The 144,179-nt window shown below is 37.8% G+C and overlaps 4 protein-coding genes across 5 annotated transcripts; 2 read left to right on the top strand and 2 right to left on the bottom strand.

The window, feature by feature from the left end:
* Positions 1 to 40,869: 40,869 nt before the first annotated feature.
* On the bottom strand, positions 40,870 to 103,251 carry MYOF (myoferlin). Its single transcript, XM_084210772.1, has 54 exons — positions 103,142 to 103,251; positions 97,367 to 97,422; positions 96,432 to 96,523; positions 90,150 to 90,258; positions 88,877 to 88,961; positions 86,645 to 86,805; positions 86,028 to 86,156; positions 84,686 to 84,748; positions 84,535 to 84,585; positions 82,956 to 82,986; positions 82,395 to 82,510; positions 81,155 to 81,281; positions 80,606 to 80,709; positions 79,611 to 79,679; positions 79,443 to 79,486; positions 78,907 to 78,989; positions 76,705 to 76,743; positions 74,903 to 75,027; positions 74,339 to 74,455; positions 73,813 to 73,990; positions 72,840 to 72,964; positions 72,296 to 72,402; positions 69,851 to 70,043; positions 68,657 to 68,812; positions 67,489 to 67,620; positions 66,046 to 66,209; positions 64,294 to 64,408; positions 64,069 to 64,174; positions 62,411 to 62,553; positions 61,937 to 62,110; positions 60,611 to 60,722; positions 59,238 to 59,315; positions 57,307 to 57,488; positions 57,056 to 57,214; positions 56,809 to 56,907; positions 56,348 to 56,509; positions 55,676 to 55,841; positions 55,008 to 55,084; positions 51,651 to 51,662; positions 50,733 to 50,831; positions 49,958 to 50,083; positions 49,057 to 49,212; positions 48,858 to 48,949; positions 47,739 to 47,909; positions 47,054 to 47,202; positions 46,692 to 46,831; positions 46,324 to 46,412; positions 46,147 to 46,242; positions 45,414 to 45,555; positions 45,005 to 45,104; positions 43,867 to 44,060; positions 42,566 to 42,675; positions 42,106 to 42,253; positions 40,870 to 41,657 (listed from the first exon to the last, which is right to left on the bottom strand). The coding sequence occupies exons 1-54, from the start codon at positions 103,227 to 103,229 to the stop codon at positions 41,622 to 41,624; spliced, it is 6,177 nt and encodes a 2,058-aa protein (XP_084066898.1). The 5' UTR covers positions 103,230 to 103,251; the 3' UTR covers positions 40,870 to 41,621.
* A 1,567-nt stretch (positions 103,252 to 104,818) lies between these two features.
* CEP55 (centrosomal protein 55) lies at positions 104,819 to 114,858 on the top strand (the record flags this gene model as incomplete). The annotated part of the gene is made up of 8 exons (XM_084210456.1): positions 104,819 to 105,001; positions 106,748 to 107,026; positions 109,256 to 109,300; positions 110,025 to 110,163; positions 112,078 to 112,382; positions 113,366 to 113,437; positions 114,064 to 114,189; positions 114,652 to 114,858. 8 exons carry the CDS (start codon positions 104,819 to 104,821, stop codon positions 114,856 to 114,858), a joined length of 1,356 nt encoding a protein of 451 aa, XP_084066582.1.
* Positions 114,859 to 124,154: 9,296 nt separating this feature from the next.
* On the top strand, positions 124,155 to 129,650 carry FFAR4 (free fatty acid receptor 4; the record flags this gene model as incomplete). Its single annotated transcript, XM_084210146.1, has 3 exons — positions 124,155 to 124,688; positions 125,427 to 125,555; positions 129,243 to 129,650. The coding sequence occupies 3 exons, from the start codon at positions 124,155 to 124,157 to the stop codon at positions 129,648 to 129,650; spliced, it is 1,071 nt and encodes a 356-aa protein (XP_084066272.1).
* Positions 129,651 to 130,522: 872 nt separating this feature from the next.
* Positions 130,523 to 136,744, bottom strand: RBP4 (retinol binding protein 4; the record flags this gene model as incomplete). Of its 2 annotated transcripts, XM_084209941.1 has the most annotated exons (6): positions 130,523 to 130,722; positions 133,863 to 134,075; positions 135,400 to 135,506; positions 135,635 to 135,771; positions 136,412 to 136,547; positions 136,706 to 136,744. In XM_084209941.1, the coding sequence occupies 5 exons, from the start codon at positions 136,538 to 136,540 to the stop codon at positions 130,709 to 130,711; spliced, it is 600 nt and encodes a 199-aa protein (XP_084066067.1). In that variant the 3' UTR covers positions 130,523 to 130,708. The 2 variants fall into 2 exon arrangements, with proteins under 2 accessions (XP_084066067.1, XP_084066066.1); XM_084209940.1 differs by lacking the exon at positions 136,706 to 136,744 and having other exon boundaries at positions 136,412 to 136,570.
* Positions 136,745 to 144,179: the final 7,435 nt, after the last annotated feature.

The raw sequence follows: 144,179 nt of genomic DNA, 5'->3' as shown, positions 1-144,179 counted from the left end.
ATTCCTGGGCACCTGTTATAAGCCTTACTCTTCACTTTTAATTAAAAGATATCCAGAAGTATTTTTATTAAATACCTAAGCACACATGGTCATCTCTTTTAATCTTTTGTTTCTTTTCCACAGAGTGTAAAATCATCTGCCAAGTATTGTACTCTGTGCAAAGTTTGTGGTTTGGGGGTCATGTTGAAATGGGTAACCAGAAAGATGAAAAAAAGGGATGTAAAACTACAAAACTATGTTTGTATATCCAATACATAAAATGCAGGCACTTCTCTTTCTTGTGCTGCTCTCTAGAAATGAAAACATAATTATAGAATCATTTCCTTCTGGAGTATGTTACAGAGTAAGTGTTCCCCTTGTTTTAATAAGGAACAAAAACATACATGGGATAGGGTTTTGAAATAACTCAGTGGTACTTCCATATTTTTTGCATATAGGTACCCAAATTCATCAACATTGAAGGTTGCTTCATTATTTTTCTGATTTTCTACTCTATGGTGAATGGATAGGCTTCTGCCTCTCTGTGTAGGTCTTTCTTGTAATGTTCTCTGCACATTTTCATTTTTTATTCTGTATTACCCGACTTTTGTTTTCCCTGAGGTAAAATGCACAGTTCCAAAATTTACCAAAGTCCTGGAGCATTAAAATTTACTGCTAACTCTTAATAGAAAGTCTCCATTTTCCTTTAGTGATTTTCTTTCCTGGGGGCTAACAAATCCTTTTTAATGGTCTCTTTCAGAAATATGACTTTGAGACAATTTTCCCCTGTGTTATCTGTAAGCTCTGCAGAACACAGTCTGCTTTCAACACAGGTTTTCAGGTAGTCATGTCCTTCAATCCTGCTATGTGTTGTCCTTTTGAAACAGTTTATTCTTATTGTTATAGCCTAATGCCATAACAGAAGAGTGATGGTAGTTGTCTTAAGAGGAAATAAATGAGACTCTCAGGTGCAGACTGTGGAGAGAAGAATATGTAGGCCAAGGAATGTACTTAAACCATTGGCTGCTCTGCACAGGGGGAAGTACAGTGCATGTTCAGAGGAAACCAGTGCTGTTAATATTAACCCACCATTTTCAGTGCACAAGGCTCCTGTCCTGCTGAAATTCTGTGTCAGACAAGAACTATTAAGAGCAAACTCAACAACAGGAACTGGTGGAAGTTTACTTGCGTATGTTCTGATAGAAGTCACTAGTGACTAGTACGTGTTAGTTTGAAATTATTTCAACATCATGTGTTGCACAAGTGAGAACTACCAGCAAGAATCTTATATTGGGGTGTTCTACCACATATCTGTCAATTCAAGCTTTGCAAAAAACATTGCCAAACTAGGAGGCCCTGCATGCCTTTTGTTTAACTTGCTGCATATATTGTCTAACACCTTTAAGGAACTGTTAAAACACTGTTTATGCAAAGAGAGTCCCTGACATTGTACCAAGTTCAATGTTAGCATGGTTTACAGACTATTCCCATGCCCACAGGGCTAGAAATTCTGCCCAAGGCCCTAAGAAGGGTGTAGTCCAGTTTGGAGTGGCTTAATATGAGGCAGCATGTGATATAAGTACTGGATACTAGAAAGTAATTAAGCATTTTAGATTAAAGATAGAACTTACATGCTTTTATTTTCTAGTTTAAATGTATGCATGGAATGACAAGAAGTCAGGAGATTTTTGTTTTTTTTTTCTTAAGTTTTTCCCTTTCATCTTATTCTTTAAGCTATTTTACTTTGTAAATATTGCATAGGTTACCATCTATATGTCAGAAGCATGTTCATTAGTCTCTCTTCTTTTAGTAAAATACTCAATAGCCAACGGTTTAATTTTAAGCTCATTTAAAATACATTGATAGTGTAAAATAAAATAAATCTAGAGATAAAATTTAATGGATAAACCACTGAGATTATTAAAACTGTTCCATATAATAAACAAAAAAGAGGAGTAAAAAGAGTCTGGGATATTGTCATACACAAAGTACGCAAAACATCTCATCTGCTTTCTGGCATTAACCCAGCTGAGACCTAGCTACCATGTAAAAAACAGATTAAACTAACATCCATCAAGGTGAAAGATAATTATTGCTTGTGTCAGACAACACCTGTTTTTGCAGCATTCCTCAACTGAGTTAAACTAGAGACATGCTGAAGTTTTCCACTGAATTTTACATTTGACAGTTGCCTGAAGCAAATGTGTCTGTGAAACACCTTCACCTCTTCCTTTGTTTACTTTTTGGGTAGGCTGAAAATGGTAAAATACTAAAGACAAAATTTCAAAAATTAGGCAGAAAATTCAGCAGCAAAATATGTAAAGTTTTTGATGGATGTTTATTGAAACGTGTTGCAATAGTCAGTCTTTGACTGTGTTGAAAGCATTCATTTGGTAATGAATTCTGCTTACATTACTCTAGTGAGTAATCTCACTTCAGTGGAAGTTTGCAAAAGTTCAAGTAGCAGTTCCTAGATAATGCCATCATGTACTCCTGCCATCCTTAAGCAACACTGCATAGGTTGTAAGGCAAGACGTTCATCCTATTGCATAAAGTAACCTGTATTTCAGGCACTGATTTCACAACAAAGTCCTGCTTCAGTTGTGCCAAGACAGCTTAGAATCCATGGATCAAAGTCAATTCTGTTACATGAAAGGCAATGATACATATGAACAGTATAGCTTTCACAGGTCAGTTCACAGAAGGATTTGGATTTTTTTTCCACTGTTTTTTTTTTTTTGTGTGTTTTTTGGGGTTTTTTTTGCCTTTTTGAGAGATGTAGGATAAAGTTTGATTTTACAACTGTCTTTTGAAATAGACCTCTTAAAATAGAACTTATTTTTCTACTATATAGGAAAAAAACACTGAAAGCTCTGTCTCATCAACTACTCTGCAAGGTACAATCTAACTTGATCAGGATAAATACTAAATATTAAGAGGTCCAGTCCAGGATTCACTTAGGTCAGATAGGGTGATATGTGATAGAAGGACCAGGTGGATGATTATGCTAAACAGTAGCCCCTAAATTAATTTGCTTAGTGTATGAATATGAATTGGTGCAAGTAATGGAGCACCAATCATCCCATTAAAATCAAAACTTCCAGCACAGGGTAAACTATTATAAACTGTGTTCAAAAGGTAAAGAAAACCCCTCTGCAAAGAATGTGCTTCCCAAGAGAGAAACACAGAGCTCCATAGAAGAGAATGAGCTGAGGTCACAGATGTGATGTTTATTGGGGCAATAGATCCAGAGGCAGCACAGCATGGCTCATTGCAAAAGGAGGCAGCAGTTAACAGTGTTTGGTACTGGCTGCTTTTAATGACAGCTTCTAAAGATTGCACACAGATTTGAAAACAAACGTGATCAGATGGAGAAACGTGCAACAGATAAAATGTATAAGCCAAAGGCCCTAAAAAAAAAGCTACTGCTACAATAAATTAGGGTAGGCAGTTGTATCAGTGCAGATGAAAGATGCAAGATCATCTTGTGGGAAATCTTTGCTGAATGATCAGGCAGAGAAACTATTTATGCTACCTCATCTATTCTTAAGAGTTTTATCTGAGAACATATCAGAGCAGTATGGTCACAGCAAGGGCAGGGCTGTCACCACAAATAGAGGGCTTGAAGGGACTCCAGGGGTACGTTTCCATTGCAAACTCATTTGGAGGGCAGACCCTGGTCAGTAGAGCATGTTCTTAAGAGAGTAGCCATACTCCTGAGAGAATTAAAAAAGCAGAAAAAAGAACAAAATCAGTAGAGGAGACACAAATTGGCTCAAGTCAATGGTCATTTCACCAGAAACTTAGTGACCCATAAAGATCCCTGAGTTTTTATTAAGATTGTTATGCAGGAGCAGTATTAGGTACTGACAGAAGAAAGAAAGAGACAAAAAAAGCATGAACATTAAACAAAAAGTGATGCTCTGCAAAAATCATGGTCTTAGAGTGGATGTCAGGATGACCAAGAAAATATTTCATAATACTTTATCAACATCACACCCTTAATTTTCTAAAAACTTCAGAAGTACAATGAATGGACAGAGGCCCAGATGTAACTGGACAGTATAGTAACCAGGGGCAGGAGTTAAGAGTATGCAAACAGGAGGATTGTGTCTGTAGAAAGTGTTTTGGAGATGATGCCTCAATAGAGGATGAGGTCAGTGAAGAAAGCTGTCAATTATTTGAGCTGGAAATCTACATTGCTGTGACCTGTATTAACAATACAGCTGGTACTGATTACATAAAAGCAGCACAGGAAATACCAGAAAGAGTAGATAAAAAAAATATCCTTTGGTTTAAGTGCATGAAAAATACATCTTTGTAGTCATGGTGGTAACTGCGGATGGTTTTAGTGCATTTCTTCGCATCTTTCTTAATGTATTGATTCTGTGCTTTAGAATAATTGACTTAGAGCATGATTGAGGTACATCTAACCTAACCAAATAAAGGTGTAATTGGTGATTAGAGAAGTGCAATGAGATCAGTGGGAGGAAGCAAATAATTAGCTTCCACACAATATTTTTCAGTTTTATATTCCAGAAAAGTCTGAGCACAGACCTAACACACATTCTTTCAAATCCTAGCCATAAAAACATCATTATGGTTATAAAACATAATATTCTTTGCTCTGGAGTTTATAGCCTAGAACTATTTCAGTGCCGAGTCTGTATTTCTACCTGCGTTAACATTTTAACTCCTACTACTGACTGAAATAGCTCAGAACTGGTAGAGAAGAAACAAATGCCCAGGGCAACGTACAATCTGAAGAACAAATCGCTGGGATTAGCTGCCAAAGAGATGATCACAGCTGGAGTCTGGTCCAAGGAACTGGTCAAGGGACCATGTACACGGCTGAGTTCCATGTAATCAACCCTCACCCATCTGTCTGCACAACACCACATGCTCAAATTAGTACCAATGATGACCATGGTGCTATATTTAACTTACAGATTCTTCCTGATCTGTGATTTGCAGATGCCTACACATCTAAAACCTTTGAAACTCTCACCCTCTCATATCAGTTTCTAACACATCTTTTTGTCTGGTGTTCACAAATTCAGTTCTTCTCCATGAATTTCTGCTCAGAAAGATAGCTAAAATATTGTTTTCTTATACTGTTACTTCATTCACCTGTCTCACAATTGTTCTTTCTACAATCCAAGTCAGCAGAAGTGACTTGTCCTTTAGGAGTTTCATAGCTTATGTAATCTTCTCATTCAGCATCTAAAGGCTGACTCCTATTTTTAACCTGTTAATGATGCCAGTCTATTTTCCACTTGTTACATTTTCAAAAGAGCACTGGAGTGCTTTCATCCATATATTTGGCAGAAGCTCCATTGAGAACTTCTAAAGAAATGCAACCTATTTATCTTCATTGCCCTAAGATACAATGCCTACAAAAAATTGCCAACAACAGACTGCTGGGGTCCTGAGATGCCTGCTCTTCAAGCTGATGAGTATTGTTCTGGTGTTCTTTTGTAAAGCTCTGTTATAATTTGTGCTCTTTTATTTCATGGTATAGCTCTTTGGGGCAAAGACTCAGGGACTTTTTCTGTTTTGCATTTATGCTGCATTGCTGTGGCCTGCATCGATGCCAACAGAAGAACTATTAATAACACTTGTACAAAAGCTGTACACACAACAGCCCATAAATGGAAATACTAACTTTTGCATCTTGAATTGCCTTGCATACCCAACCCTTCTTCAGCATCAAGCAGGGAGATGCTGTTTGAATAAAGATGTCATGTCTAAGCATAGACTTTTTAAAAGCCTGTGGCATTTGCTGCCTGGTTCCAAACACCATATTCTGCACATCATATTAGCTACTTTGCTTCTGCTTACTCCAGAATTAATAAAACAGGTCCCAGTCGTTCAGTGGCACTGTTTGCTTCTAACTTTCTCCCTCCAAATCTCTTAAAAATGCCTGAATCAACACAGCAGTCTGACAAACCATTTTAGGAGCTGATTTGATTGATGCTTCTGTAATAGGTTGCCAGTACAAGTCCTACAACAAATTAGAAAGAAATGGGAGAGCAGGGGCACACACAGGGTCTACAGAGCAAGGGTCAACTTCCTAAGTCTCACAGAGGATTCAGTGTTTCAATGGGGGAATGGGTTTGATATACTGTTCAGAACTTCCCAGAAGAAAGACATGGGGATCTGAGGGATTAAACACATATTGGTCCTCCACACCTGTCATTGTGAAGGTAACAGCAGCCTCAGGGGTGCTGGCGACAAAATCTTTCCTATCTGCTATCATTGCAGATGCCAGAGCTAACTTTCTCTCTGGGTGTCAAAATGGATGCCAACAGCCACTCCAGTTCAGAGAGGGGCAGGAAGCTGCAAAATCACTCCCATATATTTGAGATGAAATCAAATTCTCCTTCCTGCATGCCAAAAGGCTTGACTGGAAAGCTATGCCCAAAAAAGCATTGCTCCCTTAGCAAAGCAAAGGCTCCCTTAGCAGAGCCAGCTTGAAAACTGTGGGGTAGATGTGTGGTGGCACACTTGCAGGGTGTGCATACTGCACCAGGCCCCGGCCTGGCAGGGTTTGTGGTCCTTGACAGGGAATGCCCAGGGTGTTCAACAACTGGGGAGGGCAATGGGGACACTCGACTTTATCCCTTGGAAAGTTCCGAAGATTAGAGCGTCTGGGGTGTCAATTTACATACTTCATGGAGAATATATGGAATTAATCAACTGGTGATTCAGGTGATTATTTTTCTGATCTCTGGTAACAATATAATTAGTGGTGCGTACAAAATGTTATTGTTTTAAATCATATCCCTGTACGGACTTTAAGCTCAGTGTCGCCCTTCAACAGTGCCTCACTGTCAGCTACTTTGCATATTTTAGGAGCACAGGTGGGTTCTGAAAAAGACAATAAGTAAATAATAATAAAGAGGATGCTCAGCCATCACCCTGGTTATGAGGGAGGGCTGCTTTCGAGGCGCAGGTGGCACAATCCCTTCCAGCTGGCGTTGCTCAGGCCTCGCCCGCGCCGGGCTCGGGGGCGCAGAGGCGGCCGGAGCGGGCCCGGGGCTGGCGGTCCCGTCCCGTCCCGTGCCCGCTGCTCCGCCGGTGCCCCGCGGCCGGGCCCTGCCAAAGCCTGCCGGGCTCGGTGCCTTTGCTGGCGCCGTGAGAAGATGCCGGGACCGTGATTCGCAGGTACCTCAAGGCATCCCCTCCCTGCGCCGGGCTGCTTGGGACGCAGCGGGTCCGCAGTCGGCCTTGGGAGCCAGCTGAGGCGCTCCCTCACGGTTACCGTGCCCCCGGCTGATGGCCCGGCCCGGAGCGGAGCGGGGCTCCGGAGGGGAACGCGTGCGGCATTTGCGGGAAAGGAGAGCAGAGCCACGGGAACGGGAACCAGAACGGGAACGCCCGGCCGGGGCTGCGCTTTCCCCGCCGACCCTGTGGGAGCCCGACTCCCCGACCCTTCTCTCGCTTTTTTTTTTTAATTTAATTTTTTTTTAATGCAGCGAGATTGGTATTTCCTTTCCTCATTCCTGCTGACTGCTCAGCTCTTGGGTGAATAGAAAAAAAAAAGAGCAGATATCTTGGACGTAAAACTTGGCAGCCAAGGAAGTGCAAGGGCTGGAAAGAGAGCTGTATAAGTAGGCTTTGGAGTCAAATGGTAAATTTGGAAGATTTAGTTAGAAAAGGAAGTTAGTAATGCAAGCTGTCATGATATTGCCTTAGAATTTTCTAATTCTTGAATCTGTCTTTCTGTCATAGTTCAGCTGACTAAAAACATACAACTGCGTTAGTGAGCTGCAACAGAGGGGCGATACTGTAGTGATTGCTGCTCCTTGTAAGTAATCTCTGGGTTGCCTTTCCTCATTCTTTTGGATGGAAGTAATGAGTGACTCTAGCCTTACAGGCGGGTGGAATACTGGGCTTTGTGTGGTATGATTATTTTCACAGGGAATTTACACAGTTGAAGAAGTTTATCGCTCTTCTTTGGATATTGTAAGGCTTGTTTGAACCCATTTCTAATGTGGTCAGAAATATTTGTCAATCATATGCACCAGTGAGTTATGAAACTGCTTGTGAACTTGGAAGTACAGAACATCTTGTAGTCTTACTAGTTTTAAAAGCCTCAAAATATTTTCCAGGTTTTTTGGTTGATAGGTCTAAAACTGATAAAGCATGAATTAAAACTGATGTAGAATTTCTAATAACATTAAGAAGGGACAGTCGTAGTCATGTGCATGCAGGCCAAGATTTAGGAGGAGCTAATAGGATTCTTAAATGCACTGTGTTTTCCCAGTTTTTGCTGGTATATATTGGGAATGAAAGCTTGTTAGCTTTTTCCTTCTGGAAAAAAAGTATCTCTACTTCTCCATAATAAAAAGAATACAGCCTCAACATCAAAATGAATAGCAGTGCAAGGAGCCAAGTGAACTCATGTGTGCAGAGTTTGTTTTGGTTTTTTTTTAACTAACTTTATCTGTGAACTCCCAGCCCTGGAGCCTATTTTAAATAAGATAGGAAGCTTCAGTCTTGTCACAAATGCAGCTACAACTTGTCCTGGGGAAGCCTTCGTAATGGGGTCAGGTAAAGTTCAATGAACTACCAAACCAGCACTATTTCAGAAATGCTAAGGTGCTCTTTCCACTGATGGCTCCACTCTCTCTGCCTGTTATTAAACTGGTAGTTTTTACAACATCAATAAAGAACTTTCCTACCCAATTGCCCCAGACAAAGGCCTGAAAGCTAGGTTTAAACTATGAAAACTTTGTGTTAGGTTCATTTAGATTGTTTTGCTGTGTCAAATACTCACTTGAGTTCAAAAGTTCAGATGAACCATGAACTTTGTCATTTCACAGCAGGCAGTTCTACAAATATAATCCGAAAGTGAAAAAACCTGGTATATTTAAGGTGCGTTTGTTGTTCTATGTGGAATATACTCGGAGTTCCGCATTTGCAAAGTTCTGCTCGACTTAAAAAAACCTTTTAACTATTTAAAAGACAAAAACCCCTAAAACACAATTAAGCCAAATAATTCCTTGATCCCTGACCTTTTAGGCTTTCAAACCAACACATATTCAGTGACTAATCATTACTGCACAAACTAAACCCAGCTAATCTTCTTAATAAATTGTGAAGTCTTGTATGTCTCATGGTTTCAGTGATGGCTTTTTTTCCCTGTCTGGAACATTGCAGAATATCAAAACAAATGGGTCATGGCTTTATGTATTTGTTTAAAGTTTGAATCTATGTCATCTCATGATATAGTCTTGAGTTGAGATGGTTTTACAAGCGTATGTGAAGTATAAGACTGGTAGGAATGAAAAATCAGTCAGTGCAATTTTCACCTACTTGCTACAATATAAAAATGTGTGGACAAAACCAGTTTGTTCAAAACTATTTCATAAATGTGGAAACTTACCAGAAACTGAAGAGTCTATAATAAATTCAGCTTCTTTTCCATGAAAAGGAATTCCTTATGCATATTCTCTTCCTCCTCCTAGTAGGCCTGGAGTCTCAATCTATCAGGAAGAAGCAGCTCTCATTATTTTTTTTCCAGACTTCAATTTGGAATCATAAGTAACTTTAGGCTGTTGTCACTGACTCTTCATAAGTTGTAATTCAAGGTTCAGAACAGAAAACCTCCAAACGCAACAGGCATTATCTGAAATATATTTTTCAGTATCACATATATTTTCTGATTTTTGCATTACAATAATTTTGAATTTTTGCACTTTTCTTGATGCTGTATAAGGCCTGAGACTGCATATAGGGGCTTATAATTTGCTTATAACACTCTAGGAACTTCTCATTTAAGAAAAGCAAAATTGATAAAATTTGGTCTCCTTATGAAGCACATGCTTTTGGCAGAAGGAGTAATTTAATTGTTTGAAATAATTCATGTATCCTTGTGTTACTCAGCAGAGAACAGATATGAACATAGAGAAGAAATTGGCAATCATGTTCTTTGTGAACAGCAAAGAGAGAGTGAGGGCAAATTATAGATTGTGAGAGAATGCATTGCCTGTCTTGTCTGATAGTTGCCAGTGCTGGTTATCTTGGGCACTTGTGCTGCAGCATCTTGACCAAGTGCACCAATTCCAGGGATTGGTGACACTGAACTCGTGAGCTACCTCTGCTGCAGCCGGCATGAGCTCTCTTCTGCTGGCAGGCTGTCCTGGGAAAAGTCAAGGAAACAGAATTTCCACAAAACAAGGCATGCATTTCTGTGGCAATAGCTTCCTACTGGTGCTGGCAGGAAGCTTTATGTAATGCATCAGTGATTTTCAGCATGAGCTACAAACCTACTTGGGAGTTTTATCATAACCTAATTTTTATATATGCATGTAAGTCTTTTCTCAGTCCTCTTATGCTGGGTAAAAATCATAGAGCACTACATCAAGCTTTCAGGATTTTAGTTCTAGGTGAGGAAGGCTGTCTTCTGAGAGCCCTCCTGCCCTGCCGTCCAGCATTCCTGGAGGTGGGTTGGTACTAGGGGAGTCATTCATCACATCTGGGCAGCCTTCCATAACATGGTCAGCAAGTGACCTCAGAAACTGTGACACAGACTGGCTTCAGAGATGGCTTTAGGCCAACTGAGCATTCTGTAATTTCTGTGAGAGCTCTCTGTAGAGGAGGTACAGTGTATGGGCAACCTTCCTGAACTGCTGGCCAACTTGTAAGCTGAAGAGAATTTCAGGGGTGGTGGTGGTTGTTATTTGGTTGGTTGGTTTGTTTTTGCAAGGTGCAGTTTAGACCAGAGTCCTGTGTAAGCTTTCAACTGAAGGGAGAGTCAGCTAAAGATGAGGGGGCCTTCACTGATTGCAGTGGCATAGCAGTAGCAGCCATTGCAATGGCTAGGCTGCTTTTCTTCTATTCACACATGGCCAGTGACTGTAAACACAGTTTTCTTTTTCCATTTGGGAACATGAGCTTTACTGAAAAATGTTCTACTGAAACCAGGCTGCAACACTAATAATGTAAATGCAACACCACGCTTTTCATTGTATGGTCTCTTTTATTAAACTTTAGTGAGATGTTAGTACGATATTTATTTATTTTCTAGCTATCTCTTGCACAAATAGATGTTCAGAATCTAATTCATTGTTGTGGGTTCTAACAGGTGAAAACTAAAGAGGGCTCCTGTTTTTATAATCACTTCTCCTAAATGTAGTAATTGCTATGCAGTGTATTTAATGTATTTTAGACTCAGACTGAGAAAATCAAAATCTTAAAAAAAAAAAGAGCAACTCACTTTTTTGTTAGATGTTTCTTCCTTTAGATCATCTCAGTTCTGTGTGGGTATGAATAGCAAAAAACTGATAGTCACTGAGATTAATTACTAGAGCTATGTGAAAAAGGTCAGACTACTCTAGTGCTATTCATAAATTAGACTGCATCCATCTCATATTGTTTTGACTGAAGTAGAATAATAGTGGTGATAAATGCAATACATTTTTCTATTCAGACTGCTCTTAATGGGAGTGATCAAATTATTTAGTGACTGGAAATAAGTCCAGGATGGGAGAAAGACCAGCACAGGAATTGTATTGCTCATTAAGGCTTGAATTACTAGGTTTTCTAGTTAATTATAATTTGTTGTTTGTTTTAACAACTACCACATTTACTAAGATTTGCTATTAATTATAATTGTATCAATAACTTTATTTAGGTTACTCATGATCAGCACGGAAAGAAAGCACATTGCCTGCTTTGAGAATGCTGAAATTCTGGGGTTTGTTTATTTAAGCACCTAAAATGGTGTCAGTTTTTCTCAAGCTTCTTGAGACTTCAAATGTTGACTTGAAAACCTGAAACAAAAACTTGATTTCAGACACTAACCTCTTACTGGTCCTTTTGCACATATTTGGGAAAGAGAATTTTCAGTGGTATTTTATCCTTTTGGCTCTGCTTGCAAGTTAAGTAATATTGAAAAACCATTACGGTGATTTCAGAAACGTTCTGTTTAGACTTGACATAAAAACATTTAAAATATTTTTGGATGACAATGGTGGAAAATTTGTACACTTTTTCCCAGAGTGGTTGAACAATTACTAATTCAGTGGTTCCTGGTCTTATCTATACAATGCAGCAGAGGCTTTGAACTTCTTTTTCAAATAGTGTCCTTTCAGAGTAAATATTAGTGTTACCTTTTTACTTCATAAACGCATTGTTACTCTGGTTAATTGTTAGATTTACTGGTCCTCTGGGGGCTGACATGGAGTCACTTAAACTAAGGGCTGAACAACAAAAAGCTGAGCCTGGCACTGACAGCACAGAGACCAGGCTAGTGCACTAGTGTATGTCTTTATTCTGTTAACAAAAAGCACATCAAAGGTGCGAGGAACCTGATCCTCTGACTGCTCAGAAGTCTGAAAATAATTTGGTAGTAAGGTGCCTTCCCAGAAGGGAAGTGGTAAACTGCAGTCCCGACTCTAAGTCAGTGTGGTCAAGTTTTGCACTAGTTTGGGCAAGAGTCAGTGCCTGCAGGAACTCCAGTTTTGCCATTGGTCCACAGGAGCAGTGAGACATTACTTCTATGGCTTGCCCAAATGTTTGTGTCTCTAATTGCCTTAACAGGAGTGATGAAATACAAACCAGAATACTTGTGAATAGCAAAGAAGTAGATTATGAAAAAACCAGGGAATAAATGAGAATGTTAGTTGTAAGAATTCCAACAAGAATTCTGTCTTGGTTTTTGTCTGCATTGGGATTCTCAAGTACTTTGACATCCTACTAAGGATACTGTCAAGAGAGGTCTTTGTTTTGAACTTATTTCCCCTTTTCCTGTCAAGGCAGAGTCAGTGACAGCAGGCTAGCCATACATTAACATATGTTTCATATCCTCCTCATCATCAGATCAGGTACCTGGCCAAGTTGTGGTTAGCAGGTCTAATTCTTTGCATTGTTTGCCGGCTGCAAGACTATAGGTTGCTTAAGCCTTCAGGTCTGCCTCCTCTCAGACAGTTGCTCAGCTGCTCTGTTCAGCTCTGTTCCTCTATTCTTCAAATTGCTTTTACTATAACTGCTAAAAACATTTCTTTTAGCTTAGATATTCTCCTGGCTAGATGGAAGTGAGAAACTGTCAGTACCGACTTCACAGCCCATAAAAGACTCTGTGCTATTGATAGTTTTCACCACAGTATTTTGGAAAATGTGCTATTGTAGGAAACTTCCAGGGTGCACTTCTGTACCCTGTGGACCTGCCCAAGGCCACACATTACAGGGGCCTCCTTGCTGGTTTGTTTGTCTTCCCATTGGGATGCCAGAACTGTCACTGGCTTGTCCTGTGCCCAAGGATGTTATCTCACTCCAGTAAAAACTCAAGAGGAGTCACCACTTCATTGTAATGAAAATGCTGCTGAAAGTCAGGGCATCCACTGCTGCAGCCTGATATGGCCAGTTCTTTAAACTCAAGTTGTGAATGTGTTTGGTTTTAATGCTTTGAACAAGCTTTACCAATTTCCACAGGAGCTGTGGAAGTAATGGACTTTCTGATGGCATGTTTCGAGCTTGAACTGGAGAGTGCTGCTCATACAACACTTCCATAATTGGTTTTGGCTTTGTAAAGTCAGTCCAAGGAAATAAATTTTTCTTCAAGCAGTTCACTGTCCAATCTGTAGATGACTGCCTTTCAGAGTATCTCTTTCCCCTGGTTCACAATTACTGTCACTGACTAATTTTTCAGCTTACATCAGGGACATCTGAACATTTTGTAGTTTTTTGTTTTCTCTGAAAGAGAGATCTCAGCTGGTGAATCTGAAAGTTTGTGGTTATGCTGGAGATCAGTATCTATTCCAAGGTAAAATAATGCTGTACTTGTTTCTTTTGCAGTTTGGATTCCATGTACTTCTATAAGGTATTAATAATCTATAAGATATAATTCCTTAAAATTCCTCTGCTTTACTAGTAATTTCTTTTATTCTTTCTCACATGAGCCTCATATAAATACCAATAGGGAATAGCACAGCTGCCTCAGCTGTTCTGTTAGTATGGGAAATAAGCTTTTTCAGTAACACTGTATTTTAATGGATTGGCAGTCACAAAAGTGCACAGAAAGCATGGCTCAGGCAGAGTAGAACACAGGGAATGCAATCTTCTACCTTCACTTTGGGAGCTGGTTATCTCCTCACACGGACTTGGAGTGCTTGGAGCAGGCTTGCTTGAATGCAAGTGGGAGGGAAACAGGAATATCTGCTTAGAGAAGTGCAAGAGAGGAGAAGGAAAAGGTAAAATCAAGGGTTGAGAAATTTTTTCGACTGAGAAGATGGATTCATCATATCTGTCAGTGGCACTGTCAAACAGTCCACCTTTTAGATGTTCTTGCATCTGTGATCTCTGCTCTGAAAAATCTCCACTTGCATTCTTTCATCTTGCAGCTGGAATATTGAATAAGTGACCTTTTCTGACTCAGACACATTGTTGTCTCTGACCTCCTCAAATCATGGCTTCACCTTTGCTGCTGCCAGATGCCTGACTGCTTTCCATCTCCCCTCTCTCTGCACCTCAAGAAGTGTCCTTCATTCCCAGCAGAGTCTTTCCTGTTGGTCTGTTGCAGAGCTGCTTTTCTCACCACTTGCCTCTCAGATGATTATAAATGACAGGCATTTACGTTTTATTCCACTTTAGGAAAGCAGCTTCCATATGGAAAACACATTTTATTTGATGTTGGATTTATCCAGGAGCTGATCTTAGTCATAATAACTGTTTCTCATTCAGGGTTGCTGCTTTTCTTTCTGTATTTTCCAGCTGGACTGTGTGAGGCATAGGAGGTCAAGTGACTTGTCCCAGACTATGAGTCAGTGCTGTGAATTTGGATAAGTACCCAGTATCCTAAAGGCTCCCAGTCTTCTCTGACCATCACTCGACCACGCAGCATCTCTGAAAGGATTGGCTCTATGGAAAAATACAAATTAAGAACACTGAGTTTGAATATTTAATTCCCAGAATGTAGTTATTGAGCCTTGTTCATATTACAATGAAAACGTTTTTTTTTAAGTAAATACACCATGTAACAGCTTTTTGGGTTTTGGCTTTGTCTGTTTCTGTGCCCAGCTAAGTAGTGGCAAAATGTTTTTTATCAGCAGCTAATACAGGAAGCAAAATGTGAGAGGGAAAAAATCTAGACATGTTTGGCCTAACAGTGGCCATGATTTAGCAGATATTTTGGGCAGACTGGCTCTTTTGGAGCTGCTTGCGGTTGAGTGCCTCCTCCATTCAGTTAGAGTATGCTGCCGTTTATAACTTGAGGTTAAATCCTCCTCTTTATTTGTGATAGTTATTGTGTTTTCCCAAGGGTACCTTCCAGAATGCTTAGCTGATATCTTAATTAAGACATTTTGTTTTCACAGCAACTCTAGAGTGTGAAGAGGATATGCCCTCATCTTATGAAGTAGGACAAAAGTGCAGGGAGATTGGTTCAAGAGTTTCTGCGAAGCTTGTGACTCCAGTCTGTGGTATTAAGCCCTTATCCATTGGCAAAAAGAAAAGCTGTTGCTTATGATTCAAAAGATTTTGGCTGTTATTGGCTGTTTGTATTCAGTAAAAACTGTTGTTTGTGAACAAGATCTATGTGTTTCCACAAGATGCCATTTCGTAGAGCTGATGCCGTAGAAACTTCTGTCATGGGTTTTGGACTGACAAGCCCCTATGACTTGTTGTCTAACTCGGTGAAGATGACATGAAATCTTCTGCAGACAGGATATCTTTTGCTGAGGTCTGATCAAACCTTTTTGTTTTCTTTCCCTATCCACTGCTTCTCATCCTCATCCCCAAGCTGACTTCATACAAGTGTGAAAGAGTGGTCTCCCAAACCAAGTCTTAAGCCTTCGTTCTTAAGCATTCTAGTGCTGGGTGTTATCATCAGAAGGTATTGATGGGGCAAAGGAATTCTTCTTTCAAGGAGCAGTGGTACAGTTGCACTGCAGCTTTCCAGAAGACACTCCCATGCCTGAGGAACATGAATGTTCAGATTAAAGAGAGTGGTGAAATAATGGGCAGTTGAAAAGAGACTTTTATAGTGCAAAATGATTCCATGATTCTATGCTTCTGGTCAGCTAAGCAAGTTCTGGAGGTGACTGGTTCCTAAGTCAAATGTTTTTGACAACTGGAATTTGTAACACAGTACTGATATTCATTTCCCTTTAGATCATCTCTCCTAGGTAAACATCACCGTAGCAAATCTGAGACCCTTCCTCTATACATGCAAATTAGCCAGCTAAATTTTAATTTGAATTTGAATTTAAAAATTGAATAGTTTTTTAAGTGTCTATACAGGGGGAAATACAAATGGCATTCTCATTTCTGCTTCCTAAAAATACTCAGTAAAGAGGTTTAGGCCCAGCGTTATTTAAGGTTACATTGAAAAAAATGGGCACAGATGAAAGGACATCCACATGCCATAAGATTCCAAGGGAAATATTTAAAGGTTAGCAATTCTTATAAGATGTCTGCTCTTTGAAATTTGATCCATATGGAAATTCATATTCTCATGAAAATTTCAACCAACTCCTAACAGACTAAAACTGAAGAAAATCTGTCTGGTTTTGATTTTAACTGGAGTCAAAGCTGCTCTTTCAGTATTGGACAAGTTTGAGGAGACTGACTCTCATAGCTGAAGCTAATTTTTTTCTGAAATGTTAGATGGATCAGGGCATTGGAGTCAAGGTTCTGATTGTAACACCTCTCTAACCAACTTCATGTAATCATGTGCACACAAAACTTATTCAACTCATTTTGTCTGTCAGTTTACACTGATATATGCAGAGTGAGGAAGTGTCACATACTGCAGAAGGGAGGGAGTGTTGGTTCCACTTGTTTTGTTTAAGCTTGAATTTGAGCTCTGGATGTAGGGTTTTCCAAAGAATATCTGTCTTGGGTACTTTTGAGGCATAGACACTTGTGAAATGGAGAACATCTGGTTCAACATTGTTAATCTCCATTTGAAGAATGCCATTTAGTTATTACTCAGACTTTATGGTGAAAAGAAAATATTTTGTTTTTCAACATTGTCTGTTGTTTTTCTGCCTTTTAAACTTTTCTGGGATAGTGGAGTGGAAATGTAAATATGATGAATGTGTTATGCAAATGAATTTTTTTTGTCTCTCTAACTGAAAAATATTTTGTTTTACTGCTAACTTGTCTGAAAAGATAGGTTACTCTAAATAGCAAATTACAGTTCTGCTTGCTTTTTTGTGGGGCTATAGTATGCAAACTGTTGCATTCAAATGAGAGAAAATGAGGGCTAGGGAGGCTTGCCTGGTTTTTCACCTGCTGCAGTGAACTTCTGACTTCACAAAATTTGTGTAAAGCCTAGAAAAGCATTAAAGTTTTACAGCTACCAGTCTTTCATCAAATCATTGGTAGCAACCAGTGGCTGAAATACCAGTTGCTCCCTTGGGTTTCATATACTCAACACAAGAACACAATTTGACTTTCACTCTTTCCCATTTTGCTTTTGCTCCCATTTAATAAAAATTACCAAACACTTTGTAAGGTCTGCATTGCAATGTACTTTGCCAGTCTCCCATAACTGTATCCAATAAGGAGAATGAAAATGTTTCCTTCTCTCTTTATTTTTTTTAAATAAGCCCTTTATATGGTGCTTAAAAATGACATTTTTTCTTTCTTGCACAGTACTCTGCTAACTGGGCAAAGGATAATTTTTTTCATGACGCAGATAAGATAATGTACATTTTAGTAACATTCCCCATTAAATGATGATTTTACCTTTTGAATTTCCACTACCCAATATTTTTGTACCAGAAACTTTGCTCTTGAGATTAGTTGCTAAACATAAGAAGAGGCAGTTTGCATCAAAGGGTCTGCCCTGTTGTTGAAAAAGGCTAAAAAATATGAGAACACTCGCTTTTTTATTTCCAAGTTAATTTTTATTTCAGTTATCACTGAGCTTTTTTTTTTAATTGGTAAGGAAAACACTTACTTTGAATAATAGGAAAGTTAAATTCAGCAAGTTCTAATAGTGTTTTGTTTGGGGGAGGGGGAGGGTACCTATATGTGTAAGATTTCCTCTGAAGTGAGGGGGGAAATCTGTAGGAAATCTCTTTAATTCTTATTGATTTTTTTTTTAATCAGTTATGACATGGTGCACCAAGAATGGCTATTTCCCTCTCCCCCCACCCTCCATGAATTCTTCAACAAGTAGCAAATTATTTAAGATAAATGCCTACTGCTGTAGACAGCTGCCAGAATAGAAGTGAAAATAAACTGGTGAAAGGAAACTGCCCAGTTCATGGAAAGGGCAGCAAGGATATAGTGCAGCAAGTCCATGACACTTCTGGATACACATGCTGAAAGACTTACCCTGGCTGGCCTGCTACAAATCTCCCAGTAATTCATTAAGGGGAAACGCTTCTTGCAACATTTCACTCCTATTTTAACACCCTTTGTCTTTACCTTACATACTCACTGGGTTCATTCCTATGTCAAGTGAGCCTCAGTGAAACCAGTTTTTCATTCCTGATAGAGCATACTGTTTTGCTCAGTAGAAAGATTAGATGGATGCTTTTACTGTAAGTATTTTAGCAGTTTGTGGTATTTTTTCAAGGCTTGGGGTCAGAAGAAGGATATGATCATTGTGATCCAGTAAACAATGTAGAATGAAGTAACTTGACTAGTGACTGAAACAGGCAATGTTGTCATGTTTTCCCATGACTTTGAAGAAACAGTTATCCTCTAAATATAATACAGTCAGACACGTATTAAGATGGAATTATAAAACCGTGTCCTGGTTGTTCTAATCTGCTTCAAATCCTTGAAATTACAGAATTAATTTATTTTCATTATCATGGGGCCAATTTGCTACAATTGTCTAGGGAGGAATCCCATTAACTTCACTCTGATTTGTTTTCTGAAGCTGACCATGGGATTTGACCTGTTTAAACAAAGCAGCTTGCTATTTATTCCAGCTAGTATTTAGTTACATCAAGAGTCTCTATTCCTCCTTATGTAACTTTACAACCCTAAAGGCAGTTGTAGCAGAGTCCTGGTTTAGTAATTTTGTATTTCTAAAACAGATCAGAGTGATGGGAAAATGCTCGAATTTACACAATACTGACTCAAATATGTTGGCAGAAACCTGGGTCTGGATAACCTGAGTGTATCTGCAGAAGCTGAACTGTCATCTTTGCTCATAGTTTAGAGTTTTATGGAATTAGGTTGGGAGGGCAAAGCATGGCAATACCAGTACCTCTGGCATGGGGTGGGGGGGGGGATGGAAAGGTTGTTTGTTTGTTTTGGAGGTGTTTGTTTGTTAATTTTAAGTGTAATAGCTACATAATGGCATTCTGGCAGGTGCTGTAATACTTTGAGCATAGTTTGTGAATGGATCCATCAAGAGAAAGTTTCAGAGTGACTCTATCAAGTGCACAATTCAAGAAGCAATCTGTTTTACATTAGTAAGTCTCTGGCTGCAGATTACAGGGTTTTTAAGGTCTTGTTGTTATTTCCCAGTTTATAAAATAGCTCATCATCGATGGTATTCTGTGTAGCCTTTGGATTCCATTCATAAACCTTTACAGTTTGATGGGATTTCCATGGCTGAGGCACATTCCATTGAGCATATGCAAACATCCATACGTGTGCATGTTGCAGCCTTATCTGTATAAAGGAAACTCCTCTTTAGTGGAGGTATATAAATAAAACATCATCTGACAGAAAAAAATGTTTATACTGGGCCAAGAGTGGTCTGCATGTTCACAATGGTCCAGTAAGAAAACTAACCTCTGTAATACTTGGAAATTTTATTTCCTATTTTTTTCTTTGTTTGTTTTTAATTAGTTTTCTATAGAACTAGGCAGTGTCAGTGAAGGTGCCACAAGCTAGGCTGCTGGAACTCCTGTTAACTCTTCTATGGATTTAAACTCAGAAAATCAGTGAGCTGCTGTTTCCTTGGTTTTACACAAACGGTAGTTATAACTAGGACAGAAACTTCCAATGTTAGAAAGCAATCCCTGTGCACAGCAGTTATTTTTTCACTTGCTGCAGTAAATTTGAGACTTCAGCACCTTTTTAAGGACAAGTGATTAAAAGACTTTTATGGGGGTGTATGCTTGCTGTCCATTTCTTAAAAATCCAGAGGAATCCATGTTTGGCATGATGTGGAAGTGCAATGCTTGACACCCTTTCTTATTATATGCACAAAACATTATAAAAGCTTCCTTTTCACCCTTACATCTTAACATTGCTGTCTTTCCTCTGGAATTGTATTCTGTGTCTAAATATTGTTTAAGTGCTATGATTAGTTAAAAAATCTCTCCCTGCTGTGACACATAAGTGCATCTCCTACTTGATGCACTGTCATGTACTTTAAGAGCAGGATACAGTGGAGCTTTCTGAATTCAAAATCTCATCTAAAATGTGTTTTCTATATTTCTCCTTTTCAACATACTAGAAATATACGTATATGAGAACTGAACATTTTAGAGGGCATGGTCTTGCTGCATAAAAGCAATGATCTCCTTGAAGTACAGGTAATATGCTTAGAAAGGAAGCAGCATCACATAAAATGTGATTTCCCCCCCCCCCCCCCCCCCCCCCCCCAGAATTCAGGCTTGGGCCCTGGTACACCCCCTAATTTATCTTGAATTTATTTCTTGATGGAACACAGAGATACAAAGGTTTGTATTACTGCTGGGAGATGTGGCAGAGCAGTTTGTTAACCAAGTTCTCAGGGAGACTCAGAAAGACTTAAGAAAAACATGTACCTGAATCTTATCAAGTCTCTCAAGGAGTCTGGCACCTAATGTGCTCTTACCAGAGATGAAATTTTCTCTTGTTTTGTTTCCCAGCCTTACAAATGTAGGTTATTGTGTTTCACACTACGAAGTATGCTCATTTCAATAATAAAATTAGCTGCTGCAAACCCTCTTGTTTTGTTTATACTTGTTTATTAATTACTTTAGGGGTTGACCCTAGGTTTAGATTTAGGTTTTGTGTGTTCAAGGCTGACAAAGTAGAAATCTCTACTTTAACTACAAGGAGAGATTAAGAATTAATAGGTTAAAAACTTGCTACATAAATCAATAATAGTGTGCCTTGTGGTTTAAGGAGGGCAAATCTATGTAAGTATATATTGCTTTAAATTCAAGGCAAGAATCCCAGCTAAATTTTAACTAACAGGGCATATGCAGACCTGTGGAGTGGAGCATCTACCTTACCAAGAAATTTTAGTTTGGAATAGTGAGAAAGGAAAAAAAATGTAAATGCATAGTATGAACTGGTGAAAGAGAATGACGAGCAGCATTGCTTTGCTGGTCATGCTTCTGCTTCATGAAGTCATCCTTACTTTAGGAAGTGTCAAAAATAGAAAAATGTGAGACTAGGAAGAAGAATCATGGGAAAAAATCTAATTGGGCATGAAAAGAAGCAATGGTGTGAATTAGAAACATCAAGATGCTGTAAGACTTTTTCTCTGTCAAAAATGAAGGAATAAATTAGATTTCAAATATGGAACTTGCAGAAATCCAGCGTGCCAGCAGCCACACGTGTGCTCCAAGAATTGGCAAGAATCGTTGCTCAGATAGGAGGTGTGGAAAGACTGCTTCCATCATGCTGCTCATTCCTTGGGGCATGTAGTGCCATTGAGTGTAAGGTGAGTCCTGCTGTTCTGCTGTGACACTTTAGAAATGGCCAGTCCAACAAGGAGTCTGAGGTTAGTGTGCCCTGACCAATCAGTTACTATTTCATCTGGTAAAGAGGTGAATTACAGCAAATGTTAGGGAGGAAGGAGGACATGTGGAGAGCAGCAGGTTTTAGAAATATAAGTTTCCAAGTTCTAGAGCCTTGGAGATACACAGACATGAATAAAAACACTTGCAGAACAGTGCATGCTGAAGCGAAATAGCTGCGTGTTTTCTGAATTAGGTCACATAAAATCCTGAATTAGCTCATCTCTACCTCAGCCACTTGAGAAAGGAGCCAAGAGCCTTTTTGAGTTACCAGAGAAGCAACCATGAGAGAGGACTAAAGGCAGAGTGTGATAAGTCATGTACCCTTTTCTATATTTGAAGCTCTATTTGCTTTGCTCCTGGGATTCTCTCTCCATCAGCTAGTTCTGCTGTGAAGAGCTGGGTATTTACCAAGTAGTAAAGAAGCAATTTACCTCTAAATTCAGGACCAGGACACAAGAACATTTAGAATTGAATTTAGGTTTTACAATTCCTTGTGACAGTCATCCTTCAGGTGAGTTGGAAGCTGGCAAGGCTTAGTAATTGTGATGTGAAATCATATGCCACACTTGATGGCTACTTAGTAAACAGAGAAAAGAACATAAATTGAAGTGCTTTGCAAAGCAATTGGATACATTTAAATTAATGCCCCTTAGCAGGCAAGCCTGGTGTGAGTGTGCTGGTACTGGCAATTAAATCTTGGTTAAAAGGACAGGTGGAAATCAAGGCATTTGCTATATCAGAAAAATAACACTGGAAAAAGGATGTGTATGGCTGAGTCATGAAATGTGCCAGGTAAAGCAAAAGCAGGCTTTCTTCACCTTTTTGTTGGTAGGTAGGTAAGGAACCAATCCACTGCACAGCATTGCACAGGTACAGAATAACTTGGAAAAGTCCAAGCTGAATTGAAGTCACAGTGGCTGGAGCAGAGAGGGTCAAACCTTTTGTAAAGGTCAGAAAGAAGAACGAGTAAAGTTCTCTTCAGGACAGCTGTGAGTTGGTACCATGGCTTACTCCTGTCTCTGCCTGACAGTGTGTTTTCTTGGAGAAGTGAGCATAGACAACAAATGAAAAATTAATTGTTAATCTTCTGTTTAGTTTTGTAATTTGTAGAAATTATATCTGCTCATCCAGAAGGACATTTACAAATTAGATAAGGAAAAAACCACCAACCCCTTAATTTCTGATGAGATCTTGGGTAATTGTAAGAAATTTTATGTCCCACTGACTTTAATTATATCTTAGTTTTAGGATGTTTTCCCCTTTTTGTTTCTTGTAATTTCCACATATTTTTGGTCTGGTTTCCAGAGAGCATATCTGATTTACTATGTCCCTTTTAACTTGAGTTACAAAGTTTTAGAAGATCAATAATAGTTTTTCTTGCTATGAAAAATGAAGTTCTCAATGAAAAAGGCTTTTATATGGTGATTGATAGGTCTACTGTATTTCTGGTTTTAAAATTCACTTTGTTCATTTTTTTTTGTAAAGCAGAATAGTGTGAATATTACATTCTATTCAGACAAGTCCACTACAGGCACTCAGATGTCAAAATGTTTCAAAAACATATAAAAAATAAAGAAATGAATAGAAGCTTCCTTGTTCCTTAAATTATTACTGTGTTACCCTGAACTGTAAGTGAACCCTTTTTGCTTATAAAAGAAGCAGCTGTTCATGCGATTGAAACCATGGTTCATTACAAGCTGACCTCAAATTCAGGAGTAAAACTTCCTCTATTTTACTACAACTATTCAGACATGGACTAGAGATAAACAATAATCAAAATCAGGATGAAACTTGACTGGGAAACCCTCTATACTCTTTGGCAGAATTATAGCAGCTTTTGGATCACCAAGAGTGATATAATGTTAAATGACCCTAAAACATTCCCTTCTCAAATGCAGCAGGTCTGCGCTGCCAACTCTGTAGCAAACAAAGGCTGATTGTAATGACTCCTTAAGCATAAGAGTATAGAAACGTTAATTATCACATTTTTTCACATTAAACATTTACAGGGAGTCAAGATGAAAATGGACTTGTTCATGATGATTTCCCACTTCTTTTTGGGTAAGCAATGTGATTAAAACAGATTTTCATTGTGTGTGTCTTATTTGAGTTTCATATCTTTCCTGAATGGTTTTGCTTTTTAGCTAATTTTGGAATTAGGACTGGATGTAAAAGTAACAAAAGTAGCCAACGTGCCACTACCCAGTTTTGAAGATGTATTTCTAGAATAATGTCATACCATTAAAAGATGTAAACTAAATTAATGCTCATTACTAGCCAACTCTTTTATAAATGAAGTAGGGCAGTGACATAGTGCCTTGGATGTATGTTTCTCTCTTTTGGTCTATTGTGTTTGTTATTCCTCCTCTGTAGCTCCCTTGTTTGTTGCTGTCCAATTTTGAGACACAGCACTGCTTTCTAGTATTATTCATGACCCATATAACAAGACTCAGAGATAAGATCCTTTACCATTTACTGGGGGGCTATAGAGAGTCCCTAAGATTTCATGATCCAATACAAATAGGAGATTATGAATGTGTGTGTGCTTGCCATGATACATTTAATTACAGAGATTTGGGGCAAAAATCTTTTGAGTCAGAGTGGAATATAGTATGAACCAAGTAGTAGCAATATTCCTGGTACTTGTTCAGTAAGCCAGACATCTTCCTCATATTACAAGTATGTTCAGACAATTTTTTTACTTTCTAAATTTCTTGTGGGCTTGTTAAAAACTTAGTAATGGGAATATGTCTCTGAGCTCTTAAAATGCATTGTGGGAGTGCCTTAAGAAATTGTTGTGGGAAAAAGAAAGAAAAAACTGTTCTCCTATGCTCAGAAATCTGCTGGCTGGAGATATGTAATATTGTTCTGGGGTAAACTGATAGTATCTTCCATTGATAGTTTTCCTTATACCTTATTCATTCATTGAAGCCTTTGTGGGTTTTGACTTGGAATTCGCATAAAATTTGTTCATTTCCTTTACCCACAGATTTTGAGGTGTTTTTACTGAAGATGAGGTTTGTTTAAATTGTCTAGTCTTTGAATGCTAGGAAAGCAAAAAGTACTTCTGTCAAAGTGTATTTTGAGGGAAGATAATAAAAATCTAAAACTTCACATTTCTGAGAAATATTTTCTTACATTTGTTGTATTTTCTTTGTTCATGACATGTTCATTGCATTCAATGTCTTCCCTACTCCACAGAATTTAATGTCATCTTTATACAGGTCTCGCCCCTGCCCTTCTTGTAAAGAAGCCCACAGGAGGCCACCCAACTTGACATCTCAGTTCTAATTCCACTGCTTGGTTTGATCCCACCACCCTGTTAGATTACTCATGCCTGCTTGCCAGGGGATCAAGGAGCCTTATGTGATAGAGGTCAGAATCCCACTAAACTAGACTACCTCTTTTTTTTAAACTTTCTTTTCTTAAGCTACTGCCCAACTGGTGGAAATTCAGTTACAGTCTAAGCAGAGAAGAAAGAGGGAGAGACACTGGGTGGCTCCTTAGCTGTGACTGCTGTATGACATGGAGTCATGCTTAACACAGACCATAGCTGCCTCTTGCTCTTCTCTCTGTCTGGGCTCTTGGCGATGAATCGCTTTCAAACGTTTCACATATCCTGTTTTCAGTTGGTCTTTACTCAGCCTGTTTTCATTTAGCTGCTGGCCTCTCACTCCTGACAGTTGTGCCCTCTTTTCTTGTGTGTGTTACAGGTCTTCACTCTTAACAGGCCTTTGTTCTTCTCTGCTTTTGAACTTCTGACTTCTCTGTGTTCAAGACAGAGTTTCTGGTTTTGTTTCCTGTCTGCTCACAGTGCTACTAATTTCATATTTTACTCATTTAATATTTTCCATGAGAGTGGTAATATTTTATATTTCATCTTTTTTAACTATTAGGAAGTGGCACTGGGGTCATAGAGGATCCTACATTATCATATCTGATACTTGGACCAGCTATGTCCTTTTCAAAGTGGTAGTCTGTGAGTACATTAACACTGCAAGTGTGCAGTGCTGTTGTTCCTGAGACTGACCAGTTTCTTGCTTTCACATGAAAGTAGTGGTTTTTTCTGCGCTTTGCTATCCCTTGTATTCCTGTGCAGGAGGAGTACATCACAATTCCACTTCCTCTCAGCTGCCTGCAGGATAAAACATTCTGCCAAATAAGTCTCACGCAAAGAAATCATGAAGGTTTTGGTCCTGCTGTTATTTGCCTCTGTTTTGTGAACGGTCTTCAGCTCATGTAAATTCCTGCGGGGGAGAAAAACCCCAAAGACAAAACCTGGAGGAAATTCTGTTAATTGCTGTGGTTGTCAATCTTCTCTTGGGTCAGTCATCTGTTCAAGTTTTCTTAGTTCATTTTTGGTGAAGGTAAGTCCAAGTGCTCTGCTTTTGGGGTAAATGCATTTCTGTCCCAGAATACCACTTTCTGCTTCTCAGCTGCACCGAGTTCTGAAGTTCTCAGCAGTATCACGTCACAATCCTTGCCCTGTGAGAGAGGACTCCACTCAGTACTGAGCATATCCAGCAATTATCAGGCTCCTCTGGACACCAATGTAAAAGCACCTATGGATACACCAATTTCACCCTTGTTCATTCACTGTTTTCACTGTTCATTCCCACAGAAGTGTGTCCCTTGCATCCACTGCCACTGCTTAATGTCATCCATGTATCTGAAATCTTCTCAACTTCTGGACGAGGAACTCCTACGGAGGAAAAGTGCAAAGGCAGATGAAGACTGATTTCTGCCTTCCACTTAAGGAGAAAGCTGAGCTCACCCATAACCTTTTGGATATTTCTCCATAGTCCATTAACTGTTAGGGCAATGCTTCCACTTAACAAAGCTTTTATGGTTCAAGGCAGCATCTTGTGGTTTATTCTGTCCTCTTGTCACCTCACTATGAAACAAGTCAGCAGAATGTATCAGCTTTCCACTGGGGAGACTGTTTCTTGTTTGGTTATCTGCTCAGCTAGAAGTATCTATGAAATCTGAACTGTTAACATGAAGACCCAAATTTTTTAGTTGCCTTTGGTAAGTGGTCATTTCCCTTGGACTAGTGTGATTGGATGATTACAGGGCCTTTGGATGTTCATTGAGCACCAGCTCATTGGTCACCAGTGCTTTCCAAACCTCTTGCTCACTGAAACCAAAGATAACATGGTGGAGTTTCAGAGACCTCCAGCTAATTTCAGAATCTGTCTTGGACTGTTCCAAAAAGAGCAGCTCAAGTCAATTATCTTGTATGTTTAGAAACACACAACATGCCTGCAGAATGGAAAGAAAATTGCTAAAAAACTGAGAAGAACAAGGAACAAAATACTTATTTTTCTTATTTTTTAAAAAACCCAAAGCCTGGTTATCTTAACATAGCCTAGAATGGACTTTGTAAAAAGATGACAAAGATGGTATTTGTTTGGAAGATGCTATTTAAATATGGCTCATGCAGATGAGAAGTAGTTTAAAATATGAGGGACAGTAATAATTTAAGGAACTTTTTCATATTTTGGGATTTGAAAAACATAAATGCAAGAAATTATCCACAGTAATTTGTTAATAGTAAAAAAGAAAAAAACATCTGTACCAAACCAAGCTATTAGGATAAAGCCTATACAGAATTTAAATAGCTGCTTTCAAAGCTAGCAGCGAAGTATGCCGCTTGATGTCATTCATGGCCTCTTTTTAGGGAATTTAGATTTCCCTGTGGTCATATTGGATTGACTCAGGAAAACATAGCGTGGTCTAAACATCTCAGAGGGAGGTCTTCTGCTGTCTCATGCAGAGGCTGCTCATGCAGTAATGCAGGTTATGTTCTTTTCAGAGAGAGTCAGAACAAAACCACCCCTCCATGACTGAAACCAAACTCTAAGACACCTTAAGTGTATTGGCCTTTCAGTGCCTTCTTTGTTCTGGAACTGCACCATCTGCCTCATGCTACACTGGGATTCTCATGAAGTGTTTATTTCTGTAATGTCTGAAAGTTTGGGCTATAGCACAGGTGTTGAAAGCACATTTTGCCCTTTTTAAAAAAAACTTTTTTGTTTTGCCCATTCTGCTGTTTTCTGTAGCTATTCTTATTTTCTAGTTGCTTCTTGTTATTACTGGGAATTTGACTGCTCACACATGCTTTATTGTTTCTTGTGTAACTCTTTCTTAAGCTATCATGCAACTTTTACGAGTTTTTCCATTTCATTTGAGCTTTCTTCTGTTTTTTGCACTTGTATACCTACATTTCTTTCAGCTGTTAAACAAAATTAGTCTGTATTCTGCTTCAAACTGCTTGTCACTTTGGAGGAACCAATTCCCAGCACATAGGCTCCTGCTGAAAATGCTGATTAGGCTGCTGGAGATCTTGCTATGCCAGGGCCACTGGGTATCTCTGTTGTGATCATGAAAGATATGCCTAAAGTGAGAATGAAAACCTGCTGTCCTTACTCCTTCTGGTCTACTTTGGGCTTGCTTGTCCAGGGGGCTGGAGCCTGGAACCTCTTTCACCTGGCTGCAAGAACAGTAACAGTGCGGCCTGCACAGACTGTGCACTGGAAGGAGCAGTGTAAATCGAAATTATGTGCATAAGGGCTTAGAACTCAGAAGTCCTTAAAAAACCCCACTTCCTAAGATTTTGAATCAAAGAAGAGATTTATCAGACATCCTACTTTACTAGCAGTAAGAAAAATTTGGTATGAGCCAAGACTTCTGGCCCAAAGCTGAGAACAGCAGGTTTTCAACTCCACAGAGCTGCAGCTTTTGCCTTGTTGTTGATCCTTGACAGAAATCAAGTGTAAGCACCCCTCACTTTGAGACATCAAGTGATGATGTTGGCTCTGTTCCAGCAAAGGCAATATTCCAGGGAAAGATAGCATAGCTGAGCAAGTCAGCTGTCTAAAAACGGCTGTTAGAAAGGAAGAAAGAGTGAGAATAGAGAATGTCTTCTCAATTTTTAAAAAAAGTGTTATTTTAATAGTTATTTTAATGTCTTCTCAATTTTTAAAAAAAGTGTTATTTTAATAGTTCTGACTCCCCCCTAAAAGTGGCCTCAACTGTTTGTACATTGGCTCCCAAGTATATTGTCCTTCCACTGGAGATGGTTTGTTTTAAAATAAGGAGAATTAAAAAAAAAAGAGACAGAAAGAAAAATAAGTTGCTCTAGTTAAAATTAAAAGAAAATACAAGCAAGGCAAAATATTTATTCAGTATGTTATCAAAATTTTATTCAATCTGAAACCCATTCCCTCCAAAGCTAATATCAGAGAAAACAGCAACAGTTAGTTTACAAATTGGCTATTTAGAAAGATCTGAAATTCAACTTAATTTAGTGCTGATTTTGAAGTAATTGTGTTAATCTATGAGATCAGATGAAAGAATACAAATATGTCCATGTCTGAACCAAAAATTCACGCAGAAATTGTCATTTGTTTTTTCTGGAGTGTGACTCCTGGGCTAATATCTTCCATGGAGCTGAAACATTCTCCTCTATGGCTTCAGTGCAGTTTTTGACTGTCTTTTCCCACTACACATAGAAAAGTTATTTCCATGGAAGGACAGTATTTCCTAGTATCACAGTGGTGGTTTTAATTCTGTTTTTCTTCCCTAATACAGCTACATATTTCTAATGACTTGGCACTACCTATTAGCTTAGGTGGTTTTGTTTTCAAATTTATTTTCACAGAATTTCAGTAAGTCCAGGTTTCTTTAGTGCATTTCTGGAATTAAGAATTCAAATCAATTAAATCTTGCTCAAACGAAAGACCTCTAGATAAATTGTATTCAGCTGTAGCTCTCTCTGCTTTGCAAAGATTAATGAATTTTAGTGCTCAAAAGGCCAAATCTATGCTCCTCACAAACAGGAAGCCCACAGGTGGGTGCCTTTGTCAGACAGGATAACAGAGTCTGGTGAAAAAGCTTTGATGTGTGCAGTGACCAGGTCAGATGTAGTATGTGATAGTAAAGCTTGATTGGCTAAGTGAGAACTCTAATATGTGCCTATATATGTTGTTTTCCAGACACCCTGAAGCATCTCTGGTTCATACAAAGACCCCCTATATGAACTGCTCTTCCCCCACCCCCCAATTGTGTTAGGTTTTGGGTTGTGTTAGGGGTGAAGTTAAACACGTGAAAATACTTTGGGATTCTTTTTTTTTTTTGCTTATGTTTTGGCATTTCTCACTTTTAATTTTGAAGGGGTTTAAAAAAGGTTTAGCCTCTGAAACATTTTGTTTCTCCTGGCACATTCTAAAAATCATCAGCCTTTGAAAAAATTAAAGTTCTAACTAAAACCTAGAGTTCTCCCATAAAATGATGACAGAATATGGAAATCTGTTATTTTTACAACTTGTGATAACAGAAGTTTTGAACAATTAATGCTCTTGCAAATACAATCCAGGATTTGAAAATTAAACAAAATACTAAAAAATACCCCCCCCCAAAAAAAATAACCCAAAAAAACCAAAACAACCAACAAACCATGAGAGCACTACTTTTACATACTTGGTTCAGTCTTTTGATACCTACTCAAACCTGTACCTTAGAAGGGATTTGAAAACATTATTACTTTCTGGATTTCTTTCTCCTGCTCTATTTTTCTCTTTTTTATGCTGCCTCGTGTTGGCTAGTACAGAAGTACTCAAATTTGATGAGTTTAAGGAACCTTGCAAGCCACTCAATTCAGCTTTTCAACCTGTGGGTGCAGAAAAGTCATATCAAAGCATTACAATTTTGAATGCTTATGTCAGGTAGCTCTGGATTCCATGACTACTTCCATCTCATTTAACCCTCATACCAAGCTCACTCAATAGGACAGAAAAAATAGTCCATGGGATGAGCCAACAGGTTATAAATAGTGAAAGTGTGTTACCTCTCCCTGCCTTTCCCATTGCTGTCTGAATGCTCCCCATTGCGCTCCCAGTTAATGTTTTAGTATAGATTCCCACTCCTGTTGCACTAAGCACATCTGCCTTGTTTAGCATCAGCCAGTGTGAATAGCTCTGGAGTTGTGTGCCTGCATGGTTCAGCATAATTCAGCACAAGGACAAGGCTCTTGTCCCTAAAGCAGGATCCTCGTGATGCTCATCAAGGACTGTTGCTTTCTCAATGGTTTGTTTATTTCGGTATGGCACAGATTTGACTAGAGCAGGGAGTTTTTCTTCTTAAAATGCAATTTTCAGGCAATGGCTGTGCAATTGTTACATTGAAATCTCAGAGAAAGCTTCTTCTAGTAGATTAAACCTGGGACCAGAATTTAATAAATTTGGCTACTGGGGATCATGACCAGTTTGATAACGGTGAGCCAATAATTTTGTCATTTTGTGCTTGATGCTTACCTAATTAAACCTGTTCACATGCACTGAAGCTAGATATTTTTACACATCAGAGCCAAAAGTAAGAGTGTTTCAGTAGAATGCTGGATGGCTTAGTCTGATGTGACATTTATCTTCACTCATCAGAAGTGCAATCAGTGGGGAGTTACCCAGATCTTTGTTTGTGAAGATAAATGTCAAATATTATCTATCTCCATTCTCATATGGTGTCTATCACCATGGGATCTGAATGCCTTCCAGAGCAGTGATGTACACAAATTAGATCTAAACCAGTCAGCAAATGATCATCATAGAGATGTCGCTGACAATTTTCTGGCAGTGCCTGTTTGCATCGAATCTTTCCTGTTTCATTCTGTATCAGACAGTGAGAGATAAGCTTGTTTAATTATTAGGGGTGGGAGAGGGAGGGGGAATCACAAAAGATAGATTGGACAGTATGATGGAATAGGGAATTCATAATAAATTCTTTCTTTCACCTTCCTTTAAGTTTTCCTTTCTGCCCAGGAGGCTAAAGACACGTTCTCTTTTCTGAAGTCAGTCTTGGAATAAGCAGTGCCAATAAGGCCAGGTGTAATTTAAAAATATTTATGCATTGTCAGTTCTGGAATTAATCTTTCTTAATTGAATTGACATGAACTCATGTCTGCAGGTAATGTAAACTGTCAAACACTCTGCCAGTGACAGCATGTTGGTCAGGATGGTGAAGTTAATGAGAGATCTAAATTATGATGGAATATCTCAGTGTTGGCTTTGGAGCCTGATGTTTATAAATGCATTAGTAACATCACATTAGCTACAGGCTACAGACTCTGGAGTTCAGAAGGGCTAATTACTTGTTTGCAGTTTCTGAAAGAACCAGGGATGAGTTATTTGCACCTCAGAAACATTTTAGTAGCATATTTGCTGCAGTGAAATTTCTTTCCCTTGAAATACATATAATGGAATTTTTAAGCCCAATATATTTCTCTATATGTAGTATAATGCTCTTAGTGTCTGGAAATACTGTTTTAAAATACAGGTATCAAACAATTTTTTGATGCTGTCTAGGAGGGTCTTACCCATTTCCACTGATAGTGAGCTCAAGCCTGCAGTTAGCTGTTAGCAAAGCACTTGGCACAATCTAACAATGATGCTTTCCTTTCATGGCAAAAGGGAGTTACTGTTACCTTTCTAAAATCCAGAGAGTGCAGGGTGGATCCTGTGGAACAGAAATCATAGATAAGGTTCGTGTAGAAGGAACAAAATTAGCAGATGAGCCTTTGCTTGCCATAGGCAACTGTTGATGAGAATTTCCCAGGGTGCTTAGTGAGGCATCACGAGCTGTGCCTGACATGCTGGGGTGAGGCTGCAGACTAATTTTACTGAAGAGAGGTAGGAGGTGATGAATCCAGTCTGAATGTTCCATCTACAGAGATGAGCACTTGCTTATGTGCCGTAAGTACTTGAATGTATAAAACTGCTTTTGGCACTAATTAGAGTTTAGAGCCTTTTTAGTGCATGCAGGCTGGGCTCAAACAAGGATGCTGATTACATTTTAAACAGCAAGGCTTTTATCTTGTGGTAGGTGGGTGATAAGAGACCACCTGACTGATAATAATGGGTCCAGTGATCCATTCTTCCAGACTAAAGGAACTGGGCTTGCAGATGGAGCCCTGGGGACAAAAAGCTAAAATACTTAAATATCAGTTTGGTATTGGGACAGTCTCCCTGTGGGTTTGAGCTTAGGATGACACCAAAAGGATCCTGAGAGTCCTTTCAGGCCTTACACAGGCAGAGTTCTGTATTGGTCAAAAGTCCCTTTCCAAACTCAACAGATGCCTAACTAGGAGAACTAAAGAACATGGTTTAGCTCTTCTGTTGCAAATTTTCAAGAGGCAAGGTAATGCATTGTAAAAGAAGGTCCCTAAAATTTCACTGGCTTTGGGTTGTGTGGGATAAAATTATTTCCTGAAAAATTTCAGTAAAGTTCATAATTCAGGTTTTATAACTTTTGAGAGATATTACACAAGAATGTGGATTTAGCTGTCTTTTATTGTGAAGGTGACTCTCCCAGTCTTCTTGTCAGAGGGCAGAGAAGTGAAGGAAGAATTCCTGTAGGTAAGTGAACTGATGCACACAGAGTTTGAAGTAAACCTTGCTAGTTGTAAACATCAACTAGTACAGTAAAGGTAAAGGTACATCTACTGGTAAATTTGAAACGTGTTTAAGAAACTCCTCACCTGGTGTAGCACTGCTTTTTGTAGATGGTTTACACAATGAAAGCACAGGATTGTTCGACACATTTGGAGAAAATGCTGATTAAATTTAGCCACACAACTCTTTGTTCTCAGCAGGTATACATCATGCTATCACTGTTATTCTCTGCATTTAATACAAGAGAATTGTTGTTCCAAGACTGTGCAGGGAAGTGGAGGCTCTGTGGATTAACAGAGCTGCCTGGGAGCTGAGGTGCTGAGACAAGCCTGGTCATGAGGGGACCTGGTCAGGTCATTCTTCCACTCTGGTGTTTTAACTTGCAGGTGTGGGACCTGCTAACTCCTCTTACCATGACTGTGCCTGCCCTTAACATCCTTAGGAGTAATGATGTCCTCCTTAGACCTTTTCTACCTAGCTCTTTATGTGTAGTTAGAAATTTTGTTCTGTGAAATAAACGAGGAAAAAAAGGAGGAAATTAATAATGCTTTTTACAAATGCTAATTTCATTTTATTTTCTCTGGTAGCATAAGGGCAACATTGTTTATGAATGTTCTTCTTACAAATGCTTGTTAGTCCAATTCTTCCTTTCCCTCAAGTCCTCTCTAAACCGCACATCCTTCAGCTGCTTAGTGATTCTGCTCTACGCCAAATAATTTATTTTAATGAGGTAATTCTGAGTTATGAGGTAAGACAAATGAGTTTAGAATTGAGTTTTGTTTGAAATTCACCATTTTGCTTTAAAATCAATTAAAACCTGTCATCTTTGTCAGACATATCTTGCAGAGGCAAGATGTACTTACCTAAAGGAACTAAGAAATTCAAGTGGGGCAAAATTAAGTAACTTTGTTATGCACAAAAAGAAAACGGAAGTTCATAGGTCTTGACATTTCAGTTGAGGTGTTGTTCATTACGCAGACACAGGGTCTGCTACAGCCTGGCCTGTATCTCTGAGCGCTTGTCACAGCTCCAGCATTGCCCTGAGCTTGTTTAGATGTCACTGCTGTTACCACAGGCAATTCTGGTACCTTTCTCCTGCTTTTCACTGCTGTTCGTGACAAATTCAAAAAGTGTGTGTTTTCAAAGACAGGCAATAGATTTTTTTACCCCCATTAAAAAAAAAAAAAAAAAAAAGTTGCATTCAGATTAAAAAAAAAAATAAAGAAAAAAAAATCAGAGATGAAATTTGGTATTTCCAGTTTCCAAACTGGAAACTCAGCTTTTGAGCCAGTAGTGGCATGCTGCAGGGGGTATGTATAATAGAGTGGAAGTTTCACAGAGCAGGTGGCCACACGCTGAACAGCTGCTGTGGGAAGGTGTTTCAGGGGTGCATCAGCATCTGTACTGCCTGACCTTTGCTAAGGTAAGACTGATTTGGAGGCTGCGTGAATTGAAGGCATTTCCCCCATGCTCCAAAAGGGACCGGGAGCAGATCAGTCTGGTGCTGACAACAGGACTCTCCCATTATGTGGCAGGCTGGCCTGGCTTTTGCTGTGCAGGAGAGATTTGGGGGTTCAATGCATTTTCTCCCCTCCCTGTTGCCCTGAGCATAGTTTGTTTTCAGGGTCTTTTGCTAGTTGGGAGCACCAGAGGTAAGGTTCTCTTTCATTGCTTTGGGGGATTTCCATTCCCTTTTCCTTTAATTTTCTCCTCCCTGTTAATTGCATAAGAGAAGCTAAGAATGTTAACTGAACAGATAATTCTGGGTTCATGTATATGAGCAAGAAGAATCGAGATTAGCATGAAAATAGCTATCCTCAGGTTAGTCCTTTGCATTTGGAAATAAGCTCTTTTCGGGTCTATTTTCCCTCCATTGTTATGTGTTTTATTTAAGGTGAATGGTGGATGTTTGGGGAGGGACAGACGTTTGTTTGACTATTCAGATGCATTGGCAGGGTTTAAGTTGGCACAGCATGGATCAGAGCAAGATGAGTGGAGACATCTTTTTTCTATTTAAAAACACACCCACATATGTGGGTGGGTGGGTTTAAAAACACACCCACATATTACTCTACTTGTGCAACTGAAGTAAAAGTAAATCCTTTCTCAGAAGGATTGCTTTTAGTGCTTTTACCTGCCTACTTTGTGTGTGTGTGTGTTTAAGCTCACAGCACAGTGGGACTATCCTATTTTGTTTCAGGATATTTCAAGGCAAGAAATAACAGAAACTTGGAATAAATCCTCTGTAACAAAGTCCCTGTATGGCAACACCAGAAGAAGATCTTGCTAGGTGTTCAAGTTCCTGTCTTTCTTGCATAAATAATTGTCTCTGGGGTTTGTCTTTTTTATTTTTTAAATTTTCTTAATACTCTAACAGTAGCAGCTAATCGTATATAGCGCATGCAGGGGCAAGAAGGTGTAGATTTGGGGCTAGACTGCTCTGACGTGGGCAGGATTAGTTTTAAAAGTTGAATTGATTGCCTCCTACTCCAAACCAGGAACTCTTCAGCTTTGAAAGCAGCCCACTGAAATGGATCTCCTCTGCCAGGCCAGGGAGTGTCAGGGCTCCTGGGCAGGAGCTCATGGCTGGTCCCAGAGGTGCTGAGGCTGCGAGTTGCCTTTGGAGGCTGCTGTGTGACTGCGCAGGAGGTGATGGGCTGGAGTGAAGGTGCTAATTAACTGTGCTAACACTTCTCAGCCAGGGAGTTATCTCAGTCAAAACAAAGGCTTCTTGTTTCTGGGAGTAAAAGAGCAGAATCATAGAAAAAATACTTCTGCAACCTTTCTCCCCTTGAACAGATGGAAAAGAGTGTTAAGAAATCTGTAGTTTGCTGTAGAAGCTTGGTGCTCTTCTCCAAGGTAGATGATGTCTAATGCTTAGCTGCTAACTGGAGCCTTCATTGTTTTAGTGCCTGTTAATGTGTCTTTTACATATAGGGTAAGTGTTGGCCTTCTTCTGCACTCTTTATCTCAGCTGGTAAGTTGTCCTCTTTGCAGTGTCCATCCTTATTTTTGGTACATATGTGAGCTGGTAGCTAAGTAGTTTTTTGTTACCTTAATTTTATATTTTATTTAGTTTTATTTTCTTTATTATATTTGTCCTCCTGTGAGCAAATAAATTATTCTGAGGGCCTCTTCTGTGCTGCTGATGTATTCTTGTCTCCCTGAGCTTGCCTGCAGTCCTGAAATGGAGTCTTGTGGCAGAGGAACTTGCTGACGACTCATTTTGTTTGATGACTACATCAGCTTAAGATATCCTTCTCAAGGCCATAACCCATGATTTCTTTCAACACACCATAGTACTATGGCTGGAAGCAAATAAGAGGATTGTCTCACACTAAACAAAAACTCAGAAAGGGTGTAGGAAGGTTGGTACTTTCTTTTTGTTTTGATTTTGTTAGTCAAAAGCATGGTAGTGAATGGGAATAAATACCTGAAGTTAGTCATGCCACCAGTGCCAATGCATTGTGAAGCCATGGCCCAACTGGAATGGTGACTCTGAGGCTGGCCCATCATCAGTCTTCATGGTATTTGCTCTGATAACCTGAATAGTAAGCAGTATGCAGTTAAGGCTAGAAAACTTGGGAATTCAACAGGGAAGGGCATCTTTCACAGCTGTGGGTGCATAATCCTCCTCTCAGAAGCACAGTGCTATCTACCTTATAGTGGAATACTGTTCTGGGGATTCCAGTGAGGATGGAATGCAGTGAAGTATCAGAGCTAGCTTGTTTCATAATGTTGTCCTAATATGTAAATGCAGGAAGGCATTGCAGGCTTTCTCTGTTCTTATTAAACTAAATAAGATGCTCTGCCAGTATGTTCCAGCAGTCACCTAAAATCTGCACTAAAACATCTCCTTTAATATTTTGTAAATTTTTTAGCTTTTAGTTTGAAGGTTTTGAGAGGGAAGGAGTCTTCATGTGTGCATGTGCATGTTTTTAATAGAGTCCTGAAGAAATGCATCTGATTTATGTCCTCTACGTCTCTGTAGCCTGCTTTAGACACTTGTTATTTTCTTGTTGCTCTGCCACTTTCAAGGCTAGTGCTGATGTCTCAAGCTTTTCTTGTACAGGAAGCCTTTCCTACTTGCTTGCTTTTGATTCTTTTCATTATCCACATTTGAATCTTTATTCATTTATAATGTGCCTTTTTTTGAGACCTATAGCAAAATAAAATACACGGTTTAAACATAAGAGGATTATCATTGATAGAACACTGTTAACATATCCTGGGCTTATTAATTGTTTCCTGTTTGATGATGCATCTAGCTCCATTAATTTTCCTATCTGCTGTTTTATAGAGAGCAGTGACATGACCCAACAGACACACAGCTGTGTGAGGAGGCACTACTGGGAGTTCAGGTGCTTAGGTACAAATCTGTAACTGTTCCATTACTGCCTAACAGCACTTTAGGTTTATATAAACTCTCCAGTCTCTCCTGGTTCTGCACCTTTTCCTTTCTGGAAGTATGTGTATGTTTTTACAGCAAACTGCTAGGCACTGAACCTGCATCATGGCCAAAAACTTCAGTATCTCCAAAGGCCTGGGCTGACAGGTTCACTCGTGCAGCTGTCTGTGCTAATGACTGTCCACAATTGCTCCTAGAAGGTGGTGCCTGGTGTCTCTGCTTTTGTTTTACCGAATTTGCTTCACATTGATGAGAATTTTACAGGAGACTGCAAGCGAAGGTTCGGTTCACTTCTCTGCCTGAAAGGCTTAAACCTGAATCTGGTGCCCAGCTGAGTGTGCAGGGCTGCTCCTGCTGCACCGTGCTGTGGTCAATGCCCGGCACAGCTGCACTGCGCTGCTGTCACTGCCCAGCAGTGCTGCTGTGGCACCAAAGCAGTGGAGAGGAGGGGTTTGTTCTGCAGCCCCCAGGTGCATGCTGGCACCCTGCAGCAGCCGTGCTGTGTGAGACGCTGCAGGCTCAGTGTCGCTTGCTGACCACTTCTGGGTAGCTCTCCGAAATGCAGCGAGCTCCACTCCCTTCTGTGCTGGCACTGCGGGATCCCTGTGGGTGGCTGGTACTCCCACTGCTCGTTCTGGGTGCTTGGTACCTCCTGCTGTGTTCTCAATGCCCCGATGGTTTTTGCTCAAGTCCTAACTCCTTGTAGGTCTGGGAAAGGAATGGAACTGTCTTGGAGGCTTTTTTCAGCACCTGCAATGCATTTAGTTTTTGCAGCCTTCAGGAAAGTGTTTTTTCCCTACAGTGTTTCTCATCTAGCACTTATCAGTGATGCAATCTCTAGCCACAGTAAAGGTTACAAGGGAAATAAATTTTTCAAAAAATAACTTTGTGGTCAGAGCATGGTCAGACTCAACAGATAAAATGTGTTTGGTTTTTTTTTTTTTTTTCTGCAGATGAATTTTTAAAGAAGTTGATAGACAATTCTTGGATGGAAATCATGTCCCTGTCTGTAAACGTGACATGGCAGCTCTGAGCAATGGCAAGTACTGTGCAAAAAGCTGTATGGTATTTACTAGCTGAGCTAGCATTGACACAAGATGCAGCACTGAATGCTACCATTTCACACTTTAGTACTGCTTTCGGGTTGCTCAATAGATACTTAAGCATGTAGGGGCAGGGAGTGGATACAACAGCATAAAGGTCAGCAAGGGCCAGGCTTGGAGTCGCTTTGTATGTAATAGGTAGGTCCCAAAGGTGCTTACAGCTGTGTTTTTCAAATACATTTAGAAGCAATGGACTTGATGGGGCTGTTTTCCCTTGATTACTAAATATATCTTGTTCATCTCCATATGTGAGATGTACTCAGGGTAGGAATAAAACAGAAGTACGGGAAGGCCTTTGCGAACACACGAGACTTGGGATGTCATCTTGTGGTTGTTCAAAGAAATGCAAGAACTGCTTGTAAGTATGCCTGAGTTTACTGCCTCTTTACACTGAGCTGGTATAGGTGCAAGTTTCTCCAAATATTTTATCTTGAATTGCACGATGGCTTTTTATAAAGTACATGACAGTAGCTGTTAACTTCCTTACAGCCCATTCCAGTAGTCAGGGTGTGGGGCGACTCCAGCAAGCAGCAATAGGAATGCTTGGATATGCTGTTTGGATACCTGAGTGCATCAAAGATGCAGCCACTGGTGTCTGAACCTGTGTGATAGCAGAGGCAGGAGGACTCTGACATCCTGCTGCTAGCTACCCATTTTTTTAATAGGCACTGTCAGTTTAGCTTTAGCCTTTCCCTGGCTGTTCCAGCTGGCTGAAAAAACAAACTCATAGGAGGAGGAATTCCCTGGATTAAGAAATTTCCTGTAATAAGGAGGAGTGGCATCAGGAACATCTACATTCTGCCCTCTTTTCTGTGGCCTCACAGGCCACTTGCCTCAGCTGCTGGTAACTGGAGTGGTTCAGAGCTGGACTGGCCAAAGTGAACATCCCAGTCATCAGTGCACGGTGAGAGCAGCACCAAATTGTTCCCGACACAGAGCTCAATCTTTGGTAACTGCTCCAGCTAGACAAAAACCTGTTGCATGTTGGAGTCATGCACAGCAGCTGCACCAGTGAGTACAGATTTGACTAGCTCTGTATGTAAATATAAATGATCACCTTTTCTTTCTTGTGAAGATGTGCTGTCTTTTGTTTGTTACTGGGGCAGGCTGGCAGATGGAATAGCTGCTCAGACTTTTCAGTTATGTTTGTAATAGCACTGCCTAATTGAAGTGAAACGATCAAGCCTATGCATGCTTGAACAAAAAGGCATCTGGAAGAGGGTGAACTCCACTCAGAAGGGCAGTACCTGCCACTCTTCAAATGCTCTGTGAACAGGCTTGCTTGGATCTCTGCTCCACACCCTTTGAAGTTAAATGCTTTCTAATTACAACCCTTAGAAGCAGCACACTTTCTTGTCCTGCATGAAAATAAGTTTGCTGTGATTTTTACCGTGTCAGATTTATGGCATTGATTGAGACAGATTTTAATAGTGGATGATCAAACATTAGCTCATGCAAATTGCTGGTTATTTCTGGAGAGCTATTTCATCATTAGTGGAGGGACAATCCATCTGGATAGTGATTAGTTCCAGCTCTAAGCTCTCATTCAAGGGTCAAGATGCTTGAGAGTTTCTTGACAACAAAAAACTAAGGGTGGTGTTATGTTTGTGACTGTGTGACTGCTGCTTGCTCCACTCTAGCCACTGGGACTTCACATGATGGAAGCTATTTAATATTAGACCTTTACCCTAATTCCTCCAACAGAATAAGGTTATTTATTTTGCCCAACAAGTACATGCTTATTATTTTACAGTACTGTGTTTTAAGAAAGTGTTAAGTATGTCACTAACCACAATGACAGAAGTTTTTAAAGAATAATTTTTGTAGTTATTTTTGACATCTTTTTAAAGGCAGCTGAAGTCTTTATCCAGTCAAAAATGTGACAATCACACCAAATGCTGATTTCAGGTTCTGCTGCAGATTTCCTTTATTTCAAGGACCAGAGGATGTTCAGGGGCGCTTCTGCGTCAGCTCTCCATAAAAGTGAGACAGAATCACAGACTATAACCTGATTTTTAGTGCAGATTATAATTTGCTCTGCCTTGGGAGAGGAGACTGAGGCAAAATGAGATACTTCCATGTGCAGATCAGATTTCAAACAAGGGTGGATTCTAGGTCATGTATCCTCCTGTGTTTTGATTCATGATCATCTCTAAATACAAGGAGTATAGTGAAACTAGTCAACAGATTTCTTTATTAATTTCCTAACTAATGAATAAATTAATGAGAACTTTGTGCAGAAGTATTTCCTTATTCTTCACTGTGCAGATAACAGTAAAAATAAAAAAAATTCCAGGTCTGTGACATTATATCCTCTGAAAGGTACTACACAGGTCCTAATACATTGTAGTTTTGTAACAGTTGAAGAAAATTGGAAACTTGTGTTTTACTTGTGGATAAGTTTATTTAAAATTTTGTAATTATATTAAAAAAACAATGTATAATTCATTTCTATGTTTATGAACTTGTCAGGATACCTGTATAGTGTTATCAAGTCTACAGCATGGCAAATAAGAATTTTAAGCAGCATGATGATGAAAACTTTGGAACTAGAAACAATGTATGACCCTTTGGTTGCACTGTGATTGCACTGTGTTGCACTGGTTTCTTTGGTAGACATAATTGTAAGCAGTGATTCTTTTCCTTTAATTTAAAATGCAGAGTTTCAAAGTGTGCCCCATGAAAAGGATTCTCAAAGTATCCATTAAAAACCAGAGATAGCAATTGCAGGCAGCTCCTCTGAGTGATTTTTATGAAAAATCCACTTTAAAAGCAAAGTCAGAACTTTACCATGATGTATAGACTCCATTGAAGTAAAAAAAATGGGAGTTGTGGGTTATTCCTTGTTTTTAAAAACCACCTTCCATGACCTCTTGAACCTTGGCTAACCTTATTGAAAGTCTTAATTATCTATTTTACCATTCTAAATACAAGCAGATACAAAGGATGAAGAGCCTTGCTGATTTTGGTCCACAGCCTGAGGCGAAATTTCAGCACTATTTAAAAAGATGAGGTAAAAAATTCTTCCTTAAATTGGTTTCACAATCTTCATTGACAAATAATTCTGTTGGGGGAGGAGGAAGGAAACAAGAAGAGGTAAAATGATGTACACAAAATACTTCAGTGTCATTTTGAAAAAGACATTTTAAATATTAAAATGGATCAAAATGTATTTAGGATGTGGTAAGTTAAAATACAGAGAAAATGGGTAATTTTTCTTCAGACTAATGTAGACTCTAGGCCAACTATTAGCTATTTTAATTGTGTAGGTTATTAACTCTTCTAAAGCAGTTCCTTGTCCCATCTTTAGTTAATAGGTTAGTTTTAACCTAAATTTTAATAATTTCTCAATAAAAATCAGTTGAATTTTTTTATAGCTAAAAGGATATAATCCCTATCTCCTGCTAAAACAGAGGTGATAGACTCTGTCTGAGTCAGGAGTGTATCCTGTTGATGATTGCTGTCTAAGCTCATCCTACAGCTGAGGAACAGAAACATTCAGAGATCCTTACCGGCAGGGAATAGAGGAGCACTGCCACAAACAGGAGGAGAATCAGCAAAATGATGAGGCCTAGGAAGAGCCATTTAAACCTGCGCCACACAATAAATTTCATGGTCTTGCAGGGATTTGTAAACCAAAGGAAGGAAGTGTCTGGCCGGCTGCATTTTGAAAGAAATAAGTATTATTTATACTCTAAAACTTAAGCATGAGATTATATTACTTTAAAACGTGCTGGTCTGAGGTTGAAGAAAACAGACAGTTTTGAAATGCAAGATAGCAGCTGCAGTAAATATGTGCCATTAGTACTGAAACCATCCTGCATTTTATCCTAAAGCTTGCAGGAGGAAACAAGATTGGCTTTTATAAATGGAGTTTTGCAAAGGATAACTGATGACTAATATATTACTGCATGCATCAGAGTAACTAGATGCTGGGTATTTCTAAAGCTAGTGGGTTTAAAATTATCTTACTTTGGTAGATCTAGTTTAGGGTTCATGTTGGGTTCATCTCTTCCTTTACCAGCTGGCCTTTCCTCAGCTTCTTTTTCATTGACAACTTCCAGTGTCATTTCAACTTTCCCCTTCAGAAAAAAAGTGGCACGAGATAAGAATCTTATTGAAATTGCACTAATGGGACTTGCTTGGTACCTTGACAGAATAGCTGGGATCAGCTATCACAGTGCACATCTGTGTTTCCAATTTCCTCCTCAAAATACACTGATTTCTGTACTATGACACACAGAAAAAACCAAATCACCAGACATAAAATTGTTCTGCTAGTTCATCTATAGTTCTAAGCCATAATTTTTTTTTCTCAATTTAGCAAAACAAAACCAGTTCTTTTCTCCCAAGAGCAGCCCACAGACTGCATATTTTCCAAGTGACCATGCATTTACTTTGTCATATTGCATATTCATATTTTCATATTGTAAATATTTCTGAATATTTTTCCTCGTTTATTAAATTCCAGTAATAAAGTTTTAAGGCAATAACATTAGAAGAAAGAAGAAGACACCTTTGAAAGGCTTAATATTCTGCAAATGATAAATACACATTATATTCTCTGTAGAACAAGTTAGAATGCTTTGGGTCTTCTGATGGCGTACATAATCACAAAGCTAGTTTGGATTCTCGGTACAAAGATTTTGTTTGCTATGTACAAAAATCCTTTGGATTTAAAGATTTTCCTTTCATCTTTAATGCATTTGGGATGTATCTGATGTTCTTCTGAGCAATAATGTGATAAATTAATGAATCATACAATAAATTAGGTTGGAAAAGACTTCTAAGATCACCAAGTCCACCTTGTCAACTATGCTATGGCACTAAGTTCCACATCCAATCCCTTCCTGAAGATCTCCAGGGATGATGATTCTACCACCTCCCTGTGCAGCCATTCCAATGCTCAACATCCCTTTCTGTGAAGAAATTTTTCTTCATGTCCACGCCAAATCTCCCCTGGCACTGCTTGATTCATTCACATGACTTCATCAGCTGCTTTGGCAAGATAGTGTAACTGGCACCAGAGTCTTTCAAGTTGAACAAAGTTAGCAACAAACTACATAAATGAAGCATTAAACTCACATTTTAAAACAAAAAATTGTTGCTGGACCAAATTTCTGAACTTGTGCATGGAATGTCTTATTTACCCCTCCTCTGTCTATCCACTGAAAGCTAACAGCTAAGTGGGAGACTCTTTACAGTCTTTCTTTGTAATTTGAAAGGAAAGGTGAGCACGTCTGAAGTGCTTTTAAAAGAAGGAATAACCTTACCGCTAAAATTCGTGAGCCATCCTTTTCAACATAACATGGCCACCATCCTTTCATGGATTTCTGTTCAAAGAGAGAGGCAGTCCTGGGAGCCTTCTGAGAACTGTCTGCCTTGTATTCTGGAATCATGTCTATATTACACTTCTCAGGAACTTTTGCTGGAATGATTGTTTTATGTAAATCAAGTTCCACAAAGCCTAGAAGGCAGATACAAAAATAAACACTGCATAACACAACCAACCATACAGCACAGCAGCTCAACATCAACCTTGCTGTCTCTAAACATGTACATCCAGGAAATACAGGAAAGGCAATCAACAGACACATTATATTCTTGTTTGTCTAAAGATGTTGTGAGGCAGGGAAATGGGACACATTGTGTTTAAGCCTCTCTGGCTGGTGTTGATAAATTTGATTTAGCAAGCTCAACAAGAGCTTGCAAGATTGTTTGAGTTTTTTAATAGAGTTTTTTTTCCCCCACAAATCTAAATGGAAGATACCCAAATACAGCAATATAATAAGTAATTTCTGACAGTTAAATGCATAATTTAGCAAAGTTTAATAATGGTTATAAATCAACTACTTGTTTTCAGATTTCTGACAGTTAAATGCATAATTTAGCAAAGTTTAATAATGGTTATAAATCAACTACTTGTTTTCAGATTTTGAGGCCTGTATAGTTTGTATGTGAGCTAAAGACTTTGGAGCACTCTTAGTACAGGGCAGAGATTCCTGTGCAGAGCAGTATCTCTAGAAAAGGTGGGGGTTAATAATAGTGTGAAGTAGATTGCTTAAACCTAAATTACATGCTATTGTCAGTACTCTTATTTAGAACTGAAGTGCCCTTCTTAAAGTAATTTTTTTTAAAGAAAGAAGCAAAATAAATTTTCATGCATATTATTATTTCATGTGCCTTGTGAGAGGATTTAGCTGAGTAAAAAGTATCTTGGTTTACCTGCCAGTAGGCCTTTACTGAGTGAATACTTATTCATTCAGTGAGCCTGTACTGAGAAGGAAAGCTAGCATATATTTCCACACTCAGTGTCTCACTGTAAATGCAATCCTTATGTGAGAATTTAAAATTGTTTACTTTGATATCCTGCTTTGAGAGAACAGTAAGTATTTTCATTCAAAGTCTTACCCAGATAGTCATCCAAGGAGAACTTGTCATTATCCCATATTTGAATGATCAGTTTGGGTGGGATTCTGAATTCTGTCTTGTCAAGACTCCAAAAATGTTCCTAAAATTTTGAAAAACAAATACCCAACACCTTTAAAATTACTTATGGAAATTCAAAGCTGGAGTCTGCTAGTACTTGGGAATTTTGGGCTTGGTGTAAGTATTAAGAGATCTAATCTTGCCCTGCTAAAAGCAGACTGCTGTTGCCAGTGTGTTGTTCCTGGCCCAAAGGCAAAATGAATCTGTTCACAACAGCAGTGTGAGAAAGCACATGGAACTGAGCCAAATTTTCTCTTTCAATATGTAGGTACAAATTATCAGGCTAACCAGAACCTGTATTCTAAGAATTGAAATCTTTAGGAATACTTACCTTTTTGGAAACTAAACAGAGTTGCTCTGCTGGGAGATAGTCAAAAGGAAAAACAAATCTCCAGTTAAAGTTCCCTTCGCCATCTAATGATCGGTAGTGAACATCAGTTTTCTGCTTATTTTCTTCATTACCAGGCATCCATCTGAAAATATGGAGAGATGTGTCTGGTGTTTGCAGTGGGATTACCCTGTGGGATTGCCTGTTTGTACTGGAACTGTGTCATTAAGGGGTTGCAGACCAGCTGTAAGAATTGCTCACAGAGGGCTGGGGAGTTTTTCACGTCCCTTTGCAGTTTGGTTCCAATTTAGCACTGTAACTAGGAACATCTGAACTGAATTTCTGATCTAAGACCAGTGCCGTGGTCTTAGAACTCAGTGGTGAGTTGCTGAGTTCTTTTTTAGTGAGAAATTAGATCTGCCTGGTAGTATATTTTTCTGATTTCTATTGCTTTTTTGTATTGAAATGAGGGAATGCAAAAATTAAGAATCCAAGCCATGCAGCACCAAAGCTAACCCTCTGCCTTTTCAGTTGCTGTCTGACTCAAGAGATGAAATTCTGGGATCTTACACCACACATTAACTGGCTGTGCTTTATCTGATAACACTTTTGTAGTTCTCTGAGGTTAGCATTTGACTTGACTGAACCAAATAATATTTGAAATCCATGGTCACGGAATTCCCAGGACATTCTGGATGTTATTCATTTTAAGTGTTACATGACAGAATGCGCTTACCCCTTCACATAAATGTCACTCATTTCTTCTCCTGTGATGCTCTTTTCATCCAGAAGGACATCTTTGGTGTTCCAGATGATCACACGCAGGACGTACCTAAGAGGGAGATTTGGGGTGAGAGGTTTGGATTGCTTTGTCCAGGCTGCCAGAGGGTGTGTAGAATGTGGGGATACTCACTTCTTGGCTTTTCGGGGAGTGATGTTGAATGGAGGGCCTGGTGGTCCTAAGCTTTTGGGGAAAACATCCACCCACATCTGCAGCTTTCCCTGTAGCAGTGAAGAATTGTTTGTTGCATATCAGTTTGTCATGGCCCCTTAATTTTTCAGATAAGTTTTCTCGTTTCTACAGAAACTTTCTTTAAAAAGTTGCATTTTATTAAGTTTATTATGTAAAGCAGACTAACCTGCTTTACATTTTAAACCAAGTTATAATGATTTGTAGCCCTCTTCCCCCTCAGAGATACCACACCATTAACAACATGACATAAATTCTGGAATGCTCCATTTCTGCTTTTGAGAAACCATAACCAAGGCAGCTCACAGTACCTGGGAGATGTTGGGCTGGAAGGTGCTATATAAGGTTCTTGTTTCCACATGTTCAGGTACCAAACCCTGGGTTCTGAGGATATGAAGGGCTAACCGCTCTTCACCCGGACCAAGATGCTGATGCAAGATTTTGTTAGCTTCTAAAGTAAAATAAATGGGAAAAAACCAGGGGCTTATGAACTAGAATTTGCATTTGACCTTAAAAAACCCTAAAACCAGATATTTAAAATTGAGCATAGAAATGTGTTCAACTTGGAGAAAAATCAAAGATATTTTTCTAGTATTCCATAAATAACTGGAAAGTTTTCTATTTTATTAATATGAATTTAAGACATACATATAAAATAAGTGAACCAACTCACCAGCATCCTCCAAAGTATAGTCTTGACCCCCGTAGTTAATCCTTCTGCCATTCTCAGAGAGGACAGGAGGAGCATAGCCTTTAAACCTGGCTACATTTTGCAATAACTGAGTGGGTTTTAGTTGATCACGCCAGGTATTCACACCTGAACTTTTATGAAAGCAAAAGAAACATATCCTAAAATTATTCATCATTCAGGGCATTTACACATAATGTAAAATGTATTTATTAAACTAGCTCAGAAGGAGCAGCACTGTAATTGTCTAGATTGAGGGCTCTGGAGTTTGATACAGTGACATAATTTTGTATCAGTTCAATTACCTTCCAAGACAGAATGTTTTTTCTTTAAGTATCAAAATAATTCAAACTCTCAGATGCTTTCATACTTACTTGCAACAGTAGGTCAGAAAATTTTGTTAAGTGTGAATTCTCTGGACAGAAATAACATGCACTACTGCATTAAGAAAACATCAAAATATTTGATGCCATGGTTTTCAGTGAAGGCTGTTCTGAAGATTTACAGCTTCACTTGGAATTTAGATGATAGAACAAGCACAACAAGTACCCTTGAGAAGCCACAGCATTGTTTTTTAACAATTAATTTCAATAATTAAGAATTAAGTTTTTTTTAGAGATTGGGTACTAGGTCTTACAGATTAAAATTTTCAACAGACAAATTGACTTACATCCAGTACTGCTGGGGGATGCCACAGTGAGATCCATAACGAGAAAGGAATCTATTTTCCAGATCAATTATGGTTTCACCCACTTTTTCATCACGAGTCAATGCGTCATAATCATAGACTGAAATTTTCAGATCCTTTTCTTGAGGCAAGAAGCAGCTGAGTTCATACATTCTAAATATAAAAATTGCCCATTAAGGCTATTACTCTTTTGAGAAATGCTTCTTATTTTTAATACAAAATGAGAAAAGCCCTTACTAGTTTATTTTTGAGCAATAGCCTTTAGAAGGTATTAAAAGGATGCTTCCAGTGCTGATAAATCTAGCAACAGTTATCTTTCATGCTCCAATTTCTATATGCACTTATAAATAATTTCATTTTTACTCCTCTGGATATTACTTCCTTCCTTTCTGCACAATGTATTACTTAGATGTTTTCTGTGCATCAGCTTGAATTGGGACTGAGGAAGAAAGTTACTTTGTGTCTGTAATCAAGTATCTTTGCTGTCTATTTCTTTGCATAATCTGAACAATTGAAAACCTGTAGTGTATCATTGCAAATTATACTTTTCAAACCCTTTATAATCCTTCTAGTCCTCCTCTCTAGTCCTCCTAAGTTATCAAATCCTCCTCCAACTCTAAACCAGTCTTAGAATTTCATAGTAATTATGCAGATGATGTAACTTTTCATTCCTAACTAGTATTTTTTATTCATCTATTTCAGTGGTGTCATTAACCTTTGATGGAAAGACCAGTGTACTGGGAATGCATGCTAAGCTGATTACTTGCGAGATCCATCTAGTTTTCAGAGTTAAAACTTCTTCCATATTCCATAAGCATATTTCATTATTCTTACATGCCTGACACAGGCTGGTTTCAAGATATATCCATTGTTTTACTTTGTGCAATTTACCCACGTGACAAAGAAAATCTGCGGATTCGCCAAACATCTGTGTTTTCCAATGATTTCAAAGGAAAACACCTTATGCAATTTTACTCACAATTAACTGTCAGTATATAACTGTGAGCAGAGCACTGAATATTTCAAGTAATGGTTTACCTTAAAAAAAATAGGAAAACATTCTGAAATACAGTAAATTGAAAATACAAAAAAGCATGTTACCTGCCAAAGATTGGGTTGAGGGTATTAGGCACGTAATGATCTCTGTCTTCAATTACTTTTTTACTGAGAGATATTTTTATATAAGGATCACACTATTTAAAATGAGAAAAAAGAACATCGTTAAGAAATAGTTATCAAGACTAACTCGATTAAAAGCGTGGCAGAGCAGTTAGCTGGCAGAGCAAGCAGAGAGCCTCACCAGCCCGTTGTTGTCCTGGGGCTGGAGCTGCAGGGCTCGCACGATGTAGATCCTCACGATGCACTCCTGGGGCCCGCTGTCCGGCAGCTCCCGGAACTGCCGAGGCGGGGGTGGCACGCCGGGGTCGTCGGGCAAGGCATAGATCCTAAAAGAGCCCTGGAAAACAGTAAAAAGGCTGGTCAAGAGAAATGTAGGAAAGGTACTCTGCTAAGTCTGTTTTTTCTTATTTATCCTACACGTACACACTCTGTTTTATATAGGAGTAGCAAAATTATAGCCTGATCCACAGTGACCTAGAAGTCTTTGTTTTATTTTAGTGGGTTTTGGATGATAACACTAAAAACACCAGGTTATATCCCTGGCCAGTTTAACTCAATTCAGCTGTTTTGATGTCAAAACAATTGCTCAGTTTTGCTCCAGCTAAGAATATGTAACAAATACTTTGTATTTGTTTCTCTCTCCAAAAACATCATTTAAGGTTTGGAGGTGTTTTGATTGGTTGGTTTTATCTACATTAGCATTATATTTTAATCTACAAAAGTCACAGAAACACAGAAATAGTACAAAATACCTTTTCCAAAACCATTCTAAAAACGTGCTTTTTGGAATTTGAGAGGTTATCTGGGAAGGTTCTGTCCCATGATTACTGGGGAAGGTTACATTAGCAGGAATTATATTTATTTTCAATTAACATGTAGCACATCTAGTGTGAGCAATGTGTAGCTGGACTTTCCTTGAAAAAGATGGGCCTGTAGCTACCTAGTTACCAATATCTGTTGCCTCTACTAATGTACCCATCTGTATTTAAGCTGAAATTCTTGCATGTAGATCTACTTAAATAACCATTTACATACAAAGACTGCAGCTAGCATTTGTTTGTTGCCCATCATTTGAAATTTACCTTGAATTCCCCGACCACTGATGGATCATCACTCTCTTCAGATTTCCCTCTGTATAGTTTAAATGTATCACAGAAGTCTGTTAAGTTATTGAATTCAGGTACTTTTTCCAATTCACAGTCATACACCTTAAAAAAAGAAAAAAGTTTAGAAATTATCATATATATCAGCTCCACCATAATGGCACTGCAAAGTATTTTATGTTTGATGGAATATTTTATGGAATCAAAGCTTTTGGAATTATTTTTATATCAAAGTGTGAGCAAATGCAATGTTTTGGGCAACATATGATAAAGCTTCATTTAGGCTTGGTTAAAACCAGAGTAAGTAGCATGTCATAAGCTTATCTTTACTTCCTTTGTTAGCTGTATTAGACAAAAAATAAAAGTAGTCTCACTTCAAATTTTAGCCAACAAACAGTAAAAGTACTGATTCTCTGTGCTCATACTTTCTTAATGTGTATGTTTATTTAGGATCTGCCTGGTGCCCAAAGATGTCAAGAGTAAAACTCCCTTTGACTGAAGGTTTAAAGATTTGACTGAAAGATTAAATTATTAATTCATCTCTTAATAAGTGTACGTAAGTAGAAGAGAAGCCAAGATATCTTCTTAAAACCTTCATCTAATCATATGAATTAGGAAAGAACCTTTACAGAAAATCACGTATAGTTAAATTTTGAAGAGCATTAAAAAAAAAAAAAAAAAAAAAAAAGGGACAGTTTTGACCAGGTCTTGGGCCTGTAAACTCTGAAACATGTTATTTTATCCTGAGCATTACCTTTAAAGTGTCATATCCTTTTTTAATGTACTGTCCACATTTTTCATATTCTCCTATTGAAGCATAAAATTTGCTCCACCAATCAACAATTTCTTCCTCCTTAAAAGAAAAACAAAAAAAAAAGCTTTTATTGGGAGATAAAGCCTCTCTCCTATCATCCTGTACAGCAGAAATAATGAACAATTAAGCATAGTAGCAAATAATAGCCTCTAAAACTCATAATCAGTTAGTTATTATAAAGATTTATCTGAAAGAAAATTAGAATATAATAATTAAGGCAGTTGCAGATCTACCTCATTGTTAACCAAATGCATTTGAAAAGTAGTTGAGTCTTGCCCCTTAAAAATAGTAGTTCAATAAGCCTCATGTCACCTAGATACTAGCAATCCATACATTCTGCTAATACAGTATTTCTGTGGGTTTCTTCTATTTTTATTTATTTAAGCCTGAGAGTCACTGTTTAAGAAAGTGCTATTTTCTGTATTCACAGGGTTTGCATAATAGAATTATTTGCCCCTGAAAACAAACTTCCAATGGTAATAAATAGGATTTGTTGTCTATGAATGAACAGAATGAATAGTATTCATCCACTGCGTATATCTGATTTTTTTTTTTTTTAAGATTGTTTGGAGTTACAGAGAATATTAAAGTGTTATGTAGATCATTGATGGTGAGTGTTTGTTGGGGCTGTTTTGGGTTTGTTGGGGTTTTTTTAATATCTCAGCTTCCTATTTCAGTCTTGCATATGTTTCCTAAATCAACCATGTAACAAGCTCACTGTAAATTTTATATCAAACACTTTCAGAGATTCCTGTTCTCATCCACAAGCTTAAAATGCTAATTTGTAGGCAGTATTGATATACTGGTTTTCAATTGGAGAAAGCAATGTGTAGATTATTTTAAAGTACTATACATTACCTTTTCTGTGAGCTGCTCATGAGGATCAAGTCATAAAAAAAGAGCAAAATAAAAGCAATGGTAAGGATATGATTTGTAGAATTTTATACAGTTAAATAGGCTTTAAATGTTTAGGAGTTTGTGTATAGTAAGTGTGCAAAGTAAGTTACAAACATTAATAATTCCAAAATGCTTTTGAAGAATACTCAGACATCATGTGTTTAACTTGATTTTTTTGGTGCTGTCATAAGAGCAGAATGTTCTAGATATTGAATTGGAGCATGCATATTTATATACACATACATTTTAGAAAGCAGGTTTTCAGGACTGTGAGACATTATTACCCTGTGCTTTGTTCCTCACATAACCAAAAAAAAAGCAAAAAAATTGTGTCTATAGATTTATCCATAAGTGTGAAAACAATATGCACAATCCAAAATGCTTCACCTGTTAAATCACAGATACCACAATTATGACCCGCTAGTCCATTGAGAGCAAGCACCATGCATCCCATCTGGAAGCCATGATTAGCAATGCAATTTCTGCTACTTTTTATACATTGTGCCTCATGTTTTCATTGAAAAGCATTAGCAATGAATTTTTGTGCAAAGCAGAAGAAATGCAAAACATTTTATGAATACAAGCCCAATGCATCAATAGGACAGCCATCACTCTGGTATATCGTTCTCATTTACTCCCATTTCTGTTCTCTTCAGTAATTATTTCCCTGGGATGTTCAGGTCTATTATGTTTTACTAGTCTTGTCTATCTTTAAATCATAAATATAGCATATTCTTATCAGATTAGCATGGGACTGTCATTTTCTAAAGCCAGCTGGAGTGAATTATTTTGTGGAAACATCATAAGTGACTTGCAAAACTTACTGGCAGAATTCATGAGGTAATTTTGAATACTTTGCTATATTTAAATTTCACTTTGTTTAAATACTGGTTTGTAATGTTGACAACGCAAAGGTTAGCTTGAATAATTACTCAATCATAATTCAAAGAGCAAATTTGAAACCTTTTCACAAAATATACTTTGTAGAACTTTGAATCTTTCATCAAAGCATAATGTTGGAAGAGTTTAAGTCAGGGGTTATGTTTTGGGTTTGTATTTTTTTTCCCTTGATATACCACCAAATGTCTCTTCAAATAATGCACTTGGTAGTTTTGGGAAGAAGTAGTTAGGGAGAAAAATAAATCTAAACTTTAAGATCTTCTTTAAAAATTCTCAGAGCAAATAATAGTCTTCAATATTCAGATATTATTGTTACTAAAAGTTGTAATCAGGATGTGCTCACAGAATGCCAAAACACAGAGAATAAAATGCCATATGATAAATTAGAGATTTTGGAGTGAAATACTCACATGGTAAAAACAATGTAATGTTACTGTCCTTTTTTAAAATGTACCCAGTAACTTCACTGTACATTGTTATACATGAAGTTGTCAAGACATTAACATTTAACTATTATCTTTTTGAAAAATCTGGAATTATTGAAAAAAATCTAAGAGATGCAGTAGATCCCTAGAAAAGTCAGTGTCAGAATTTTTTTGTTATTTTATTTTCCAGGAAGTAGACTTCTAAACAAAGTTTAAATATTAAAAGCATAGTGAAATAATTCCTGTTTATTTTTTTGCTTTTATCATATAGATTCTAAGTAAGTTGTCACACAAAAGAAGTTTCTAGTAGTTCATACATATTGTATATGCCTAGTGAGATTTTCTGAACAAGGGTACCTTAATATAACTAATCCTACAGGACTTGTGAGCATCATCTCCTCCAAAATCTCTCTCTGGCAGAGCTGCCCAGAGAAGCAGCCCCTCAAGGCCCCACAGGTTAACAGTGCTCCCCATCCAGCCCGTCCTGGTCACCTGCATGCATCACTGGTACATACATGCACTGCTGTTGGAGAAGCCATTTTGCTGAGTGCTGTTGACATACTGCTTAAACACTGGAAATTGGAATGTAATTGATGAAATTTTGGCATTTTGTGTCCTCAGGGTGTTGTCTGCATAGCACTTACACTTTCCACAGTTTACTTATTTCAATTTGGATTGTTCTGAGTTTTCATTTCTTTAATATGGATGCTTTCACTGTATCTAATGTTATATTTTGCTTGGGTGATGTCAAACTAAAAGAAATTGTGTATCTGCTTATGTGGCATTTAAAATTTTCCCTTTTTAGTTGAAATAAACTACACAAATATAATAAATTACTGGTGACTTTGAAGGGCTATATCTTCTTTATTTTCTAAATATTTTTCCTTATAATTTTAAAAGAAAATAACAATATATCCTACTTATATTAGAGGAGAAAACATATTTCAGATAAAGGTTAGAGACTGTTGTAAATGAAATATTAATGACAATTTACATGTATGGTGACAGCAATCACAAGATCAGGGTCTATCTATCTACTTAAATTAGAGTCTGAATATGATGACAAGAAGAGATGAAAGAAGAACAAGGCAATCATTAAAATACTCAAATAGGAGTAAAAGTCCAAAAGCTTAAATTCAGTATTATTTACTTTGGGACTGCTGTAACAACGTAAAATATTCTACATTTTCAAAAGTCAAAATTGTGGATTAAGAGCCTGCAAAATTGCTATATATTAAAGAGCATAATTTCTCTGCTTCCTTTAATGTAACAGGCCACCAGAAATCTATGAAAACCTCTTCTAGGCAAGGAAAATATTTTACAGTCCTAAAAGAATTAATATTTTTTGCCTTAAAAATGTACTGCTTGGATTCTGTCTTCAGTCACATTTCAATTCAAGAGTAAAACTCTGTAAGTAGAATTATTTTTTACCTGGAAAGTAAAACTGTATTGTGGTGGTCCCGAAAGAATCAGAGCAGTAAAGAGAAGGCACAACAGAAGAGAAGGAAAAGAAGTGTTAGTGCAGAAAAAAAAAATTGTTTCAGTGTTATTGTGTTTGGATGGCTTCAAGGTAAGAGAGGCCAAGCTGTGACTGTGATAAAATGAAGGGCTGAAGGACCAGAGCATATCCCTACTTCTAACTCCTTTATCTAGAACTGCTCAGTCTGTGCAAAATCAGGCTGCCCTACCCACCATCAGTGGGAATGGGGTGATGCTCTATCACATACTTTCAGTAGCTATTGGACAAGTGAATTAATTCTTAAGCTAGTGGTGGATTTGACCAAGGACAAAATGCTATAGTTTGGTGTTCATGATATGAAAACAAAGATTAAAATGATGACCAAATTTCCTTCGCTTTCCTGTCACCAAGTAACTTTCTCCCATCTGGCTTTCCAGAGGGTTGCATATGTTTCTGACAATTTTGCTGTCTAGATAGTTCCTCAGAAATAAGAGATCTTAAGAACAAAGTTAAGCATCAAATTTCAAAGATTACCTGAGCTGTTAGCAGTGGCTGTGTGTCTTCCATATCAATTACTGTATCCTGGAGAGGTGCAGCAGAGAGCAGACTAACTGTAAGCCAAAGGTTTTATTAAGGCAATATGGTGTAGGAAAAATATCTTACTAAACAGTTTCATCAGATTTAAATCCAGACGGTTAAAGAAGATGTAAAACGATTCACTGGCTATATGTTTGATCCTCCAAAGAAAGCAAATTAATTGCCACTTTTTGCTAAAACAAACAAAATACTTCTGTGCAGGATATGCAAATATTTCTCAAATATATAGAACTAAAACTAAAACTAAAACTTGATAAAAGGTAGAGGAAATGTCACCATTGTATTCAGACCATATTTTCTGAAATACTGGATCATTTCTTTGGCACTAGTGCTGAGGTGATCTGCAGGTAGTTAACTTCCAAGTTGATGCTAAAGAGGAACTTCAGGGAATGAGCACAAGTCCAAGAGTGGACTCGCCTTTGCATTATGCTCTCTTATGCTTCACAGAATGTAACTCTAATTAATACTCTCTGTTAGATGTTCTTCCTTTCAGATAATATCTCCACCTAAGTACACAACATGAGATGGCTACTCATCAGAGTAAACAGGCAGGCAATTCTAGCATCTCACAAGAAGGCAGGACTTTTCATTTTCCAGCTTTCTACCTTTCAGCTGTGGTGCAATGTCCTGTTTAGTGGTGTAGGGGTCACAGCGAAAGCTTTCCAATAAATCAATAGTACACTGTCCCACGATGGGCTTCCGTCCAAATGGTCTGTGGTCTACTACTTTAATAACAAGAGATGGACTGTATAACTCCTCTTTTGGTAAGAGCTAAAAATAGAAAGAGGTTTTTTTACAATGCAAACAAAATAAAAAAAAGAATAAAGGTTTCCCCCCTAAATTAGAACTGTTACTTCGTTTTTTTAATATTGAACTACTACATTCTATGGCTGTATGGTGAATGAAAACTTCTAATCTTATCAGCCAATAAAAGTCAGTAAGAATAATTGCCCCAAATCTTGAATTTTCTTGACTCTTGCACAGCACCCATCCTAGCAATAGGAAAGTAGCCAAACATCTCTAAGTAAATTGATGCCCTTTCAAATAAAAAAATATATACTGTACTGGATTGTGAGTATAAAATTGTGCAACCTACCAGTGACTGTACAGACATGTTTACATGATCATTATTACAGTTTTCAGGCTCATGAATTTCTTATGGTAAATCAAAAAAGTATGCATAAGTCTTTCTACTCAGAAAAAATCCTTGACCTTTAAAAACTATGGAGGACCTTATTTTGCTATAGATAGCTGGCATATAGGTTTTTGTAACGTACAACTTTCATGAAGAGAACAGAAGATGGAAAATTCGGTGTCTTTTTGAGGTTTTTGATCACCACAGATTCCACCATTTCACCCCCACATTCCACAATTAGACTTGGAGACATTACAGGTGCCAATTGGTAGTTTTTCATGTTTCTCAACCCCCAGGCCAGAATCTGTAAAATAAAATCCAATATGAGCAAAAGTGGGAAGGGATATCAATATGTTAAATATAATACTCAAAAAAGTAGGAAAGAAGAAATGAAATCTTTTCAATGATAATATGTGTCTAGCAAAATATTTCAAGGTTCTAGTTCTGGGAAAATTAACGAAAAGAGTGATATTCACAAACACTTACAGAAAAGAGTATTCTCACTATGAATAGTTTTTGTTTTCTGTAAGTAAATTCAAAAACTTTCGGTCTAGAGGATGAGAAGACTGCACTTGTATTCAGTTAGTTGAAGAGTAACCATACCTCAACAGCAGTGAGTTGAACTACTGGTCTGATTCCTTGAGGGACCATGTAAAGCTTTGGTGCCCTTTGTGATGGAAGAATTGGAAGGCTGGTACCACCCTGTTAAGACACAAACATGAGTATTAGTTTCTCTCAGATGAAATACCCTGCAACTACTAAGACAGTTCTTCCCGTAATATCTCACCCTGTAAGAATAGATACTGTATCTTATTATATTACATATACATACAAAAAAAGAAATATATACCTTGTCTCTCAAAATAAGTTCTGCAGCAAAAAGAATGTCTCCAGAAGCTTTGCCATTATTTGTTACAGGATACCAGAGCAGTTTTGGTGTGATGTCATCTTCTGGGGTTAACTTGACCATGGGGGAACAAACACTTCTTCCAAGGAATTCATCTTTACCCTGCAACCAAAAATAGCAAAAATAACCATTAATGTACTGACAACTAATATAAATAAATAAAAAAGCAATCAGGGTAAAAAGATTTCACCTACCACTTGGTCACTGTCAAAAAGTTCAATAACAACCTTAGGTGGGTTTTGGGCTATTGACTGTGGGTCCCCATAGATCTCAATTTCATTAAATATGAGAGTTTGGTCCCATGTAGGATTTAGAGTTGAATGAATGATCTCAGTTGTTTTGCTTTGATGGAGGAAAGAAACATGAGCATATGGATCTGAAATATCATACAGAAATTGAAAGCAGAGTTACAGACAAACAAAACCACATCAAGCCATAAGGCACAAGAGCACATTTTTTATCAAATATAATGTTATTTTTCTACTGTTGTTACCAGTTCTATAAGTGATTCTATGTAAAACAAAAATGAACACATTACATAATTTACATTTAATAGAGAAATTTCCATTTGATTAATAAATCACTTTCTTTATACAAGGCTTGATTAACAAAGTAATAAATGAAACTGATAAAATATCTTGCAAAGCAGAAAGAGAACCAGAAAACTAAAACGAAACACTGTGCATACTAATCTTGTCTTAAATCTTGTCCTTAGAAACTCTTTTTTGTTCTCTCCATTGATATACAACTATACTGCCTCATAAATAATAGAAAGAAATAATTCAAGGTCTGACTAGTTGTCAAACAACAAATTGTCCCAGGCTGTATTGCTCAGATCATGGTTAGGTTTCAAACCTGCTCATTTATAGCAGCCTCTTTTTGTGAAACAGCTGAATGATTCAAGTGGTCTAGGCCCAGTATTTGTCAGGCCTTTAAATCAAGAGCTCTGTAGAAGGTATCTGATGATGGTCATTAACATTTCCGGTACAAATTGCAATCACTAAAGACTAAAGGCAATTTTAAAGGTTATCTTTAGGTCAGTTTCAATAGATTCTGACAAGGTACACAATCAGAGTTTTACAAAATTTGGCTAATTCTTCAAACTAATTTTAGAGGAAAATAAAATATAGATGAGCTAGTTTATGTATGACTGCATCTGAGGTGCCTGTCCTCAATTATACAAATGCAATTTGGAGGCATTTGTAATTGTTTCTTTGCATTGCTTTTAAGTACTGCATATTGAAATAAGACCAAATTCACACAGGCAGCTGTACAAAACCCTCCTCATTTTAGAAAATATCACTAAAACTTGTAAAGCACTGTATCTTCTGTAACAGAGGCATTACATTTACTTAATTACAGGGGGAAAAAGAGGGATGCAAATGGAGGGTAATGGAGAAAGAAAATTCATTTCAGCTTTGTCTTTTGCTGAACTTCCTTAAAGGAAGTGTAAAGTCATATTCTTACAGAATCTGAATTCAATTTGCTCTGTGGCTTTCCAGTGAAATTTTGATTTGAATTAGCAAAACTTGAAAACTGGGTATTAGCCTGACTACAAAGATGCCAGATGGACACAGCACTGTTGGAATATCTAAGAGTTGGAAAGGAACATGTATAAACAAATAAAAGACATGCTTATCAGTAAGGCACAGTGTAGTTTTCTGCAACTTCATTTCCATAATGAATTAATATAAAACACTGAACACTGAGAAGCAGTTGGTGCCATAACTAATGAAGAAACCATCCAGCTTTCTTCATGCTTCCTTTTGTGCAAGCCTCCTGCAGAACAAAACTTGCAGGCTTTGGTTATAAAGAGAATCCAAGGCAAAAGGAAGGGCCTGGTCATGAGAAATTCAGACCTCATCTGAAATCCAATTCCCTCCCTGAGAGTTCACCGGCAGCAACTGGTACAGGACATACAGAGCACTTTGTTTGCAGCAGCCTCAGGGGCAGCAGTAACCAAATTCATACATAATAAAGCTGAGACTTTCTTTATGGCATAGTTCAGTAGCTGGGACCTACACACAGACCTTAAGAAGTTAGGACAGTCTACATCCAAATAAATCAAGCTACAAGTTCATGGCAAATGTGGGTTTTCTGCACCTTTAGAAGGATTTTTTCATACCTGAAAAACTGTCTTTGTCTAAAGCCATGAGGTTTCTTGCCTGGTAGATGTAACAACGAAGGTGGTAAGTATATACTCCTGTATAAAATAAATAAAACCAGTTCAACTGCATTATACAGTCTTCTTTTATGTGATGAAGATAGTTTATACAAATGCCTTACACGTTTTAACATAAGCACTGTAGTAACATTTTTGCTTTTCATGTGATGAGCGTATTAATACCAATGAACTAGCACCTGAGAACATTTGTTCCAACACAAAGCAGAAATGAAAAAAAAAAATCACTAATGCTCTCTGGGCATTTTTTACCACACAATCATCTAAAAAATCCTTCTATTCAAATATTGCAGTTTGAAACAGTGTGATAATCTAGCTCACCCAAAGAGAATCAAGAACTGGGCACTCCTTTGCTTAATTTAAGTATTCACTACAGTACTTCCAAGGTCCTGAGTCTTTCACATTTTTAGCTCTTAGCCTAGAAAGTTATTCCAGTTGCAACTCTGTCTCTTTGGTTAAAAGATTTTTAAAAATAAACTACTACATGTTAGGTGGAATAACTTTAAAAGAAGATGTGATTGGCCCCAACCCAGGACCATGTAGGGCTCAGTTACTACAGCTCTTCTTTAAAAGATGTCAGGTGTAACCCTTTCAGCCCTTGAAAAATTCTGAGCCACTATATATCCTCATTGGGCTGAAACTTCTGACTTCTGGCAAGAAAAAGTGCCATTCTTCTCCAGCTATGGTCATTATCAAAACAATATTCTGAAATACTGTTCTGAAAAGTTCTGAAATATTTAAGATTTAGACATCCATTCTAGTCAAGTTGATCAAGTTCTGCAGAATTCAAATAAAAATGAGTGTTCCAGTCAGACCTCCTCAAAAAGGATGTTAAGTCCCAGAACTGACCTCTACTTCTGTTAACTAGCACTGGTGGCTCCCATCTCAACATCCCTGCTTTTGTGATTCACATTACAGTGATTACAAAGAATTTAAAACCCATCCAGGTTGGCAAAGTTACAGTTTTGTTCACTTTGCCAACTCAACTACATGGTACTGCTTCCTCTGGGCCAGGCATTGTCTGATCCTGCACTGAGCTGGTTAAGTGACCTGAACCAACAAAAAAGTTAAATTTAGCATTAAAATTCCTGTCCCATACAGGTTTTAAAAATATCTGCATGACAACAGACTGAAATATTGAAATGACTAACTGCCATTTTTCTTTAATAACTTAAATAGGATCCAATCAAGGATCTGACAGAAATTACTAGAGAAGTCATATATAGCTAGATGTAAACCACAAAGATTTATGATTCTATTTGAGACCAAAATGAAACAGACAACATTTTTGAGACAGGAATTGTTAAAGAACCTACTGTCAAAATAGCAGGAAACCATTGGTGTATTGGCACCAAACACTGTTGTAGCTGACTCCTTGGCTTTGTCTGAACTCTTCCCTTCTCCATCATCAGCACTATTGTCTGCTCCCTGAAATTACATACAGAGAAAGGTTATTGAGTATTTACAAACATGGAAGGAACTTGATAGAAATGGACTATAGAGGGAATTTATGGGCTTCCCTCTCCCTTCCAGCACAAGGAGAAATTTACTTCTGTGAATAAATGTACTTAACAAGATGTTTACTCATGTCCAGAGGTCATTTCCTGTTGCCAATTGAAGCTCTGCAGAAATCATATGCAGTCATTTCATCTTCCAGAATGTTTTATTTCTGGATATGTACCAGCTACCTATCAGCTCATAGGGGAGGAAAGCTCCCAGGTCTTCTGCACTGTTCTGTGGCAGAGAACTGCTCTAAGGCTTTATCCCAGCACTAGCCCAGGAACTACAGCTGTAAGCAAAACTGAAATAGGAATTATTACTTGGAGCAACCAAATTAACTGAACAAAGAAAATGCTGTCAGTGAATCCTTGGTGAACATTTGATGCGAAAAAGAGAAACAAACCAAGAAGAAAGTGCTAAGTTTTGTTAATGCTATTCACTCAGGATTATTATATACGTTATAAAAACAGAGAAGCCTTCTCACATTATTTGCTACAGTTTGTATTTTGGTAAGTAGAGGTTATTTGTGAAGCTGTGTTAACCTCAAAATCTGAGGAATAACTGCATTCTGCTCATCTATCTGTGTCATATGAAATTCTGGCTTCTCCAACACACTATTTTCTTTTCTTATTTTTTTTCCTATATTTTCTTGTGTTTTGTTGTTTGCACAAGCAAATATTCATCAGGGGCAGCTTTTTCCAAGCCTGTTGTCTTTTGTGCTTATGTTAAAATATCTAAATCACATGCATGAAAAGCTTGAGCTATCTTTTCACTTTACTTACAGGAGGCTTATCTAGTAATTTGGCCTTTTGAGCTAAATCTCACACAATGCAAAAATAAAAACAATTTTAAAAATAAAGTAATAAGTAGGATTAAAACAATAAAACATAAATTATATATAATGTGATATATAATATTGCATATATAATAAAATATAAAAAATTAGTACTAATACAAGAATCTCTACCACAACTTTAATGATCCCTTTCTGACTAAAGATTTTAAACAATATTCACTGTATTAACTTCTCAGTGATACACTAGTTCAACAATTCAGGGGCTAAAATGTCCAATATATTTGTTTATTTACTGCAAAGTAACAGGTTGACCTTTGAAAGATGTGTTTGACACTCTGCCTCTTACCAAAGCACCCTCAAGTCTAAAGATGGCTGCAGCACCATGTGTCTCTGAGGGAGCCATCTTCCGTCTCCATCGCCTTCGACGGAAAGTATCAGAACTGCGCTGCTCCCAGTGAAATTTCCAGCCAATCAAGGAAGCATATTCCCATCCTTCTTGGTCTTCATATGATGACCTTCCCTTGAAGATACAAATTCTTGTTATCTACAGCGTAGTGTAACCGTACTGAATAAAAGCAGCACTTCCTCTGGCAAGCCTAAAAACCCCCTCATAAACCAAGGCTAGAAGCATCAATGTACAAAAAGATAAAGAAAGGGAATATAACAAAAATGTAAAAGGTTGTTCTAGATTTTTTTTCTCGGCATTACATTTTTTCTTCACTTAGGTAATGAGTAATCTCATGCAGATTTAAAAACAAACCAACCAAAACCCTCACACTGTTACAATGTACCACTTCCTGCCTGGATCTCCCTTCCTTACCCTTCCTGCTGTCATTCCCTCTGACTGCTCCCTCCTACGTTTCCGCACCAGCCTTCGCCGTCGATGTGTGTGGTACATTTTCTCTGCAGCAACCCATGACTTGGGTTTAGTGTCTGGAGGAATAGTAATTCCATATTCCCACCCTAAAACAGAACTGATGAGTTAGTATATTTTCAGAAGTACAAGCGAGATACAGAGAAGAAAAGCACGGCAATACCTCCAGAGGGTGAAGCTTTATCACACAAGAATATTCAGCATTTTAGACCCTCACAGCCCAGAAGCCAGGGGGCCACTGATGACATTTTATAATGATTCTGTGTTGTAATATATGTGACAATAAAAATCTCAACATTAAAGCAGACACAATAAATTTCAAGTTATTTTCTTTGCATTTTTGTTTTCTCAGATGTTGATATCACATTTTCACATTCACTGCAGGAAAATCTAACCCTTAATTTTAAATAAGAGTGAAATGTTCTGTGCACTCTTGTGACTCCAACAGCTTTTCATTTAGAGGAACACCAACTACTCTGATCATAAAACTTTAAGAACTGGTAAGCCTGTTACTGTATTTTTGGTCTATGTATAATTCAATTGCCAAGCATCCAAGACTCAGAATTTAATTTAAATTCATCTCATTAAAAACTTACTGCACACTCCTACCAGGTATTCTAGATAAATATTTTTTTTCTACTCTAATAGCTAGCTATTTTTTATTTAGAAGCAAGTATTTGAGAGTTTTCATTTGGTTTAGAACAAAACAAAAATTTCCTATAGTTTTGCAAAATTTTGTGTTTTCCATTATCTGCCATGATCTTCCCTTTTTGTAAAAATCCTTTATTTTGTTTTCAAACCATCAAACCAATGCCCTGTAAATACTTTGCTATGAGACACTGACTACTTTTTCCTATTGCTGTAGAATCCAACTTATGGACTTGTGAGCTTGTTTACAACTTTCTGTGATGAACACAGTCTTAATTTATTGAAAGTAATAAGCATATGACGATTTTCTAACCTGACCTTATTAGTAATATATATAATCTGAAAATCTCTGTCTAGCAGCACCTGACTCTTCACAGAAAGATTTTCAAGGTTTTTTGTTCATTTCAGAACTGCCTACTAACCAATGTTTCATCCTGATCAGTCGGGCATGGCTCCCCTCCCATAAATTCAGTGCTGCTATTCTGCTCTCAGCAAAACAGGAATCCTTCCTACACTTGTGTGGTCAACACAAACTGGTTCCCCTCTTCCTTTAGTCCCCAGACTTTCTGATTCACATTGTAGCATTATTTGGTGACTCATCCCAAGGCTGAAGGCTCACAGGTAAATTATCAGACAGATGCAAACCTGTCTTTGCCACATATTCGTGGTGCAATTACAGAAGTTTCAGGTCTCAACCTTCTGACTCCTCTAAAAGCCTCTCAATTGCTGCTACTAATCCATTAAAATGGAACTAGAAATAGATGCAGAGAATGAACACCTTCTCAATGTCATATTATCTGATTCCTTAAACAATTTTATCCAAATATTTCCTTGGTATTTTTCCACTGGGCAACCAATATCAGGCTCAGAATATTGCTACATTTTGACCTGTGTCCTCCTTCATTATGAACTACAGCATGTTATCCTAATATCAGCAGATAAACAGCAAATCTTACCATGTTCATCCACTGCTCGATTTAAATCGGATTTCCAAGCATCATCTTCCCACACCCATCCAAAAGGACATGTGAATTCACGTGGAGGTGGGGCTTTTTCTCCATTCTTTTATGTAAGGGAAATATAACAGTTTTCTGCATTAGTAGGGTAAATACACTGTGTAGCAAAACACAGTAGTCCTTCTCTAAAATCTTTACTTATCCAGTGAAAAATTCAACTCTCACCACGTCTGTGAAACTCTCCTCAGATGCTTTCCATTCCCCTCCAGGATAGCGACTCTCATTTTCATACACTTCATCAGTAAACTCCGTATGACCAGCATCAGCTTCAGTCAACAGACTGCACGTCCAAAAAAATTACAATAATAAATAAAACCCATCTTAGTTCACTACAGAAAACACATAGAAACATAGTACAGAATGTGCACACATAGGGGTATTCTGCATTCTCCAGCTATATGAAGGAAACTTAGAAAAAAACCCTGAAGAAACTCACTCCAGTTGTAGTAAGCAGTAGGAGGAACATTACTCATAAATATTAATAACTAGCAGGAATGCTTAACTGCTGTTTTATTCAGGATCTGCTTTGAATACATCCTCTTAGAAAAAGAAAAAACATAATAAGTTTAAGTGTAGGAAACAAGGACTCTGTATGAATTATATGCCTCTCTAAAGCACGTGCATCTAGGTATATACTAAAATTTGGCAATGTATTTAATTTTGTTTCCATTTATGCTGTTGACAAGGCAAGCAATCAATTAGCTAATATTTTTCTAATTTGCAAGTAAAAGAAATAGGAGAACATGAAATCAGATAAAAGCCTGTTGCTATCAGGCACAGTGGTTCAGGGTGGTTCAGAAGGCACCAAAGTGTGTTCCACACTGCCCTTTGCTGGCTAAATCGAGCCACAGATCATCTCCCAGTGGAAGCAGCTGCATGGCAAAAATATGCATTTCAACTGGATTTGATGCAATTTCTTCATGTCTCAGTCATAAAAACTATTAATGTAATATAAACAAAACTCCATCCATTCATGCCTATAACTGATAACATTTTTAAATAGCACATATTTTTCCCACACAGTTTTTCTATAGCAACAGTTCTACATATTTTTCACTCTGAGAACACAATAATTTAAAATGGGTCAAATATTTTCTTTTAGGAAGAAAGAAAACAGTCTCTTTCTCATGCTGGTTTTTGCTTATGAAAGAAATAATGTTCCAGTCTGGTTTAAAGTGCTGCAACACAGTCGGACTGGCACAGCTCCAGAGATGAAATCCTCTGGCAGAGCAAGACTGAACCTGTTGGAGCTGAGGAAGGACTGACACTTCATCAATCTGGTCTGCCAGGGGAGGAGCTGCCACATGGCACCACAACCTTCTACTGAAAGCAATACCTGCCTTGAGTCAGTTTGAGAAATAACCTGTGACAGTTGTTTAGTTTCTTGTTACTTTTCAACATTTAATGAAATAAACACAAAAAACCATCCAGTGTTTGTGAATGCCCATGCAAATGCTGTAATGGTGTTGCTACAGCATGAACTGCAGATTTATACTGGATGCCAGGATGAAGTTTCTATCCAGGGAAGATCCACCAATCCAAGGGTCTGCTCTGAACCATCACAGCAGGATCTGTGAACCTCACATAGACACATGCAAGCCTCCTAGTAGCTTCCCAGGCATTATATACTAATATTATCCCTTTCTAAAAGATGAAGCACTGAGACCCAGAGAACATAAGCACTATAGCCATCATAACATGGGAACTGCAAAACCATAAGCTAGTTCTTAGAAATGGATGCTTTCTTTCTGTTGCCTGTTTTGTTTACTTTTTAAAAAAGGTAGTGTTAATTTTAGCACTATTAACTAGCTTTGACTGTTGGCTGGTTCCTTTCTCATCCAAGAAAACAGAGAGGAGCTTTTACTCAACACCACAAATGCCTTTGTTCCTATCTGCACAAAATTAAAAGAATCTGACCTTCTTTCAGGATCAACCATCCATTCTCCTTCCCAGTCCCAGCCCTTTGGGGGTAGAAAGTACTCTCTTTTCAGTTTGATTTTTCCTGTAACATCAGAAAACTTGTGGCGACCAACAAGTCCTGAGGTACCCCACTTTCCAAAAAGGAGAGCCTGATTTTCATACTGTGTGGGAAGAAAGCAAAAATCCAATTATTATTTAGGAATAATAAACAGCTTTTAGGAGGAAAAAAATATATATTTATTTATTATAATGGAAACACTTTACTATAAATTTACTTCCTCTGAAATTAAGTACTCCCTTTCCACATTACTCTGCAATGCCATCATCAATTTGTTTCTTTCATTTTCTTCTATGCTGCCTGGTAAACAATCTTCTGAATGTAATGCCTCCCTAAAACTACAGTAAAAATTTCTCTAAATTGAAGCTCTGTTAAATAAAATTATGTTACATTGTTCAAAGAAGTTCCTTCTGTTCCCTAAATGCATGATTTTGCCATTCATTTTCATCTCAAATCTCCTATTTAAAAAATTTTCTTTTGTAATATGTAGAACTGAATCAAAATCTAACCATAGTAGTTACCAGGGGCATGATTCTGATGTCAGCCCAGTCTATTTCCCCTCCTGGGATTATTTGTAGTTTATGATGGTCTTGAGTTTTCTGCCCTTATTCCTGGAAAATTGTTGGATTGTTGAAGACCAACAAAAGAGACATTCAATACCTCTTAAACTGTATACTTAAATAATGGCTTTGAACACCCATTGCTTTAAGTGACTTAGTACAGCACTACTAAGTATTTAAGCATAGGTGCAACAGTGACATCACTGTAAAAATGTCTTTTTATTAGCTATTTTACTGCTACTGGATTATATGTGCCATTAGGTGATGTAGCATATAAAACACACCTGCTACTACCATCCAAAACATCTATTATTTGCTGTGGGAGTATTTCAAGCATTTGAATACTGAATTTGTTAACTCTTCTCATTGAAATGTTATTGTATTATAGCATTTTATCAGCCACAGTAAATTTTCCGCTGCTACAAAAGAACTATTATTAAGCAAAACCACTTGTATGCAAGCATCATTTGTAGAAGTGAAGAAGCAATTAAAAAAAGGGATTATTCACATGCCAAAACATAATAGTTTAGATCTCTATCTTAATTCCACTGATAAAAATCTAAAATAAACATACTTGAAATCACTGGAGTTAACCAGATTTGTAGTGACTAACCAGTTCAGAATCTGCCCTGCTGAAGTTCATCTGGTGGGCACAATGGACTTGATCATGAATTGCCTTGAATGGGTTCCTCTTGTTTCCTTCTAACAAACACTACTCTCTCTTTCTGTCAAGCATGCAAAGAAATTCAAAAGAGCTCCAGCTGCACTGAATTCCCAACACTCACATCCAAGTATAAAGTAAGAAAGCAATGCTGGACATACCATTTCTGCAAAAACACTGAATGTTCCCTCTGCAAAGCTATTAAACTTCTTTTCAACTGCACTGAGCCCCAGCCAAATGTTAATGCGCAGCTCTGCAGGCATTTTGACATCTTTCGTCTTGTCCTGTGGGTACTGGCACACAAACAAAAATGTTATTCTTTGCTCTCTTATGGAGGTATCATAGCTTTCAGTAAAATATATCTATTAACAAAGAGATATGAGTAACAATACATATTTATTTATCTCCTCCTGTACTGCTTTTTCTCAAAAGCCAGTAATAAGTACTACAGGAGGAAAACATTCTTTAAATGGTACCTGCCTAGGGCATGTAAAAACCAAACACATTAATGGTAGTATCATCCCTGTTCCTGTATATTCTCTCCTAAGTTTCATTCAGCAATGAGTTTTCAGTTTTGACAACAACTTAAAACTTCAATGTTGATAATTGGAGTATCTTGTTGGGAGACTCTGGAAATGCAGAGGTTAGCAGGGATGGTTCAGTAAAAGCAGAATTAATGGTGGTTTGAATAAAACCATGAAGATACATGCTTGTCTGCATTGAGGGATTCATGAATATAACGACCAGTAAAATTAAAAACTCTGTAAGTGCTCTTGTTTTACTGTCAGATTGCTTTTCTCCTGGTTAAGTTTATTTCAGTTGAATACAATATCAACTTAGATGGAGAAAGGCATTCCCATTCAAGAGTAAGACTCAAGTCAGAGAGAACTTCTGGGTGTAAACATGGTCTATTGCTTACAGAAAACCATCCAAAACTTTGAATAAGTTTTTGGAACTTCTCTGACTTACACTTATTATTCCCTCTGAAAATTTCCATTTATGTCCAAATATCAACTTAAGTTGGTATCAACTGGAGTTGTTATCAACCCCAATCCCCAAATATCAATTCCAGTAACACTTTAAAAGTTCTATCACAATTTTGAGCTCTTTTAGAAAAGTCTCAGAGATAGGGGCCAATACTGGTTCTAACTGGCTTATGATAAACTTAAAAATTCTGTGATATTTTGAAGAAGCCATATGCAGTTGGCTTCTAATCTGTCCTGAGTTTGACACCTCACTGTTCATCGTTTGTTTGCATGTTTCATACTCATGTCAGACGGCACATCAATTCAGGGTGTTAATTATTAATTAAGGAGAAAAAAATAGTACCTTTAAGAAGATTGTTTGGGTCTTTCCACAATATTTACCAGATGACTCAGGGCTTGCTGTGGAGTACAGCACTTGGTGTGCAGGAACACGAGCATAGGCCAGTCTTTTCTCCCCTCGGATCATCCATATGATCACATCAGGCATGCTGTTTTGTGGCTGAGGATTATTTGTGGGGAAAGGAGAGTTAAGAAGAGTAATTAATTGAACAATAAACTAATCTAGAGCTGAGAAAAGAGAAACATAAACAAGGGCTTATGTGAAAGGATTTATAATTTCGAATCATGAATCACGACAAACATGATAAATAGAGGGAATTGCTTTGTTTTGCAAGTAAATCAATATATAGTTCTGAAAGGATAATAAAAAATACTATTATTAGATTTTTGGAAAGCAAAGTAAGTTTTATTTTAAAAAATCCTTATGTCTTTTATAAATTTTTCTAGAGATGTTTTGAATCTCAAGTCCCTTAAGGTGATCATAGTGACAGGATGCAATATGCTTTGGACAGACCTGCTACATATTGAAGGGCTTGTGATGCTTCCACATTAAGGGTATGTAATTGTAAGACTTTTAGCAGAAGAGAGAAACCACCTGCTACCTTTTTGAAGTTCTGTGCCTACCTTTGTGAGCTAGCTGCAAGTCTGGCCAATTAATTTCTCTTTTATTTTTTTAAATCAGTAGCTCTACCAAGCAGAAGCAACAAATTAAAATAAAACCCATTTCTAAAATGTTGTGAAAACCAGTTATGAGATAGCCAAGAGGAAAAGAGAAAACATTGGTGAAAATTTAAAAAAAAATCCACAGAAATAGATTTAACTCTGTTAGAAGTTGATTACTATGGCTACAAGCTGTGGAAATCCAACATATACCCTGCAGTCCCTGAACCAGAAAAGTGACTTGCAACTCAGGAAGAAAGGAGAGGACAGAATTGTCACTTAAACAGAATAGGGTCTATTCTACCAATCACAGAGTGATCATTACCCAACACACATTCTCAGTGAGAACACCTAACAAATGAGTTTTGTTTAAGCAAATTGCAATTACATGTTTACTTTCACAGCATCTGAAATTACTATTCTACGGAGAGTGACTATTACTTGATCAGCAGTGAACTTTACACCCATTTGTGTTAGACAGGTATTGTTAAACTAACCAGTACTGCTAAACCAAACACCAGTATTGTGAAGCACTAACCTCTTCGCTCAGTTGCAGTAATCTATCCAACCAGTCCTCAATTTCTGTCAGAGTGGCTTTCACCTCAGTAGCTTCACTTCTCATCCTTGCTGCTGCTTCTCCGATCTGTTTGAGAGACTTGAGGCGCAGCTTTTCTATCTGAGTGTCAAGGACTGTAATATTAGATTTGCCTTCTATGAGGGGAAATGGTTTGCTGAAAAGAGAATGTTTATTATGGTTAATAATATAAGTGGCTCTTATTTAGTTACACTCTAAATGCAGACATGCAAATGGACTGAGTGCCGTCATTTCCTGTGATTGAAAACCACTGGAACAGAGCCATTGCATCTGTTCTGCAGAGACTTTCACCTCACAAGGTATTTATAGTAAGCAAGGGTAAGGCTGTACTTACATAACAAGCACCAAGGTAGAACACCCTGAGGTGTTTGCTTTAATGCAATTGCTGCGAATCAAACCAAGGAAAGTCCATTTCTCTATATACTCACAGTAAAAAATTATTCTCTCAAAATGTACATCTCAAAACTTCAGAGGAAGTTCCTGCCTTCAGAGGAAGATTAGGGTCCTTTCCCTCAGTGGAAACTGTATATTCTCAGAAACTCAGTATACAAACATGGTTTGTGGCTATGACTAGATTTATCTAACCCTCTGGCAAGAAAACATCAAAGAACTCTATAAGAAATCCGTGACACAGAACTTTTGAGTCAGCAGAGGGCAGAGTAAGTATTCAATGGAACGATGAAGCCACAGAATCCTGAGTTAGAAGGGACTCTCAAGGATCATTGAGCCCTGCCTCTGCACAGAACACCCCCAAAAAATCACACCATGTGTCTGAGTGTGCTGTCCAATTCTTTCGGAAAAATGAGAGGAGGTTTGAGGAAAAGGCAGCTTTTCAAAGACCAATGAGTGTATCTCTTTAGCAGAGTTCATTAAAATGTCTTCAACATGATATTTTACAAAAAGTTTCAAAATTTCCAAAGACACTGCCTAGTTTCTCTTCTTTGACCTACCTTTAATGCTATGAACTTCTAAGGGTTTTGATTCTGTAAAACCTTGATAGTGACTATTGTGCCTTCCACTAGAGTTAGTTCTACGAATCTGAATGCAAGGGCTGTCTGCCCTGGGAGCTACTTTGACATCAATCACATGTTCCAGATCACAACCTTCAGAAAGTCAAATAATTTTAGGTTTAAGTATTGCACTGAAAACTCTCTCAAACTCCTGACTCATTTAAGCCTTAGCATAGCAAGGAAAAATCTTCCATGAATTCAACACAGGGAGCTATGCCTTTGACAGAGGTTTTTTGAGTTTGTTGAAAAAAAATCCCAAAAGAGAGTTGTATCCCATCAGCAAAATGAAGTTCATTTGGTGCTATTTTTAAGTGCTATTGCTCCATAATTGTTGAGTGATATTTTATAAAATAATGGTCTGAATTAATAACAGTGCAAATATGCGTCAGGATGAGGAAATGAACTGAAGCTTCCACACTGGTTCCATGTGACAAAAGTTTGCCCTTCACATTTTACTTTCCTCGAGTTTGTCAGTCCTTTTTATCTGTTTCTTTCAGATCACAGCAATCTTTGAAGTTATTAGTTTATATTTTTGTGTAAGTTTTCTATCATGTAATTCTTTGCTAGTACATACTGACCTCCACTGTTTGTTTTTCCTCTGCTAACTTTTATATTGGCTCAACAACATGATGAAATTGTTCTCTCATTTCATGTTCTTTGTTATTTCCTCTTATGGACCAAAATTGTTCTGTCATTTTCCCTTTACTTTTCCTGTGCTGTTTTATCACCCACTTATTTACTCTCCCCATCTCAATATCTCCTTTTTGAATGTCTCTTTCTCATACAATTCCTTCCTCTCTATTTAGAATTTATTCTCTTTCAAAACTCGAAATGCTGACTCCTTCTGCCTTCTCTGAATACCCCCATACATACAGACACATTGACTAAAAGCTTATTCAAAAATACAATCTTTATGGCCCATAATCCCTGCTTAACTTTTGATTTTTTTATTTTGGGCTTACCAGTGAAGTACTAGACTTTCTTCCCTCTTTAGTTTCAGAAATAACATTGAAACACAGGTAAACCAAAGGTACATGAAGAATTCTAAAGAAGGATGGATGCAAGAAAGGCAGCAGAGAGACCTAATATCCATTTGAGAAAAATCCTGCCTCAGATTTTTTTCAAGAGATACTGTTTTGTCTTATCACTGTCAGTAATAAAACTATCCTGAGATAATGGAGAATTACACAACCAGATGGATTATTTGGTTGGCAATATCCATGATGTTTTACTTTTGGAATTTCAGTTCTTAGGTCAATTCATGGGATTAGTCACTTTTACAGTCCTCACAATTTGTTTTCTGACTTAGCAGAGGCAATAACGAAGATTCTGAGCAGGCCTGCAATGATAACATAAGAGATAACAAAAATTCTTTTACCTTATGTCTTCTGTAAGTTCATCAATCAGCTTCAACCACATCTCAGCTAATCTGTTTTCAGACACTTTAGCCTGCATTCCTGATTTTAAGGTGGCTAAGTTGGATTGCTGAGGAATTTAAAAGAAAAGAATTTGCACTTAGAAACTTCCCGTGTGGTTTATGGTCAGTAGGAGTTTCAAGATTTTGATCTTATTTATTCATCAGAGTTAAGGCCAAACCAAAAAAAGACTCATGTTTAAACTTAATTTGTATTTTACAGGACTATTCTGATGTGCCCCCCCACTGTATTTAACAAAACATGCAAATAACAGTCCCACAGACTTAACAGCTCCAACCAATACTGAGGACTCTTCCTTCCCTTGGGAATTCCCTGTGGCTTCAAGCAGGAGTGTGCTGAGCCTTGCTACAATACAGGCCTAGGATTAACAGTGCCATTTGTTACACCAAGCAACTTTTAATTTTAATTTGTTACACCAAGCAACTTTCTCATTACACCTCTAAATGAAAACAAGTGAAAATGAAAAAGAAAGATTAAATTTCTTACCAGTCTTTCAGCCATGTTTAGGATCACATTCACAGGGTCTAATCTATGACTTATGTCCTCCCAAAAAGAAGTCAGTGTTACAACTGGCTTTGTGTTTGCCCATGGCAAGTAGTAATAATAATTACCTGGTGTGAAACATTTGTATGTAAGGTTTAGAATTCATGGCAGGAATACATACTGCACACTGTTGCTACATTCATATCATTTATGTACTACAAATCATTAAGAACATATGAGCTGCTTCAAATTCACAAAAGCATTTGCATTTTCAAGCTCCTATAGCATCTGTTGAATGGTAAACATTCAAATTTGTTTCAAAATCCAGCAGATTTTAAAAAATAAATTAGCTGTAAACATACTCTTTCCCATAACATACTGATTTAGATGGCACATTATTATAATTTTATCCTTGAAATAAAATATTCAAATAATAATTTTCTAGAGTAAGTCTGATTATTTCATTTCATAGACAGGACAAAAAACCAAAAAAACAACTACTCTTTGCCATTAATAAAAAAAATATATATAGCCAAAATGTATTTTCCTGTGATCTAGCTAATTTGTTTATTTCAAGGCTGAGAGATGCATGACTTTAAAACAAGCTATTATTTTATTCTAAATCAGAATATTCAAAGCATGTTTTCCCTACTTAACTCAAGATACATCTAAAATAACGTGATTTCTTCTCCTGGCAAAGTTTGTGTCTGTCTAGTACATGGTCAAAAGATTTCACTGAATTCTGAATTTCACTGAATTTTCACGGTCAAAATTTCACTAATAACCTCAGCAGGGCCTTGCAGCACCAATTCCATAAACTCAACTTCACCTCAGAAGCTCTGAAGAGCCCCACGCCCTTTTCTGTCCCATTTTCAGGAAGCGTTCGGTGCAGTTTGGGCTGGCACTCCAAAGCTCCAAAGAGCACCTCCACAAGGCCCTTTTGGAGCGTTTCACCCCCAGGGCAGAGCTCCCTTACCATCGAACACGGCGCGGCTGTACTGGGTCGTGGAGGCCAGAGGTTTGCAGGTGCTGTCGAACTTGTTGCCGTAGTTGCCGATGCTCACCTCGAACTGGATGGGCTCCCCCGTGTCTTGCAGCATGGTGGCAGAATGAAACACAGCAGCCAGGCAGAACTTCCGTCTGCGCTGGTATTTCTGCCAAAACAACCTTTTCAGTTGTGCTTCTAAACAAGACCCACAATTATAGGAAAACAACAGCAATATCTAAACGGAAATAATAACTTCAATATTTTTACTGTTTTCTGAGAAGAAACCAAAAAAACATAATGTGTATAATAAATTACTCTATTTGATATTATAAGACTTCTTGCTACAAGGGCACAACATTTTTGTTGCCACTACTCCTCAGCCACCAGTAAAGGCCTCTCTTAACTTGGAGAATGAACTCTACTGTACTGATTTTAATGAGTTAGATCACTCTCTAAAAACAACCAGCCAAGGCACATCTCCACTACCAACAGTGACAATAAAACAAGGATTTACCTCGACAACCAGTAAGTCATCATTAGGAATCATTTCTAATTTTTTATTAACAGGCTTGCTTTCAGATAATGTAGATAGTTCAACCAGAATTCTCCCTCTATATGCAACTCCTTCTCCCTGTAACATAAACAAATGAAATTTTATATATCTGCCCTAAAGAAGCGTATATTTTGCATATATTATAATCACTGAAGTGTTCCCAAAACTCCTGCAGAGGCATGGATGGAACCTATTGGATCAAGTGAAATAAAGTAGTTGGCTTAATGCTAGAAGTGAAAAACATATTTATGCAAACAAGGAAAGAAGAAACACAAATGCATGCAAAGGTGCAGTTAGTGAAAATTGTCAAAATCATTGCTGCTCCTTCAAAAATTTCTTTAAAACAATACCTGATAGGAATGGAAAATACTATCATACTTCCTTATTAATCTTAAATATAAAATATTATTCAAAAATAAAGAGTGAGAGGTGTGTAATGTGAAAAAACCATTAAAATTATTAATTCATTGATTAAAATGAATTGGGTTAATTCTTTTATTAAAAACAATAAAGGCAGAAACTTACCTTTCCAAAGTTTAATTCATCATATGGGTCTGGGAATCCAGTGTATTCTCTTGGACTTCCATAAAAGTTTAGGTAACAAGGCCCAAATGTCGGTAAAAAGCCAACTTCAGTTTCTCCAGAGTTTACTAACAAAAGACATTACCATTATAACTTTAATTACCATATTGAGCCAGAAAGAAACAAATAACATTACTATCAAATCCATTAGAAGAAATGTTAGATATTAGTTAGGTATTAGTAATGTGAGAGCCCTTTATTCTCTGGATATGCCATATGAATTTAAATTATACCACTGCCTGTACTGGTACCTAACTTCTTTCTTCACTGCACAGCACTTACACTAAATGCAGCAAAACACTTCATGCAACACAACACTTCATGCAGCAAAAATCCCACAGAATGAGGAGAATTTATGTCCCACTCCAAATATATGGCTTTAATTTATGTGCAAGGGTAATATGCTCTTATGCTAACAGAAAACATGTTTGCTAGAAAAAGTGGAGCTGAGTAAAACAACATTTGCAATCACTAAATGTGCAGGCCAATGATCAAACTAAACAGCCACAGAAAAGATGCACTCTCTAGTAGGAAAAAAGAGATGAGAAACAGGTCAACTTTGCAACAGAAATTTCCTGGAATGACCTGCAGCTCAGAGAGGGATGCAGTTATTTCTCACAGGAAAAGAAGGCTGAGGTGGGACAGTGACAGTAAAGGGCTGTGCCTCGTGTGGCCATGCCACTACTGAGTGACACGAGTGGATTGTAAAAGTGGATGTGATGTCTTGATGTCATTTCCTGTCAACAAAGTCACCTATAACCTGCACAATATAAAATAAAGATTTGCAGTTCTCTATTTTGCATTTGGCTATTTTCACACCCTTACCTCTGAATCAGAAACAGCTCAAAAATTGAATGAAAAAAAAAATTTGAATGATGTCCAATTTTTAAAAAATTCTAAGACTGAACTGTTCACATCAGATCTCAGTATGGCTAGATTTAAGATAAAGACGTGTTAAATAAATGCATTCACTACTTACTGATGTCAATAAATTAAACAGAGTATAAATTTAGCAAATATAGACAACAAAAAATAAAAACCTCCCAAAACTGGAATAAAAATAATTTATTTTCTATTTTTTGAATTTTAAAATTCAATTGTTTTCTTTTAGAAGGCCAATGATCATGTATAATAGAAAGTGACTCTAAGAAATTACTTCAGCCTTTACCTTAATATTACTTTATTAAGAAAGGATAGTAAATGAAGTACCATGTGGATGAATGTTGATTACCTTTCAACTGCACTCCACTTGTATTTCTTTCTCACTACTTAAATATTTACCAGAAAGTCTTTCAAACCTGGATGTCCACCTGGAAAATGTCACCTCTCCAGGTAGTAACAGAATCAGTTTTTATTAGCTTGTTTAGCTTGCTAAGCATAAGCAAAACAGCCACTAATTATTTAAGGCAGTTATTTACTTCTGCAGGGCTCTGCAGTTGCAAATATATCTGTGAGCTCATAGCTAAGTTAAAAAATTTCAAGCCATTGTTAGACCAAGCACTCTGTAATTGAAGCAACTGCATGCTCATCTCTAACACACAGCTCGAAGCACCAGCCAAAGAGAAATATTTTCAAACAAATTCCAGTGCCAAAACTGCTTTATGTTTGATACTCTTTAATCACAACGGTGAAATCTTTTAGACAAAGAATTATTGAAAGTATTTTTAAGGTGATGGAGTATCTTAGGCAATACTCTTCAGTTTGGGCAATGGAACACAAAATCAGTAACAGGTGAAGAGATAAACCTTCATATGATGAAGCCCCTGTTCCCGAAGATGAAAAATCTATATTATGAAAAGAGAAGTAGTTACATGACGAGTGACAATAGCATTGAGAAAAAAAAAAAAAAACATCACAAAGCAATCTCCTTTAAAAATAAAGTTGAAAGCCTGAGAGAAAATAAATTTCATATGGGCTAGAATTTTGCTTCTGGTTAATATATGACGGTATTACTTTTCCTGTATAAATTCCAAAGGGCAAAAATCCAGCATATATCTGACAAAATATCTTGTTTTAGTGCTTATTTTTCAGCTTTGTACAATTCTCCTCCGCACAAAATATAGATTTATCTTTAAAACTACTTTTAAAATCATAAGGACGTTTTAAAACCCCACTGCATTTCAGGACACCTTAGGATACCTACATTTACATTTACTGAGAACTATAGACTAGTTCAGTCAGAAGCCAGAACAGGCCTCAGCACAGCACTAAAGAGGAGATAACAGAAATGGCTATTCCAGTGCCAGTACCTGAGCAGAGAGAGAAACCAAAGCAATCTCCCCAGTTACTGAGTGCCTGGGTTTGAAGTGTAAGTGCTCTGTAACTCAGCTGCAGCTCAGGATACACACTCAGAGGGGAGCACAAGTGATCCCTCCAGATCTGAACTGTCCCCACCAGCCCAACCCCTCTCTCTTGGCTTGCCATTGCCTTTTCCTTTTGCTTCTGGCTGTGCACAGGATATATAAAAAGAATATTTGCATAAAGTCTTACTTCAACAGCAGCCCTTCTAAGAGGACTATTTTATAAGCTTTTATGTGACTGAATATACAATTCCATCCAATTCTTGACTCAAGTCAGTACAGGATTGGAGCCACTAACTTTGTTTTTAGTGATATAGTCACGAATTTAAGGACAAATTGGTCTGTCTCAGACAAGTATATATCATATAGATTTTATAAATACAACAGAAAAAAGTAATTTAGATTCGTATTGTGACAATGCTGAAAATGGTTTCGAGACAATGTCCTTCAAACTGTTGTAGACAGTCAGAAAAATACATGTTAAGCCTGTTTAACCTTGAGCTTTACAATGCTGCTTGGATAACTAATATGCCAAGCTATGTTCACTAAAAAGATAAAAAACAATTTTTCTGGCAAGCTAACAGAAAATCCTAGTGTGGGAGCTGGCCCAATTGTATGAAAGAACTCACTATAAAAAGAGGTGATTACCGATTTGGATCCCAAAGAAATTATCAATAATCACAAGATTATATTAGAATATAAATGTAACTGGATTTTTTCTAATATTTTCCAAAATGTTGGCAGAAATATTATTTCTTATAATATTTTAAAGAAGAGTTTTATTACAAAGCTATTTCCCAATGGGAACAATATGTTAGGCACCTCATATCTTGTCTAACTTCTTTTCTTGTAGTTAATCAGTTTTGGGTTTTAGCTGTATGAAATTACATATCCAGCCATCCCTACTGATTGAAGCATATGAATCAATTGTCTGCAATCATAGCAGTGCAATCAAAATCAGAGTTACAAAACAGGAATACAGAGCACTTGTGCAATGAGATGCAGTGGCTACTTCTAGTCAGCTGCTGATCAGAGCAGAGACTGACACAAGTTCCCCAGCATCTGCAAGCAGCCCAGTGGTGTCCAGGAAATGAGTATGTGGCTCTAAATGGTTCCTTTAGGCCAACTACTCAGGAACATTCCACAGCTTTTAGGTTCTCTTCTCAGAGATAGAACAGATACTCATGAGGTAGCAAAAGGAGTCTTGCTTACAAGTATCCAAAGAACTGGTTCTGAAGCAGTGACTCCAGATTGCCTTGAAATTAAATATGTTATTAAGCATCTAAGTAAATTTGCATATCTTACACATGGTAGATTGTGATATCACACCGTTTTCTGAATTTGGGAAAGTACTCACAAATTTACTCAGTTCATTAACATATATATATAGTGGAAAACCAAATCTTGAATTATTGCTATTTCCACCATCATGTGGTTTAGTCATTACAATTTTAATACTTTACTTTTAAAAGTCCCATAGAATGTTTTCTAGGAGCATTGTTTTGAAAATTTCAAAAGGAACAGACAATCCTGTTGCCAGGGAATTGAGAAACTATAGATAAATATATACTTTCTTAGAACACTGATCTTTGCCATTCTGTGTAACTCAAGAGGAGATAGTGTGTTACACACTGCTCAAGCAGTTACCTTCAACCTCTCCTCCAGAAGAAGCAATTTTTGAGAGACTTAAATATGTTGTTCCAACTACATCATTTTTTGTAAGTCGATCCCTACAAAAAAGGAAAAAAAAAAAAAGAAGATTTTATTTAAATATAATGCTGGTCATCACATACAGTGACAAACTACTAGCACACACATTTTCTATGACCTGAAGTGCTTCAATAGTACTAACAAAACCAGTAATGCCAAGTTACAAAAGTAGGCTGTAATCTCTGAATAAGTCACCTGACTTTTACACTATCATTAAACAGTGATAGTGCTGAGTTCTCACTGCACACAATTAAAAATAATCTCATGTTACACTAATCAGATCTCTGGTAAAGAGACCATAAAGGTACTTAAACGCTTGCTTAAATACTCTCATGCACTGTAAAAATATCTATAGAACCAGACTTTTCTTATTATCTTATTTTCTTTTCTTATTATCATCTTTTCTTATTTTCTTTTTCTTTGCTTATTATGATTTAGCTTCTTCAGTGATTTGATTAAAAGCCATAACTCACCAGTCAACAACTGAAAGTTTTATTTTCTCACACATCGAGGGAAACTGAAATTAAAAAAGCAATGAAAGTAAAAAAACTCATTACTTTTCTTCACTTCTGCCATGTTAACGCCCTTAGTTCCAAAAAAAAAGGCTGGTTACTACAGAAACAAGGGTAAAAAAAACTGACCTTGATTTGAAGATAAATAATTTGATTCCATTCTGGATTAGCATTTTTCTCAATTATGTTTGTGCAAACCTGCCAAAAATGAAATCAAATATACAACAGAACAACATGAAAGATAAAACAGAAAAAAAGTATTTACTAGCCGTGATTTAGGACACATCATCCTCTGACTGCAGAAGTTAGGGGTAGTAGTAAATGAATCCTGGTTTAATGCTGCAATGAGCCATTGATGCTCAATGAGTTTTCCACTGATAACTACTGTTAGATTAATCTGCATATGCAGCATTAATGACTTTCAGAGGAAAGAAAATATTGAAACAGTGTTTAAATATGAGACTTGGGTTACCCTAATTTTTTTTTCACTAGCAACAATCAAATGAAATTATTAAAGCTTGTTATTTCCACAAGCCACAATTTAACCTGCTCTTATCACTGCAGAGAAATGAGATGAGGGAATTACTTGATTTCAGCTTTCTTTATGCAGATTTTAGAGTAGATGAAGAATATATCATAGGGGAGAGGCTGCATTATTTGCTGGTCATGTCTTCTTAAGATCTTCTACACTACTGGGTGTGGTAACCTGACTGTACAGCATACTAAATGACAAAAAATTTACTAGTAATGAATATAAGCTGTGCAATTGTGCCCCAGATCAAATTTGGCATTCTAAGGAACACATTGTTATTTCAATGTACAAATGCAGGTTATCTGTCCAGAAAGATCTGTATCACCAATCACTGAAAGCAATCAGGAACAACTGGTAGGCAAGCAATCTGGCATATGCCAGTTCTAGCCCTTAGTCATACATTCCTTTCATTAGTCATCAGTTTTACACCCTTTCTATTGTACCTTGAATTTTTTCATTTTACAAAGTTAACTCTATTTTTTCATTTTTTTATTTCCGTAATTCCAGTAAATTTAAAATCTCATGTTTGCTTCTGAAACCTGTTCTCAGGACTACAATTAGAATACAAAGGTACAGATATTGAATAAATTACCTTTTTCCCAGCAAAAGAAACTTCTACAAATGGATCTACCAGGTTTTTCTTGTCTGCTTCTCCTCCAAATATTTCCTTGACAGTTTGTGCAAAAGCATCATCCACTGGAGAGGTGTCAAAGAGTAAATTAAGGTAGTTGTTTTATTATTTTTATTTTTATTATGATTACTATTATTATTCCTAAGTAATAAATTGCCCATTGCAATCTTACCAAAATCAACCAGCTCACAGATCTAGTCTAATCCGATAAACAAAATTCAGAAGTGTTGCAGGTAAAAACTAAGAATTTTGCTTAGGAGCAATTTTAAGAATTTAGATTTTTCAAACATCATAAGAAGTGCTGATATGCTCCTGAATTTAAAGGCATCACTGTATTTGAAAAACATTATACGTGTATTTGAAGACATTGCTATTTGGCACAGATATAGGTGAGAAAATATGCCAGTAAGGGATAAAAAGTCACCTACATTCTATTCTGAACAGCTAACACAAATAACTATTTCTAACAGCATTCAAACACCAGTGGACAAGTAGGGAGAAGCTACATACTTTGTGGAATGTCCTCAGCTCTGTAGATTTTGAGAAGGAAAGTGACCCATCGAAGAGCAGTCCCAGCAGGTAATAAAAGATTGCTCTCCACATCATCACTTTCATTATCTCTCTCCCTTTTTTCAACCTGTTGGGGGATGCAGTTGTAGGCAAGAAAGACAAGGCAATGTACAGAATTAGAATTAAGGTAATTAGCTAAGCTGTTGATTAGCTAAAGACTGGTGTCAGTTTCATGATGAGGAATGAGACTATCAAATTATCAAGCCACAAAAATTTGATTCTAGCTAAACTATTTTACTTTCAGTTTTATCTCTAAAGTACTGAATTGCAGGAGCCCACTATAATCACACTTTCAAAATCACCATCACCAGACAATGATGATTTTGGCACAGGTAAAATGCCAACTTCATGCAAATTTCATACTCATCTCAAGAGAAGGCATTTACTGCAATTAGAAAAAGCTTACAAGTCTGATATAACTTACCAGAACTTACTACTTCCTCATTAAAAAATAAACACACCACAAACAACTAGACATATCCTTGTGATTTCAAAAAGCATGAGGATAGCAGAGAGGAACAGTTAATACAAAACCAAAAGGCAATCTGCCATGGCTCTGGGAACCACATTATATTCACCTAAGGAGAGCAGTATGCAAAAATATCAGACAGGAAGAAAAGCAAAACTACAGGCAATGGTCTGGTAAGAAAAGCATTACAAGAAAAATCACCTGTTTTCACCTTGACAGAACAGCAGACAGGAAGGATTGGATTGTTTAAATTACCTGCTGCTTTCATCTGCATCAAATTACTTGTGCCTGACTTGTAATTACTGAGGGGTCTGATCTTCACCAGGAAAAATTTAAGAGTACTCTGGTTTCTCTATGGGCTTCTCCATGTTGTGTAGTAGTGGAGGCATTCCTGACTTAGTCCTGGAACTGGTATCAGTGACTGCTTAGCTAAGCTGAGTTACATGTTAGCTTGCATGCAAAACCAGGCTAACACATCTCTGCTTCCAGTACGAGAAGGAGCATCCACAAATGGTAGAGGTTGCTTAACTGAGCAGAATAACAAAACAAGCTTTGAGTTAACCACTTAGTGCAGGATGAAACCACTAGTAGATTCTGTCTTGTAAGTACTGCTCACAGAGCAAATTATACAGTATTAAGACAATGTTGGGGGGACATAAATAAGTATCTGTGGGATGGAGAGTGGAAGAAAACCATTTAAATTAAACTTACTGGTGGCTCATCTCCAGTTCCCAGGACAAATATGCTGACTTTCACATAGCCTTTGGCTCCTGAATTTGTATCTTCAGGATCACTCAGCAAAAGCCATTTTCTCATGACTGCATGGCCTGAAATAAAACAAACATCACCACTCACCCCAGTAATGTCCATTACAAAATGGCAGACATCATATAGGCAGTGAGCTATTTCAAAAGAAGGCTTCATCCTAAATTACCCTAATGATTTAACAAAATAATCATGTCCTAAACAGGTCTTAATAGTGCCATCTAAAACAAGAAATCTGGTGTTAAACTATTTTGGCATACTAGTTCAGGGACATAGTTGTCAAATATTTTTGCATTATTTTTCACATTTTAGGTCTTTGATAGAAAAGGGGCTTGTAGTTCATTGTGAATTCACTGAAAAGAGTTATATATTGTTGGATATTTGGAAGTTAATACTTAAAGCAGCAAACTTAAATAACTTTAAGTTTCTACTCTTACTTTAGAAATTCAATGAAATGTTTCAACTTGTAGTTTCAAGGAAAGAAGTTCTGAAGTAACCATTACTTACCAGGCTCATCATAAACATAGCCAATGTCAATCTGAAATAAAGATGAAAGGCATTACCTCTGAAGAAATACCAGAACAGAAAAATGGTTGGGCAACTCACCCCATGTTTCTCATGGGCAGTACTACATTGTTCTCTCGTCACAAACAGAATAAGACAGTTTACATAGAATATTACTAGGAGGAGAAAGAGAAAATGTCTTACACTGAAAAATGAAGGATTTCAAAGGGATAGAGCAGCCAAGAAGAAAATGCAAGAAAAGATGCATTAGACCTAACACATGTAGTTATTTTCTTATTTTCTTGGATCCCCAGCTATTACATTTACCAGAGACACAAGATGGGGCTGGCTTACTGCCTCTTGAATTCCCTATACTCATTCATTATTTTATGTTCAGACAGGCTTATCAGAACACTTTTGTTCCTTCTTGAACAATTTTGTTCCTTCTTCCTGCTCAACATTTCATCCTTCAGTTCCAGAAGTGAAATTTGGTTTTTTGTAAATGAATAATTTCCTTTTCTTTATTAAGCATTATGACTGTTTCTTTCCCCAGGGTGTCAAATCTGGACAAGATTGCCTCATTCATTGGATCAGATTTTAAACATGTTCAGGAATGTAAGTATGTTTGCTCATGGCAGCTGGGGCCAGCACTCCTTGCAGGTGAAGTCTGAAAGGGTGATTTTCTAGACAGAATTACCCTTGGTTTCCTGTTGGAATGTGTGCCTGCAGGAACTGAAAGTAGCTGAGTGACGTGCTGTCACCTGCTTAGTGACAATCAATCTTCCACACAGCAATACACCACTGACTGAGTCACTAGAAATCACAAAGAAAATGAGCAGTGAGAAGCAAAAAGCAATCAGCTTTGGGGCAGAAAGTGTTTCATTTAGAAAAGAGCACTCTTCCTTCTTTGCATATTTTTGTAAAAAGCTGATCTAGAGACCTATTGAATTTATGCAGTACCAAATAAGCAAGCAGAAAAGACAGCCAGTATTGATACTAGAGGTGTTATAACAGCTGATCCCAGTAGCCATTACAAGGGAATTACATGGGAATTACATTACATGGGAATTCTTGGCAGGCAGATGTCTACTTTCCAGAGCTGACAATAGCAGATCCAAATAAAGACCATGTCACTGATATCATCTTAACTAAATGAATTTTCCACCATTGTTTTTGCTTATCTTCTGACCAAAGGAAGACCTCTCCACATTATTTGAGAATGTGTATCTTTATGCCAAAATTCATATCACTATTCTGCCTATTAGCTACCTAATAAAATTATCTCTTCAAACCCTACCTCATATCAAATAATCACAAAAGAAGAAAAAGTTACCTGGATACAAGTTGGAGAACTTGGTATATAAACCACACAAATTTTTTTAACAATACTCTTCTACCCAAAAAACCTGCTTACTAGTTTGCTTTGGGCAAATGGTCTCTAGCTTGAGAAGCAAGACATCATCAGGTAATTCTTTGACCCCATGAAAAAGAAGGATAAATTTAAACATTTAAAACCAGTACTTAAAAATGTTCTCCCCTTTTATTTAATTTAGTCCCGATATGGAGCTTTCTCCATACCCACCTTAAATTCACCCATTAGACAGTCTGCTCGTAGAGAGTGAGAGTCATACACCTAAAAAGACAGAAGAGCATGAAACAGGAATGTTCCTAAACAACCTGGTGAATGGCCAGAGGATGCTACAGGTATCCAGCAGCCTTGTGGTTTTTCTCACCCGAATGCTAACGGTTTCATCGAGCAGCTCTAAAGGAGTCATGTGGACATTGTAGAAAAATATCTGTCAAGGCAAAAACAAACAAAAAACCCTGTCTTAAAATGATAAACACATAATTGCTTGAACATAAAATGCAAACCATTATTTTAAGAGGCATGTTAAGCATGCCTGATACAGTACTTTTGCCCCAGCTCCTTGCTGGACATATTATGGGGTAACTTAATGCAGAATGAAAAATTGAATTTAGTAAATTGACTCAGTACAACACAGACAAGACAGTCACAACTTCCATTTGAGCAAACACTGTCAGCATACCTGTGCTGGCAGCTTCCAGCACTGCCCTTTGCTCCTTGCTCTCCACTTCATATTTTTCTCAGGCGAACAACTGCAGAAACTATAAAGTCCATTTGCTAGAACATTATATCCTGGTCTATCCTCTGTTGTAGTTCTCAAAGAGGCATTGTTTAGGGATAGTGGTGACAGGGATTTGTATTCCAGTTTTGGACTACTATGGATACTGAGACTGCCAAGGAATTGTTTCAATATAAGGTGCAACTGACTTGCTGCCCTCCCTATTTTTTCCATGGCTTCGTGAATTTTGACTGCTACGTACAGCTTATTTCAGGTTTTAAAGTTTTATAAATTCCTGGGTCTTGTCTGTGTATGTTAAACATGCTTGCCATGCAATTCCAAAATCTTCAGAATTTTCCACACGTGCCCAGATAATGAGAGTCATCCTCAGCATTTTCTCTATTACACTTCAGTTTTGCAACATTAATCTTTCAGCTATGGGATCATTCTTGTGTCCCTTAGGTGGCTTTGAATTCTCTCCTGTATTTCAGTGTGTTTGATGCACAGACCCCCTGTCTGGACAGAGAAATCTAGTTGTGCTTTTATAAATCATGGGTAGCAAGGCAATGACATCTCCAGAATCTGAGGCAGTCCTATGGCATTGCACAGAGCACTCCTCTGCACACACCACAGTGGTCTACAATTATTTCTAATTAATTTTTCTGTGATTTTTATAACCTACACACAACTATTCAAAGTGATTCTGTCACACGGCCAAGTGCACCAAAGAACACATTCTATATGTCTCATATGAATTTTGACTGGCTTCTAGTTAGTTTTATCTGCTAAGACTGTCAGTGGCAGAGATGTGTTTAGTGATGTGAATACATAAAGAAAGGGACTGGGAATGGCATAATGCATGTTAGCCATAATTACCTATAAATATTAGTAAATATTTATTAATTGATCATAATGAAAGCTGTATCAACTACTTCTCAACATTTGATAGCCCCAACACTTCAGCTAGAGTCTTCTTACACCACATACTTACTTCATCAAAAAATGGGTTATTTCCTCTTTTGATCCTTGTCCTGTGTGTCTGACCACAAACATGAACTTTGACTACTGGTTTTATGTTATTTCCAGGCAACTGACGACCTTCAATGATCCTAACACGAATCTGAAAAAAACCCAAATATTTGTACTAATTAATTCTATATATTATCTGTGATCCTTATCACAACAATTCCTTATTATACCACCAAAAATCTTAGCCAACACCTGAAGTAGCTGAGAGATACAAACCAGACTTTGCAAGCTTAATTATGAGGGTAATTAATTTTGCAAGACAAGTTAGGGTAATAATTTTGCTGGAGCTTTTTCACTTGCCTTTACCATTTATTTTTGAAGCTGCTACAGTAGTTTGAAATCTGTTCAACTATCCAGCAAATAAGGTTCATCCCTATTCCAGTCAGAACTGTACAAAATCAGACATCTGAGTAACAGGAACATTTGAGGAATAATTTTGAAATACTGGCTTTCAAATGAAAAGGCTAATTATCTCTGTGGTGCATTAGATAAGCTGACACTAAATTATGCTCAGGCTCTGTAAAAGCCTATTATAATCAGCAGAAAAAGGGAACATGCAATATTTAATAAATCTAGTACCTGAAAATCTTGTGGTTTGTTGGAGAGGATTCTCCGTGTTTTCTTTCCTTTGGTGATGCGTTTAGCCAGCTGGGCTTCCTTCGTGCCACTTGGAACTGTTGGTGTGATACCAGCAACTGGACCATCCAACCCATCCTCATAACCTCCATCATCTTCTCCATCTCACACAACAAAAACCAGTGCAATTAATAAACAAATAGCAGAACTTGCTGTTGAAGTTAAAGGAGTAAGAGTCTGCTATCCAACAGTTCCACTAAAATTCTATTATTAGCTCACATCAACAATGTTTTTGCCAACTACATTCTTCCAACTCCTTTTGAAAGCTAGTCCTTCTAGCCTGCTTAAGAACAACTTATATCCTAACCAAAGTAACTCTAGATCAGTCTCTCTTCTGAGAGTGTCTAATACAATTCTCATATATATTTTTTAATCAACCAATTCAAGCAAAGCTGAGCTGTAATCATTCTCCAACCAGTTCACAATTCACCACAAGGGATTCATTTTATTCCAGCTGAATAAACATTGCTGTTGAATGAATCTTGCTGTTTCCCAGCAGCAAGACTAGGCTATAGCACAGCACTGGTTTTTAGTTCAGAATCTTGAATGCACTAATACATTTAGGGTCTGCCATCCAAAATAAAACTGAATCCTTCTCCACAACATTTAAGTGTGGAATAAGTTTTTCAGTAAGGCTCTTTGACAGCTCTGAAATCAACATACCTTTGGGGAAGACAGTTCTACAACCACATGACACTATAATACTGAATCATACTCTGAGATTCCAGTATTGCAAAACAGGATTCATAAATATCTAGACCACAAAAGTGGTCACTTCCTTGTGTTTACAGCTTTTCTTAACTGGGCAGTGACTATGGTAAAATTTAGAGGAAGAATGAGCTGTGTCTCTGCTGGTTGGCATTAACAGAATGTATTCTAACTTCATAAATTACAGGCTGATGATCACTTTGTATAATGAAGTTCTTCATGGTCCTTGTAAGAGATGTATAAAGCCAGAGAGATTGACATGCTAAGTATTTTATAAGCAGAGGACCACACCCACTCTCTACCAAGTGCATTTGCCTGAATGGATCCATGCAGCTCACTGATTACATTAGCACTCAGTTTTTAATTCCTGAAACAGCTCTAGCTGCCTCAGGGAAAGTGATTTCATTTCATGGGAAATAGGTATTTACAATAACTGACTAAAGTGTGTTTGATAACTCACAGTGAAATAATTTTCAGGCAGTTTCTGCTACTAGATAAAAAAACTGCCGCTTTTTATTTTATCTGTATGCTGTAATTGAAGAAAATTTAAAAGCTATCAAGTAATCTCATAAAAGTGAATTTGCATTTTTAGCCTTCAAGTCCACATTTCTATAAAATTACTTTGAAATGCAGTAATTTAACACACAACTTTTGTGTTTATGCTACTTATCCTTTTGCTCTCCAAGAACACCACTGAGAGAAGTCAGTGTAATCAAAATTTCTCTCCAGAAAACTCCTGATTTCAATTTTTTCTTTCTTATGTTACTGTCTATCACCAAATAAGGGTCAAACTGATTTACTTCTCTAAAATAAATTTACAAAACATTTATTAAACTTCCTTCTGTCTTTACAAACACAGTCTTGATATTAGCCTTATTGTTTTCCAATCAACTGCAAAAGTTTGTTATTTCACAGTTCTTTTAAGAGTCTGCAAAACCAGATCTCAAAAAATCTCTCAGCAAAAGCCTGGTGAATATGATGTACAGAGAGACCAAGAATATTCCCTACTGATCATAGAATTTCATTGCCTAGTCAAATATCAACCTAATATAAAAAAGTGTCTTCCAAAACTTAACTGTTCTACAAGGGAAAGGAGGTTTAATTAATCAAGAAAATTTTTTCACCAAGCTTCCTGACATTGTAACAGATGGAACGTCTCTGCTTTTTGATTAGCCCTAGAATTGCAGCAGATAATTGCTGCTTCCTTGAGTATTCACAAACCTTTCTTTCCTAAACAAAATCCATTTTGAAAAGTTTTTAAACAAATAGAGAAAATTATGCTAAAATCCATTTTATGTCAGGAAATGCCAATGTTTTTCTTAGCTTCTGAATCATCCTTATTTTCTTTGAAATAGCTATCTAGCAGTCTTGACATGCTTGATTCTGGTGAACAGCGCTGCTGAATCACCTTGCCTCACCTTAAACACCTCCTAGGGCTTTTAATGTTCTGAGAAAAAGATTAAATACCTTCCTGTGCACTGGTCCCTCCTGGGTCAGTTGGATTTGCAGGTCCAGCTGGTGGCTCATATCCTACTACCAAATCAATTGTTGCCTACAGAGAAATAGTTTTTTATGTAGCCCACAGTACTCACAACAGTTGATTTAAAGCAGTAAGCTGTTCAAACACTGTGCATGAACAGTTAACTGTTCATGGGCACAACAGTTTTTAAAAGTTTCAGCTACTGGTGAGTTAATGAACTATTATTAAGCTATATATACATAGAAACAATAAAGACTACACAATTTTCAGCTAATGGACTAGGTTCTAAAATAATATCTAAGAAATGGAGTTGCTGTGTTTATATTTAGAAAAATCTGTCACAATACAAGCATGTAAGATGTTCTACAAAGGTTGGGTTTAGTTCCACAATATTCATGGCAGACAAGGGGGCGTCCTAAATTTGCAGACAGAAAAACAAAGGCAGTAGAGAAATTACACTATCTCATCAACAACTTAACAAGTCTGAACCATAAGTAAAATTTCCTATCTGGCTTCTCTAATTGCTTGTTCCTATCTCCATCCTGGAAGAAAAACAATACGTCATTTTCCATTCTAATTATAGAATTGCCTTTTTTGTGCCTGACTGTGGTTTTGGATTATTGAACAAGCCATTATTATTACTAGTTGCCAGAGTAACATGAGGAGTCAGCAAGAAAAGCCCAACCCTGTGACCAACTAATCATGATTTTAAGCTGCAGCTGCTGAGAGACTGAAATTACTCTCAGAGTCTCTCATGACTGAGTGTACCAGAATGCAGCATGAAGTGCCTTAACAGCTACACTGCACAAACACAGAAAGGTCCCAGCTTCCAAAACCTACTTAATTAATAACTAAGGTAATAACCATTGAAATCTAAACATGTGCTAAATCAAGTTAAGCAAGTTCTTGTGTAACTTTCTGAAGGGAGCTGGCAAAGAACATGTACTTGATCATGTGCTTTGACACAGGTAGCTGTTACAAAGCATATGGGAACTCCATCTGGTACTTGGAAAATGCACTTTTTCAACATCAGGCTGATTTCCATGCATACTCTGTGGTTCATAATATTTATAACACATATATACAAATACATAATATATACAGAGAAAACAAAATTGTATAGACTAATTATCTCTGGTTATAAATTTCCTCTGTCTGGAGCTTTTGCTAGACATTTCCAAGAATTAAATTGATATTAGCCCTGTTGCTGGAGCATTTTGATCAAGAATACAGTAAAATAAGAAAATGTAAATCACTCACTCCAGTTTCATGTCCCCTTTCATTCAGTAGAGGTATGAGTTTGAAGGGAAAAGATCTGCTTTGGTTACCTACAAGATCTTTAAGTGCTACAGATGCACTGCCAATTAATCTGAAATTAAATAAAAATCATTATTAGCATGCAAATATACATCAAACAGAGGTTCCCATTTTTCTTTTGCTAGCATCTGTTAGACAACCAAGTAACTCCAGCCATGACTTGAAACTCAAAGCACAGCAAAAGACCATTGCAAATGTCATGTAATGATTGTGTACTGCTAATTTTTAATTTCTCTTTCATTATACTCAAATGTGTTGGTGTTCTTTATAGCAGCTTTAACCTAAAAGAGGTTAAAAAATGAAATTATTTTTCATGTATTTTTGAAAATAATTTTCTGTATAACTTTCAACAGCAATGTCACTTATTTCTACCCCTGAATTCTCATTGGTAAACTATATAATGTAAAAATTTCTCTCCCTACACAGATTTGCAAGCTCTCAGGTGAAAAGCAGTGAACATAAACTAGGTATAAGAGCTGTTGTACTACACAAAACAGACACAAAGCCAGACACAACCAAGTCTTTGTAATGAAAACAGAAGAAATGCAATCAATGTGCTTACTAGAGAATCACAAAATTAATCTTCTTGTTCATATTCTGCATTTTGGAATAGTTTCATCTTCTTGCTTCTAAATTCTCAGAATGTTTCTAATGGTTCTAGAGAAGTCTACCAAAGGAAGGTTTCAGAGGGATCTGACATGTGTTAGACTCTTCTGAGCTACTTCTGCCTACCTTGGGACTGCATCTGTCACTCCCACCCTCTCCCAGAAAGATGAAAATTGCACATACTTTGAGACCAAGAGACTACTTTTAGGCAAAATTTCTTTGTGTGGTACTGGTCTCATGATACCTGGCACTGTATTTCATTCCCAAGGCATGCAGTAGCAGTTTACTCTCATACTGAAGTGGATTACTGGAATAACTGAGATTTTTTTCAATTAAAAAAACCCCCAAATAATTTTACCCTGTAAATATTTCAAAGATCACGTGTCACAAATAAAATACCAGCTTTGCTGCCAAAGCAAAAAAAGGTCTGTACACAAAGAACCTAACTGAGGTCCCCTGAAGTGACAGAGCTTTTTCATGGAGCAGCTAAGGATGCAAGGGTATTTTTTCACGTGGAGCAAGAGCATATTATAGCTACTCTTGCATACTGTGTTATGAGAACATAAATTATTTTTTTTGCAAAATACACAAGGACACCTAAGTATAAAATATCAATTTCCTCCAAATATACCTTCCAGGTATTACACATCACAACTTCTGTTCAGCTGCAGAAAGTTACATATTTTGAGGTGCCATAGAAGCAAGAAAAAGAGAAAGGAAATATTTTCCTAAGCACATTTGTAGAAAATTTATATAGACTTGACCTTTTGATTTGATAAGAGCTTACTGGAGCTTATGGAGTGACTTCAAAACAACTCAGAAGCCACCCAAAGCAATCTCAAATCAGCAGGATGAATGTTTCAGCAACCACACCCTCCTATCTGGTGACATTAACTCAGGAATTGCCATTCACCTGTAGTGCTTTTCAAATTTTCCACTGTACATTTCCATTTTTACACCCTCATCTGCCCTGTACAAATGATAACAGCACACATTTGAATGCCTAGTAACTTTTTAAAAATAGTGATCACCTTCAGCAGACTGAAGAGGGAATCAGTTACATAGACTTGTTGCAACCAGCAGCCTCTATACATTACCTCTCTATCTACATGCCTTTATTCCCCTCTCCTTTAGCAGGTTGGGCAACAACAGTCTCCAGTCTTTTTCCACTCTAACAAGACTGAGAAATTTAATATTCAATCTATAAATCTCTCTTAGTCCACTTCTAGACATGAGCCAAATTTTAAGCTTTGGGCACTATTCTGCCTTTCCAAAAGCTGTCCTGCTCCCTGGATTTGGGATGTTTCACCCCTCCCTTATCAGAAGCACAGAACTGATGAGGTTGGAAGGAATCACTCATGATCATCTAGTCCAGTGCCTCTGCTCAAGCTAGTCAGTTACCCATGACTATGTCCAGTCTGGTTTTGATCATGCAGCTACTCAACAACTGAAGTAACACATTCCAAAGTAACAAGGAATGCCTCAAAGTCCTCCTTATGTCTCATCTTTGTCACTTTCGTACAAGCCTTAGAGAAAGCCTTTTTTCTGACATGCTTCTCTCAAGTCTCTAATCTTCGGGCTAAGTCAGCTACATCAGACCTCAGGAGCTGTTGGGAGATCACATCCATCACCAGTTCATTGATGTTTAGTGCTTTGCTGCAAGGTCTGCTCCTATACTTCCCTCTGACTGGCAACTAGACACCAGTTCTCTGCATGGCTACTGTGAAGTTGCTGGGTTCCTCTGAACTCTTCCTCTGAAGACTTTTTACCTTCAGGCAGGATTGTATGTGACCTCCATCTGAAGCCATGACTTACAAGATGACAAGGAATCCTTTCCTTCCAGCACAGCTGAAAAGACTTTCTACCACCTGTACATCATCAAAGGACACTGTCCTTTGCTGGACCTATTCCAGCTTTCTTCCTCTTGCCTGAGCAGATCAACAATTGCCCATTTAATTCACACTAGTCTCTTGACACCATCAAGTGGGACAGGTTCTGCTACTGGAATAGCTTAATGCATCCTCTGACCTTTCATTCACCAGCTGTTTTAGCAGAAGACCAAAACAAATTAGTATTGTCTCTTAAATGTTTCAGTACCTCTTTGGCTATCCCTAAGACTTCCACAGGTATAATGCTCGATCAGTCTGGGCATTAGACTTAGTCTGGTCTCTTAAACTTCCCCAGCTTTGCAGGAGTAAAGCAAAAACTCTGTTCTGCAAGCAGTTTAAACATTCTGGTCTACCACTGGAGCTGACACAAAAAATAAATGCAAGAGCTGATTTTGAACCTTACCAGGCCTACAACAGCTTCCCTACATTGATCAAAGGAAAATACCTAGTTTATAAGCATGAAACCAATGAACTACTGATGATCAACTACGAAACACTGAGTTCCATTTGTGCCAAAGCTAATTAATCCGTTAGTGCTGTGGTTAGCACTTCCTGTTAGCTGCCTAATAACCAAGTAAAGTGAAACTTCACACCCATGTCTGGATCAGGAAGTACCAACCATTTTATTATTCCTCTTGGTTTGAAGGTAGCAATATATACTAAACTCTTCAGCCTATCATATCCTCTAGCTGCTTACATGCTACTTCTGGAAGCCCCAAGGTTTAAATTACTGAAGAGTCAAGCATTGAAATTCTTTTCATCTATTTTTAAGGATATATTTTGGGAGAGGTTTATATTTATTATACTCATCAGCAACTTGATTCTGCAGTTACAATTACTGTACTCAAGCCTTCTTTCTCAGTGTGTATATTTCATTATAGAGTATACTACAAGACTCAACACCCACCCTCTGTTATTCATTCCTGCTCTGTTTAATTACTTTTATTAAGAAATACCTCTATGTCATCTTTACTTATTTGGTAATACTCTTTGCAAGAACAAACTTTAGTAAAGAAACAAAACATGGATACTGTTTTGAACAAGAAAGAAAAGGCCAAAACTAAATCTTAAACTGTCTGGATCTTGGAAATCCTGCTACTATGTACAGTCACACTGATGTGGAAAAAAATCCACACAAAAGGGTACAGCTGTAGGAGGATTTAAACAATCTGGAAATTATTTAACTATGAGAAGTCCTTAGTAATGACTAAATAATTTGCTGCACTTCCCATTTGTAGCTGCATTTTTCTGTTAGAGCAAAGGGTGTGCCCAATGTGTTTTTCCTGTCTCACTAGGTTACTAACTACACAAAGGACACAGGGAAACACATAATCCCAGCTCGTTCTCTTAACTTCACAGGGACAACTGACATTACTGTAAGGTTTTTGGGATTAAGGTTTTTTAACTACAGAAAATTTGTGTTCTGAGAATTTGAAATCTTTCTACTAACATTATGAGATGTAATAGAAAACAGATGTGTTCTCTTTTCAAACATCTTTATGCCAGAAAACCTAACTAAGCATGAATCATACGAGTCCTCTGGTTCATTCCTATGATGTTCTGTCTGTAAACAGTGGTTTGCTTTATTTATCTTTTCCAATTATTGTGACTTTTCTCTATGAAGAGCACTTATTAACCTATCTGCAAAAGTTTAGTGATCCTGTAAATGAAGCAGTAAATCTTCTCTCCTGGAAAACAAAGAAATGGAAAAATATCCAAATGTTCTTTCAGGCTTAATTTACAGAAACATGCCAAAGCAATGAGTTCAGTGCCTTGGCACAGTGCAAAAGCAGAATAAATCCACTGTACTCCTCCTCCAGCATGTTTAAAAACAGACTGGGTGAACAGTTATAGCAGCTTTTAGGAACTGGAACAAATCATGTCTTACACTGCAATCTTCTGCTCTGTTGCTCTGTGGCTTTGTAGTCACCTCTTGAGCACAGGAACAGACCAGGTGTCTGCAACTAGTCAGGACTAAGAGTGCATGGGCCAGCAGAGTGGGTGCTGGCCAGGAGCTTTGTCAGTGAGCAGCCACAAAGGGAGGCTGGCCTGAGAAACACAGGGCTCTGCTTCTAGCCTATAGACAGACAGCAGCAGAACATTGGAGCAAAAGTTGCCACTGCTTTGAATGTAACAACAGCAATCCCCACTGCATATTTTCCTCCAGAAGAAAAAAAATTGTGCCAAAGACATGGTGTAGGTTCTTCTCATTGCTCGTTCTCAGGCAACAGAGGCCCCTAGACATGCTCTTTACACTCAAAAACTAAACCCAAATTAAACCTAGAATTTTAAATAAAATATATAAAACCATGAATCTCTAAAGGGAAGACTGTTGATTTCAATTCAAATCCCACCTAACACAGCTCCCAAGTTAACGGGTCTACTTGTCAATGTCAGAAGCAAACACTGGGTTTCTTAAACTGCCATTAAAATAGCTCTCCATAGTAAGGACTTAGATAGGCATTGTGCTCCAACTTCCCAATCCTGAACTAGCATGCAGACAAACCATGGGAGTGTTATTTGCACACTCTTCCACTGAGCACTGTTTTGAAACGCTGCAGCACTTCAGACATGTATCTAACTATTGACTTTTTCTTAAGTATTAAAAGAGGATACCATTAAAAAATAGCAAATCTTTGATATGATAGTCCTAAATCTCTCTCCAACAGAATCAGTAATTCTACAGAAATACAGGTTATGCATACATGCAATTGGTAGGTGAGAAACTTATTCCACATTCCTTCCTTTCATGTACTCTTTCATCTAAATGTGAATGTTCATAAATATCAAATCTCTTCTGTTGTTACAATGCTTTGTGTCTTTAAAAGAACTACAAGATGCTATTTCCTATTACCATGTTAAAATCAGGATGCTGCTCATGTGTTTCTCACTACCCACCCCCTTATCTTGTTCCCCTGCCAATATCCCTTCCAAACTCATCACACATTGCAAATATGAGGATGTTATTGAGGATCTGTTTTCAAAGAGCATTACTACTCTGACTTTGGTATGAACAACTTTCTGTGCATAAACCCAAGAAAAACAAACAGGCATTTGCACAAGCTGGGGGTTAAGAATTACAAATATGAGACTAGATTATATTTTAAAATACAATTTGAAGAAAACCAACAACATGACTGCTTAACTTTGAACCCATGTACAGAGTGAAACATGGGTTTTTACAGAGTGAAACATTTTAGGCTCTTCAGATAATCACTTTCCTTTATTTTTTGATGAATTATAAAGTCCACTACAAAATTCTGACTACTGATAAGCTTTCCTATCTCAAGTTTCCAGATCTCCCTAAAGTCAGAGGCATGCAATATATTCCTGCCTAACTGACCTGCAGGAATCTGAAGAATGAAAGACCTGAGGGCACTGGCTTGATTCACAGGGATTTTATGACAGAGCTGTTAAGAGTATTGTGAGAACCAGAATCCACACCTTGGGAGGAGGCAGAGAGTAGTAAAGAAAAGCTAACAATGGAATTGGGCTACTATGAGTAAACATGAATGTTTGCCCAAGACATATGAAATCTGCCATGAAAAAAAGAAAAGATGACATGATCATACTTCCTTTCAGAATAGCATCAGAGAACTAGCATTGACAGAAAAGAGAAAGCACAGCAAACACTAGCTATCAGCTCCATTTTCCCTCTGTACTTCAGAATTGAAAGTTGTTTTTAATACTGGGGTGGGAGTGGGTAGGGAGAGGGAAAGAAGGAACATACTTGTTTTGTCCAATTGTTTCAAAATCCTTCACAATAATTGTTAGGGAAGATGAATTATCCAGAGCAATTCCTTTCAAGTCAAATTCAATAATCTGAACCAAAAAAAAAAAAAAAAAAAGGACCAAACCCAAATTTAATGACAAGTTATGTAAAAATTACCAGCAGAGTAGCAGATACAACAAAACTATTCAGAAATAAATTTTGCATTTAGTGAGACCAAATCCAGCTTACATTTGTGAAAGTAAAGTAAAAAATGCTCATAGCATGTATTTGTTTTGCTAATTACTAGCAACAATAGCACAATAAAATTGTTTAATAGTGAATCATAATTTCTTTTGCAGTTCCTCACACTAAGATACATATTGTCATTCATGATATCTGATATAAGTCCAGACCAATATTGGCTGAACTAAGTTGCTATTGAATTTAAACAAATAGTTTGTGTTCCCTTTTTTTATAGTTCTAATTACAAAAATGTAAGAAAAAACTTTACTTTCATTTATTGTTGTGAGAAAACACCGCCAAGAAAACATTTTCCCCAAGAAAAATAATCCTGAAGATGCAACATAAGACTAGGCCTACAAATAAACCACAAGGACTTTCAATACATAATTCCTTTTAATTCTGTATGGCTTTTCCTGGTACATAATAAATTATCCCATTATGTTCCCATACACATGGCTAAACAGTGGCTGAGTATCATTTTGATGGAAAGAAAACTCATCAGTTATCCATCTAATTTTACATTAACAGATTGCTAATGAATTGTAATACATGGTGCAAGATGAATCCATTCCCCTGCATTTACTAACACCTTGACAGAACACAAACCACCAGATCCCCTTTCCAACAACAGGCTCAGCTGTTGAAAATGACTTAATGACTTTGCAAGCATTGTCTTAAAATGACCTAGGATTTATTTTAAAAAAAATTACCTCATTCCAAACAGGATTGAGTTCATTTTCAATTTTCTTTGTTTTCTTTTTTTCATCTGCAAATACAAACAAAGCATAATTAATTGTTTTTGCTAAAGCACTACAAAAATATAATATTTTTTCCTTTCACTGTTCTAAAGAAGGCTTGAACTTAAAACCAAATGTTCCAATTCTTTTTACCTCTTCCAGAAGTTGCACGTTTTACAATCCCCTGGGCAATTTTAGTAGTTGAGGCTTTTTATTGTTTTGTTTAAGCACAGATAGTTGTATTTCCAAAAAGCAAAATAAATATTTAGATTTTGCAACCTTTTATGACCCTTAGCTTCACCTTCAATAATGATGAAAAAAGACAGACTAAAAGACTTGGAGATATCAAACCAAACAGTAACCTCTAAGTGACAGCAGTAAAGCACTACTTTTGAAAGTAGTAGAGAAAATGTGTTACATATTTACCAAATTTGAGTTACAAAATATTTTTGAATGTTTAGCTCTGGAATAAAATCACATGAAAAAAAATCTTAAGGAGATATGCTTACAGTGTCAGCACTGTCTGGTTTAAATGAGCAAATATTAGAAGAAATACACATGCATGTAAGAGGAAATGCAATTCTTCCTGAAAAAAGGGTTTCCAGAGGTTATGTAGATATGACTTCAGTGAATTTACCTAAAAATTAGCATAAAAATTACAAAAATTGCAAATTTTCTATACTTCACGGTAAAATTTGCACTTGGGCAAGCTACAAATCATGAGAATGTGGGAGGTGGTGCAAATTAAACATAGCTTGACATTATTTTCCTGTTCAGTTACAATATCTAGCTGCAATGGAGGACAAGTCTTTTGACACTCAGAAGCACAAAAGAGCACAGACAAACACACACAGCTCTTTAAACAGAGATTGCATATATTAGTGATACAAGCTTATTTAAGTACAGGGTGTAAAGCAGCTGCTGATCTCCAAAATGCTCAGCCACCACAAGAAGTCCAAGCTTTAGACACACTCCATGTCTTTAAAGAGTCCAGTAAAGATAAATGCATTTTTGGTATTTGAAGTTATGACTGTACTTAGCCTGGGAAACTGGCTGGGAAAGAGTGAAGATATGCCAAATGGGGAAGTTCATATCCCCACTGTGTGGTGGCCCTTTTTATTGGATGAGAGTGGGATGTACTGAAAAAACCAGCCCATGCTGCAAATTACAAGAACTGACTGCCATTTATGTAACAGGAATTGTCTACAATTCATACAGGATATTGACTCACTTTGTAGGACAAAGTGCTTTCATAACATACCATACTGTGGCCTGACATTTTGCAGAACAAAGCACTAATTACCAAGCTAGTGAGAGAAATTCAACTTTATGCTAACTAATAGGAGACAAAGCATTTTCAAAACTGGGTATCCCAGAATAACTGGGGTTGGGCACTGATATTCCAAGTCCCTCTAGAAGATGGGAGATGAAAAGATGTTTTCACTGCCAGTGAAAAAAAGGAACAGTTTCAGCTGTTTGTAAAAAGGATAGTAAATTACAGTCCTGATCCTGATGGAACTAATGGATGAAAGTCCTATGATCCCTGCCTAAGCAAAAATGTAGCTTGAGCAACACTCAGAACAACTCTGAACAAGGTGCTAAATTTTCCACTCTAAATTATCCATCTCACTAATATTCTAGATTACACTGAGAAAAAAACCTTCTTCTGTTGTGCATCTTTCTGAAAGCTGGATGAAAAAACACTGGGAAGCACAGTTTGGGTTTAGTTGCATTTTTAGTCAGAGTACAACACTCCCATTCCTCAAGGAAATACTTTGCATATATTCCCCTCTCTTTACTGACTTCCTTTATATTACACTTTTATCAGTATTTTAATGCACTGGGTGGTGGTGATATTTGTTTTTAAGCTCTTGGCAAAGCTCTTTCTTCTTCCAATCAAAAACCCCCGTTTCCAAGCCGGGTGAGGTGGATTGCTCAGTTATTCCAGGAGCTCACAAAAGTTTCAGCTCCTCAGGCTGTTTTCCTCTGCTGGTAATGATTGCAGCTATAGCAACTAAAACTAAACCACATCAGGATAAATTGTGCAATAGGGTCAGTCACCATTTTTAGTGTGACCCTACCACGAAGAAAGAAATTATAATGGATACAGATAAAACACTCTATACTTGTTTCTTTAAAAACTAACTACAGTAACTGTGGTACTGTAGAAGAAATCACTTTTTGCTTTATCTTGATGGAGGCACCATACTACCTTATATTATCACATGCTAGTTAATATTCTTGGGTGGAAATGACTGTAATAAGAATTTAATTGCTCGTCATCCAAAAAAAATTAAGATGAGCTATTTAAACAATAACTGTTCATCATTAAAAATATTAGAGTACAGCAAAACACTTAATGTATCCATCTTAATTTTTTTTCCTAACTAGCAATTTTAATCAACATGAGCAGATGGGGAATAGCAGAAGCAAACATTATCTTTTACAACAGTCCTAAGTCTAAGACTTAAGACAGTATCACATTTCAGTTAACTAAGTATCCCATCAAAATTTTGTCAAAGGAGAATTAAGATTGCATGATGGCAGCAACAGCAGGATCAAATGGGCAGACCTCCAAAACTCTGAAATTAAATTTAGATAATTTAACTCTCTGCAAAACAGAAAATTTAGATCCAGTTTAACTATTTCCTATTAAACTATTTTCTTCCACACACTGAAATATAAACTAAAATAGCTTTGAACTATTGCAGGCCTGCAGGACTGTTGAAAAGCTCTTCGATTAAGCACAAATGGAATTAAATTAAATGCCATTTCACCTCAGTTTTTACTGCATAAAGTGGAATGAGGCAGCCAAAATAAATGATCAAAGCACTAAATATCCTAGCATTGACTGCACATACAAGCAATTGAATCCATTTTTACACAGTGAGACAAGAATCTAACAAACCAAAATGATTATACTGATTTAATCATTATCACTTAGTGCCAGTTAAGCAAATTGCAACAGTTTTTTATGGTAATTTGACCAATGAATTGTCTCATGTTGAGTGAAAAAGTTAGAATTCTGCAAGAACAGCACCCAGTTCCAGATAGTGATATTCGTTTACTCTCAGGGTGTAGCTCTCTTTGAACTGTGAGCTTTTCTTAAAGTAAATAAAAGTTCTATCCCATTGGACTGGACATAAATGTGTTTTAAAAAAAAAAAGGGAAATGCTTGTTCAAAACTCCTCTGCTATATCAGAACTGAAATAGCTGCCTATTTTCTCCTAATTTGCAGCTAATATATATCACTGTAACAATTATATTAACTGCCTAGTCTGTAACCAGCTTACTTTAAAAAATTGGATTAAATCTATTCCATTCATAGATGAAACCATATTAACTTACATGTCTTAACATATAAAACATTTGCAGTCCTTTCATACTAACAGTTGCAGGATCATGAGTTTTTTTCTTCACAGCATAGCTGTAAAGGTCTGAGACTGAAAGATTGTGTTTCCACGGGAGGCTTAAATTTACTGAACCTGACATCAGCAAAGGCCCTGTAAATCAAAATTTGACCAAATACTGTTCTAATGAAATGCCAACTTCTACAGCAATTTTCTGTCACATGAATGCTGTTCACTAAGACTTCACCAAGAATACTCCAGAGTCGAACAAGAACATGAAAATGTGCTGCAGGACCATGGCCATAGTCCTGCAAATGCTTTAGTTTTTCCCAGTCTAGAACATGCACTCCTAAATGGGCTTTTTATGTCCCCCAGGATTTACACAGGGTAGGGACTAAAGTTAAAGATTAAAGCCCTTTGACATATTCTTCCCAAAATAAGACTGGTTTCCTATCTCTACACATTAACATGGTGAGGGGGGAACCAGCAGTGTATATAAAAAAGCATCTATAAACAGCTAGAAGTCAAACATATTTTAGATATGACTGTCCTTGCACTTGGTAACCAGGCACTCCACTCACAAATTAAATCAGAGCTGCTTAATAGCTGGTAAAAGCCTGGTATTTTCTGTCCCACTTGAATCACTCTGGACAGGAAGCAAAAAATCAGACTGTTGGTATGTAGTAAAATCACATAAATAGTAGTGGCAGGATAATGAGAAATTAAATATCCCACTAAAAACCTGTCATAATTATGAAGCTGACACTGGTTAAGCATGTTTGGGAGCATTAAAAATCCCAATTCTAGTACATAAAGGATAAATATAAATTCATTCCTTTAACGTCTGCTGTCCAATTCCTGTGTTTGGATAACTGAAGGACTGAAAGACAAATCAAGCAATGAAGAAAAAAAAAATCTGTAACTTCTATTTACTAGGTAAAAATATTAGACTGCATTAGAGCACACAGAAGAAAAGTTTACAAGGAGGGGATTAAACAGACACTTAAGCATAAAGAAGGGAAGGCATAAACCAGCTCTGGAGTCTGAAAACTGCAGGAACAGAGGCAACATAGAAAGGCAAAACTGGCAGGAAAGCAAAGAGAGACAAGGAACTGGAAAGAGAAAATGGATACTTAAGAAGTAGCAGAATGTGAAACAAACCAGAGAAATGACAGTATATTCACTTTTTGCAGGGCAATTAAAATTGCATTTCAAGAATGATGAAGTTCCAAAAGCTACTGAGACAGGCTCTGCCACTTGTTCTAACACAGGGTGGTTAAGAAAAAAAAAAAAGACAAACCTTGAAAAAAAGAAGGAAACTAAAGGAAATCGAAGGATTTCACATCTTTCTGATGCTGAAACAAATTTATCTGAAAACTTGTTACTTTGAAAGTTAAGATTCTACAAGGGCAGTGCCTCCTCCTTTTTCAGCCTACTGCTGTCATGATTTCAGATTTGGTTTCTAAAGGTGACAAGCTCCTGCAAGGATTTTTCACACTTTAAAATACCATTTGGATTTCAGTGCACAGTCAGTCAGGAAACCAGGTCACCAGGAGATAAAATGCCTGTTTGTCACAGTTTGGTTTGATGTATTACACGATCCAAAATGGCTTAAAGGTTTTGGCACCTTAAAAATAAATCAATACTAGAAATCAAGTTCCTCTAGTCTAGCCAAGTGAGGTAATGTTGGCAACAAGTAAAGTATATCTAAAACATACTTAGCTTTAAGTACAAATGCTTTATCACAGTCTTCTCCTTCTGCTATATATAACTGATGAGCCATGAAAGTGAAAAATACAGTTTCCTTCCAAAATCTTGTAATTACATAATCTCAACAGGCAAAATTTTGATGTGCAATTCTGTTTGTGGAAAAAAAAAAAACCAAAAACCAACAACAACCACCAAAAAAACCCCAAACCAAACTAAAACAAAATCAAACACCTTCTGAAATAGTACTACTGTTTTTCAGTACACTGCTCGTAACAACAATAAATCACATTTTTATTGTATGTATGAGACAGCGAGCTGTGCCTGTTCAAAGTAATCGAGACAGGAATGATTTTTCAGATGGAAAACAAGGTACTCTTCAATATCAGAATTAAAAGTGGGTTCATTCACAGAATTAGATTTGTTTTTAAAGCAGCAGGTTAATCCTTTGGAAAAGCTTGTAAAATGTGGATCCTGAAACAGAAGCGCAGCTGCTCAGAACAGAGAAGTGCGCTCCACCCAGTTCAAACTTCATTCAGGTAACTCCTGTCTCTAATTAAAAAGTCTTCCCTAAAATTACATCAGATGTAATTCCAGGAAAACATGATTTTCCAGATTTTCAGATACTTACAAAGGGCACTAGCTTTTACAAAACTTCTTCCCTGGCTACATTTCTGACAGTTTTGCTTACCTTTAAAAATAACAGAAACGATAGGATCTGGTTTCCCAAACTTGGTTTTAGGGATATTGGCAGCAGATTCCACAATCACCCGAAGCATTGTTTCCCTCTTCCCTAAATGTTGACTACTACCGAAGGAATTAAATCTTCAGTTTCACAGTCCTTAACTTCTGGACTGAAATGCTAGCAGGAAGAGGAGGCAGGGAATTACTGGTTTACAGCAAAGGAGGTCTATGGGTGGATCTATGACGGACTAGCTACTCAAAGCTCTGGAAAAAAACAGTTCTGTAAATTGACACCAGGTTCTGTCTTGCGGCACAGAAAGAGCTCTCGCTAGTGAAATCCTGTAACGGAATCCTGTTTAATCCTGCAAAAACTTTCTTGTTGCTGCTTTTATTCTTAAACCGCATGATAAATCTCTCGTCAGAAACCAAGGCTAGAATAACTGTTAAGCAACATGATCACTAAGCACGGCTTTAGAACTCAATCTAAACCGCATCTGCCTCTCCGTATACCAAGGTATGAAATTTCACAATGGCTTATATTTTCCCTCCCTCATTTTTAGAACTTCATTGTTGGCAAATGTTTTTGGTTTCTCTCCGTGCCAGCCTAGTCAGACACTGGCGATGATCCCAAAAAACAGTGCAAGTCCTCCCCCTCCTGTTGCATTCTGGAACGACACTGCAGCTTCCTCATGGAACATCCTGGATATAGTAGATTTATAGTAGAGTTATTGAAATATGTATCCGTAACTAAAAATTAAAAGTATTAAGGAAATGCTTGGAAAAAAGAAATCAAAAGTGACACGACTCTCTGTACAGTTTGGAGGCATTTTGTCTTAAACACGTGCACAAACACGGCGGGAACATGAACTGGGGAACATTTACATGACAAGCACAAGAGCTCTGAGCTCCCCCGGGCTCAGCGTTAGTTTTTCTCAGCTGTGAGCAGAGGTAAAAACCCCAGAGGTTTCCGCTGCCAGTGCCACACGTGTCCCCGTGTCCCCAAGGAGAGAGGAGAGGGGAAGCCAGCAAGAGGGAGCAAAACGAGTGACAAGTGAGCGCAGTTCAGCCTAGTTTTTAGACAGTCCCACGAGACCTATCCTAGCTTACTTTGTAATTTCTAAAATTATTACATTTGGGGTAGATGAAGAGGATTTCTGGAGAAGAAAAACCCCACGTGCTAGGGAGGAACGAAGACACAGACACGTAAGAGACAGCACTGAGCGGGCCCTGCAGGCTCGACCCGAGCACCACGGCGCCCCGCTCCGCCCTCCGGCACCCCGCTGCTGGCCGGGCACCGCCGCGGCTGGAAGCCCCGGGCAGGACGGCACCGCCCGGGCGGCGACACGAGGGGGAGGTGACACGAGGGGACACCGCCCCTGCCGCCGCCGCCCGCGGGCACCATCCGGAAAGCCCGGAAGTGACGGCTCGGAGCCGCGGGATTCAAACTCCCGGAAGCGGCACGGGCCGCAGCCGGACGGAGCTGCCGCTGGGCCGTGTCCCCGCACCGGGCCGTGTCCCCGCACCGGGCCGTGTCCCCGCACCGTGACTCGCGGCCCCTCTGAGCCCCGCGGGAGCCGGGAAGGCCCGCGCCGCCTGCCCTCGCCTCCAGCTGTCGGAAGTCTTGTCCTGCCCGCTAGAAAGAATCGCTGTTCTGTAGAGCCTCGGTTTGTACAGGCGCCTAAAGATGAACGCCAAGACCGCCATAGATCGAATTATTGGCAAGGGGGGCCTGAAGTTGGGCAGCTCCAGAGCTGACGGTGGGCTCGAGAAGGGTAAGCGGGAGAGCGCTGCCCCGCGGAAATCCATGGAGGAAGTGGCCACAGGCAAAGGCAAAATGACGGACCCGGAGAATAGCGAGCTCCTCCAGGTGAGCCGGGCTCTCCCCGAGCCAGCGCGGGCCGTGTCCCACGGATACGGCGCTCGGCCTCGGGAGCAGGAGCCCCACCTTTCCTCTCAAAACTTTTGGTGTCACAACTGATTTAGTAGTGTTAGACAGCCCAGACAAGCTTTTAGTTTTACACTTTCAGTCTCAGATATTTTTCAATGACAGCCGAGCTAGTAAAATCACACTCATCTGACAAGGCTGGTAAATACAAAGACTTGAGGCCAGAGGTGCCAGTTCTTCCATTAAGACCTGTCCTCGTGTGTCCAGTAGAACACGTCTCAGAGGAGACTTTTAAGCACTTCCTGCAATGTTTCAAAACATTTGATTAAGAACATGCCAAAAAGTGCAGAGTGTTTGTTTAAACTGAATTGTCAAGCTCCCACTCAGCTATAGGTAAATGAAACTGTAATTGGGTCATTACATTATTCTTCCATTGCATCTAAAGAACAGAAGCTAAGACACTGCAAGGTATTGAAGCATCTGTATCTCTATATGATTGTTCCACTCCAGGTAAACCTGTGGTTGCAGAGAGAGAAGTTCAAAACTTAAGTCACAGTCTGTCAGGCTTCCCAGAAGGACGGGGAAACTTTAGATGGACTCTAGAAAAGGATACAACTCATGTGGACTGGGCATACTAATATTTCTAGGCCACTTTTTTAAATGAAAGGGCTTGTCATGTTTCTGTGCCACAGCGTCAGTTTAGAAGTCCTAAGCCAAGGATGAGCTATGGCTGGGCATTACTCATACAGTTCTGGCTAGATTCCTTAGTGTATTTGCTGTGTCTGTTGGCTCAGTGTTGGTTACTTAATACTGGTTTCCTATAAACCAGGAAAAACAGGTGCAAAATCACTGTCATGTTAGATACACTGGATACTCTTCAGTGTCACTATTTTAATTTTAGTGAGCAGTGGTGTTCCACCACTCCCTAATTCAGGCTCTCTCAAAATCACTTGCTTTCGGTTTCTCTTTCTAATGACTTGATGTCAACATGCAGGATTTCAACATCAGCAAAATTAAATACTATCACATCTTAAGCTCATGCAGAGCCCTATGGCATCTTTAATGCAGTACTAATTGTGTGTAACGAATACCTGTGCTGGAGGCATACTAGAAAAAGAGTGCATGTTGAAAATATCTACTAAAACACAAACTACAGGGCCAGATAACACAGAAAACAGGATCCTTCTCCTGAATGCTTTATTATAACTCTTGTGTAACTCGCTGTCATGTAGTTTGCAAGAAGGCTCTGCTGCTTCCCAAAAGCAACCAAATATACTAAGAAAGGTAGCACCAACCTCTTTGCTGGAAGTGTTTTGGAGTTCTTGTACTGCTTTTTTTTAGGGTCATATACTGTAGTAATCTTTATTCAAAACTGAGTACCCACCAAGCCTGTGAAACTTGGTTCTTTGCATTCTCTCCTTGTTTTGTCTATTTCAGACTGGCTTTACTATCACTTCATATATTTCAGATGATCGCTCCAGTATTGTCTTCTTTGAGTTAAAAGTAATTTCCTCAGCTAATTAAAGGCTAAGAGGGAACTTTGAAAGTGAGATATTCTTGTCATAGAATCATAAGGTCATAGAATGTGTTGGGTAGGAAGAGACCTTAAAGATCACCTAGTTTCTAACACCTTCCACTAGACCCTGGTGCTCAGATAATCTCAAAGTACTTGGTAATGCATTTGATGCATAGACTAACACTTACTCTTTTTTATTCTGTTTCATTTAGAAAATGCTTTTGCTTGAGAAAGAAAAAGAAAAATACAACCATCTTCTTGGAGAGAAGGACAGAGAAATCCAAAACCTGAAAGACAAGCTTAGGTCCAAAAACAAGACTAGTGAAGTGTCCTTACTACAAAATCAACTAGAGGAAAAAACAAAGGAAGCAGAAAGAAGAGAACAGTTACTTTGTTCTCTATCAGAAGAAATTAATAGGTTAAAATGTAATTTATCTGCAGTCATGGCAAAATGCTCTGATCTTGAGAACGAAGCCAGTAGTACTTCTCAGGTAAGCACTGAAGAAATATTGCAATTGCAAATTGGAATTTGTGTCCACTAAGCACCAATACCTGTTATAAAATAGGGTGTTTTTGTAATTTTCATACAAGCTGTATTGCATGCTGAAATATTCTTGTATGAAGAGAGATGGTACCCAGATTGAACTCTAAATGAGGAGCAGTTGGAGAGCACACTTCAGGCAGCATAGCTAGGGAGGGAATTCTCTCCTGCTGTATTGTAAGGTCCCAGGTTCAAGGTCACACACAGGTAGTGTGACCTGTGATACTCCTGGGGTGATCCACTGTTGCTTAGGCAGACACTGTGCCCTTCTCAGATTTGTGTGATTAGACAGAGTGAGAAGGCAGCAGTGATAAGAGACATGGGGCACTAATAAAGACAAACTAAGCTCCTCACCTAATTCAGCTTCAGTCATGAGAATATCTTTCTTCTCTCTGCTCTTTCAAATCCTCATTTGTGCCTCAGTTGTTAAAACTAATTGTCTTTCTATATCATCACACATAGTAAATTCTTCAATGTGGCACAGGATAGGACAGGAATAATGAGTTTCTCCTCTCATGTGAAGTGGTCAATAGGTATGGTGCCAACCCTTGGCAGGGTTTACAAGTCGATTTAGGATTCTACAGTTCTTTTTCCACTCCTGCCCCATTCTAATGTTTTTTGGAAAATGTAATAGTAACTCTATGAGGAGCACAGGGAAGTTGTTTAGGTACAGGTGCCTAAAAATAGGCAGCTGTAAATCTTTCTTTTCCAGTTTTTGACCTGCAGATGGTGCTGGTTCCCTCCTCTCTTCACAGGAGTTGAGCAATTTCTAGAAATTCTGCTGTAGCCAAACACATAACATATCTTCATCGACTTTTTTTGAATGGTAACACATGTGTATATATAGTACTTCCAACGATGCAGTTTATTGAGAAATACCACTTTAAAAGCAACATATTTATTTTAAATTTTAAGACACTTCATTAACAGTGTTAAAAGGTGTATTAAGTCAACAGGTTTTCATAATATTTTTGTCAATAAATTACCAAAATATGTATAACTTTAAAACCATAGTTTTCTTTTAAAATTTTTACTGATTTATCAAGACAATGTTTTACTGGATGTCTTGGACAACTTGGGAACAAGTCTAGCAATGCTGCTTGAAACTGCTAGGTGGCATACTAGCTCTGAAATGGAAACAAGAGTTTAATGACACAATTTTGAGAAAGTTTTTACTGAGGCAGGACTCTAATGTTCATAGAAACAAGCTCAGCATCTCTAAACCCAATTTTTAGTAGGAAGTGTTTAAGTTTAATAATGACATTCAAAGTTCTGTATTTTTCAGCTATAAATTATATTGCAAATCACATTCCAAGATCCATAGAAAAATGATGGAAAAAATGTCGTTTGGATTTGGGTAATCACATTTTTTTTTCCTCGCTGAAATTCCCTCTGACTTATACCTACACAATTTCATAACCACTTTGTATCCTGCAGAGAAGTTACATGTCAGAGTGGGAGAAACCTGACTGTGTAACTGCTCTCCAGTTTTAGATGGCTCTCAAGAAGTCTCCTACTCATACATGTACATAAGTCATACTCACTGTGCTGGGGATCAGGCTCAGAAAATCAGGCATTTTGTCCTTGTGCTTGCAGACAGGCCTGCACAATTTCCCAGATGTTCACAGTCTTCCTGTTATCCCAGGGAAGCCTGGAGGTCTCTGGCTTTCCCCAACTTCTGTATGTCTTGGTCATTGTCAAATGTATGAGGATACAGAAATAGAAAAAAGCATTTACCTCTTCTTGTGTACTTAAATAATACCCTTAAATGTCTTTATTTTTCAAAACCTGTTTGTGGAACACCCTTCAGGACTTCCAAGACAGCAGTTCAGCAGAAAATACATTATGGTTTCCTTAGGAAATGTTTTAATATAACTATGAATTGCAGACTTGTGGAATAAATTCCATGTAAATCTTTGTCCCATATTTTGCAGAGGAGTCTATTTTAAATATCTGAAATGGCCTTCTACCTAACTTGGATCCTTCAAAAAAACCCAGCAACCAACTATAAAGATCTTTAAACACAAAAGGCACGTCTGTTTTAATTTTTAAATGCATCTGATTTAATTTTTAAAATATTCCTATGCTGTTTATGTGAGATTAATAGCTGTACAGGAGTAGCTTTGCTGTTTCAGCCATCTGTTTTAAACAACACTAACAAGTTGTTCTTTGTCCCTAGGAAGCTGCAGCAAACAGCACTGAAGTTGAAAGACAATTGAAAGATGTAAGTTTCCTGTAAATTTCAAGCACATACCATCTGTATTGAGATGCAGAAGAATGTAAATTATCCTCATGTACATTTTGGGGTAGTATGGGACCTCAGAGGTTACGTTTCTCTCTAAAATATAATCCCTAAAATGATTTTGTGGCAATGCAATAATTTAAACTTAAAAACCAAAAAACTTGCAAAAGAAAAAATTAAGATTTCCATCATCTTTGAAAGACCTTGCTTAGAAATCAGAACAAAGTGGTTGCTGACAACTCAGAAGCCTCTAGGAACCTGACACTGCCTGGGATAGCATGAGGTTGGATTAGAAACTCCTGAGGTCCCTTCCAAACTGAATAAGTCAATGAGCCAAGCAGCTAAAAAATCCATGTCCTTGTTCTTATGAATTAAATAGCAATGATACAGTTTTATTTTATTCTATTCCATTTTTAAGGTCCGTTATTTTGTATTTGAGATTGAAAAGTTAATTCTTCATAATCCAGGCATGACTCATGAAAGCCCTTGTTCTTTGAGTAATTTTCCCATTGCTGCAGTTTTAACTTACACTCAGCATCCTGAATTAACTTTCCAAATGAAGATGGATTTATTTATTTTTTGTATAGATTACTGCAATTTGCAGCAGACTTATCTAGAACTTCTAATATTTTGAAGACATAATACAAATACTTTTAAAAGCTGATTAATTACCAGAAACTTTTTTGTTGTTCTTATGTTTCTCAAGGCTCTTGAGAAAAATCAGCAGTGGCTACTGTATGACCAGCAACGGGAAGCATATGTAAGGGGACTGCTTGGAAGGATCTTTGAACTTGAACAGAAGGCAGAAATAGTTCACCAGCAAGAATCTAAATCAAATTCAGAAGGTATCAACTTCATTTTTACTCCCACAAGTGACCCAAACCATAATTATCTATGGAATTAAATTTTCTGAAAACAAATTCTAGCACACTTAAAATCAAGACTTTGTTCTCAATGCTTTGGTTGCTTAATGGTAAAACTTGGTTAAATAATATTCCTCTACTTCCTGATATCTAGCTATATTACTTGAGCAAGAGTACTTCCTGTTCTTATCCACTTCAAAGATGGTTTTAACTGCCTTGACACTCTATTAGCAACCTCTCTGTTTGTGGAAAGTGTTGAAGCAAATAGATGTACGTCTCCCATCCTTCAAAGTACACTTTCAGGAGACATAATGGAAGCATTAAGGATTTATTAGCTAGGTGTGGATCAGATTTTTTTAAATTTACTTTTTTCTAAATAAATATTATAAAAATGACTCAAGATTGCCATATTCTTTACTCAGCTGAACAGTTGTTACCGGGCAAGAAAACCTGTGATAGGTTTTGGCACCTCTCCAAAGCAGTGTTTCACAATATGGATCTGGCCACCTCCAGCTCACTTCCTTGCTGTGTAGTTCCTCAATAAGGCACACTCTCTCAGTATTAATAAAATTAAAAATCATATTAAGCAGAAGAATCATCAAATTATTGATTTCATACAGGCTGTAACTGAGCTGCAAGGTAAATTCACTAAATAGAACGAACATTGTGTGGAGTAAGAACATGCCCACAGACTTGCCATTAGTAATTCATGGGCCGTGGCTTGGTTTCTGTATTGCTGTTTGACTCTTTCTGGAAAACAGTGAAATATCATCACAAGCATATTTTGGTGCTGTTTAGAAATCTATGAACAGTATTTTTAGAAGGAGGCAGACTCAGCTCACCAGAAAATGTTCTGCCGAGTTAGTGTAGTCAAAGCTTTGCCACAAGAGCAGCTAGGAGACTTGAAGTCAGGGTGTAAGAAAGTTCCTCTCTTCAAGCAGCTAGGCAGTAGCAGAAATCCAAGTTTCTAAGAACCTAGCTATACAAGTTGAAAGTATATATATGAAAACTTTTTCTGGGGAGAAACTCAGCCTTTCTCTGAGGATGTCACTGCCCAATAAAGGAGTTTTGCTAATAAGAAGATAGGGCTTAGTTCATAGCTGAGGGAAGGGAGAACATTCAAGCAGGAAACTCTCCCTAGTAAATTACACTTTGAATAATTAGGGTAAGTCATCAATAGGAACAGTAGTCATAAAACTTACAGTGCCAAAAATCAGCCAAGCCCATGAAATTCTGCACCCCTCATTCTGCTTCTACATGTATTTTTACATATATTTCTACATATTGTTCCTGAATTTTTGCAGTCTGCCTCTTAATTTTTTCCTACTTATTAAACTTTTCTTGGGTCAACAAGCAGAAATTTTCTAACCTGGTTTAAGTAATAGTTGCTACCCAAGAAGCAAGCATTTTTAATCAAAAGAACTGTCCTAGTCCTTTCTATTGACTATTTAGAAGTAAATTATGGCATACTAAAAGATGGTCTGCAAAAGACAGTGGAAGGTCTGGCTTTGGTCAAAAAGGTTGAAGTAGAATCTATCACATCCCCAAGGGTATCTGGGGAGGTAGTACTGCCAGCAGCCTGGCTAAGGAGCCTAAAAATAGAAGTAGGAATCCCGTGTCTTTGGGTCAGATTCCCAAGTGTCAGTATAATGCATGAGGCTTTAGAAGAACTATGTTTTCCAGTAAGTATATTGGTAAAGAGACTTAATGTATTATAAATACTGAAAGCTGTTTCAACCAAAGTTTGGTTCTAATCTGAGCTCTGCAAGAACCTACTATTTCAATTTCTATTAATAAGCCTTAAAATGCTGTTAAAGATTTAGTGCTCTGATTTTTAAGTGGGTTTTTTTTTCACATTACTAACTCAATTATTTCTGACTCATTAAGTTCATCCACAAGAGGAAAAGCAAGGATACTGTGACCAGCTGTTTCTAACTGCTAGGAGTGATCCTGAGACTGAAAGACGCACCATAACCCAGCTGAGATCCGAACTTAACGAACTTAAAAAGACATATGAAGAAACACAAGGGGAAATGATGAGTTTAAATGCCTTATTGCAGTCACAACGGCATGCTGAAATGAAGACTCAAGAAAATGAAAATAAAATGAAAGAGAAAGTACAAAGACTAAAACAGGAAAATGAAACTCTCAAAGGACAGCTCAGAGAAGAAAAAGAAAAGTCTGAAGATCTTTTATGTCAGGTAAGTGGATGAATTTTGAAGTTTGAGATCATTAGCAAAGATTCAAGAGACATGAAAATTCATAGTTAATCAGAATGGACCATCTCTCTGTCTGGTAACTGTTCTTCACATAGATCTAGACTCATTCCTTGTAGTTAAAACTGAATTGTTTAAACATGAAACTTCTTTGTTAATTTATTTCCCTAGTCTTAAGGGACACAGAAGGGAGAAAATACTGATTTGATTCTAATATAGTTCATCCTTAAGACTAATAGTAAATGAGAATAAGAAAGCTAAAGAATCATTTTATCGTGTGCTCCTAACTATGGAATACCACTAATATTTGCTGTCACCTGGCAGCTAAAATACAACTGATATTTGAAATAAGAGAATAAAATTTACTAGACACCAAAGTAGGCCAAAAGCAGAACATCACCTAATCTCTCTAAAGACAGACTGGTTCTCACTTGTTAATAATGATCAAAATTTTTTTATTTTATTTTATTTTATTTTATTTATTTTATTTTATTTTATTTTATTTTATTTTATTTTATTTTATTTTATTTTATTTTATTTTTTGAAGCTGAACAACAGCATTATCATAAAAGTTGATACATGCTGAAAGCAGAGAAAACTTGTTCTTATGTTAAAAAAAAATTGTTTGTTTTTATCAACATCATATCATGCTAGTGCAAGCATGGGTTTTGTGAGTATATTTTTGTCAACATCCTGGCAATCACCAGGCTTCCATTTTTGGTTTATTTTTTTAACAATAACGTCATTCTGCATTCCCCCTTCTCAATGCAAAAACAATTTTTCACTAGGGTTTTCTTTGGGGAAGTTGTGATTTGAATTGAGTTTGGTTCTTGCATAACAGACATACATTTTCTGTTGGCATTGGAATGTAAGAGTTTGCTTCCATCTCATTATAAATTATTTCTTTTTAAGCTTATTAACAATTGTATATGGAAGTTGTTTGTTACAAATGTTCATCTGCCTTGTAGGTGCAGCTTCTCCGTAAATCATTGCTCAGACAGGAGGCAGAACACACAAGAATAGCTTTGTTGGAACAACAGGTACACAATTTCGTGCTAAAATGCTGATATTTAATGTGTTAGGCACAAAGTCTTTCTAGACTAACTTCACATTTAAGAATGATTAGTATATCAAGTAAAGTAATGCTAGACATGAATATTCAACTGTATGTAATCTCTTGATGCTTTCAAAAATTTTGACATGTGTCAGGAGGAAAATCTGTAACCTTGTACTGATAAGAGGGTATGATCAAACCTGATGCTGTTTTCTCACTATCACTTATTAAACAGGTAAAGCATCAGATAAGGCACAGGAAGCACCCTAAAACTAATCTCCTAATTAAAGTTTTGTAATTTATTTTTTATATAGTTATAGAAATAATTGCATTGCCATATTTTCTATTTTCTTTATTTGAAATTGAAACACCCTCCAATCAAAATAACTTTAAACTGTACCTCTTCTAAGGGAGATTTTAAGAACTGGGCATGTGTGAATTTCACTGTAATGAAAGCAACAGCAATTTTTAATTTTTCATTTAATTTTTCCTTTTAATCCCATTTTAAGATGTTATTGCAGAGCAAAACTGACTTTAAATACATAAATGGGAAACATTCCTCCCAATTCATACTAACTTTGACTTTAAGTTTTCACTTTGTTGGGCTGGCAGATCCAGATATGTACCACAGACTTAGAGAACGGGAAGCTTGATCGCCACAACTTGAAGCTTGAGTTAAACCATGTTCTCAAGGAGCTGCGCAAGGCCAAGGAGAAAATAACCCGTCTGGAGCCCCTGGTATGTACTGAATATTCAACTCACAGGTGAAGTCAGTCAGGGATTTTGCATAAACACACATCTTGCTTTGGGCTCTTGTTTCAAACACTGAGTAAGTGTCCCTGCATCCTTTATGTCTGTTTCCCCAAGGTGCAGAGCCCTGTGCAAGCCAGGCAGGCACTGCGTTGCTCTGCAGCAAGCACGGAGCAGGAGCACTGCAGCAGGAGCTCCAGAACAGGCAGGGTGCTGAGCAGGGAACGCTCTGTACTCTGCATCACAGTGTGTGACCCAGTTTTGTCTGTTGCACCATGACAAAGATGCAGTGTGCTTCCACTCAGACTTGTTGCTGGTGAGCAGGGTGCAGTTCTTAGTGCTGTAACACACCCAAGGCTTGTGTGCCATCAAGCCTTTAATGTATTTTCCTACAGTGTTTGATTAGTGCATGCATACCCCAGTCTTACAGTGAAGCTCCTCCTTTTCCAGAAACTCCAGGAATCTGGGCATATGGAATCACAGGAAGATTTGCAAGCTGTATTTGACAAGAAGCTGACCACATATGACAGAAGTCCTCCCCTGAAACATTCCAGCTGCCTTGATGAAAGTTTTCTCGAGTGTCCCAGATGTAAAGCACTATATCCAACTAGTCACCATAGAGAATTACTAGCACACATTGACTTCTGTACAGCTTGAGCTCCAAATGGACTTATTATCTTTGCTTCATATATGCTGCCAATATGCCTGGAAAAAGATCTTTTAAAGCTTTTTTCTTGCAGTTGTATAAACAACTGCTGATTTTATAATTCAGTTCCACATAAACAGTATTAACATTATAATTTGGCCTCAGTATTTAACCTCATGTTTTTGCAAAACAGCTACTGCATTTGCTAGTTGCAAACAGAAATATTTTTAGAGTTAGGAATATTTTAAATAGTAAACTACTGACGGGTTGGTTTTTTTTGCACTATTAAATGTAAGAATAGTAAAAGACCATTATTGTGTCAGACTATATTTTAGTTTTGGCATACCCAGTTCTTGGTTGTTGAATCTTCATGATTATGCTTGTTCCTTAACTGACAAGAATAGGTGCAAAAGATTTTTGGCCCTCATAGGTGCACTATATATCTATCTATTTATTTATACATGGTATGTGTATATATGTGTAGTGTGTATAGTATATACATACATGTGTTATATATCATATATATTTGGAATATCAACATCTTGATACATAAAAACTCAGGGGGGCCATGTTAGATCTTTGCTGCTTAAGACTGATGTTCAAACCATCAATCTTAAGTAGCTGATTATCCTGAACCACCATCAGGGGTGACTAAAATGCTGACCAAGGTTTAACCTCAGAAAAACCAACTTCCTAGCAAACAAAAACTTCCTTGGTGCCAAAGAAAGTTTGTATTTCAGACAATGTCAGAGACCATTTTTGAATTTTGCATATAGAATTACGCTGAATTAAACTTGTTTTGCTTCTGTATTTTAGAGGTTAAAGTTGGGAAATGTCAGTTATTCAACCTTAGATTTGACAAATGTCCCAAAGTGCAGTTTTTAACAAATTGCTCCAGTGTATTTGAAGTGTCACTGTATTTTGGTATTAATATGAAACACAAATTAATGACAAATTCTGGCAACAAATTAGAAACTGGCAAAAAGATCCCTAATGGATTTGCAATTGCAGTGTTATTTTTCTCTAGCACTTATTGTAAACTTGAATGTGTTGTGAGCATTTTGTTCCTTGAATATGTAGTGAAATCCCAAGAAGTTACTTCTGTGGAAATTATTAAAATGGGGAAATTTTACAAAGATACACTAGTTAAGAATAAATTTGTGCATTTTATGAGTTTGTGGTTTGCTGAGGACACTCAGGTACCCAAGGTATCTCTTTCTCTGGCTTGCTGATTCTGATTACTAGCTGGTATCAGCTTTCTCCATCGTGCTTTACTGCAAAATTGTGCTTTTACCCATAATGTTCACCTTGATCCCTAATGGTTAAATCTTATTCTTAAATATGAAGGTGTTTTCCAAGTTATTAAAAATAATTGATAGTATCGAGTGATGTTATTCTCAATTAAATCCAGTACTCATGAGATAGAAAATACTAAAAGGTATTATCTTTATATCTGAAATATCTCCACCAGATTTATTGTATTCACCATTCTCTATCCACTTTTTAATTTTACTGACTGTGTCTCAGGCTAATCTTTGTATTTGACAATTTGCTCAATTGCTAGCAACAGTTTCATGACCAAAGATATGATAAACTAATGAGTAAAAGAGAAATTGTGCTTCAGAATCTCAAGGTTTTGTCATGAGGGAAATTGTCTTAATTTCATATATTTTAAAAAATCTTTTCATTCAGGATGATAATTATGCTTTTCATTACAGCCTAATAATTTTAATCTCTAATTAAACTACTTTAAAAATTTTAAGTTTGTCTTTGAACAACACCTTAATCAGCTAGTATTCTATTCTCAGCTGCATACTCAGCATAGTTTCTGCAAAAGGAAATCCTTATCTTTTATGTATTATAAATGAAATAGGTTTGCCTACTACAGGTCAGAACTCTTGAGTACTTCTGAGGCTTTCTTAAATTAGCATAAAACATTTCCGCATTAGAAACTGGTACTGCAGAGAGAGACTTGGAAAGTTCATAATGTGATAATGTTTAAAAAGTTTTGTTCATTCCACCTTTTCTGAACTTTAACAATGGATTTAGTCCTACGTGATTAATTTTACACCTAAGCACAAAAACCTCCTTGCTGATAAATTTTTACAGGTCATTAGTGTAGAATATGTTGCAAAATACCAAAATGACATTCCAGTGAAGTAAAACACTTTGAAAGCAGACCCACAAATACTATTGTCATCACCTACATGTAATTAAAACCGGCTATAAAACTCCAACTTCATAAGGTATGCAAATCATAACAACTTTTTTCTATTCCTTAGAAGCAAAGAAATCTCAGAATTATTTTTTTTTCCCTCAAAGTTAGTGAAGGAGATCTGCTGCTCATCTCATTAGTTATATGTGGAGAAGATTTTGACATGCTCACTTTACTGGTAAGAATTAATTAGCTGTAATTATAGTTCTTGGTAAGGCAGGAAGCAACAGCAATGTTTTCATTACTTCAAGTGCTTTGGGTTTACAATTTCAGGAGCCTTTTTCTGTTGTGTCCCTTTCAAGTAATTGAATTTCAACCTACCAGAAAGACTGCATTATTTGAAGCTGTTGATTGAGGGAAGCTTGGGGGCTAATACAATGGTTTGCCAAGAGTAGTGTATGTATAAATCTAGCTTTCACACTGTTCTTTTTAAGCAAATTAAATGGTTTTGACATAATGTTAGGTGGATGAAAAGAGAGCTAAAACTCCACAATTTTTTTTTTCCATAAGAAGAGCTGCTTGTGAAATAAAAACTGAGAGATGGCTCTGTTATTTTTCTTAGATCCATGAATTAACTTTTAATACTCTACTTGCTTGTGTAGCTTTTAGTCTCAGTTTTGATAACAATCTTTTTTACAAGGTTATGTTGATTTTGAGTATTGTACTTCAAGAACAATTCAGACTAATATGAATGTAGTAGAAGTCTTTCAGATTTCTGATCAAATTCGTGGAAGAGCCAGGCTTATCCAGTCTAGAAAAAAACCAAGAAAAATTACAATTTCATACAGAGGAAAGAAAAAGAAGTCTTCTAGTGCTCAGTGAAAAGAGTAACATGTTCAAAATTACTCATGTTCAAAATACTCAGTGAAAGAGTAACATGTTCAAAATTGCAAGAGATAAGGAAAATCTTTCCGGTGGTAGGAACAGATGAGCAGTGAAACACATTGCTTACAGAGGCTGTAAAATCTCCACCACTGGAGATTTATGGGGACACTTATGTAACAACCTAAACCATGCCTGACAGGCGAGGCTGCCTTGGCTCAGGGACATCACCCACTGATTTCTCACAGGGCCTTGAAGCCCTGTTTTTAATGGCACATGAAGACCTGCAAGAAAAAAAGACGTGAAAAGATTTAAATAAAAAAGCCATAGTTCTGCACTAATTCTTCATCTTCTTCTTTAGCATGTAGTGTTATTTCACTACATGCTAAATTTGTAGCTATTGTACCAGTTTAATCTCATGTTTCTCAACTGGAAAATTACTGGTATTCCTATGTCTGTATGAACTTCTAGTCTAAGTGGACACAGAATACCATAAAATACTGCTTCAAATCAATACTTGCACTCATGCATCGCTCTCCTGTTGAAAAGACAAATTACACAGGCACAACTTGATGTCACTTAATTCCTGATTATTGGGAAGTGCATCATTCACACATTGTTTTAACAAACAGCACCATGGTGTCTGGTTCTTTGGTATTTGGGTTGTTCAGGCTCCCCTCCAGAACGTGCTCCAGGTGGAAGATTCAGAAAGCTTTGTGTTCTGAGTGGGAGCTGGCCAAGCAGCCAGTGAGAAACATGACTGCTCTAGACGAGTCACAGATGTAAATTCTCTTCTAACACTGTCAATGTCAAATGCATCCCTTGCAAAAAAAAAAGCAGACTTCAAATAGGACATGTATCCATGAAGGGAGACTCCCCTCACACCCAGTCCCCCTTCAGACCTGGAACAGAGCTCCCCACCAGCATTTAGGGACAGATACTCATTTGGTGGTCTCTATGACCAACCAAAATTTTCAGTATTTTATACTGAATTAATAGTTCCAAAAAGATAGACCAAGATAAGGTGCTTCAAAATATTCTGAAAGAAAGAAGCCTGGGACCTTATGGTGATATCCAGCTGGCTTCTTGATGGAAGTGCAACCAGGTTTAATTTCTCTCATAAATTCAAAACTGGTGAATGTTCACACTGTGCCAGTGAAAGTGGTAGTTTTGTCCATGTAACAAGCTTGATAGGGTCAGTGCTATCTCATGCAACTAAACAGAAAACTCTACAGTCTAATTAAGGTATACATGCTTGCCAGACTCAGTTTATGGGAAGCTCCAAGTTACATCTTATCAGTAATCTCAAATGGCCACTGATATGAAAACCATAAACAGTGTGGGAAATAACATGATTACCATTACATTAGGGAAGGCAGAAGGGTTTACAGCAGAATTTAAAGCATTATTTAAACTTTCATTGCTTTTGCAAGATTGATTTTTCTGTTTCTCCAGCCCTAGCTTAATGGAGCTAAGGAGAAGCCTGACAATATAGACAATTTTTGCAGCAGACAGGCACTGTAAACCTTCCTTCAGAAATATGTGGCTTTTAAAAGTAAAGCTGCTATCCCATTTTGGAGTTGAAGAACCCCTGTTGCTTCCAACAAGTTCTAAGATGAGACATCAGGGAAAGAAAAGGGCCGATTCTCCTTAAACTTCATGAATAAAAGCATTCTCTAATAACTGGGAAACAATGGTGTCTGTGACCTCTGCACAGCATACAACCCAGCAGAGCAGTGTGTTCAGGGAATGTCTGAGTACATCTCCTGAGCATAAGAGGCTGGTGACAAATTTAGTTTGTAAATCCTTCAGATGTTCACCACAGCTTTTGTTTTGATGTCTTTGCATGAAAGCTCATTAGCAGGAATCTAAGTAACTTTATGTACACCTGAAAGTTAAGCAAAGATCCAGTGGCACTTTAACATCCAACTCTGCAAAAAACTCACGCAGGGTCTCATTTCCTTGGTAAGAGTCTTCTACTAGATTCTGCAATGTCCAAACAAACCAGTCTGATATTCTATATTCACTGACAAACTCCCTAAATCCACAGGCTTGATGTCTAAGTGTAATAGAGTTTCTAAGACTGTTAAGAAACAACCTCCTTTAGTTAAGAGTTTAGCTGGAGCTGAGTCACTCTAGTGAAGCTTGGTTACCATGCAGCAAAACAGAAAATGTGACCATCCAGGAGAAGCCTATGTTACATGGATTATGTTCTTAATTTGCATTTGGTTCAGAGAGAAATCTCTTCCTCACTGTAAGCCACAATGCTGATGTTGGCAAAACTTCTGGTGGTCTTGATGACTGGAAGCTGACCCAGCTTTTATTAGAAAGCACATCTGACAGTATTATTGGCAGCTCTGCTTTTGGCTAAGGCCTTGGTCAGTAATGCTGCTGCTACAGCTTGAAACTACAGCGCCACTGGCACTTATCCCAGGAAGTGTGCCAGCTTCTAATGGGTACTGACCACAGCAAAATGAGACTTCCCAGAAGAAACAGTGACTTGCTCGTGTCCCAGAAGAAACAGGGATTCGTTTTTCACATGATAAGTGAAGCATCTAGTTATTTTCAGTGGACACAGGAATGTGTAAGCTTGCTACTATATGTAAACAAACTGATACATTTACATTCACACTAAAAGTTTAAAATTGTCCCTCACACATTGGTGTAAGCGCTTCGGCTCACTGATATTAAAGTATAAAATGGGTGAGCAGTTAGAAAACTTCCTAAAAAACAAAATAAATCAAAATGGACTTGTATTTGAAACATACCTTACAATGCTATAACATCTTCTAACCAGAGGATTCATAGCATCTAGAAGCAGAACAGCTGCAGTGTAATATGTAAGAGCAAAAATGAAAATAGAAATCTCACCTTGGTTGAAACTTATGATAAAAATCTTATTGTGCAGATGCATGAATCATCTACAAGCTTGCAACCTCTCTTGTGAAGACAAAGAGACAACCTTTCTAATGAATTGAATTTACATCACTTAGCAAACATTAAATGTGCAATACATCTGTTACAGAAGTCAGTGCTATTTACCTAGTGTGATACAGGTGTACAAAAATACACCCAAAGACTTAAAAAAACCAATCTACATGCAAGAAGGTGCATAAATAAGGCAAAAACCTTTACTAAACCATGTCCAAATGGAACCAGAACTGCCATCTCCCAGAGTCACCCACTAAGTGGTCCCTTTCTCTGGGAATATTTCTTAATGCTCAAGATATAAATAAGCTGATCGATCCCCATCTGTCACGACAGTTCATGGTTGCCAGGGGAACAATCTGAAAAGCAGAGCTTGACTAATGGTATCAGGTAACACAGCCCTTATCTGAAACAGAGAAGGCCAGACCTTGGGCTTTCATTAGGGATGAAGAAAACACCCATGAAAAAAGAAACAAGATTTTTTTCCTGCTAGGTTAGGCAAACCACCTCCACAGAGGTCTCTGCAGCTTTCATTTAACTTAAAGCAATGAAATATGAGCTGACTCCATGTTTGAGCATAAAAGCAAACATAGGTTAAAAAATTATATAGGTTAAGCAACCATAACAGGTTTCCAGGCATTCTGGTAATCACTTCCTTGTCATGAGCACGTGGTGCACATACCACACACAGCATCCACCTATTACAGTAAAGCCAGGGTGGCTCTGTGGGGGTTACGACTCCTCTCTTCCTCAGATTTCATGTTGTGATGGTTGCTATGATTAGACCTCCCCAACAGCAAATACAACTTTTGTACCTCATGGGAGGGAAAAGAAAGTTGCTCTTTTAGATAATGGATCCATTAGACCCATGAGTAATCAGACTATTTTTCCTCCTGCAAGGAGTCCCCACGTGTTTGATCAAACCTGAGGGAAACCAGCCTGTTTCCTCACACCTCTGCTGTCCCCAGGCACAGGATTTTGTACACAGGTGTGTGAAGTTCACTCACTAACAGCATACTAAAAGCAGCACTTTACTTTGGTTCTCCTGAGCAAACAACAGACTTATGCCAAGTAACTCACCCCTAAGGACCAAAGGTAAAGGTGGTCCTTTCTGAAGAAGATTAAAGACCTACCCAGACACTTCCACACATCATCTCATCTTCAAACCTTCTTCTCTTCTGGCATTCTTTTCCTCCCTGACTAAAATAATGCAGTTTTGTATATCTCACTCCCTGTTTCCTTTCCCCATATATTGTTTCAAATATGTTTACTTTTACTCTGAATTGACAGGGCAGGTTTCTAATTTAACTTTCCACTAATGTCAAAGGGGCTAAAGATTTTATTCATAATAAAATTGGAATTATCTGTGCTACCATTTCCAGCTGCCTCACCTCTGCTCCCCGTCCTGTTAATGCTTCCCAAGTTTTCACACACCAGACTATTAACAATGGCTCTTTCCCAAATCCCTCCCATTATTTAGAGCTGACCACACCACTGCTACTGCCAGCTGCCCAGAACTTTGGGGCTAGTCTGTCAGCTTGTAAAATGTCCCAGGCCTGTGAGGTTGTGACAGCTAGAAGGTGTTGCTTCACGAATAATTTTAAAGAATCAGTTCATAGCACAGCCAAAATAAATTGTTACTAGATATGCCAAGCATTGATCAAAAATGCTAATAAAAATCAGTAGGTCTATTAAATTTACTGAAATTTTTGTAATATGGATGCAGATTTTTTTCTCCCATCAAATGAAGTAGGATAAAGTATGTAGATAGGACACTTGCCAGTCACTTGTGTTGCTTTCTGAAAAAAAGACCCAATCTTTGCAAGTTTTCTTATTGTCTTCACTTGACTTCATAGCCCATCCCCTTAACAGAGGATGCTGTGCCCATATTTCATACAGTCATCTGTCAGCAGGAGCCAGCACTAGCATTTCATACACCTGTTTAGGCTGCCCTGCAAACTCCTTGTTTGGTGAGATGGCATAGATAGTTAGAACTACTAACTGAAATAACAGCTAATTGAAATAAATGCAAATTCTGCACAGGCAGACGTGGGAAGCAGTCCAGGAAAGATGTCACTCTTGTCATCCCTCATTAGGAGATTGCCCCTTCAAAGGACCAAGTTTCTGGAATCCCCACTAATCTGGAATCCCCGCTAATGCCATTGCGTAAATGGTTGATGGCAGGGTCACACCCAGGGTACTGCAGAAGCACTGCCCGTCACCTGCTCCCCGTGGCACTCCGCTTTTGTACTGCACACACGTGGAATAACTCTCACCTCATCAAATGGTGTAGGTCCACACACTGAGCCTCTAAGTGCAGCCTTGAGTGCCTGCACTGGCGCTCAGCCAAATGAATTCACCCAGCCTAAAGTTATACAACTGTTTACATACTTTATGAAAACATTTTATCTTCTTTTATGAGACATTATCCACCTGTCTGTGACAATTTACATGCTTCGCTCCCAGCCCATTTCTAAATCATCTGAAGTGAACAGCCTAAATGGAAAGCCCTACTTTCATTTACAATCTGAGCAACTGCTTCTAGCAATTGAAGTTCAGAGAAAATTAGGTATTTTCTAGGTTTGTCTTACTTTAACAGGCTTCTCCAGCATGAACTCATAACACCGGCGAGATTCTAGATGGATTTCGTAAACAGATCCCCAAAATCACGTCGGTGACACTTCTCCACAATTAGGACAAGCAACGCACAGGTCTGCTGTTTCCAAAAGCCCCTGTCAGTACAGGAGGTGATAGGTAAATTCCTCTTTTCTTGTTTCTTTTTTTTTTTACCCTAGATTAGTCTGGTCATCCAAGGCTCCTGAGGAGAGCTCTCAGAGTGGTGTGGCAGCCATCCATATTTCCAAGCCATGCAGGCCCCATTGGATGGGAGCAGACCGAGTGGCCTCCCAGGGTCACTGGCACCCCAGGGGCCTGCCTGGAGAGCCGAGCAGACCAGGGCTGGCACTCGATGAGGTGGCTGGGCCTGGGTGCCCGGCCATGGAGATGGCAGCGTGCTGACCCACACCCTGCCCAGGGAGGTGTCGGGCAGCCCCTCACTGCCGCCTCACGCACTGCGGCCTCGCCTTTGTGTGAGCTCCACCGTGTTTACACTCCCACTTCCTTGTTCCACTGCAGTGCGAGGGCCATAAACCGCCCAGCTGGCACGGCTGAGCGCTTGGTAGCAAGTGCAGGAGGAAGAGGAGGGAGGGGGATGGCGGTCATCCCCTGGCTCTGTGCTGGAAGGGCACCCCAGGTGCCGCCGTGGTGGTTGGGAGCGCAGCCCTTCCCCTAGGGCTGGTGCCACCATCCCCGGTGGGTCTCTCATGCCCACTGGCCACCCTCATGCCCGTGTCCAGGGGCACAACAGAAGGGAACAAGACCTATTTCCCCTTCTTCTCGGACTTCAGGGGCCACAATGTGACGGCCCTGCGCATCGGCGAGTCATGTGCCCTGGCCTTCATCTTCCTGCTGTCGTTGGCGGGAAACATCTGGGGCATCTGTCTGCTGGTGAGGCGGCACCGCCGGCTCTGCGCCGCCAACTGCCTCGTCCTCAACCTCTTCTGCGCCGACCTGCTCTTCATCACTGCCATGCCCTTCATCGCCATCGTGCGCTGGACCGAGTCCTGGGTGCTGGGCAACTTCGTTTGCCACCTGCTCTTCTATGTGGTGAGCCTGAGCGGCACCGTCATCCTCCTCTCCCTGTCGGCCGTCAGCCTGGAGCGCGTCGTCAGCATCGCCCGGCTTCGCCACGCCGCCTTCCGCCGCCGCAAGATGCTCGTCGCCGCCTTGCTCCTCATCTGGGGCCTCGCCGCCCTCGCCACCCTCCCGCTCTGCTGCTTCTTCACCGTGGTGCGGCTGCCCGCCCCCGCCGACCAGGTGAGGGCGAGCGCCGGGCGCGGCAGCCAGGCCGGGTCGGGCCGGGGGGCGCCGGGACCGACGGCGGTGGAGGCTCGTCCGCCTCTGCCGGGACAGCGGCCAGCGAGGAGATCGCCTGCAGGGCGGGCAGCGCTCTGTGTGCCGGGCAGGTGCGAGGCTGGGCTCGGAGGAGCGGCCGGAGCTCCCCCCGCCGCCCCCCCCCGGGCCGTTCTCCAGGCTGACCGTCCCGTTAGGTGGGAAACGCTCATCGGCTGAGATTCTCTTTGCGTTCCTCAGTGCGGCTCAGAGACCTCCTTTTCAGCTCACTTCCCCTTACCGAGGGATCAGCATCCTGGGAGAGTTGCCCTGCATCCGCAGCCCTCTCCGTACAAAATGGCCATGTGCAGATTTTTCTGCCTAATATTTTGAAATGCATACAAAAGTGCACCCCACATGACACTTGAATAAATTATTAAGTTTAAGGTCTGTAAGTTTCAATTTTAAAGTTGCCATTACCATTTGATAAGAAATAATTGGAAGTATTCGAGTTGTGGGCATATCTACTTCTGATTGTATGGGCTTTTAAAACCATCAAGTAATATATTACTTGACCACTTTGTCTAAGTAGAAAGTTTTCACAGTCTTGGTTTAGTCTTGGTTTAGCCATTTTTTTTCCATAAGCATAGAGGGAGATAAGAACAATGCTATACTGAAAATAATGGTACAATATTACTTTTCTTCTTAATTTTTTTTAAATAGGACATTCAAATTTGCACCCTGGATTGGCCCAGCCCTGCAGGAGAAACAGTCTGGGATACGACCTTTGCTATTGTTTTCTTTCTGATACCAGGATTCATCATTGTCATCAGTTACTCCAAAATTTTACAGGTATGTTTTTCCTTTAAATTTTGTTGTGAAACAAAGGGAAGTAAACAGTAACTCACTAGGCATCAGCATATTGTCACTAAATACAAATACATGTAAAGGGAACAAACATAATTTTTTCAATAAATTATGGGATAGGAAAGGGAGCATTTCAACCTGCACATAACAGCCTATATACTTTAATTAAGAACATGCTTCAACAGCAAAATAACCAACACATGGTTTGTCTTCTTATCTATAGTGTTGAATACACTTCTTCATTTATGTGCTGTTCATATTTAAAAAGTGTCAGTCTCCTAAATGCTGAAAGAGTCAAGCATTTGAAATAACTAAAAACTAGATTTTTGCTTTTCTTGAGCCTAAACTTGTCATAAGGGATTTGTAAGAAAGCAGAGAAAGTTAGGGCTAGAAAAAGACCCATCCACTTTTTGATCTACTGGCTTTCTGCTTGCATCTTTAGTACACAGATCTCATTAGATTATACTTAATCCTTCACAATTTCAAATATTGTAAACAAAATTGTAAATTAAACCATCTGCTTCCACTTTCTTTCTAAGTGGATGATGTTTAACATATATGCTGAAATATAAGCCAAGCCACCCAGCTCCCCAGAGTTTTTAATCTATAGTCTAGCAAGCATTACATTAGCATCTAATTTCCTTGTAAACTATCCAAAACCAGAGTGAGAAAGATCTAGAAATCTTCAAACTAAGCACTTCAAACTAGTCACTGCAATGCCTAGTTTTTAGCAACTGCCCACAAGATCCTTGCTTCCTTAATTGGGTAAATTAAACTTCTCATAAGAAAATTTTAGGTTTTGGAAAGGAACCTCAACATACATAGATTATTGAGCAAGGAGTTAACTGATGAAATGCTGAGCACCAGCGGGCTGTGGATGCACATGCCAGAGCTGGATGTAGGAGTAAAATGAACCTAGAATCTGGTCTCCACAAATCCTTGCCTATTGATCAAACAAACTTGTAGTAAAAGCCTGTAGTTTCTGTATTAGCTCATTATAACCTTGAGATAAATGCATTAGGTGAGCCTCTTGTAGTGAAGTAAAGTGCTTGTAACCACATACATGTAGGCAAAGAGCGTAGAGTAACTCACTGGAGAGTGAGTCCTTTGAAAGAACTGCAAAACACTGCAGGCCAAGAAATGCCACAGTTCTTGGTCAGAGGCCAGGACGGGAATGGTGTTTGTTAGTCCTGTCCTTGCAGACTCCGACACATAGGGAGCTAAAAACCAAAAGCAGTGTTTGGAATACTGGATTACAAGACATCCCTGTGCTGCTCTGCTCCTGTTTTTCTAATTTGCTAACAGAGATGCTAAAATACATTACCATTTTCTCTGAAATGAGGAAGGCTTGAGGCCGATAGCAAGATAAAATTGAATCTTCTCTCTCTCCAGGAAGTAAGCAGAACTGAACTGGAGAATGTCTCAATTCCTGAGTCATTCCCAAGAGCAGACTCACTCTCACTTTGTGAGAATGCTCACTTATGCCAGTGCACACGTAGCATGATTCTCAGTATTGCTGGAAGCAGTGCCAAGCATTCATGTATTCATGTTACAACATTGATGATGATGATGAGGAGGAGGATCATGAGGATGATGAGGATTGTTTACAGATACAAGACCTGAAATTTTTAAACAAATATACACTACTACAAATGTGTACTGCACAATTTACTCTGAAACTGAGTATTATTTTTATATAACACTTCCTAGAACCCTGGCAAAATTGATAGATTACCTGCCATGATTTGTAATTTATTTCGTTTTCCATCGTTCTGCCTCTCAGGCAAGACTTTGTCAGAAGCTAGAGCTAGGGAAGATGTCTGTGTTCTGGAAGTTACATGCTTATATATATATCTAACTTCTAAGTTCCTGTTTGTCCAAGTGTGGTCCAGATGCCAAATATAGGTATCTATACTGGGAAGACCAAAAAGAGATCCACAACATACCACTGCCACCCCATTTGTCTTGAACACTCTTAAGAAGCAGTTGTGTCTTATTTACCACAATCCTGGTGACTCTTGAATTCTTAGTTCTAGGCTTTGCAGCTCCTGCAGGAAAGACAGAAGGTATTTATGTGGAACAGATCAAATTTATATGGGACAAATCTCATGAGGACATTCTGTAGCAGTTTTGAACAGTGAAGACTGAGAAGTGCACACAACCCAGTTTTCCTAGTTTTATACTAGAAGTGGATATTAGTCCTTCGCATCTTGTGAAACCCTCATTCTTACTAAGACAGGTTAAGCGCTCTCTGAGAGCAACTCTTGGTTTGGACTGTTTGGAGGAGTTAACCTAGTTTCTGGAATCTAGATTGTACAGCAGAAGATCATCAAGCTGGAATTGTTTTACACGCTCGGGACATCAGAATTCTCTGCTCCTTTTAAATCAGGGAAGCAGCTGTGATAGTGATACTGTCCCCTTCTCAGTCTCAGAAGCTGCTAAGAAACCCACTTTTGGGTCGCCTGTTTTAATTTATACACCCACATTCTACTGAAATATTTAGAAGATGTCTAGATTGTAGTATTGATGAGTATCTATCTCTGTGACAAATACAGAAAACTGCTAACAGAATTACAAATTACTCTCTCTCTCTCAACATTTTCGTCCTTACCTGTACCAAGAAGTTGAAATGTTGCTAGTGTTAGTGTTATCCTTCCTGTAGTTTCTGCTAAAGGGGAAAGTGGCAGGTGGAGCCTTACCTTTTGACTTTCCTATGTAGACAGCTAAGGATTGATCAAAGCCTTGATCGATCAAGCCTTGATTGATCAAGGCTTTTGAAAACACCCCTTCCTTATGTATGCAGGGGATAAACTGGTATCTCAGTTATTTAGCACAAATCTTTGCTAGATATTTTAGTTTTAATTTCTTTGCATCAGAGGTATGAATGTAGCAAACTTAATTGTGCCATGCCAACTTCAGGGAAGACAGGGATGTAGAGCTGAGGATTTCAAATTTTCTGCAAGCCCTCTGGGTCCAATATTCTACCTAATGACAGATGATGCACACCTGTGAATACTAGGTTTCTAAGCTACCCATAGTCTAGTTTATTACATCAGAGAGTGCTTTTACAAGGCACAGATTTTTATAGTGACTCTAGCAATCTGTAAGATTCCATAGAAAGCAATTGTGATTACTGACTGAAAAGCTAAGTGGGACACAAAACAATGCACAATCTCATCCACATTTAAAATAATTTATTGTAATAAATTCATGCTCCTTCTAATACCTACCTTATAATATCAGCATGGCCATAAGAGAATTGGATCACCTCCCTGCTTGCACATCAACAGGATTGTTAACTATGTTCCAGTTTGCGTTTGTGAAAAAAATCAATGGGTTTCTTTCGATAGAACAAATGAGGTCATAATTTGAATTTAATAGGATTTCATGAGTAATTAAGACTGTTTTATGCTGAAAAGCATTTGTGATTGGTAGAGAGCCATGAAAAGAACAACCGCTTTGTTTAATATTGAGATGAATTCACAGCTGAGAGGAAAAAGAATTGCTAGTGAAGTGAGAACATTTGAAAAGGAGCCATGGACAAAAGGTACAAATGAATTTTGCAATGTGGTTTTTTGTAGTCACTTTTCAAAAGAAAACATCATGTGCCAAAGTTTATGTTTTCACTTGTAGAAATGTGTTTCAGTGAAATTTTTTTCTCTTTTACTGCAGATTACAAAAGCATCAAGAAGAAGTTTAAATGCTGGTTTAGCCTACCCAGAACATCATCAGATTCGTGTTTCCCAGCAAGATTACAAACTATTCCGAGCCCTTTTTCTGTTGATGATCTCTTTCTTCATTATGTGGACTCCAATAATAGTAATTATTTTTTTAATTTTAGTTCAGAACTTCAAAAAAGATTTAAATATTTTGCCATCAGTTTTCTTCTGGATAGCATTATTCACTTTTGCCAACTCTGCTGTCAATCCAATTCTGTATAATGTTGCCCATTTCAGACGTAAATGTCAGGAAATTCTTCTCTGTTGTACAGGGAACCCTGAAAGGCATGGAGCAGGTACAGAAACCACTGCAAGAAGAAGTAACCATGAACAGCCACATTTGTCTTTCATTACCAGATGATTATTTAAAGTCTGAGCTATGCCACATTTTGGATTTTGTCTACGCTATCCCAGCTCATATAGGTCATTATGTTATAGTATTACATGCCAGGGGAGGAGGAAAAAAAGCTAAATATGTATTTTTAATTCCTGCAGGTAAAATTCTCTCGACTTCATTGCTTTGCATCAGTAAGATTTGAACAATTTAATTAAGGGATTGAATTCTCCTCTTATGCTGAAATAAATAGAAATACGGCAGTGAACTTGGTGAATGTAAAATAGTTGAATTAAGTACTTTAAAGTTTCTAGTGAAAATGTTCATCCTCAGAAAGTATCTGCTTTTTTTAAAATCCAGTTTTTAAAGGGAACTTGATTAAAAACTTCAATAACTATCTGCCTGAATGTAAGTTCGAGCAGACTAACTGAAACGAGGTAATGGACATGTGTTATCATCAAGTAAATGACCAGTTTGGTTCCATCTCAAATTAAAAATATGGACTTAATACATGTGAATTAACAAATAAAGAATAAATAAATAAATGGCTAATTGTCATGTGTAAAATAGTTATTTTAAAAAGATAGATATTTTTATGTCTTTGCTAGTCATATAATAAAGTTAATTAGTGATATATAGGGTCACTGAAATTCCTTTCTCTTTTCTAAATGATTTCTAGTATTTTATAGGGAAAATCTAATGTTCTAGTTGAAAAGAAAATACATATATTTGGAGGTTTATGATAAATACTCTTTTAGTCAGAAATTGAAACCACTAAAAAAAGCAAGATTAAATTCTTAATTATCACCAGTCACCAGTTCAAAAGGGTGTATTAAGATAACAGGCTACTAATGAAACCAATGTGTACATATGTACAGATTTGCATACAATTTGTATCCTGTGTAATCCAAGTTTATTAAAATGTTTCATTGGTTTATTAACAAGGTGAGCTACACAGCTCAGATAAATATATTGAAAATCTAAATGGACCCATTTAAAGCATTTTCCAGAGAACACATGATCAATGTGTTAACTTTACATCCGTGGTGCTGTTACATGGGTTCTTTCCTTAGGGTTGGATCTTCTTAAGAGCAAAATCCTGAAACACACAAAAACCACAGTTGTGTTTGTCAAACACTCCAGACAAAATTTAATTACTCAAACTTTCACCAAATTTAAAATGCATACATATCTAATTTCTTTAAAATGCTCTTGAGTCCAGAAGTCTGTTACTTGTAATAATAATGCCATAACCTTACTCTGCAGTTTATAATTCTAAGGAATTTTCAACTTGGAACAAAACAGGAATTCATCCAATCTGTTACACCTCTCCTGAGAATTGTAATACTTTTGCAGACAATGTATTGGGCAGATCAATTATAGAGTATCTTTCAGTGATACTGGATTTAAAAGAGTCTATACTTTACCAAGCTTCTAGTTATTTGCCTAAAAAGAATTAATTTAGGATTGTCTTTCAACAAAGTAACAATCTCCTGACCCCCAAAACTTCTAACGGCAATAGTAAATTAGCAGAAGGAATATACCACTCTTAATTTCACAATTGTTGCTTCCAGCAAATGCTAACAGCAGATGGAGCTTTCAACTCTACTGACACGACACTGTATTTATAAGTACTCTCACTTAATATTGACATTACACAGCCTAAAGTTACTTGAGCTACTACTCTGAGAGACCAAGAGTATCACAGCTTCAGCTACATTTGAGAAGGAGCTACCATCATAAATGCAGTGTAAGTTAGAACAAAAAACTTTCATTTCCTAGGCTTCTCTTTTGCCTTGAACAGCCAGTACAGATATTTTAATTTTTTTTTTTTAAAGTAAGTTTTGTACATCTGTTTGTTGAGCGGCCACACATGCACACACGCGTGCGCGCGCGCGCACACACACACACACACACACACACACACACACACTCTTATTTTCTTATTTTGCTTTAAGACATAGGCAGAGTGTGCACAATTAGCAGCAGACACTAGCCTATTCTTGCAGCTTTACTAACATCAGTTAGAATTTTATCACAGTAACAATGAGATGCAGGTCAGTGCAGATGACTGAAGTTGGTTTGTTTTGGTAATAATTCTGTCGCTCTTAATAGCAGACAATAAAGGGGAAAATGCAAATTGTTGGCTTTTAGTTTAATTCATGCTTTGGTGCTGGGCTTATAAACCCTGGCATAATCCTTAATGAAAAGGAACCCAGGCTCCTATTTTTTGTTTGTAAACTATGGAACTCACCCAGTCAGACACTGTACTCAACACCTAACATCTCAGTATAAATTAGGGTAGCAAACAAAGAACAGGGTGACCTGGTAGATTAGATATTTGCTATTCATAACAAACAAGAAGAGGCATGATCAACTTTTAAACTTTCTTAGATTTAATAGAACAGCCCTAAACACCTGATTACTTGGCTTTCTCATTTTCAGAAATTTTTATTCTTGCTGGACTTTATTTGAAAAGCAGGGAAGGCAGGATTCAAACCAGAAAAGTAGAATAAATTTTTATAATGACTTTGTTTCTTTTCTGTCCTACCGCTTATGCAGTAATACAAATCATTCACAGAAGTTGATTCCATTTGCATTTATAATGTCTTTTATTCTTTACTGTTCTAACTTTCAACTGACTTATGTTGTCTCCAAATTCTCATTCAAGATAATTTTTTTTCATTGTTGTCAGGCACTTTTCCCAGGTCACTGATCAGTACTGTAAACACCACCTACTTCAGCAGAGTAGGTGGCACCATGTTCTTCAAGGCACCCTGTTATCAGCATACTACTTTACAACACAGCAATGTATTACTCTGTATTTATGGATCAGATGAACAGATAATAGAGCCACAACAGCTGACTTTGCTCATCTATTCTTTCTCTATAAGACACAAAAGTTCCTTCAGTCAATCCCAGTTTGTTCTAGCATGTCATTGAGAAAAGCCTTTAATCTTGATTTACAGATTTCAGTGATGAAGAACATACAACAGCTCTTGGTAAACTGTTCCAAAGGTTAATGACCTTTGGAGTTAAACAAATGGCTGTTTATTTCTGGTTCTGAATGTGTCCAGTTTAAAGTTCCATCCGTTTAAATTTACTATTTCTGTGTTTGCAAGTCCTTTCCTATCCAATTCCTATTGCTTGTGTGGACAAGCACAGACTTTGCTCAGGCCAGCTTTTAACCTCTTCCTAATAGGAAAAGATTAGGATCTTTAAAGCACTCACTCGAGGATACATTTTACAAACTTTCAATCATTTTCTCTGCTTTTCTTCAAAACTTCTAATTCATCCTCAATACTTTTTCCAGTTATGCTTGCCACCTAATGTGACATAGCAATTAGATCTATGCCAAGCACAACAGTCGCATGTGAGTTGTTTTACACATGCAAGAATCGTATTAACTCTTTTGCTCACATCATTACATTGGGAGTTCCCATTCAGCTGATTCACCAGTCAAGTCTTTCATAAATAGCATGTCTTCCAGGATGTGAGGGGTGGGGAGGGAGTAGGGAGAGGTACTACTATTTTGTTTGTTCTAAATATTTTGATTTTTCTCCTTCACTCTTTACAATTCCCCACTCTGGGTGTAATTCTTATCATAAGAAACGTTATGGTTTCTTCTAGATTATTACCATTAGGCCTTTTGTAATACACTTGAGCATAAGTGAGGTAATTCCCTGTGTTGTAAGCTCAGCCTGACCATATGACTCAAGATAATGTCATGTTTCCAGTATGAGGGCTATGTCCCTCTTCCACAGCTCTTTGTGAAACAGTTAGCATGAGGACTTGTGAGAAAGGGTCTTCTATAAGGTATCCTCTCCAAGATTTCTATTTTCCTTAAAAGCCTTTCTGAAGAGTTTCTCAAAAAAGCATTTGAACAAAGGGAAAGAAATGTGATAAAAGGTGCCAAATTACTTTTTACCATAGCTATGAAGTTTATCCTTACTATGTTTACTCACATACATTGATTTAATTGTTTTACAACTTCCTCTAATTACTGTTTCAGCTGACCTGATATGCTGCATAAAAAAACTATGCACCTCAGCCCTCCTTCAGATAAGGGAAGCAAAAGTTGGAAATAACTTACTATAAGCTCCAGTTTTCAAAAGACAAAGTTACAGACACTAAGTAAAAAGCTTTATGAATTTGACATCTAATGAGCAATAGAATCCCAGTGTTTTAGTTTAGTTGTTAAACCCTGAAATAAAATTCTTCAGAAAAAAAAGTTCTCACCATTATGAGCGATAACTCTGTATTTTCTGTCCAAACAGAGGTCTATCTGCCTTTGTCTGACAATTTTCAGTGCATCTGGAGGCAATCCCTTGGGGTCCCGGGAGAACACAAAGGAGTAGCTATCAGCACAAGTGCCATCTGCATTTAGCTGGCGGCAGGAGTAATGAAGAGCATATGTATCATAATCTGTGTCCACTACCCAGTGATCATCATCTGAAAGAAACCATAGCAAAGAAAAAGTGTTAGAGACACCAGTGAAATCTAGTAAATCAGAGAGGATTGCTGCCATAACTCTATGAAAGAAAATAAGATGAAGATCAGTACAAGTTATAGCAGATTAGCTTTTCATTTATTCCTGTGTCCGGTATTTAATTCCATGTTTATTTTTTAAACGAAAATAAAGATGGACATGCTCGGCCTGCTCAAGGTGACCCAAACCCATAAATATTTTCCTACCAGGGATGTTACTTAGACTGCACTTTTATGGAAGAAGATAATAATGCGGTTTGCTTGTATATTAGAAGTATTTGCTACAAGTTTTGCCATAAACCCTCTTCTTAAAGCACTGTTACAGTTTCAAATAATTCTAAACTATTTAGCTATGTAACATGACAAAAACCTGGTCACGCAGACACTCTGTTCTAACAGAAGTGAGGCTGTTTCAATGTTTGCAGTAAAACCTGACACATCTGCACCTTCATCTCCGGGAGCCAAAGACTCTCCCTTGCAGTACATCTGCACTGGTGAAGGCAACTCTCTGTTTTCTTCCCCTTCTCTCCTGTGGGGGGGACACCAGACTTTTTAGAAAGGCAGAGTTTGGGGTCAGCCAGCAACCTGAAGAACCCATGATTCAGCAGCATATTGTGAGGAGACCTGGGAACAGTTTAAGACAAATTGGCATCCAAGACATGCTTTGTAACTTTGTTTTTGGATGGAATGGAGCTCCTATCAGTTCCAAATTCTACCTGCTTCTCTTGGAATCAATTCAATAAATGTCTTGAGCTACAAAGTGTCTGAATCTCTACTTGGTTCAAGGAACTGATTTTCTATAGGGGTGGAGAGAGGACATAAAAGTAGGAATGAAGTACATATGATCATATTTGTCTCTTAAAACAGATAAATCTCTACATTTGCAGACACAAGACCAAACAAAATAACATTTTATAAATTCTCTTCCCTGCTCGGCCAGCTCTGACATCAGGCTTCAGAGAGAACACTAACATCCGGTAACTGAGTTCTGAACTAAAACAAGTCTTAAAATACTTCATCTGCTTTACAGTGTCCTTCAATTATATTGTTGGGTAGCAAACAAATTAAATACAAAGATATACAAAGGCCAGGTCTTCACTTGTTTAAAGAAAGCCAACCAGCTGTCCCATATAAAAAGTACCTTGTTCACATTAAGCTTTGCAGTATGATAGTTAAGTCTTTTAAGTGTATTTAAGAAATTCAACAGTACTTTTTCTTTCCCCAGCATGGACATACAACATAACTAGTCTTTCAAGTAGTTCTGCATCTTCCACAGTTAAGTACTCACTTCCCTTCTGCAGAAAAGAGGCAACTCCCCAGTACTTCATCTTGAACTTGGCAGGGTCCTCTGTGTCAGTGAAAGAGCCGATCATGTCAGCACAGACATCCCAGTTACTGTAGCCAAAGAAAATATCACATTCCAATGTAAGAGCACAGGTTCAGTCACTTGCACAGGGATAGAAGGTAGGATTGGAGCAGTAGCTTAGCAAAATGGAACAAGAGGAGAGTGGCAAACAGCTTACTTGAAGAGTCTGACTCTGCCCTTTGCAGTGGCAGTCATTTGTCCATTCTCATCTACGCTGAACTGGGCTACCACATTGTCCTGCAGAAACAGCCCCTCAGGATCTTTTTTTGCCATAGCATACCAGGTGCCACTGTACTGCAAGGAAATAAGAAAGACTGCATGTAGACTTAGAACAATGGAAACATTACAACCAGACAGTACAGAATAGGGAAGAGCATGCAGATCTTTGACACCATGACTCAAAGGTGTACCTAAGAAGCAAATCTATCTGTTTCAACAGCATAAACCCATCAATACATGGTAGTGCTATCATAATTTGTGGAAATACTGACTTTTTTGGTAATCTTATCTGTATCTGCAGCTGTCCAGTATAAGGAATATATAACAAAGTGTAAGTATAACAAATTTAGTGGCAAAAGGAATAACAACTGGCAGATCTTGCTAGATCTATGTGTATTTATTTCCTTGCAATGGTGTCTGAAAACACAAGAGTATTAATTTTTCATAGAAACAGCCAAGTAAATACAGTCTTTCTGCTTATACCCTACAGTTTGAGACCAGTCTGCTAAAACTCAGTTTCTGCAGTATTCCTTTATCAGGTGCATCAGGATCCAGCACCTGTGGAGGTTTGGACATCACACATTTTAGCTGTTTCTCAGTATTACACTCGGTGACTTCAAAATGTGACCACACTGGTGCTACTGAATGCCAAATTTTGTAGCCTGGAAAGAGGTATGCAAGACATCACAAATCCAGGACAGTAAAGAAGATTTACCCTGGTCTTGTCGAAGTTCTCCTTGACTTTGAAGCTGCTTACTCGGCAGTCCCGCTCTGCAGTGCTGCTGCCCATCAAGGCCAGTGACAGCAGCAGCAGCCAGGGCAGAGCTCTCTCTGTGTGGGCCATCCTGTCCCTGCAGCAAACAGAGAATAGCATCAGAAACAAGCTGTCACACAAGTGAAGGGAGGAAGGCTGCCCTGATAGGTCACCAAGGTGTCACGCAGCTTTCCCTGATGCGTGTGCAAGGAAGGCCCCTGGTTGTCCCCAGCCCACAACAGCAGGGTCCCTTACAGACAGTGCCGGTCCCTGGAGCCTCTTGAGAGCCCAAGTGTTGATGGTGGTGGCAGTGCCCAGGCAGGGAATGCTTTATGTACTCCTGAGGCTTTCGCAACCTGCTGAGCCACATTGGAGAGGGCAGCAGGGAGGCGGGTTGGTGGATGCAGCAGGCTGGGGCCCCTTCATAACAGCCTCTTGCATAACACCCGTGGGCTCAGGTGGTCTTTGACCCTGATCTGCAGCCAAGCCGGCGCTAGGAACAAATGCCTCTCTTTGCTTTTCCCAACCCGAAAGCAGAGCTCACACCTGGGGGAAGGGGTGTGCACATGTGCGGGGAGAACAAATGGAATGAGAGGCATCCCACCTTTGCATGGGGGGAGAGTGAGCTGCCTCCCCCTCTTGTGTGATTTTACACACTGCAGTCCAAAATCCATCTTACCCAATATGCTCAACCCAGTTACAAGGTGCAGACTTGTTTCCTCCACCTCCTCCCCAAAGTCCTTTCCTCTTTTACCCTGATAAACAGTGGCAAACAAAATACTTGTAAGTTTCTGCTCATGTTTCTGAAAGCCTGGTTATGCCAGAACCTCTTCAGGTCCTCATGACTGGTTCCCTCTGGCTTCCAAAAGGCTCTCTTGGCTAAATCATCTCCTGAGCAGCTCCCAGCAACAGGAATGGGGGCCCTGCAGATCCTCAGGATGGTGAAAGAGCCTTTTTATGTGCTACTAGAACTTAAGTGTGGCCTGCAAATATCCAAGTGCATGTACACACCACAGCTAGCCATTTTGACATGTGATTAACTTTAAATCAGATATTCCATAACTTCTGTTCTGGTTTTGGCAAACTGTTTTCAGTTATATAAACCATTATTTTCTCCTGTCCAGGCAAGTTTTGCTGCCTCTCAGTCAATATTTGTTCTCTAGTTTCAACATCTTTAGGAAGCATTAGAGAAAATCTGTTAATTATTTTCTAGGCGTGTAACCAGAGCAGGATAGAAATGATTGTTACCAAGAGAACTAATTCACCTATCTTTCTCACCTCCCATTTTTTTTTAAGAATAAAGGCAGAAGCCTGCTATTTGAAAAGCTGGTATTATTTTAAAAATCAAGCAAAAATATGATTTAAATATGGAGATATTTAAATTTATACCAAAATTTATACCAAAAAATACCTCAATAGTAGCCAATGTACAGCTTTAACCAATTTATTCAGCATGGCCTTTCCCAGAGGTTTACTTCATATTCATTTCATATATTCATAAAAATATTAGACTTCTTACTGTGGCTGTCCTTTACAATCTCTTCTCACATATAATGCAAACAATTGGATTGATTTGTCTTCCTTTTCTGCTTTATGTTGGAGGCTTTTTGCACAGTGAATATGTTTTGTTCACTTTCTTAAACATCTATTGCTCAGGGCTGTTCATGTCTGCCTTTGATTTCCTGGATAATATTAGCCACTAAAAATTCCACTATATTTAATATTAAACTTCTATTCATAGTAAAGAACATTTTTTAACACAGGGAATTAGAAGGGTGTATGTATATTAATTGTCCTGAAGGTTTCAGTGGTAGTTTTGCAATAAGTCAACATTTCCATTTTTAAGCTGAGATTTTCAAATTTGATAATTCCTACCAAGACTGAAAAGGAAAAAGTAAACTCTATTCTTCTGGTGACTTTCAGAATCTTGCTCTAGTCTGGCAATGGTGATACCAGTGATAGGCATACATTTTTATAAAACCTTTACAAGACACTCACTGGTCTTGATATATGAATTCATCATATGAACAAGACCAAAATCGACATGGATTTTCTTTGTTCACTGTCTCACATGACTGATAGCAATAAGATGGATTAAAGCTCAATTCATAAGTTTTGAATCTATTACTTTATTTAATACCAAAGAAAACAATATTTCTTTATTCTCTGCCAATTTGTGAAATTTTATCAGTTCTCTTAAGTTTGTTCTCTTCAAAAACCTCCATACTGCTTTATATTACCAGAGAGGTTCTTGCAGAATCAAATCTATTCCTATCAAGTTTTTCAATAGCATGATTGTCTATGAAGTTTTCAAAGGAGTACACAGTCACTCATGCACATATGTCAAAACCTGCTGAGATTTGACCACCTCTGAAAATCTATGTCAGTGTTCCTTTTATACATACTGCTGTTGTCAGAAGATTTACAGACAGGAAATGAAACCAGGTGTCAATTAAATAAAAATTTACTTCTGTTAATAAGATCAGTTCTAAATGTGTGCAAGGGATATTATGGTCTCCTAAATTAATCTGATGCAATAAATCTGAATCAGAAACATGTAATTTTGTATAAGCCATGGCACAGCATTTCTTTAATTGCGTACCTCTACTGATCTCTGCAATATTTGGCAACTTATATCTGGTGGAGGTGCCTGACACATTTAGTAATTATAACTTCCACTTATTCAGGTCCTTGAGTTTGAGATCTCTACACACTTTAGACAATGCCTAAGGAAAATCTTTTGATGTGTTATCATTGGGAATCTGGGGCAGTGCAGCTCCAGTGAAATCACACCAGTACTTCCCAGTTAGATTTCGACAGGTGCTGAAGAGAAGCTGGGCAAGTCAGAATGCCATGGAGGTTCCACAGGGAGCTGGGCTCTCTGCCTCCTCTGCTTTAGCTCTACCTCCAATACTGCCTGCTGGAGACACAGCTTACACTGATGAAGTCCTTCTTGGGTTACAGATGAAGCACTTCCTTGGTTCAGTGGGACAGGGATTTTAGGCAAAAAGGCTGCTCTGTTGTTGGTTAAGTCTAGATCAGGGCATGCTGGGGGAGGAATGGAAGGTTTCTGGCAGATGAGCAGGGCTATGGCAACTCAAGGGTGAATTCTTCCTCAGTCCTAAGAGATGCAAGCAGAACTGTGTAAACTCATAAACAGTGTAAACTTTGCCTCAGTTAAATATCATTTGGCTTGATTTGCCTCTGAGTTTGCTTGAGAAATTATGTCAGTGGGTGACCCTCATTCAGACCTAAATATTCACCTCTTAGATTTGTACTTCTCATGCAAACTGAAAGGAACTTGGGCCAGGATTTTGCATGAGAGACGACTATCCATAGATCAAATCACTGATATCCAAGGATTTCTAGGTTCTGGGAAAGCTCAGACAATTCTATTTAAGGGAACTATTAAAATTTGATAAATGATTTAAATATTGATAAGTTTCATACATGACTTCTGATACCTGAGGCTGGCAGCATATTTTGAATATTACAGATTTTTTTTTTTAAGTCACTATGTATTTTTTGGAACTATATTTAATGAAAGGGAAAGAAGGTCTTCTACCTTTGCATTCTGTCAAGAGGACAGAAAAGGGGCTAACTTCTGGCAGTGATTCTGTGACTGGATTATTTTCTACACTAATAGCATGTAAAATTCTGCAACATTCTCAATTAGGTATAGCAAGGAAAAAATATGGAAGGAAATGGCTGAAAAAAAATTTCATTATAGGAATTATTTTATCTTTATTTATGACTTTTAATAAAAGGAAGAAACTAGTCAAATTACTATTCAAACATTTTTAACACTGCAACTTTCAAGCTCTACATATTAAAATAACTATTTTTTTTTTCCACAAGAATTGGTCGAGCTCTTAGGAGAAAGTTGACTCAAAAATTGCTAGTAGGAAATGGAATATCCATTTCCAGCCAGACTACAATAGATTGAAAGACTTTTTGCTGTGTTCTCTTGATTTTTTATTTATAGAATGCCATTCATAAACATGGGCATCCATTAAAGTCTCTGAGGTAGATTTGCAGGCAAATGAATGACCACTGTGTGCACAGGGCAGGGGATGCAAGCGTAGCCCTGTGAAACCAGACTCACACCAATAACAAATGGCATGAGCTGTGCCAAGGAGCTCGGTGTACTTTGTAAGGGACAGCAGTGTACACTGTCACCATCACAACTGCTCCTCTTGGTGGCAGTCTGAGTACAGAGGTCAAGGACAGAACGGAACAGAAGAGATTGCCCTTTGCTCCATGCCAGCCTGTGTACTACCTGTTCTTGTAATTTAATGACGAGACATTTTGTTTAGGGAGTAAATTTACACTGAACTCTTTAGAAACAGTATTTACTAACAGAACTAGTTTAAAATGGCACCTCTATTTTCTGTAGCAAGTCTTTTTGAGGATTGTGATTCTGAATTGAAACTTTTTCTGGCCATATTACTAAAATGGAAACAATATAAAACAAAGATCTAAAGTTCACCAACAGGCTGGCCAGCCAGGTGAGAAGAGCTCTAAATTATAAATTATGGAAGACACAGACCTTATGTACTGAGTCCAGCAATGAACCACAAAGTTCACAAAGCAATAGGAGAATCTGACAAAAATAGAGGCTTAGGGAGCTGAGATTCTTCAGCCCAAAAAGGTCTGAGGGGATCTTAACAACATACATACTTGAAAGGAGAGCATGAAGAAGGACAGTCAGACCCTTCTCAGCAGTGCTGATTAACATTCTCAATAGTAAAAACTTGTCAAGTAACCGAAGATCTCTAGGGAGCAAATGTGAGAATGGCTGACATTAAAAGGCTGCTGCCTTGCCTTAGTCTGTATACTAAAATTCATGCCAAACTATGAAGAAACCCATATTTTTGGTCAAAGCTGCAGTGCATCTGGCAACCCTTCACACTAGATTGGCCATTACTTCAGGAAATCTCCCCCAGAGTCAATAATCTCTGTAGATTACTAACTTCATGATCCCCCAGAGCTAATAATTGGTAGTTTAAAGAGAACATAAACGTTTGCAGCTCTATGGAAAAAGCAGTTAACTTACTACCTTCAGTGTTTATGTTTTTAAAATTATTTTTGTAAGAAAAGGGATAGAGAATTATTTTAAAAGAAATATGAAATTAAGGATGTTTATAAGGGTTTCCAGAAGATACCAAGTCACTGACACCAAAACATTTTAGTGCCAAAACCTGGCTCTGTTAGGATCACACAGTACCTGTTGAAAAAAACAACAGAATCAATTCTCACAATGTATCCCTTTAGAAAAAAACCCCAAACAACTCTGAATATTAATTTCTTGGATTATACATATGAATCTCCAATGTCCAGACAGCAACTTAGATATTAACCACATCAAAATTCATGCAATTGAAATAAGCATATTTGATCTGTGGTTTTTTTCAGATAATCTTTACTGAATAAACCACATTTACTGCTGTAGGATCAACTGAAACGTTCAGATACAAACACTGAGCTGAACTGGGAAACCTTATAAATGCCTTTGACATTTACGTGCTGTTTGAATCTATTTAAATAACCATGTCTGTCAGTTATCCTTCTTAGGAGTTTCCATGTATCACAAGGGCTCAGGAATGGTCTACTACTAAGAACTACTCCATAAATAGTTCGATTTCTGATGAACGTCAAAGGCAAATGACATCATATGTATTAAAATCACAAAGCACACATACTTCTGAGAGTCTCTGAAATTAAATTAAGTTTAGATACAAATGCAAATTAGCTTTAATAAAAATAAAATGTTCAATACTGTGGAAAAAAAGGAGAGCAAAAGAGATAGAACAGAAAATAAATGTCATATTCCAGCAGAGAAACTTTAAAATTCATGACAAAATTTTTAAAAGAACTTTTGTTGGTTTCTGATATTTCTTTCCATTTAATTTCACACTTGACAGCACAAGAGTGCAATTTTAAGAGTGTATCTAAATTAAGGAAAATGCAATAAGAATTTCTTTAGGACATAAAAGTGATTATGGGACAGCCCAGCTACATCTGAAATATTTTATAACAAAGAAAATGTATCACCTTACAGTAGTACCTAATTAAAAAAAATCTTTATTTTGTAATCTCAAAGTACAAATAGTGTAGTTTATCCTTTGTAAAAAGAGATGAGCATGAGGGAGATTTGGTGAAAGCATGAAAAGCATTTTAGGTGATTTGCACCTAGAAAAAAATGATAATAAAATTATAGTAAATTTATTAGCTTACAAAAATGTACCCCCAACTTCCCAGCCCCCAAAGAAAATGGTATCATGGTCAGTTTGCCTGTATTCACTTGTTCTCCCTCCAGAGAGTGACATGCCACTCTATTTCACTGAATTAATGTGATCACAATATAAAGGTTTGATGTTTAAACTGATTTGTCATGTGTGATAAAGATGAATGTGTAAGTCTTACATAGAAGTTAATTTTTTAGAATGTTTTAGCTGGGCATGAGACAGATCCTCTATAGGCGCCTTCAACTTCAAAGAAACTACTGTGTGGAATGTTCCAAAGTCATAAAAAAATATAACTGAACACATAATGCAAAAAAATGTTATAACTCCTTCACATGATTTCTCTGAGGCTCTTCAACATCCTCTTCTTTTAAAGCACAGAGTGAAAAGTAATGAGCTAGAAATTAGGAAGATGACAAGCACTAATTTAACTCTATGTAGTTACATATAAAATTATTTTCAAGGCTCTACTTCTTTTATATGTATTGCTCAAATATTGAAACTACTAATATTGAATTTGAGTAAGAATAAATGTGCCTTTCTGCTGCTGTTTCCTTGTAAACTATGTGTGTGTACAACAGTGAGAACACTGCTGTGTTGCCACAAGTTCCTATCACTGGGTCACCTGTCAAGAAGATGCTGCAGACTCACACACCCACCAGGGAGGGGCCTGGGGGCAGCAACGCAGTCAGAGAAAAGGAGCCAGGCCAAATTGTGTTTGTAATTTTCATACACCTTTTAAAATCTGTAGAGCATCTGCAGTCTGGCAAAAAATTAGTTCCATAAATAGTGTTTCATATCATGGTCAGAGGGAAAAGTAATGTTAGGTGTCATTGAGCATCTATCAGTGACCTGTTCTTTGTGCCCAAGAGAATCTGTGTCAGTTGCTCGTGTTGATTCTTTGAGATCTGTTGATAAATACTAATGTTGACACATTGTGGCTTCTGGCAGACAGATGATGTACTTTGGCAATACTCTTTTCAAATTAAGAATGCCCAAAGGGTGTATGTTTTATTTTCTTACACCAAGAATCTCTTATTGCTTTTGATCTACATGGATGCCATAAACAGAAGTAAGATTAATTGTATTGCAGTCCTCCTACTGTGCTGGAATTCAGGTCTGTTTCAATGAACAAAGATCATTTACTGTCATAGTTGGCACTTAAATTCAGCCTTCCCATGTAGCTTTGGAATGTTTGCTCCTCAAATTCAACACATTTTCCACCATTCCTTTTCCATTCATGTATGTAATGTTGAACATCTAATGGCAGAAAATATGTATAGCCATATATCTGTATCTGTATATCTGTATCTGTGACCAGACTCAAGATTCCATCTTTGCATAATGTTCACCAGTTATTTTTGTGGTATTTCATAGAACAGACATCTCCAACTTTTCCTGAAGAAAGTGTAGACCTTGACTGGATATTTATGCTTATAGAATAAAAATTTTTCTGTTTCCTCAGTTTGAATTTAATCAGTTTT

Source organism: Fringilla coelebs, assembly GCF_963513975.1.
Source record: "Fringilla coelebs genome assembly, chromosome: 8".
NCBI lineage: Eukaryota > Metazoa > Chordata > Aves > Passeriformes > Fringillidae > Fringilla > Fringilla coelebs.
Note: the sequence above shows the minus strand (reverse complement) of the source record. Positions and strands in the feature narration are given on the sequence as shown.

Excerpts from the sequence above, each read along its gene's own strand:
- MYOF (XM_084210772.1), bottom strand. The coding sequence starts at position 103,229 with ATGCTTCGGGTGATTGTGGAATCTGCTGCCAATATCCCTAAAACCAAG. Across the intron at positions 90,259-96,431 it reads GAAACAATTGGACAAAACAA|ATTAATTGGCAGTGCATCTG; the intron begins GTATGTTCCTTC and ends ATTTAATTTCAG. Across the intron at positions 60,723-61,936 it reads TTAGACTTGAGGGTGCTTTG|GGAGCAGACAATAGTGCTGA; the intron begins GTAAGAGGCAGA and ends ATGTAATTTCAG.